Here is a 144,179-nt window from a genome sequence, read left to right on the forward strand (position 1 = left end):
TTACCACATATAAGCCTTAGGCTTCTGAATAGCCTAAAAGTTTTTGGCCTCTTTCATTCTATCCCCAACCACATTTTTCCATGTTGTTTTTGTCTGCCCCTACCTACTTACCCTTTTCAGCTTCCTTTTGCATGTCATCTTCCCCAATTAGAATGTAAGCAGCTTGAGGGGAGGAACTATTTTTCTTTGTGCTTGTATTTTCATTCTGCTGCATTTAGCACACAATACTTGTTGAATTGAAATGAACCAAAACATTATAAATGAAATGAAGACTCTCAAGGGAAAAAGGGTGGGGGGGGGGGGAGATAAAAAAAGAGTTCTAGGGTAAGTATTCTTAAACTGTATCTCTGAACTTGTTTTATCTATTTTGACAACTGTATTTCAATAAAATTTGTTTCCTTTTTAATCCTATGTATTTTATTTCAGACATTTAAAAACATTAAGGGGGATCCTACAGGCTAAACAGGCTGCCAAAGATGGTTCATGACTCAAAAAGAGGACCCTTGGTCTGGGGAAAGAATAAGAAGAAAACAAATAACTTAGAAAACAAGATATAAAGTCTTAACCAAATAAAAAACAACTTGAAATTAGACTAAACAGAAACAAAATTAAATTCGACTAAACAGATATAAAAATTCCATTGAACAGCAAGAAAAATTAGAAAACAATCAAAAGATTGAAAAAAAAAGAAATTGAAAGTGTTTCTTATGAAAAAAAATTTACCTACAAAACAAGTCAAGGACAGATAACCTAAGAACAGCAAGAAAAATTAGAAAACAATCAAAAGATTGAAAAAAAAAGAAATTGAAAGTGTTTCTTATGAAAAAAAATTTACCTACAAAACAAGTCAAGGACAGATAACCTAAGACTTGCCCAACAACCTGAAAACAGTAACACTAAAAACAACTACATACCATTTTTTTTAAAAACTCAAGAATGAAAACCCCATAGACCTATTACAATCAGGGAGAGAAGTAAAAATAAAAAAGAACCCACCATCTCCTGAAGGAAATCTCAAAATAAATAATCCCAGCAATATCTTAGACAAATTCCAAAATTTCCAGATCAAAGAAAAATACGGCAAGCAGCCAGAAATAATAAGTTAAAAAAAATAGGAAGACATAGTTAGGCTCACAAAAGAACTGAGACTACCACATGAAAGAAAGGAGAGATTGTAATATGTTATTCAAGAAGACAAAAGATAAAAGCATATTAACAAGAATAACTTAACCAGCAGATGAGTAAAATCCCACATGGGAAAAAATAGACTTTGATGAAACATAGGACTTCCAGTCTTTCCTGGAGAAAAGACCAGAGCCAACTAACTACTTTGAAATACAAACAGAGGAGTTAAGAGAGAAACATAGAAAGGTGCACACACGAGCAATTAGAAAGGACATTATGATTAATTATTTGCATGCTAAAGGAAGGAAAAGAAACAAGTATTCCCCCTTAAAAACCTAATATCTTCTAGGGTGGTAGGAAAAAATGTATGAGGCAAAGGTCCTGGAAGTGGTTTTGTTATATTTTAATTAAGTAAAATGGGAGGAATACGGAATACATTAGGAAAAAAAAGAGACAGAAAGGGAGTAAAACTTACCTCACATAATCATGGTATGTGAGAAGAAAACTATACAAATGGGGAGGAAGAGATGGTAGGAATAGGAATCACATCGACCTCACTTTCATATGTACTAGGCAAAGGAAGTTTGAACAGAGTTTGGTACAGAAAAACATTGAACTCTACAGGAAAATAGGCAGGATTAGGAAGATGAGATGTCGGAAATAAGAGGCCAAAAAAGGGAGAGATTAGTCATAAGCAAGATGAACTCTAATTTCAGAGACTGAATAAAAAGGAATAAAAAGGGGAATAAAAAGAAAGCGAGAAAGATAAAGAGTCCATGATTGAGAATTGGATGAGTGGAAGAGATGAGGGGCAATGGAATAGAAGCCAATTGTATCACTTATAGATAACCACTGTTGAGTACTCTTTTCTCTCACCTACACTCTTTTATTTTTTGTAAAAAGGGGGTAGAGGGGAGGAAAGAGGGGAAAAAATATAAAAAGATATAATGGAGGAAAAAACACAATTAATACTTATAACTATGAATGAGATGGACTCACCTATAAAACAGAAGGGGTTAGCAAAATGAATTAGAATTTAACCACATGTTGCATACAAGAGATATATTTGAAATGAAAGGATGTGCATGGAACTGAAATAAAGAGCTGGAGCAAAACATGTTATGTCTTAGATAAACTCAAAAAAATCAGGAGTAGGAATCATAATCTCAAAACAGGCAGAAGTAAAAATCAAATAAAATGGAAAAATAGGGGAACCACATTATGCTTAAAAGCGCCATGGACAATGAATTAATCAGTATATATATATATGTCTATATATATATATGTCTATATATATACACACACACATATATATATATGAATATAGACATACATACACATATATGCACTGTATGGCATAGAATCTAGGTACTTAAATGAAGAATTAATCAATAAGAGGAATAATAAAACTATAATAGTAGTTCAGGACCTCAATGTACCTCTCTCAGACCTTGACAAATCTAATAAAAAAGATAAACAAATAAATTGAGGCCGTGAATAGGATTTTAGAAAATTTGAATATGAGAGATCCGTGGTTATTACTAAAAGAATAGAAGAGAAAGAAGTATACTTATTTTTCAACACTATATGGCACCTTTACAAAAACTGACCATATATTTGCACATAAAATCCTCACAAAGGGAGGTTTCTAGGTGAAATAGGGATCATATGTCACTTGATAGAACCTGTGGCCCTATATCCTCATTTCTTAGAGTACAAGTAACTTCCTTCCTCTTTTGAGGTTCCAGGGGATAGGATCATAGGTTTGGAACTGAAAGGGAATTTAGAGGATATCATATCCTATTTTACAGATGAGAAACTGAGGCTAAGAAAAGTTTAGCAATTTGTCAACAGTCACATAGCCAACATATGTTAGTGGTGAGACTTGGACCTAGATCTTCCTGCCTTCAAGGTCAGTTCTTTATTCATGACACTATGCTCACTTTCAAATTCCAGCATTCTCCTTTTCTAGCAGATATCAACTGCTGCTTTCTACTTCTAGCTCCTCAACTCTGAACTTAATACAGTCAAGTATTAAAGGTACTGTGGTTAACTAAGTCTCTACTTCCCCACTGGCCAAATTATCACTTTACAAAATTGATTTAAATGAGAACACCAAAAAATAAAAATGCTATGGTAATCAGTCATGGCAAACCTGGTAACCAATAAGTGGCCACACAATTGGCACCAAGAAGCTGTTTAAAAAATCTCCATAGAGCTCTTTGTAGATCCAGAAAAGTGACATTCTATGCAAAGTTCTCTGGTTTGCTATTTAAAGAGTAATTGTAGATGCTGGCACATGAAAGTGAAATAAATTTTGAGAATCATATTTATTGTAGAGTCTAGAATAAGCTCTGATGACACTCTAATTAAAAGTTAGTTCTGATATAGTACCTTGCCAGAGATATGAGATGCCAAATGGCAGCCTGAATTTCAGGATCACCTTTGAGTGTCTGGTAGACTTTAATTGAAATAAGTGTCAAGAGTATGTTTTTGTTTAATACAAATCAAACACATTTATTCTAGCTATGAAAGGCCTGAATATTTTGTAAGGGGTTGACCTTTTCCAAGGGGTTATTAAAAAAAAATCACTGGATTCCTTACATAGATTATTCTTGCATTGAAACAAAATGTAGGCATAAAGAAAAATTACTGTCCTAAGACTAATGCAAAAAAATTAAAATTTTATAGCATAAAGAAAGAAGTTAGGGGAAAAGCTACTGAATAAACTTTCCAAAGATGTTTTTTTAAAAAGGTAAACGCTGTAACAGTTCTTTGAATTATCTTTTCTTAACCAAAAAGTAAAGCTGTCCAAAGTAATGCATATGTATAGCTCTCTGAAACATATATCACGAAGAATAGTTTAAAAGTAATAAAATAAGTTTTCATTTTCTTATTTTCTAAGTCACTGATCTGGATTTAAAAAATTTGTCTCTTCGCTTGGGTTCTTCCGTTTATCAATTAAATTCTATATCGCACATAAATATTATAACAAAAGCTATTTTGAGCAAGATCGAATTACATTTTTACATTACAATTTTGGGCACTGTGTGGAAGAGTCATTCTTCTGTTCTAACATGTCTTGAACACTTGAAATATTAAAAGTAGAAAATTCCATTCCTCAGAAGTGATACCCTGTAGAATTACTATCTTGATGTTTTTGTGGGGAGGGTATCCTCATCTGTGTGAGCAAGTCCCAGAATGGAAACTCTCTTCAACACTACCAATGCAGATAGACATGTGTAATATAAACAGTTTTCAGGGCACTGAGAATTTACACAACTTGCTCATGATCACATGGAATGTATAGGGAAAGAACACTGAATATGTCAGAGTCAGAGGACCTGGATTCAAATCTTACCTCTATCATTTACTAATGGCATAACCTTAGAAAAATCACTTAGCTCTCTGGGTCTCGGTTTCTATACTTGTAAAATGTCCTCTACTGTCCCCTCTAGCCCAAAATCTATGAACTAGTATGTATCAGAGGCCAGACTCAGAATCTTCTTGGCTCCAAGACTTGATCCTCTATCCATGATGCAATGCTGCCTCTCTATCATTTAATTATAATTGTATATAATTATAATTATATACAATTATAATTATAAACAACTTTCTTAATCACAAACAACTAGTAACTAAGCAAGACATATCAGTAGTTTATGTTCCTGGGTGAATTTGTATAATCTAAAGTCCTAATTTTCTAATTAATCTCCATTAGAATAAGTGTTGCTAAGAGGGGGTGACCACCTAGTATTTCTTAATGAATTACTATTTAACGAAAAAAAGGAGAAAAATGCCTCTGTTATATGGCTAAGCACTTTGTTCCATACTCACATTTCTTTAAACTGAAGCATTTGAACCATTTCATTTCTACAAGGGGAGGGGCTGTTACACTGGAAAATATGTGTAAAAATCTAAAGCATTCACAAGCATTAAACAGTTCCGTTTTGAATTTGCTTCCTATGTCCCCAGAATGATGAAGTCAGAGTATGCTGTAGCACCTGCTGCTATAACTAAGAACTTAATCAGCTGCCGTATCTCCTTGTCCAGGCTGGACCTGAGGAAGGCCGGGATCCCGGTGATGGCTGTAGCCATGCTGCCATCTCCTGTTCACAGCCTAGAATGTCAAGTGATCAATCAACCTTTGAAAAGAGCACGGCATGTAAAACTAGAAGCTAGGAATGTTTGACTTTTCAATAAATAATTTTTTTTCCAAGTTACAAAAAGCTACACTTTAAAGTGTGAGCTTTCATGGAATTCTGTATTTGTCTAAATATTTTTAGATTAGCTGAAGCGTTAAATAGAGGCCTCCCTTCCATTCTGTAAGAGGTAGTTAAAGGAGAACACACACAGTTTTCAAAGGTCACATTCAGAACTGAAAGTTTCTCTTTTAAGGGTTTAGTAAACATGGTTCCCTGAGACACTTACATTTAAATAATCTATCTCATGTTGTAAACTAGTTAAATGAAACTAAAATAGATTTAGAAAAACATGTTCCATGAATTATTGTTTTAAATGCAGATAAAACACAATGGCTGAATCACTTTTTAAAAAATATCACACTCTCACTGGCCCTCTGCGAATATCAAGAAATGGAATTTCATTCACATAAGGAAAAGAAATTAAGTTAAAGAAACTTTTCAATAGTTTGCTTCGCTACTGGAAGGATGGTAGAATATAAATTCCTTGAGGGCAGAGACTCATTTTCATCTTTATATATCCAGGGTCTAACACAGTGATAGGCACATAGCAGGTACATAATAAATGCTTGTTGACTGGTAGATTAATCTAGAAATGTGGGGGCTAGGGGAAGCTAGGTGGTACAGTTGATAGAGCACCAGCCCTAGAGTCAGAAGGATCTAAATTCAAATCTGGCCTCAGACACTTACTAGCTATGTGACCCTGAGCAAGTCATTTAACCTCTTTGCCTCCAAAACAAACAAACAAAAAAAAGAAATGTCAGGGCTGAAGCTTGACGTGTTTTTATTCCAACCTCTTGTGAGACACATGATATGATAAAGGAAATAGTTTTGCCTTTCAAGTTTTTCGCCTCTTTTGAACTGGCATTTAGCTGCTAAATCTTATGCTCCTAATATACATTCACCATTGTTACTTTTTGTTATGTCATGAGATGACCACTGAAATCAGTGACCAAATTCTCATCCTAAACTTTGCAGCAAGAATTCCCTTTTAACCTTAGGAGGCAACTGGTGGTATCATGGACAGAGTGCTGGTCCTAAAGTCAGGGAGACCTGAATTCAAATCCTACCACCAGATACTTACTAGCTGTGTGACCCTGAGCAAGTTACTTAACCTCAGTTTCTCAACTGTAAAATGGGGATAATAATAGCACCTACTTCATAGGGTTGTTGTGAGGATCAGATGAGATAATATTTGTAAAACGCACTTAACACAACTCCTGGCATATAGTAGGTACTATAGATACTTGTTCCTTTCTAACCTAGAATGAAAATCCAAATACTTAAGAGTAAGAATTTAGGAGTCTAATAGAATAGAATCTCCTTGAGGGCTGAGACTGTTTTTAGTGTCTTCTTCCCTTCCTTCCTTTCTTCCTGCCTTCCTTCTTTTATTCTCTCCTTTCTTTTTGTTTGGTTTCATATATCTAACACCTAGCACAGATAAGTATTTAATAAATGTTTGCTGAATTGAAAAAAAAAAAGAATTTAGGAGTCTGCTCAATCTTCAGGTAGGACTAGGTCACAAGCACTACATCAAAATTATTCACAGAGAGGAAGAAAATTTAGACCCTCTTATCAACCCATTCCAGGATGTAACTCTGGATGCCCCATTTCTTTTTCCTCATTACCCCCCACTTCTCTCTTTTTTGGAGGGGGAAGGCAGGGCAATTAGGGTTAAGTGATTTGCCCAAGGTCACACAGCTAGTAAATTTGTCAAATGTCTGAGGCCAGATTTGAAGTCAGGTCCTCCTGACTCCAGGGCCGGGGCTCTACTCACTGCACCACCAAGCTGCCCCTCCCCCCCCTTCTCAATGCTGACATTCACACTAGTTACAATGTCAAAAAGCAAATTAATAGCAAATGTAGTTGGAGGATTATCTAATTTAGTATACCAAATAGTGTCAAAATCTAATAGAAACAGGGTCCAATAAGTCATAGATAAGGATCCCTGAGGGCTGCATAGTGACTTAGAAAGTCACATTGGAGCATTATCTATGTTCTGTTGTTTTATTTATTTATTTTGCTAAATAATTCCCAATCATATATTAATCTGATTTGGGCCCACTAGGGAGTATTGCAGCACGTTTGACACCTTTATCTTCATATTGAGCCACAATTCTGGCAAATCATGCATACTTGAATGATACTACATAAGCACGTAAGGGAACAAGTGAATAGTACTGTGCATGAGTGGTACACAGAAAGCTTTGTTTTATCATTGTGTATTCTTTTAATATGTGAAATGCTCCTCTGGAAGACAACTGAATTACTACTAAGACTTTCTTATTCAGGGTTCATAGGAATTAAAGATTATCTATCAGTATTATATTGTTGTCCAACATATATAAATGATACACATCAATAAACACAATGTAATGTGAAAGAAATTTCTAAGTAATGTTCTACAAATAATAAATTCGTTTGAAGTACTGGATAACTTGGATAAATCGCCTCCTTTATACACCTCAGTTTCCTCATCTGTGAAACGAAAGGGTTGAACTATATATCTAATGTTTCTTCCAGGATGAGATTTTTTTTAATAATACTAACTATAACCATTCAAAAAGTGCAATGCTCATCAATATTTCTCTGTCCTCTCTATTACTTCCAGCCCTGCAGCTAGTGACTCAAAACCTCCACTTTATTCTGCGTAAATTCTACAATCTGAAAGTGGTCAGTGCCATATCAAGATTTTAACTGCAGATACGATCTGAAAAACCATGCAATCTACACACCCTTCAGAAATATAAGAAGTGAGAGAGAAGCTTCCTTAAGCTAGTCATATGTAAAAGACAAAAACAGCAATAAAATTAAAGTGGTAATAGCTAGCAAAATGTCAAAGATGACAAAGGATGAGAATAGTCACTGCTGGAGCATTTGTGGAAAGACAGGCATTCTAATACACTGTCAATGGAGCAATGAATCAGTACAAACTATTCTGGAAAGCAATTTGGAATTATGCTAAGAAAGTTACTAAAATTTTCCTAACTGCTGACCCAGGGAGCCCACTGCTAGGTGATTGGGTCTAAAGTCAGAAAGACTTGAGTTTAAATCTGGTCTCAGATACTCATTAGCTGCGTGACCCTGGACAAGTAATTTAACCTGTTTGCCTCAGTTTCCTCAACTCTGTAAAATGAGGAAAATAACAGCACCTACCTCCCAGGGTTGTTGTGAGGATTAAATGAAGTGCTATTTGTTAAGCAATTAACAGAATGCCTGGCACAAGGAAACACTACATAAATGATAGCTATTAACATTTATCCCAAGGATGTCAAAGATGAAAAGAAATATTGCATATAGACTAAAATATTTATGCTAGCATTTTTTTAAATAGTAAAAATCTGGAAACAAAGCAGATGCCCATAGATTAAGCAATGGCTATGATACAGGCCATGGCTCAGTAATGATATTACTGAGTAACAAAATATTAAAATTACAGAGAAGCACAGGGAGACTTATGTGACCTGATAGAAAGTAAAGAATGCTGAGGTAGGGAAGCAATGCACTCAGTGATTACAACACCGGAAATAGAAAGGACAATAACATCAAAACTCAATGTTGTATGATTAGTAAGACTAAGCTTGGCCCCAAAGGTTGTGTTTGTCCTTTGTTCTCAAAGAGGACCATGACATTAGGGAAATGATGATATGACTTGCAGTTGACTTTGATTTGAGGGAGGGAGGGCTGTGCAAGGTCACCAGCCTCACTTTCTCCTCCAGAGCCATCTGAGTCCAGTGGCCTAATATGGAGACAACCCAGGATGCATTGCGAGACCTGGCCCCAAAGAAGAGATATGGGAATATACCTCTCATCATTATACTTTGTGCATAGATAACTACAGATGTCAGACTAAGCTGATGTATTGGTTAATTTTGATGATATTCTTTCTGTTCTAATTTCATTCATTATTATAAAGTACGACTTTGTAGATGAGGAAAGATAAAAGGAATAGATTTAGAAATGATGGTGATATAAAACCAAAAGATATCAATAACACTGTTAAAAATGTAAATGGGAAAGGGAAGCATCACACAAATGTAAGCGAATCATTTACTCAAATCTTCAGCATAGTATACATTTTTTCATCCAAAAAAAATTTAAAGAACAATATTTAAGCCACACATATAATTCTCCCATAGCTATTTTAATTATTAATTTACTATCAGATACTTACTAGTTGTGTGACCCTGGACAAGTCACTTATAATCCTGTTTGCCTCAGTTTCCTCATCTGTCAAATGAGCTGGAGAAGGAAATGGCAAACTGCTCCAGTATCTTTGCCAAGAAAACCCCAAATGGGGTCACAAAGAGTCAGGCATGACTGAACAACAAAAAAGATTCTGTAATCACCTGGCAAAAAAAGCTAACTTTAGGATGTAAAGTAAAAATATAGTGCACAATTATGCCCTAGTCAGACACCAACCTGCTCTGCCTTACACAGAACCTAGAATTAGACAAAGCCCCTAGCCAGTGGGCTCACTTCCAAAGGCTAAAAAAAGTATAAATTAGTATAGGATTGGCTTAAGATAGCAGAACTCCAACATTCGCATAATTCCTGTTGGCAAGTCATGAGGTTTACTCCTCCACAGAAATCATAAAATCATGGAATTTTAGAGCTGGAAAGAATCTTACAGATCTGCTAAGTACAACACCAGCTTATTATTTTTCTGATTCAGGTAAGAGACTATTTCACAGAATCACAGACTCTCAGAGTTAGAAGGAACCTCAGAGGTCACATAGTCCAACCCACACCTGAACAAGAATCCCTTCAGTCACTTCCCTTTTATGATAATTAGTCATGCCCAAATTGGCCCAAAAATATCCATTGAGGGAGATATCCCCTGCCTCCATTCTGCTTTGGGATAGCTTTAATTATCAGGAAGTATGCATTGCCTACTCTCAGGACTCCATTCACTTTTGTGCAAATTCTACCCATCATTCCTTGTTCTGCCTGCTGGGGCTAAACCAAGCAAGTCTATTTACTCCCTCTTCCATGTGACAACCCTTCCAACACTTTAGGACAGGTAATGATATCCTCCTTAAGTCTTTTCTTCTCCAAGTTAAATATCCTTGGTTCCTTCAAATGATTCTCATGCTTACAGCCATTAATTATGCTAGTTGCCCTCCTCTGGATGGAAGCTCTCCAGCACATCATTCTTCTTCATTAAATATAGTATCCAAAAACTTAAAATGATGTTACAGATATAGGCTGACCCAGAGCAAGGCAGAGTGTACTATTACCTCCTTGGTCTTGGATGTCTCGCTTAATGTAACTTAAGCTTGTATTGTCTTCTTGACTGCCATATTGCCATAACCGAGCTTGCAGTCGTCTTGAGTAAAAGTTCCACCAAAACCCCTAGATCTTTTTCAGATGAACTGCTTTCTAGCCATGTCTCTCACAACTTACACTTCATACTAGAAAGTTTTAATCCAAGTGTTAAGACTTTGCACTTATCTCCATTAAAAGTCATCTTATTCTATTTGTCCCAATGTTCTAGTCTTTTTTTTAATCTCGACTTATCTAATGTGATAGCTCTCTCTTCAGCACTGTGTCCTCTGTAAATTCAATAAGCGTGTCATTTTTATCTTTATCCAAGTCGCTAATTTAAATGTTAAACAGCATGTATCTCTTGGGGGCACATCACTGGAGACCATCTCTCCTGGTTGATAGAAGTCCATTGATAATTTCCTATTTGAATATAGAAGTAAAAATGATGTTACTATTAGGCATCTTTTTCCCCCTTTAAAAATAAGCTGTAACATATAACACCCAAATTGATTGATGCAAATTCTGAATAATGATGGATACTTGACTAGAAAAATACCTCAAAAATAGCACAGGTGGCATGGACTAATCTTTTACTTTAATGCATGAGGTAAAATCTTTAGCATCACAATTACTGTTCTGTGGTTTGGCCATCAGAGGAAACATCATTGGCATTTTTCACTCCAATAAAATACCATTTTTATTGAGAATATGTGGTTTGCCAAAGCATAAAAGTATTTTATGTTCTCTTGCTACTACATGAAAGATGAGGTCAACTCTTGATTGACAGTATCCACAGATTCCACAGCCTCTTAGAACACTAGCAACCACGTCACCAATTTCTTAAAGGTGTTTTTAGATAAAAACACAAAGCTTAGAAAAGAATAAATTTATGTCCACTGAAGATTTAATTTCATCATAAAAAAACAAAAAACAAAAAACTGCTTGTACTCTAAAATGTGAGCCTTCTTCCTTCCCATACCTCCCAATGAAAACGCATACTAACTTTCAATTTGGAAGCAAGTTAGACTTCTCGTAAACCTAATTCAATTCAATGCAACTTAACAAATGGTTATTAAGCTTCAATTACTCGTGAGGAATTATGTAGGTGAATATTCTGGACATCTACACCAAGAGATCCACTAATGATAAAAAAAAATACCTAATTTATATAGGGTTTTACCTACATTATCTCATTTGAGAACAACCTGAGAAGTAGTTACTCCAGGTATTATCTCCATTTCACAAAGGAGGAAACTAAACCTCAGAAAGGAAAGGTGGCTTAGCCATAGTCAAATAGCTAGAAAGAGTCAAAGGAGAAATGTGAACCCAACTAACTCCAGGACTATCTTTCTACACTCTACACTATGCTATTCCACCCAAAACAGACCATTAGATTTTAATACAATTAATATACTAGGTCACTTTGAGTGAAACTTACTTCAACTTTAAATAATAAACAAAAATAACTTATCTAGCACTCAACCAGGGACCTGACGTACTTCACATAGAGGGTATTATTAAATTTATTCTCATAAGCATCCTTTATTCTGTTCTAAAGACCTTTCTCTACTTCAGCATATATCACAGTGCATTAATAACTTAACAGCATTATGATTTAATGGAAAAAAATATTTCTGGACAGAAACTTCACTAATAAAATCTTGACTTCAAAAGAATATGAGTTCCTTGAAAGCAAGGATTGTTCCTTTCTTTGTTACATAGTAGTCAATCAATTAAGATTGACCTAGATTCCTTTATTTCAAAAAGGGGAGGCAGGCAGTTTTTTTTTTTTGCCCTTACTTAAATGATTAATCCTTAGTGAAAAAAAATGATATAACAGCATTAATTACCTAAGCATACACTACTACCTTTCAGCAAGACCTACTGTGTTGCCAAGTAGGCAATGTATTTGCTGACCCATGAAAACTGCCACATTATCAAGCATCAAATTTAAAAGCCAAGTTTCAACTTTGAATTAATTTGTATATTAATATTTTCTTTTCCCCCAGTTGATCCCACACTTTAAATATATATATATATATATATATATATATATGCACATTGTTCCTTTTAACCTGGTATGGCAGTAATGTAAAGCACCACAGGTCTTTTAAAGGGTATTTCTCTAACAAGCCAACCAGGTATAAACAGGAGTTTTATATCCTTTGGTAAACTTTACTTAGGTATGGTTAGGTTGAGAGAAGGAAAAATAGAGGGACAAATGCTGCATTTGTATAAGGTTTTATTCACCTCACTCTTAAAATACTGTACTGTTCGCATATGTCTCAATAAATGGGCTTCAAAGAGGAGTTATAGCAGTGTAAAAATAGTTTCCCTGATTTCACATGCTCTTTAGTGCTCCCAGGCCTCAAAATGGCTTTTAAAATTATTTTTTCAGGCTCTTAGAGCTATGTACCCCAGATTGTGATGGGATATATATTGCTCCACCCAGTTCCCCAGGGTGAAGTTGAAGTGGAGGGAAATTGAGACAGCTTGGCACCATCAAACTCCAAGAGAGGCCCAATTGGAAAGATTCGCTTTCCTTGCCAGGGAGAGATGAATCTGATATATTACAGGGTCAAGGGAAGATGGAGATGTTTAAGTCAAAGTGACGATCACTCTCACCTTCTGAAAAAAATTTTGGTCAGATCTATTATTTCCCCATTATAAGAGAAAGGAGTTGGGGTGGGAGGAATCTACTTTCTAGAATTAGCCTGTTCTTTTGACCTTCAAAGAATTCCAGCCAAGTTCCCAATGTGGTTAGTGGAATAGGGTCTGAATCCATAATCAACACACCAGGACCAGTGCTTCATGACCATCAGCAAAACTTTTCTTCATCATCCAGGAATATGCTACTACAAGTTTCTAATTTAAATTGTGATGTGCTCTAGCTGATATATCTCCCAAAGCACTAGGTAAACTTCTGTCTTTCCTACATTATCACCAAAGAGTAAAATTGATCCTCAAGTAATGCGTTGGGAATTTCCAGCAATAAAATTTTAAATATTGTTTTACAGGATCATATATTTAGAGTTGGAAGAGAAGCCAGAGGTTATCAAGTCCAATCTCTAAATTTTGACAAGCAAATGTATCCAGGCCTAGAGAGATTAAGTACCTTACCCGGGGTCACAGAAATCAGAAACAGGATTTGAATTCAGATCTTCTGCCTCCAATACAGGATCAAAATTTAGGATATTTAAACTTCAACCCCATGCAGTAAAAATTAAATTATACTTTAGCACACTCAAAAGTAATTTCTAATATGACTATTGTTATTGGATACTCAAAGTCAGTGTCAAAATTTGGATTTTGCTAGTGACACTTGTATTTAGTCAGTTCTAGAGGGGAAAAAAACTTTGTTATTGAGTTGTTTCTAACTCTTTGTGACCCTATTTGGGGTTTTCTTGGCAAAGATACTGAACTGGTTTGCTATTTCCTTCTCCAACTCATTTTATAGATGAAGAAACCAAGGCAAATAGGGTTAAGTGACTTGCCCAGGGTCACAAAGCTAGTAAGTATCTGAGGTCAGATTTGAATTCAGAAAGATAAGTCTATCTGACTTCAGCCCAGCACTCTATCCACTGCCCCACCTACCTGCCCTCCCCCCACCAAAATAAACACAAACACACACACACACACACACACACATAACATAGAGGCATATTTTGTCTTTCTTGCTCTAACCCTCATAATTATAGGAATTCCAGAAGTGTCACAACTAAGATTTCCATTAATATCTGCAGCAGAAAGGAGCAATTAGAGATTAATTAACTGAGCTGCTATTTACCTTTCTACTCTCCCAAGATAATTATTTAAATAAGAAATTCCACCTTGATTAGAAAGCCCTACAGAAAATTTTCATTTCATGTTTTGACCTTCACAGCAAGAAGCTGGGCTAAACAAAACTCTTCAAGGGCTGTCCATGTACCTCATCAAAGCAGAAGGCTTCAACTAAACAATCAGCAATCAAAAAAGACATATAGGAAGACTTACACAGACTGATGTAAAGTGAAGTAAGCAGTACCAAGAAAACAATAGAAACGCTAACTACAAAAATATACATGGATAGAAAAAAAATCCAAAGTAAACGCTGTGTACTTAGAAACACTAAGATTGCCACAAAGAAGAGATACAGGACTATACCACCCTCCCTTCTTTGTAGAGGCAGGGAACTATGAACATGATCATAGCATACAACGTGAGACTTGGTCAATGTGTCAGTTAATTTCACTGAACTGCTTTTTTTTTTTCTTCCTCTCTTTTCTTATTCCTTTTTTAATAAATGGCTCTTTGAGTAGAGAAGAGGAAAGGATTTCAGAACTAAAAATGATACAAAATTTTAAAATATCAATAATTCTATTTAAAAAAATTAAAATACATGGAAGAAGAGAAGCAAGAGTTCAGAGGGAGGCACAATAGAAAAGGGAAATTCTGATACTGCCCTTTCAATTTACATATTTAATTTTAAAAAGAAACTATATAAAATTTCATGGTTTCATATTTAGTCCATTTTTATTCTTTGTATATTGGAATGTTTGTGCTTGTGTTTGTTGATATTTAAGTTCATAATTTTTTTAAAATTCTAAAAACATGCCAAAAAACCCAGTTGATAAGTCAAATAATTTCCAAATTGGAAAGGACCTCAGTGGTTATATAGTTCAACCCATATTTCAAAAAAATTCCTTTTTCAAAAAAAAAAAAGTAATCCTTCTGTTGTTGCTTGAAGATTGCCAGTGGGGGAGAAAGACAGGAGCAATGGGAGAGGGGTTCCTGAGTTATATTCTTATTAGGCTCCTATCTTTTAAAAACAAACAAAGTATATCCCTGAAAAGAACCACGGTCTTACATATCCATCTTGCAAAATATGAATAGCTCTGGGAATATGGAGGTAGTCTTTCTAAGAGATTTGAATGAGCTGAGAGCCCTTCTCCCTATTAACACGAGTACAAGTTTAGTTGAGGACTGCATCACCTCTCACCTAGCTATTTCAACAGCCTACTTGGTCTCTGCCTCAATTTCCTTACCACTCCAATGATCCTCCTTACAGCTGACAAAGAGATTTTCCTCAAGCAAGATCAGCCATGTTACTCTTCTCCATTGACTTTCTGTTGCTCCTAGGAGAAAATATAAACTCCTCTGTTTAGCTCTTACAGCCCTTTATCGCCTTGCCCCAACCCATCTTTCCAGCCTAATGTGGACATTACTCTCCCTCCTGCAATCTCTGATCCAGCCAAATTGTTCTTTTCTATTTTCCTCACATTAAACACTCCACCTGTTTCTAGTGCCTTTACATTAGCTCTCTTCAGTACCTAGAATGCATACCCTGCTCACCTCCATCTCATAGAATACCTCTTTTCCTTCAAGACTTATCTCAAGTGCCACCTTCTAAGGAAGCCTTTACTGGTCCCCTCATCTTCAGAGGCCTCCCTCTCAAACTATCTTGTATCACACTACTTTGTGTTTATTTATATCTATTCTCTATTGAACATATAAAAATGCATACATACATATACATATTTCTTGACTCCAAGACAGAATATAAGCTCCTTACTTGGCATTGCTTTCATTCATTGTACTTGTAACCTTGCCACTTATAACAATGCCTAGTACACTCAGCTGTTGTTCAGTCATTTCTCAGTCATGTCTAATTCTTTGTGACCCCATTTTCCTGGCCAATACTGGAGCGGTTTGCCATTTCCTTCTCCAGCTCATTTTACAGATGAGGAAACTGTAGACAAAGTTAAGTGACTTGCCCAGGGTCACCCAGCTACTAAGTGTCTGAGGCCAGATTTGAACTCACAAAGATGAGTCTTCAAGGCCCAGCACTCCATACACTGTGCCACCTAGCTGCCTTGCCTAGTACATACTATATATTTAATATATACTTGATTTATTGATTGAACTTTAAAATTCAGAAGAAACCTTGTTCCATAGAAACTGAATATCTCACTCTCCAACAGCAGTCTATCTAGCTCCTTAAAAAAAAAAGAAAAGAAAAGAGGAAAACAACAATACAGGTTAATGCAGGGAAATATTCTGTTGGAAATTCTGTTGACTGGTCTCTTCAGGGTTTCTCGGCAGTACTGGAGTAGGGTGCCATTTTCTTCTCCAGTTCATTTTATAGTTCAGGCAATTGAGGCAAACAGAGTTAAGTGACTTGCCCTGGGTCATACAGTTAGTAAGTGTCTGAGGCCAGATTTGAACTCACAAAGATGAGTCTTCTTGACTCCAGGGCCAGCACTTTCAACCCAGCTGCCCACTAGTCACCTTTGGGTACTTGTTAATTTTTTGATAATAGATTTTTTACAAATATACAAGGGAAACAAATGTATTCCAAAATGGATTTTAAGAGAGGTTAAAAAAAAATGCAAAAAGATAGGTATGATCCCATGGTCTGAGATAAGCCTACTAAAAAGGGGGTACGAGTTTCTCAAAAATGGAATTTTGACAATGCTATTTAGATCAATGTTATTGCACAAGGGGCTCTGGGATGAGCTTATGTCTACAAAAAGCACTGTAACAACAATGCTGCTTGCATTGTGGAGGTGTAAGGCCAATAATACCAGAACACAGGAGGGCTGCTAGCACAAGTTCTTCGATCTGCTTTTCTAAGGAAAGCAACTTTAAGGAGTTCACATTGTCACTTTAATTAAACATGCGTATATCATTCACTTAGTTCACGGTGAAAAGTCAGCACCCTGAACTTCAGAGAAAACATAAACAGAAATAACAAGCTGGAATTATATAAATAGAGCAAATAACACAAATCAGCAGACAGGGGTTCTGTCTGTCCATAGCAAAACATACATAGTTGCCAGAGAAAGAAGCACCAACATCTGGGTTTTCAAAGTTGGGGGCTCCTTATTGCTACCCAGAATCTCGTCTGGCCAAATCACAGAACACTGTTACAATGAGTGATCCCCAAAGCAAAATGCTAATCTCCAAGCATACATACACTTCTTCAGGGTCAGAGGGCGTCACAACCATGTGGCTCAAACTCATGTGACTTAGGCTTTCTTGTGACTTAAGCAGGTCATCAAAGACTCTTCATTCAATCAAAGGCAAGGCTAAATCAAAGGCAGTTGATTGCCTTAATGCTGAGCACTCCAAAAGAAAAACCAGCAAAAAGTCCCATTTTGCTTGCCATTATAAGTACATGTTCAAAAAAGATGAAAGCAAGAGAAAAGAAATGTGTTTATCTACCTACACACACACACACACACACACACACACACACACACACACACACACACACACACACATAAACCACCCCTTAATTGTTGCTTGTCCTTCATTTTTGAAGAGGACCAATGACATCATGGGGTGATGTCTTAACTTGACAGGGAAATTAAAGTGAGATAGAGTTGCACGAAGTTGTCAGTCTCATTCTCCCTTCCAGAGTCATCAAAGTTCAGAGGCAAAAAATTCAAGAAGATGCAGTGGGTGACCTCAGGCATCTTCAGTGTCTGACCAAGCTCTAGGCACTCCACAGTGCCTGCTTCAGCTGCCATTATGACCACTGGAACAATTTGTTCTCTGCCCATTCTGGGGAAAAGTCTTCACATGCTTGGGGGTAAACATCCCCCTAACTCACTGATGGGTTTGAGTCCTACTGACTACCCTTAATCTGGTTTAGACTGTCTGCCCAGATATTTTTACTGGGCTGTGGTCACTGTCCACAGCTTCTTGGAGCCACCCTTCAGCAGTGACCCCTTAAAGCATACTCAGGCAGCATTCTAGTCAATAAATGGACTTCTCCCCTTCCAGAAGATGCACAGATGTCCTGCGATAGCTGCCTGTTGGCCATATTGTTAGGTGTTTGCACTGTGATAATGAAGTCTCTCAATGGGCTGCTAAGCTACAACTCTGTGGCTATACTAAAGGGGTAACCTGACCTTTAAGGCTCTTCTTTCCAGCTTCAACGTCTGAGGACCAGTTGGATTTTTGTTCATGAGAGGGGAGGGCTGGAACAGGCCTTGTCCCAACTTGGTCCTTGTGTCCTACCTAGGCAAGCTTGTACCTGGGATGAGGCAGCCTCTCTTTTCATACGTTTGTTTTACTAATCAGCAACTTTAATATGGAGTAGTCTTAGCAACCCTGTGAATTTCAGTTCACAAGGTCCTCCTAAGCCAGGAAGGAAGTGGCTTCAGCAGCCATCCAAGTGGCCTTTTGCAGCTGTAGTACCAGCAGCACGAGGAATGGGCTAGCACAAGGAAAGAGTATCAGAGAGAGGAGCCATGCAGAACTGAAGATCACACTTGGATCACAATTGGCACAGACTATGCCGCCTATAGGTGAAATGTGAAATGCCTAATTAGCAGCAGGAAAAGATCAATTCCGAAAACTGTAGGCCCACGGGCTTGATTTTGATCCCTAGGAGAATTGTAGAGTGCATGGTTAAAGTTAAAGACATTTTGTCATCACTTAGAAAAGGAATGATTACTAAAGACTAACAAGTTCGTTTAAAAGTCATGATATGGCTAATATGGAAACGTTTTGCATGATTGAACACGTATAATCTATAACAAAGTGCTTACTTTCTGAAAGGGGGGAGGGGACATGGGAGGGGATTTGGAACTCAAAATTATTAAAAGTCAATCTTAAAATTTGTTTTTATATGTAACTAAAAAAGTAAAATAAAAATATTTTTAAAAAAATAGTCATCCTAGACTAACCTCCTTTCCTTTTTGAAGTATTTATTAGAATAAGCAGTGTTAATTTCCACAACAATGTGCTTGTCTCCTTCCATAAATGGAGGCTGCAGATAGATTGCAAGTTAAAACTTTTAAGATTTATGGTCAGGGGTAACTAGGTGGTACTGTGAATAGAGCACTGGCCCTGGAGTCAGGAGAACCTGAGCTCAAATCCAGCCTTAGACACTTACTAGCTGTGTAAACCTAGGTTAAGTCATTTAAACCTGATTGCCTCCAAGGGAAAAACCACTTATGGTTGCTTGAGCCTTCGTCACATTTATGACTACATAGCTATTAAAAAGAGACAGGATTTGAATGTTGGTCTTTCTGACTCCATATCCAGCATTCTATCCACTAGTAGAGTAATAGATGAACCAGGGAAAGTCATAGACACAATTTACTTGACTTTCAGCAAGACAAATAATGAATTTTGTGATACCTACCAATACTTTTCATGTGGGTCTGATGTATGCACAGACCCCATGAGTCAGTGTACAGAACAATAGGGAGCTATGTCCATAATTGTGATGATGTATGAGGGAAGTACATGCATGCATGGATAGTCTATAACTGGTTCTGGTTGGCCTACCACATGGTTGGGAGGCTTTTCCATTAGCTGAGGAAATGAGAGTATTAAAAAGTGCCCAAGTCAGCTCCAGAAGACTTTCAGCTGTCTTCACCTCTAGGGGAAGAGGTACTTCCACTTACCTCACAGCATCAGATGAGAGACCATGAGGTAAGGGGAAAGACTATATGGCTGCCCTTCAGCAAGGCCATACATATGGTTCCCCCCAAAATGGGACCTCCTTATGTTCCTTCTTTTCTGTTTCAGGCAAAGAGAGAGGACACTCCAACCCTGGGAGTTCAAAGGCTGGGAAAACAAGCCACAGAAGTCTAAGAATCTAGGCCAGGTGTTGCGGGCAGATCAGAATCAACATATTGTGAAGGATGAAGTGACCTTTGGGACACTGGTCAAGCAGAGGCCTGAAGCACCACCATATATGTATACATGAATTTTGGTAGACCAATGTTTTGTATGAAATGAGATCAATTTCAAGCCTAATCTCCACTTCCCACCCACCCACAATAGACCAAGGTGGTATATGGGGGTATTATGACTCTCAAGTGTTGGGGAAGACATTGCACATTTGTTCTTGTTATAGCCTTTGTAAAAGTTGAACAAAGTGTTCAAATGGAACTGTGGTGCTAGTCACTGGGCTCCTAAAAACAGGGGCAACAGAACTGGTAGGGGCTTAAGGCAATGGCAGAGAAGAAACTAACAAACCCCCCAGGATGCCCGAGAACCCTGAGATGTGGCCTTCCTGGCCCAGAGAGGGCCCAAACATAACACACTGCAAAGTCTATATATACTGGGTGTAGTGTAGTTTTAGGCTTTAATAACTTAAACTTTAAGCTTTAATAGACTTTGATAGCTTAAAACTGCACTATACACACACACACACACACATATATATGTAATATATATATATATATATATGTATATATACTATATACAAAATACAGGGTTTCCCTAAGTCTTAGTGCAAGTACACATGGTTTTCCCCAACAGAAGGTTAAGAGCCTTGAGGACAAGAACTATTTCATTTGTCTTTATATCCTAGGTACCTAGCAAAATTCCTGTCACATAGCAGGATCTCAATAAATGCTTGGTGAAGTGAATTTTTAAATACATATTACTAAAATCGATGTAACACCTTACTCAAAAATCTTTGGTATGTCCCTACTGCCTCTAGGATGAAATATAAAATTCCATTTGGTATTTAAAACCCTCCATAATCTGGCCCCTGCCTGCATTTCCACTCTCGGATCATATACGCTGTTTCAGTTAAATGGCCTATGGGTCTTCTCCATGTACAGTATTCCATCTCCTGTCTCCCTTGTTTTACAGATGGCTCACCCATGTCTGGAATGTATTCATTCCTCACGGTTTCCTTGACCCTTCTCTACTGCCCCCAGTTCTTATTCATCCCTCTCCACTTCCACTGCCAAACTTTTTGAGCCCCTTCCTTCAGTGCCTGAAGATTGGAAGGGTCATTTCAGACTTTTTTTTAAGATGGAAGACCTTCAAAACCACATTAATTCAGTGCTATCACCCAGCCCAGTCCACAGGCCTTATCCATAAAGACTGGAAAAGAGTGTAGACTACCAGAATTTAAACAAGAGAATGAAAAAGGACCATTACATTGTTTTAACTACAAGATGTCCCAGTCTGCCTGCTCCACAGGCAGAGAAAGATAAGGCAGAAACAGCTTTCATCTGCCTAAGGTCCTTTCAGTTGGGTTTATTTTTTCTTTTGGGGGAGTGGGGCATTTAGTTTTTTGAGCTTGGTGTTTTATTTACAAAAAGGTAAAAAGTTTAGGCCTCTTGTGTTCTTAGGTAGGATTTGGAACCTACACTACTGAGAGGACAGGATGCTGGGTCTCAAATCTAAATAAGGTACCCTTTGGGTACCTTCCCTATGAGGGCCAATAATCTCTACCGAATATTGGTCTTTCTACTTCCCTCCGTAAGCACTTAATCAGCAACAGCTGGGACTTAACAGTATTCCCCTCCAATCAAGCAAGACTCTAAAGGAAAAAGATGCTGAGGTCATAAAGAAGTTGGCTGGTAGTACCCCATCCTTCCACCTTCTGTTCAAAACTGAACTCTCTTTCCATCCCAAACTTCTCTACTACTGTCAAAAAACCCACCATCCTCCCAGTCACCTAGACTACAACTTAGGTTGAGTTCATCCTCATTTCTTCACTGTATTTCTCACGCTCTCTAATCTGTTGTGAAGGTCTGTCAATTTTAGCTTAGTAATTCTTTCAAATGGAATCCCTTCTCATGCGACACTGCCACCAACCTGGTGAATGCCCTCATCATCTCACAACTGGACTATTGCAATTGCCTGCTGGTTGGTCTTCCTGCCTCAATTCTCTCCCCACTCAACAAAGTGATCTTTCAACAAAGTGCAGGTCTGACCCTGTCCTTCTTTTATTCCAACTCTTAATAGCTTCCCATCACTTCAAGATCATAAAATCCTGTTTGGCACTAGAAATCCTTTATAGCCTGTCACATATACACTTATCCCAGGTGCTTGGCACAGAGTAATCACTTCATTAATTCTCTTAGGTATTTACTGAAGCTGCTACATGGGGCAGCAGATAGAGAACTGGGCCTTAAGTCAGGAATATGCAAGTTCAAATCCAGACTCAGCCAGCAACCACCTCAAAGGGTGCTATATGCTTACTCCCTCTCCCATCTATCTTTCCCTTCTGTAAAGTTCCCTACTGGCTATGTCTCAACCTATTCACAGCCACTACGTATTTCCCCTCCTTTGCCCTCCTGGTAATTTCTAATTCTTTGGAGGCTGTTGGATTGTCTCAGACATTTAACACTGGTAGAATACAAGAAGCCACACCAAGGGAGACAGCTTTCAGTGAACATTGATCCCCGTTACAGAACAAGGGAGGAACCCTAGTAGATTAGTCCTACCAAACTAGGGACTCTAAGAGGCAAAGGTAAGAAGGGAGTATATTCCAAGCATGGGGAACATCATGAACCTATTCCTCAATTGATAAATGATCAAAAGGATATGAGTTTTCAAAGGAAGAAACCCAAACATAGGACAAAATGCTCCAAATCATTATAAATTCAGCACAACTCTTGGGTTCCACCTTGGCATCAATCTTAAGACTTTCAAAGTTGAGAGATGACAAATGTCAGAGGGGTTAAAGAAGAATGCATTGCTATTGGAGCTCTAAATTGGCACACCCATTCTAAACAGCAACAACGTCAGATATAACCAACAGGGAATTTGTTTTGGATTTTTTTCATTAAGAGGAATGAGGGAGAAGGCAGGCAAGCCAGAAATACTTAATCTTAAAGACCTCATATAGGAGGTAGCGCTTGAGCTGAGCCTGAAAGGGAGCTAGGGACTCCAGGAGGCCGAGATCACTTCGCTCAAGGTATATACAAAAGCAGGCAGAATGTTGTATAAAGAAAACCATTTAACTAGAACTTGTTGTTGTACATCAGTCTAGTTATGACAGAAGCAAGACCACTAACAAATACAAGTCAATCCTAGGAATTGCAATTTTATCATACTAACTGAAGCTTCAAGTTTGTCTTTCTCCTGTATTTTAGGAGTATCAATTTAAGTTTCTGTGCAGCAATGATTGGATAAGATAGTAAGTGGCAGAGAATTCCATTAGGACACTAAAGCAATACCCAGTTAAGGCAAAATGAAGACAGAAACTAGGGTGGTACCCATGTGAAATTAAATGATTCTGTGGACAAAGAATCAACAAAATTTGACAACTACTAAGAGGGCCTCTATACTTGAGTTCACAGCACAATGATAAGACATACTCATCTATTCTAAGAAAACTTGGTTCTCCAGGTCCAAGGGGGACCCCAAAAGAGCCTGGAAAATACTATTCCTTACTCCAAGATTAGGCAAGACTCATGTTCCTCATTCACCATTAAATGGAGGCATGAGGTGCACCCCCCTTCATTTAGGTTGCAGAAAAGAAGTTTGAAGGTTGGCACCTTGCCTCATCCCTCCTTTGGCAGGCTTCAGTCATTCCCAACTTCAAAGCCTGCAATTTTATTGATTCTGGTTGGGCCTTTCCTGGTTAAGAATTTAATTCACTTATCTCGTGACTTCTAGGACATTTCTTTTGGCCCTATCTGGTGCTGGTCTAGGAAAGAGTCTAATATTCTTAAAAAAAAATCAACCTTAACCAATATGCTAAGTACTGCACTAACCATTATTTGAATGAAGAAGTCAAAAACTTAACATGCGTGGGGGTTGGGGAAAACACGAAAAGGTAATCATCCCACCCCCTTGATATTGAGGTGCCCCAGAACTTTGCTGATGGAGCTCCTTTGTATTTAGTTAACATTACTCACATTTACAGGTTTACAAAGCTTTCTCCCTCATGATCCTATTTGAGAAATTAAAATAATTTTGTGTACTTGCAACTTTAAGATGTGGCAACTATGATTTGATAATTGCAAGAACAAATTCTATATCAAAGCATGTTTTTCCAATGTAGGTTCACTTGATCCTATTTTAATCTAGATGAATGCAAATCCAAATTTACTAAGTCAAATAAATACCAGCGTCAAGTAACCATCAATGCATCCCCAAACACCATTTTAAGGAAACAAATCTGATTTACATTAGCAGCAAAGTTCTTTTCCTGAAATATCTATGTTCATGCTCAAGAATTCTCCCCTAAAAATGATATGGATATAGTAAATAACTACTTTTAGGCAAAATCAAGTAATATATATTATCCAAAATAACAGCTAATACAACAAATCAAATCAGACCAAGGCTTTTATTTATTCACTTCTTGCATTTAAAATATTCTTCGATGACATCTTTGGCCTGAGATTCCTTGCCATAGTCCTAAAAGAAATCAAGGAGCACTTTTAAATTTACAGTAAGAATTTTTGAATTCACATTTCACAACACTAAACTAGCAAAAATAGAATTTCTTCAGGAATACATACACCTAATGTTGTGGTGGAAAAAAAGCACCATTTACTAAGCAAGAATTAACTGTACAGAGGAAAAGGAATCCTTTCAAATTCTGTAACACCCAAAACTCAAGTATATAATTTATATATAATAGTATATAATGTAGCCATTCTCAGGGACCTCAAGGACCTTAGTCATTGAGGCTCGTACCATGGCTGTACTATTGCCAGAATTTTACTTCTGAAAAACACATTCAAGTTATCCAGATGTAATTGCACTGGCTTTAAGGATTTTTTTGCATCCTTTTTTTCTGATGTGCTTAAAATGACATTTGAAAGGAAAAAAAGTAGGTACAATATTTTTTAAAATCACTACGAAAACTCATTCAGCTGAAACCATTTTTCCCATTATTGCTTTCCTTCTCACATTGTTAGAAATTAGGAGTCTTAAGTCCTTCCTCTGAACATGAGGCAAGTCACTTTTTAAGCTCAGTGGTCTAAAGCTACTGACTAAATTGAAGGTGAAAAACAAGATCAACTTACCTTAACAACAACGCAGCTGCAACCAACCACTTTACGGGGCTTTCCCTCTCTGTCAATTTTACAGAGGCCTACCCATTCACCCAGCTTCTTGTTGTCATCAACCTGTTAAAAAAAAATATACATGCTGAACATGGCACTATGGATGGCAAAACAAAAAAAGGTAGGTAGGTGCTGTACGCTCAGATATATTGGGTGACATGGCTGTTCTCTTCAACATTATCAGTAGAGGGAGCCAAGTTGTCATCATGTACAGCAATTTCAGAACAGACCCCACTAACTCCAACACAACTTTCTCTTGTCCCTTTAGTTGTATCACCTAACCACAGCACAAACGCAAGAAAATAAGTAAAATACAATCCTGCATTACAAATGACTTGCAAAGGTATAAAGCAAGTCCAGAAAAGTAAACGCAAAGTTTAGATCCCTATTTAGTAACTAAATACACAAAATTAGCAAACTCATTCTTTAAGGAGAAACACAAAATTAGAAGAATATGATCTCCCTCCCTTGCTAACAATAGTAACTTATTTCATTCGGCACAAAATTCTAATTTATCAGGGTCCTTTTATAGTTTACAGAAATCAGCATTTAAAAACCTCACCTTGATCAAGTTGATCTGATGCTCAGCACACAGGGCCTCAACCAACTTTACATACATAGGTTCATCACAGTTGGAAGCAAGAACACAAAGATGGGCTTGGCGTCTAAAAGGCACACAGAAATTCCTGTTAAGTCTAAATAAGCATTGTATAAAAAAAATCATCATCCTTACACATACAGTATAGTTTGGTGTTGAAAGCTTTTTTTTAAACATTGGCTACATTGGCAACAGCATGATACTACCAATAAAATACCCAGCAAAGTACTATATATGCCAGGTTTCATTCCAGCCCTAAAACAGGTCAACCCAATACAGTGGTCTGGCATTTATGTTTTTCTGACTAAATTTGAATTTCCTGCATTTAGTTGTGACCAAAAAGCTCTAAAAGCTTATGGGCAATCAACAAAACATGCACTCTTAAAACTTTAGCCTGTCTCGCAACTTTTATTTGACTTGGAGATGATAATTAACATTAAGATCAACCAGCAGATATAGAGGATTGTTACCTGTTGCTGGACCAGACATCGAATTAGATTCCATTTTAAAATTGTGCAGCAGCATTCCCAAGGTGCTAAGGTTGAAAGGGACTCATGACAGGCACTGAAGTACATCCAGTCGATGTTTCCATTGGATTGAACTGCCCAAGTCTATACCAAAGTGAATTGAACTGACTTGAAATTCATCTGATTCAGCAAGCTTTCAAAGTGTACAATTTTCAAAACCAAATTAGGTAGTATTTAACACATGCAGTTACTTTGCCAAGGTAACTAGTCTTAAAAAAAAATACTTTCAACTAGGACCATTACGCGTCTTTTAACTAATGCCTCTTATCAAAATGAGGAATATTTAATTACTTGATCAGTTGCACCAAGAAAAAACTAAGTTAACCATTATTTTGGTTTATTTTATGTTCTGAAGTACAAAATTGGGTTCCAGTCCAAAGTGCAAAAACATATTTTTTTATGTTGTCATAAATCTAGATTAGGAATTCTTAAGCTGTAATCCATGAACTTTTAAAAATGTATTTCAATATCACTCATTGCATTGGTAATGTTACTTTATGCATTTAAAATTCCTGAGGTGGGGCACATAGTTTTTTAGGAGCATGCCTAAATTACATTACACAAAAAGTTTAAGAAGCTCTGTTGTAACTTTTTTCCAAGCTAGAATAAAAAACTGTACTCACTACAGGTTTGTCAGACTATTTTTTATCACTCATAAATGGAGTGAAGGGGTATCCGACAATCAAGTCATCATTCAAACACTGTAGATTTCAAAAGCCTAAGTTACTGGACTGAATTTTCATTCCTAGTTTTACAAAAAATAAACTGAGTTAAAATAAAAATATAGGATCACTGTTATATTCCTAAGTATGTCACCAAATTCACATAAAGTCAATTAGGATGACTACAACTCTATACTGAACAGTTGCTACCAAAATGCTGCAAAATCTTGAGTCAGTGAGGACATATTTCTATAGCTGAGAAACTTGTGTTTGTCTAAATGTTAACTATATGGCCTCAAAGTTTTTGGAGCTGCAAGTTTTCTAAAAACAAACCTACTTAAAATACAGAGCACATAAATTACGTTTCAGGAGAATATATATACTCTACCTATGAAGAAACTTTTATTCATTCCAAATTCCCAATACCTAGGAGGATGATAAAATACAAATTTGGTTTTTATTTTCCTCCACTTGGAAACTTAAATGTAAATATCACCGTTTGGGAGCTGAAAATCTCGAGCAGGTTATCAAACACGATACATAGTTGACTTTTTGAGAGCACATTGCTGAAAATTTAAGTCTCACGAGAAAACTGTAAAATCCCAAGACCTACTTGTCCAAGGCTTTGGCAGCTTCACGAATTCCACGAGCTAGGCCATCGTGGATGAGTGCGGTCTTCAGCACTTCTTGTAGAGCGGTGTTAACGTCCATTACACCTCCAGCAGCAATGCTGTAATCAATTAAGGAATATGATCAAAACATTGTTCACTTTACTCCGTTTAGGCCTATACATTCTTCCCCGAATTTCACCCGGGGTTGCCAGCCACGTGGAGCAAAGCGTCCCTACTTGGGTGGTTTAAAGAGCAAGCTCCGGGGAAACTTAAGCACAGACCGAGCCTGAAGAGGCGCCAAAACCCCAGGCCGAGGTGCACACGTGGCCTCGGCGGACCCGGCTCCATCCCGTAAGGATTATATACCTCAGGAGAGATCCTCACTTAAGGTTCGCCCCTCCCCCCCAAAGACCCGCACTTACCCTTCCTCGGCCATGGCAGCGGTTCACGGGTGAAGCTAAATCTTGAAAACACTGAAATAAAAGCACAAACACGTCAAGGTAAAGGTCCACGGCCGCCCGCGCCCACCACAGGAGTGCCCAACGCACATAGAAAAGTCAACAATTTAACTTCCGAACGGAAGCACCCGCCACCCACACTCACCCCGGGAGCCTCCGCCTCCCGCTCGACTCAGCGGCGACAGGGAAAGAGAGCCTCCTTCCCCGCCCGAAAGAATTTAAAGGGCTCAGGACCCCTTCAGGCGCATGCTCATTAGTCTCCTCGGAAAGAGGTGGCCATTGCACTGCCGGGTCTCGAGATTTCTGTTTCCGGCGATCTTCATGAAGTCTTAGGCCGGGCGCGACCGTCAGGCACAGGGATGGACAGTCCAGGTCTGCTCTCCCGAGCCCAGGATGGGGAGTGGAGATCGAGTCCGGGAGGCGGTGTGCGTGGGTGTCCTGATCTATCTGCACGTGGGTTACCTCCATTCTAATCCTGAGTGTTTAGTACGCTGTGGGCCTCTGTGGAGATGTAGGATGCATGCGGTCTCGTTTTTGCGCCCTGCTCTGACAGACGATACAGCGCATAGCAGACAAGGCGCTGGCCAGGGGTCAGGAAGACCTCAGTTCGAAAGTGGCCCCAAACACTAATTGTGTGACTTTGGGCATGTCACTGAACGTAGGATAATAGACGTAGAGCTGGAAAAGACCTTAGCAGTCATTTGATTCGACTCAGAATCAACAGATAAGGAATTGACGTTTCATCAGTGGTAACATGGGGATAATCGCAGCACCCACCTCCCTGGGTTGTGAGGCTCTAATGAGAAAATGATTGTAAAGCGCTTAGCACAGTGTATATAGAACATAGTAAGTGCTATAAAAATGTGTACAACACATATGTATAAGTTATAAACCATATAAATAGATATATATAATGTTATAAACTATATAAATGTCAGCTATTGTTGTTAATACCTTGCCAGGGTTGTTATGAGGTTCACATGAGATAATATTTGAAAAGCACCTGGCACGTAGTAGGCATTTAATAAATATTTGTTTTCCAGAGAAAGTCCTCATTTGGCTTAGTTTCTCCTAATCTTCCAGGGGACTGGTAATAACGCCTTGTTTTCTTGGCAGTAAAATGTCAAGTTCTCCCTTCCTCTCCCACAGCTTCAACATTTTTCTTAACTCAGCTAAATTAAACAAAAATACCCCTCTCTCCAAAAAAATTATAAAATTTATTTTGGCCAAAAAGAGGAAGGGAGGGTGATTCATGTTAATCACGGGGCAGCAAGAAAAAAAAATACAACAGTTGTAAAACTGCTTGTTTCATGGATGTAGTCTGGTGAATACAGTATAAATTGTAATGTTTTATCCAATTTTTATGGAAGAATATTGAAAGGCATTGTATAAGTGAAAATCCTAACTTAACTATCTTTTCCTTTAGGAATTACTTGCCATTCGGTGGCATAGTGTTGGGATGGGGAGTGGAACTAGGGGATCTTGAAAGCTAACCTCTCCAAGGGTAGCGCTGAATTTTACTATGGTAGAATCACTATTAACCCCAAATAACAAGGCAGAAAAGAAAATAGCATTTATGGTTTTAACTGTAAATGGGGGGAAGAGGGAGAGGGATCTGAGAAACACCTATTTTATAATTCCTGACCAGGATAAAAAACAACGATGCATAGGCTTTGTTTTATACACAAATAATCACATTTCTTATTTAAGGAAAGAGTTGTAATAACAGTAATGAAGATTAATATCACAAGAGTGAGGTGCCCTTTTTTTCAAAGTGCTTTCACATCCATTCTCTTTCAAAATGTTGACACATTCTTCCACTGTATAACTGTATCTTGGGTGTTGATGGACACTTAAAAGCTGTGTTGTCTTGAACTATCAGGTTTATAATTATTAAGTGATGTTTTAGCAGTTGCCTATTAACCTAAAAATTATATCAAGTAACATCTAGCATCCAATGTGTATTAAAACTGTTGACTATTATTCAAGAAGTTTATTTTTTTTTCCAAAGATACTAGGGGGAACACAGGAACCTGTGAAAGGCCTCAAAGGCCTAAGAGAAGAAAGTTTCTTCAGCTGTAAAATAAGGAGGACTTAGCATGTTATTTGAAGTCCCTTCAAGCTGTTATTATTCTAAAGGTGAGAATTGGAAAACTATGTACATGTAGAGTTGTTTGAGGCCCTGAACATAGAGAGGGAGAGCTGGAAAAGACCTTAAGAGGTATTTGATTCAACCCACAAAATCAACAGATAAGGAACTGAAGTCCACAAAGGTTAAATGACTTTCCTGAAGTCACACAATAAATAGGAGAGCCAGGATTTGAACCCAGTTTTGTTACAGAGTTATTATCTCTTTTTCATATTGGCTAGTGGGTTTTTTGGCTTTTTTAATTTCTTAATTTCTCCAGTTTTGGTTCCTGAATGGGACCTTTGTTGTAGGGGCTAGGTTCTGCCCCATGCTACGCTTTTGAGTGGGATGATCAGCCCTGCTTGCTTTCATTAGGGTTGCCTGTGCTCCTGGGCTGAACCTTAACCCCCGGAGTTACTCCCCATGGACATTTGAGGTTCAGAATACTGAATCTTCAGGGCCCTGTCTTTTTTTCCTGAGACAGATAGGGAATTCATTGCCCATAGGCCTATAGTGTCCAAATCTACATGTTACAGCTCCATTCTCTTTGCTGCCTGCTATACTTTCCAAAAACCCACCTGTGAGCTTTTCTGAACATATTGGGGCTTTCCCAGGGAAGCCCTCTGCTCATGGTCACCAGTCACAGAGCTTTGCAGGCTACATATGTCTCTGTCTATTCTGTTTGTTCTGGGATAATACTCTATACTGGCATCAAGGGCATGCTGGAGTCAGCTCATACTGGCTAAAAGCTGATTATTAAATTTTCATAATGAGCATTTACACATGAGAAATTGGCAAACACTACAAATCAGGGCTTGATTTACTGTCTTATTGATTACCTAGACTTAAGAAAGTGATGAAAAAATATTAATAATAAAGATTAAACTTAAAAGTATATCATATTTACAGTTTTTTCCCCAGAGCTGGTTAATAAACATTAGCACACCGCTGACAATCCTATTTCCTATTTTTCTTAGTCTTCTGGCTGACCTCTTGTGCAGTTTTCTCTTTGGATTTCTTGATCATATTTTGGTGTGGTACAAACTTAAATTTTTTGCTGAAGTAGGTATGTGGGAGCTGAGCAGTTTGCCTCTAGTTCACAAAGCTGTCCAGTAAGCATTTAATAAATGCTTGTTAATTGATCAATTGATCTCAAATCTAATCTAAATCCTACCTGCTATAGTTTTAAACTCAGGCTAATCCCTTTGCTCTTGAGTCACTTCCACTAAATGGCATTGCATTCATTTCGTTTTATGCTTTTTTGGATGAAAGTGCGCGCGCACACGCGCGCACGCACACTCTCTCACACACACACACACACACACACACACACACACTCACACTCACTCTCTCTCTCTCACACTGTCTCTCTCTCTCTCTTTCTTCAGGAGGCTGCAGCCCATGGTTCCTCTTGAAGGGATATTATCAGAGGGAGTACAGGGGAGGGGATGGGGGGGGGGGGGAATGTGTATGCATATTTAGAGTGATGTTACTATAGGAATAGGACAGCATAGAGGAAGAAGGAAATACTATGTTTTCGGAAAAGACCTGAAATTTGGGGTAGAGAGGTAGAGACAGAGGTTACCTATGTTTGGAGGGTTTTCTGTAATTCTTAATAATTCTAGCTAAGAATGTTTCTTCATGAATCCCTTTGGCTTTGTTGCCATCAACTGCTTGCAAATAGTCCAGGGGGACAGACAACAAGTAGCTATAACTTAATTATCTGCCACTTCAAGATTTGTAGAAAATATAAATTATAACTAAAACACTTAGCTCATAAAAAACTGTTCAACTATTTAGCAATCTCTTTTATCATACCTCTTCTGACTCTTCTTCCTTATGCCCCTTAAATATTGGTGTTTCATAACTTGGAGTGACCTTTATGCACATGACTACCAATCTCTTATCTCCTCCCCCAGATTGTCACTAAAGGCTTGTCCCCATGACCTGTTCCCTGCAGGACATATCCATCTGGCTGTCCAGCTGGTACTTCAAATTCATTACATCAAAATGAACTCGTTTTTTGTCCCATTGAAACTTCTCTACCCCCTAACTTTTTTTCCATTTCTGTAAATGGCCACCATAGTATTGAGTATCCCAGCTGCCTTACTGTTCTTTACCATCAAGTTTGACTTCCTACTCCCTCACCCCATACATCTAATCAGTTACAAAATTCTGTTGCTTCTTGCAACAATCCTTATTGGAGTCATTATAGTACAGTGGAAAGTATGCTGGTTTTGGAGTCTGAGGACCTGGATTCAAATCCTGCCTTCAGTCAGAATGCCACTCTCTGCCATAACTACTTGCATACCTTTGGAAAAGTTGGTGAACCTCTCTAGGCCTATTTCTTGATCTATAAAACTGTGAGTTGAGGGAGAAAAGAAAAACTACTAGGGGATTGGCTTTAAGGTCATCTTCCTCGTTTCCGGACTCCTCTCGACTTCCAAGACAACCACCCTGCTTCTGGCCCCTCATCTCTTCTTCCCTGGGCCTTATCTATAAAATAACCTTTTAAAAGGCCTTCTTTCTTCAGGTCTAACTCCTTTCCAATCAATCTATCCTTCACAATGCTACACAAATAATCTTAGTATGCTCCTCTCTTGAAGAAAGTGTAGTGGCTTATGAATGGAGTATAAGTTCCAGTCAAAGATACTCCAAATTCTAGCTTGAAATTACCTGCCTAGCCTTATCTTTTTTGTTATTCAGTCATGTCAGACTCTTTGTGACTCCACTTTGGGTTTTCTTGGCAGAGATATTGGAGTGGTTTGCCATTTCCTTCTCCAGCTCATTTTACAGATGAGGAAACTGAGGCAAACTGGGTGAAGTGACTTGCCTAGGGTCACAGTAGCTAGTAGGTATCCAAGACTGGATTCGAACTCAGGTCTGCCGAACTCTAGGCCTGGCATTCAATCTACTGAGCCACCTAGTTGCCCCTTCTTAACCTTATCCACTTCCTTCCTTATTCTGCCTCCCTTAAATTAGACTACTTTCTGTCCCGTGTTCTGCGGCTTAACTCACATGGTCACCATACTAGGGATAAATATATCATTGTCCTCCCAAGACTGTCTGTAGAAATCCCTCTCATCCTGTTGAGAAGCAGCATGATATAATGGATAGATAGAGCACTGGACTTAGAGTCAGGGAGACCTCACTCAAATTCCCCTTTAAATACTTGCTAGCTAAACGAACCTGGGCAGAACACTAATTTTTCTGTGTCTAAGTTACCTCATCCATAAAATGAGAGGGTTCGATTAGATGCCACATCTTTCATGAAATCTTCCCTGATAATGTCCAAGGTGAAATCGATCTGTCTATTTTCTCTGTCCAAAATATTCCTCTTTGGAGTCTAACCTTCCTTACTACTAGCCCAACCCCTGCCAAAGGTGTTATCTTCCCTTATTAGAATGTCAGTTCCTTGGGGTAGGAGGAAGGATTGGAGGAGGGGGGAACAAACACTCAATAATCACTTACTACATGCCAGGCACAGTGCTAAGTATACTACAAATCTTACCTCATTTGATCCTCATAACCATCCTGGGAGATAGATGCTATTATTATCCATTTTATAGGTGTGGAAACTGAGGCAGACAAGTTAAGTGACTTGCTAGGGTCACATATCTAGTAAGGATCTGAGGCAGAATTTGAAATCAAGTCTTTCTGACTCTCTATTCATTGTACCAAAGATATAGGGACTGTCTTGCTTGTTTTTATTTGTATCCCAGTGCTTAGCAAATTGCTAAGAACATGTTAGGTACTTTAAAAATGTTTTTTTCTTTCATTCATAACCCAAATTATTTCCCTGGATTTTGCATTTGCATTTGCACTTACCTCACTCTCCCACATGTCTTTACCTTGTCTTACATTTTCAGCACTTCAGAGGGTCCTGTATCTTCAGCACCTAACACATAATAAGCATTTAATGATTTTTTAAAATTGAATGGAATCATTAACACTAAATAATTAATAAAATAAATGGATATTTTTAAACCATGAAAGCCATACTAATTGCATTATCTATTTTAGATCCTTTTCTTAAAGATGTTTTTAAAATCATACATCTGCCAGCTAGACAATATCATTCCAGTCAAGTCAAGAAGTATTTAATAAATACCTAGGATACAAACAAAGGCAAAAGCAGCTCCTGCCCTCAAAAAGTTGACAATCTAATGGGAGAAACAACCTGAAAACAACTACATATGAAGTGCAAATTTAAATAATGTGACCACAGGATTCATTATTTGAACTATTAGGTACCTAGCTACATGTACAAACAAAATATATACCATATAAATTGGAGATAATATCAGAGTGAGGGGAGACAAGGAAAATATTCTTGAAGAAGGTGGAATTTTAGCTGAAACCTGAAGGAAACCAGGAGGCAGAGGTAAGGACAGAGAGCATTCCAGGCATAAAGCACAGCCAATGAAAACCGCAGGGCCTGGAGCTCATCTTATGAAAGGAATGGCAAGAACGCAGGATCACTGGATCCCAAAAGGACCCAGCTCTGGAAGGGCTTTAAAAACCAAATGGAAGGTTTTACATTTGATCCTAGAAGTGATAGGGATTCAATGGAGTTTACTGAATAGAGAGATAACATAGTCAGAACTCCTCCGTAGGAAGACAGCTGAGTGTAGGATGAACCCCCAAGCCAGAGGCGCTTGTAATATCATAGCTGTGAGGTGTGAAAGATGTGAACTGTGGTGGTAGCAGGGTCAAAGGAAAGAAAGGGTTCACGTAGGACAATGTTATAATGGTAGAATAGACAGAACTTGGCAACAGATTGAATATGGAGGGGGATGGGGTTTGAGAGTGAGGAGTGGAAGAGGACAGTTAAATCGCAAGCCTGTGTGACTGGGAAGATGGTGGTATCCCTGACAGCAGTAGAAAAGTTAGGAAGAAGGGAGGATTTTAGGGGAAAGAGAATTCATTTAGTTGTGGACATGTTGAGTTTAAGAAATGTTTTTTTTTTTTAATCTATTAAAAAGAATATGTGAAAGGCAATTAAGAAACCGACATTCTAGTGGTGAACTTGCCAGGGTACTTTCTCAGGACATAGTTTCCTTCTCTGCAAAATGATTAGTCTGGACTAGATCCACAATGCAAACTTAGTAGATTTTAATATTTCAGTATCCAATCAGTCAACAAATATTAATTAAGTACTTCCGACTCATCGGCAGGTATACAATGCTTCAGGGATCTGTGATTTTGTTGATGTGGGTATCCTACATTGGCAGAGCCTTCCAGAACCTTGCTTCTAGGGTGAAGCATCTGAGTTGGCCATTGTAGAGAAGCAAAATTTCACATAAAAATACCACAAATTTGAGGTTACCTCAGACCAGTATTCATCTTTCTTGCCAAAATGGGACAGGTCATTGAAAATCACCTGTCATAAACAAACTTTGTTTAACAATATATTACCTACCACCACAAAGCTGCTTGTGAGGACAAATGGAGGCCTTTGAGTTTCACATTTTCATAGTTTCTCATTCTATTGCTCTAAGATCAAGTAGTATCACACTCTATTGTTGAGTTGAAGGTTTTGTATGATGTAAAATGGTCCAAAGAGAGGAGAATAAACTGAATCTGTATTATCCCTAAATTTAATTGTCAGTAATCAAATTAATATACATAATATACATTAATGTGTTATCATGTGTTATCACGTGTTTTTTTTTAAAACCAATGATATATTCATATCTGTAGTTTCAACTTCAGTAATAATTGCTAGCTAAAAGCTGGGGCCCTGAGGACAATGATTTACTAAGATTCGGTGGGGGCTCTAGAAAGAACTAGGCTTCCATTTTACCTTGCTGTAAGTAGAATTTGAGCACTCTAATTCTTATCTCACTAATAAATTCAAGCACAACCTTGGAGTCCAAGTCTGCAAGCACTACCAATAGCTTAGAACCCAAGACCTTGAGGGCTGATTTATATATTCAGCTCCTTTCCATAACTATCATTCTGTGCTTTTTGTACAGTGCTTTAGAGCAATTTAAAGAGCAGAGCAGTACAGCACGTGAATTCCACAGTTTTAATTTTAAAAGTCCAGCATTTATCTTTCACCACAATAATCTATATTAATTTCCCACATCAAACTCCAGGCATATATTTTGTTTTCTCTTGATTTTTAATTGACATCTCTGCTTTTTTTTTTTTTTTAGGTTGAAAGGGGTTCGATTATACGCCCGTGCTAACCAAACAGAAATAGTACCACGTGGGTTACATACAGTCTCTTGAGTTCTCCCTCTCTCCTTGGCAATTACGGTAGTGGCCTGTGCCTTTAAAAAAAAAAAAAAAGAAAGAAAGAAAGGGGGAAAAAAACAGCTACCCACCTATCTCCCAGGAAACCTTCTACTCTTGAGTGTGAGGCTGAGAACCTCCCTGAGCTGCGAAGGATGCTCGGACACAGACGAAGGGCACAGAGAAGCTGGTGCTAACTGGGTGACAGCAGAATCCCGGACGCCTCAGACACGATTCCATCCCCAGAAGTCACAACGTTCCCGGCTCCGAAGGCTCGGGATGGACAAACCTCTGCCGCCCGAGAGCAACTTAACCTCAGGTTGTGGGGGAAGTAGTGTAGTTGTGGCTTTTAAGAGGCTTCCCAAAGGGGTTATTCCCTCCCCTCCCCAAAGAAAGGTCCCGAGTCTGCAGGATGGCTTCAGGATCCTTTAGTCCGGAGAAAGAGTCCTCGTGACTGCTCACAATAAACCCATTTACTATGGGATACTGTGGGTGTTGGGATAGATGACTTGTATCCCTCTGTACCCAAGACGTGCACCCACTTACTTGTCTCCCGACAGGGAATTTTGGCGAGGAAACTGTTTCATGTTACGTCTCCTCTCTTCTCCAGCACTATACTTTCCTCTTCCACCTCCTCACTCCGCCTTCCAGCTTTTTTTTTTTCATGCCGTTTTTCCTGTGATCCCTTCCGGACTTGTTCAGTAGTTCCTATTCCAGATTTGCAAGTGTGTAGCAAAGTGATTTGGGTGTTGGGTTTTAGTTTTGTATCTGGTGAATTTCACAGATATCCCGATTTATGCAAATGGATCATTTCCCTCAAGGTTTGTCTCATTGAGCCATTCTTAGTTATTTACTAACCAGTGCAGCTTTTTGGAGACATTTAGGGAAAACGAGCTGCAGCTGTTTCTGCATGAATGACACTTTCTCAGTACCTGACCTTAGAAGTATTGGCAAGTTCTTGCAGCTTTTAAACAAAATCAAGAACTAGTTCTGAAAACAAAAGCTAAATTAAAAGGTGCCTGAGTCTATTAACTAACTTGAATATGATAGTCCTTAAAATAAAAGCTATGAAAGTTGTTATTCAGTTGTTTCAGACTCTTCTTGACCCCATTTGGAGTTTTCTTGGCAAGAATCCTAGAGTGGTTTGCCGTTTCCTTCTCCAGCTCATTTTACAAAAAGGGAACCTGAGGCACAGTTAAGTGTCTCACTCAGGGTCACACAGCTACTAGGCTTCTGAGGCTGGATTTGAACAGGTCTTTCTGACTGGCCCTAGCACTCAATCCACTTCGGCTACCTAGCTACCCTAATCAAAAGGTGCATGAGCGTAATAACTAGTTTGAATGTGATAGTCCTGAGAATAGAAGGTAAATTAAAAGGTGTACACATGTCTAACATGGAAATTTATATGTATTATATTATATATGTATATTGCATGATTTCATATGTATAACCAATATAATATTGCTTGCCTTCACAAGGATTTGGAGGGAGAGAATTTGGAACTCAAATTTTAAAAAAATGAATGTTAATTTTTTTAGTTGGGAGATAGTTAATAAAATATGTTTTTAAATGATAAAAGGTATATGAGTATATTAATTAGTTTGAATGCGATATAACTTCCAGATTTATAAGATTTTTTTTTGTTTAAGCATACTGTTCTCTCCTGTAATTCTCCCACCGTCTGATTTTGCTTATTTGCCTGTATCTTCATTTCCCTTGATGCCTTTAAATGAAAAATAATGAAATACCACTCAATCCTGTATGAAAAATTAATCTATTCTACCATATGAAACTGGTCAAAAAAGCAGAGCAAAGCCCAGAAATTCATTCCCCTGTTTTAGGCATTATTAAATAATATATGGGGCAACTAGATGGTACAATGGATAGTGTCCTGAGCCTAGAATCAGGAAGGCCTGAATTCAGATCCAGATTCAGACACTTACTAGCAGTGTGACCCTGGGCAAGTCATGTAACCCTGTTTACTTCAGTTCCTTGTCTGTAAAATGAGCTGGAGAAGGAGATAGCGAACAACTCCAGCATCTTTGCAAAGAAATCCCCAAATGGGGTCACGAAGAATATGACTGAACAACAACAAAGAGTATGTGTCTTATTCATAACATTCCCTTTAAACTAGTTAGATGTTTTTGTAAATTTCTAGTTTGAAATACTTATTGCCAAATAGATAAAAATGAAAACTGTATGTCTCTAAAATCACAGTAAAACAAGAAGGATATTGTGTATCTCAACTGCAAAAACTAATGGATTGTTTCTTTTTTAAAACTACTATTAATGTTAATTTTCTTATAAAAATACATAGTATTGAGCATAATATATGTATGTATATGTAGCATATATATGTGTGTATATATATCTATATCTACATATATACAAAGAGAGAGAGAAGCTAATGTGTAAATATATTGGCTAGTAGTACCTCAAGTTATGTAACCTCAGATTGTTTGTATTTAAGATAATGGCCAGCCAGAGGTTGTCAGAAAAGAATCTAGACGTCTTTCAAGAGAACAGCTTTTTACGCTAATATCTGCTGGTTCCATTAATTTGGGATCAATGATGTGCTATTCAATATTGGGACCATTTTTCCCTAATGAGGTAAGAGTTTTTTATATCTTTACCCACCTCCCACACCCCCCTGAAGGATAGAGATTAATGCTGAACTTAATTGTCCTCTTAAGAAAAAAAAGGCATCTGTAGTACTTTACATCATGCAGAAGCTTTAAATATGTTAGAATAAATACAGGAGATAAAATCTTAACTTAGCAAAAAGATATTAAACTAAGTCAGAAGTCCACTTATCTCAAGCAATGAAGAACTAAGATTTCATTGGGATAGAGAACTCTTGGATAAGGGAAACTCCCTTTACCAATTGATTCAGGTGGGCACCTTCTCTGCAACTTAATATTCTCAGAGAGTTGTCTAGAGCATTGAAAGATATAATGACTTGTCCATGGTCCCATAGCCAGGATTTCTTAGAGGCAGAACTGAATACAGGTCTTTCTGACTCCAAGGCCAGTGTTCTCTCCTCTGTAAAAATAGCTAGTTATATAACACTTTAAGGTTTGCAAAGTGCTTTATGTGTATTAGCTCACTTGATTTTCACAACAGCTCTGAGAGGTAGTTGCTATTGTTATGCCCAATTTACAAATGAGAAAATTGAAACTGAGACAGGTGAAGTGATTTGCTCAGGGTCACACAGCTAGAAAGTGACCGAGGCTAGGCACTAATTCAGGTCTTCCAGACTTCAGGTCCAGTGTGCTCTCCCTTATGCCACAGGTGCCTCTCATTTTGATATAAATAAATCCTTTACCAGAAGAATATGGACAGTTCCTTGGATTTCCTGGTCTAGATAATTGATTTTTTCTGAGTGTAACTTTATTGGACATTCTGATTTTTCTTCGTTTGAGTTGTTTTTTTTTTGACAGTAGAAAAGAATAACTGAGAATAACTTGCCCTAGTGTTTATATTAAACTTTGGTTTGCTGACTCACCAGTTTGTATTTACAAAGTTTGGAAGTCATTAATGTTTCTGGAATGAGTCGTATTTTTAATTTCTTTCAGCACAGTGCTAGGTGGAGCAGTGGATAGAGTGTTGGACCTGGCATCAAGAAAACCTGAGTTCAGATTTGACCTCAGGCACTTACTAGTTTGATCTTGGGCAAGTTACTTAACCTCTGGTTGCCTCAGTTTCCCTATTTATAAAATGGGTATAATAACTGTACCTACCTTCTAGAGTTTTGGGGAGTATAAAATGAAATCTTTGTAAAGTGCTTTGTAAACTTTAAAGCACTATATAAGCACTAGTTATTACTACTACTACTACTACTACTACTACTACTACTACTACTACTACATAATAGCTCTTTAGTCTTTCTTTTCCTAGCAGCCTAATTCCTGAACTGTTGTTGAGTTAGGGCCTGGAGGTGATAGAACAGATTTAAACATGTTTATATTTTCATTTCAAGGAACCGTTAGAGCTGTCTCGTGGAATCCCAGGATCCCGCAGATGCACATTTTTAATTCCTGCACTAATTTATGTTCAGCTAATGTATATTGCAAGAAAGTGAGGATAAGTTCTCAGCATTTTATACCTAAAACTTAATCTGTTTTCTTCCTTGTGTTAATTTTATAGAAACCGTTGACTAAATTTCTTAATTATCTGTGTGATTAATAGGTCAACTAAAATGTGCTTTTCATTCTACAGGGGAAACAACAGATAGACATGTATGTGGATTACAAAATATAATTATAAAAATACAAATTATTGAGAGAAATTATGAGAAGTACAGAAGCTAGGCAGGAGGTGATAAGGAAGGACATTTAACTTATGTTGTAGAAATGAAAAGGAAAGATTGAATACTGGGGATGTTGGAAAAGGAGAATCAACAGAACCTGGCAAACTGGCTGGATCTAGGAGCAGTGAAGGAGAGGCAAGAATCTAGAATGACCTAGGGTTTAGAGATTGAATTACTGAGTAAATGGTCTTACTGTGATGAAGGAATGAGGAAATTATGAGGAAGGGTCTGTTTTGGAAGGAAAATGATGAGTTAGTTTTAGGCATTTTGAGTTAGAGATGACAGCAAGGCATTCTGATGATATCAAGCAGGACTTGAGAGATGGTGATAATTGAGGGAATGAGAATAAATGAGATCACTAAGGGAGAGTGTGTGGAAAGAAAAGAAAGAAAGAAAAGGACATCATTTGGAGGGGATGACAGAACTTGAGAGTGTAGGAAGAGAAAGAAAAACCAGGAGAAGATGCACAAGGATCAGCCAGGGAGGCAAGGAGAAACTCAGGACTAAGCAGTGATATCGAAAGAAATCAAGGAAAAAGTGATGGTACACAGTAGTGACATGCTGCAGAAAACTTAGGATGCATTCTGAGAAGATATGGAACTTTACAAGTTGAGAAGGCATTGGGAATCTTTGAGAGGGTAGTTTCAGCAAAGAGGCTGGAAGTCAGATTGCATGGGAAGACTACATAATAAGGAACAGTAGAGATTTTTCTTCCTTCTAGGAATTTAAAAGAGAAGGAGATGAGAGAGAGTTGGGATGGAGGGAAATTGTTTGGAGGGTTGTTGTTTTTTCGGGGGATGGGGGTAGTTCTTCCTTTGTTTCTTAGGATAGAGGAGACTTGAGAGTGCTTGTAGGTAATAGGCAACCAGTCAACCATTTATTATGCACCTGCTATAAACAAGTAATACGAAGACAAAAATGGCAGTTCCTGCCCTCAAGTAATTTACATTCTATTGGGTAAGACAATATGTATAGAAGCACATGTACACAAAATATAAATTTGGGAGATGGGGAGGGCACTGGTATCTGTGGGAATATGGAAAGGCTTCATGTAGGTGACACTGGAGCAGAACAGGGGATTCTAAAAGGCGGAAGTGAGGAGGAAGTACATTTCAGGCATGGAAGACAGCCAATAAAAAGAAAAGAGAAGGAGTATTGTTTGCAAGAAACAAGAAAGCCAATTTGGCTGTACTATACAGTGCAGGAAGGGTATCAACCAGTAAGTATTTATTAAGTGCCTCCTATATTTAGACACTTGAGGTTGGAAAACCAATTAGGAGACTACTTCAGAAAGCACGTGTAGTTCAGGAAAGGTTGAGATGAGAGAAGGGAGATGATAGTCATAGTGAGAGGCGATAAAAAGGGAAGGGATCAAGGCATAGCGGGAGAGGTTGGCTTTGGCAGGGAGCAGGGTCTCCTCCTTCTGGGGTGGAGGGCAGGTGCACAGAGTGGAAGCTGATGCAGGGATTCTGAGGAGACTGGAGTCTATTTGTAGTGGCCCATAATGGGAGAGGGCATCTAGGAAGAAATAAGCTTCGGACAAAAAAGTACTTTTTTATGTGGCAGGCAGCATCTTTATGAAATCAGTCATATCCAAAGGTGGGGCAGACTAAAAATGGTTTTGATAATTAGTTTTTAAGTGATTCATGGATGACATATGTTGTTGTTCAGTAATTTTTCAGTCACATCCAACTCTTCACGGCCCCATTTCAGGGTTTTCTTGGCAGAGATGCTGGAGTGGTTTACCACTTGCTTCTCCAGTTCATTTGACAGATGAGGAAACTGGGTTAAGTGACTTGCCTGGGTCACCCAGCTACTAAGTGTCTAAGTCCAGATTGGAAATCAGGAAGATGCGTCTACCTGATTCAAAGCCCAGTGCTCTCTCCACTGCATCTCCTAAGAAGAAAGTAGGATGTTGGAGCATAATCCTTTGCAGTTCATATCAGAGGACAACCTGCTCCTAGAATGGAATATTAATATAGTGATCATAAGATCATAGATTTAGAGCTAGAAGGGAACTCTTACCCCTTCATTTTACAATGAACAAACTGAAACTCAGAGAGGTCACGTAACTTGACAAGAATCACACAGCTAGTGAGTATCTGTGGCATGATCTAAACTCAGGTCTTACTAAGTCCAGGTCACCACCACATTCTTATCAATGTTGATGTTGAGTTTTTATTCCCAGTGGGTGCTGATCTTAATCTTGTGATTTTAAATGTCTTAATGGGATAGAATCTGAACCCAGCTTCTCTGATTCCTAATCCAGTGCTCTTTTCACTAGGGCTTAGAAGAATAAGACTGATTCTAAAGATCTTATTTTGCCTTGGTTATGCTAATTTTTTTGTTTTTCCTTTAAAGGCTGAAAAAAAAGATGTCAGCAATACAGTTATTGGAATGATCTTTGGATGTTATGCTGTGTTCAACTTACTGTCATCCTTGTTATTTGGGAAATATGTAAGTGTCTGTGGAGTTAGTATGTAAATTGCAGTTGTGTGATGATCTTTGATTTATCAGGTTTTCTTAGTGATCTGCCCTTCATTCTACTTAATATAAGAGTGATCAGTGCTATACATTGGGTAGAAGAAATGATATCATGAATTATTCTTCTATTTACACTTTTGTTCTCAGAAGCAATGGTTTAAGTAAAGAATTTTTTTTATCTTAACTATGTCTGTTAAATAAATTTGTAGGTATTTCCCAAGTATAATAATAGCACACATTTATATTATGATGTATGGTTATAATTTTATTTTACATTTTGTTTAATTTGCTCATGGAAAAAGAGTTTGGCAAGTAAGTTATATACTTTTATCCCCATTTAACAGATGAGGAAACTGATGTTTAGACAAGTTAAATAACTTGTCTAAGGTTGCACAGTAAATAAATAGAAAAGCTAGAACTTAAAATATATATTGACAGAGGAAATACCAATATTGATGAAACAGATTTTTTGAATTATCAAATTGCATTTTAAGTATATAATTGCATTTTAAAAATACTATGTAGAGAGGCAGCAGAAAATATAATGGATCAAGAACTGGCCTCAAAGCCAAGAAGACTAGGGTTCAAGTTCTACATCTGACATTTAGAGGCTGCGTCTCAATGCTTACTGAGGGCAGGGAGAAGGTGATCTGGATTATGGAGAGTTTCCTCATTTTATAGTTCCCTGTACCAAACCACAAGTCTACTCACTTTTCTCTAATACGGTTAGAAAAGGGTTTTGCTGAGTGTACCCAGATCACCCAAGATGAAGGCACCCATGTGGAAGATGGCAGATCCCATGGTGTTTACCATCTTAGCTAATCTGGGCATACTCAGCTAAGCCTCATCATACCCTGTGTGTCTCTAATCAATCAATGAGCATTTATTATGCATTACTTTGCATGTTGTCTCCTTTATTAGACTGCAAGTTCCTTGAGAATAAGGACTGTCTTTTGACTTTCTTTGTATTTCCAGGCCTTAGCACAGTGTCTGACACATTGTTCAGTCCAATTCTGCGTGACCGCACGGACTGGTTTTTTTTTTCCCCTTGGGGTTTTCTTGGTTTGCCATTTCCTTCTTCAGTGGATCAACTTTTTTTGTCAGAGCTCTCCACTATGTCTATCTTGGGTAACCCTGCACAGCATAGCCCATAATTTCATTAAGCTATGCAATGCAGTGATCCAAGAGGGGCTTTTTAGGCAAATAGGGGGTGACTAACTTGTTCATGGACACATAGCCAGTAGGTATCAGAGGCAGGTATTTCTGTTTCCAGGACCAGCACTCTATCCACTTCACCTAGCTGGCACATAGTAAGTGCTTAATAAGTGTTTATTGACTAACTGACTGACTTTGTGCCAGGGACTGTGCTGAAGATACAAAGATAAGTGGAGAAAGTCCCTTCCATAAAGGAACAAGGGATACCTACAGGGAGTCCCAAACATTTCAATTTTAAGCTTTAACAGTTTAAAGCTGAACTAAGACTGTTGGGACAACCTGCATAAGTACACACATTCTATGTGCAAAATGAATACAAAGTAGTCACTTGGTAAACAAGCTTTTAGACTTCAAGTCCCCAGTATGAGACTTTAAGAGAGTCTAGGAAGCCAGGAGTTGGAGAGAAGGAGGAAGAGAGTCCAGAAATGGTGGACAGCCAGTGAAAATGCTGAGTCAGGAGGTGGAGTGTCATGTATGGGGAACACCAGGGAGACCAGTGTCACTGGATCACAGAATACATGGCAGGGAGTAAGGTATAGAAGATTGGAAAGATAGGGAGCAACCAAGTTATAATGGGCTTTACAAGTCAAACGGAGGATTTCATATTTGATCCTGGAGGTGCTAAAAAGCCACTGGAGTTAATTGTTTGGGAGAAGGGGTGGACATGTGACATGGTTGGACTTCTGCTTTAGGAAGATCAATTTGACTGCTAAGTGGAGGATGGGAGCAGGGAGAGACCAAGCAGCAAGCAAGCAGCAAGCTATTGTAATAGTCCAGGTGTGAAGAGGGCGTGCACCAGGATGGTGACAGTGTCATGGAGGGAAGGCTAGCAGCTGAGCGTATCAAAGATTTCTTGTAGAAGGTAGTGCTCGAGTTAGGCCTTTAAGGAAAGTAGGGATTCCAAGAGACAAAAGTAAGAAGGGAGTATACCAAAGACAAGAAGGGATAGGCAGTACAATGAAATAATTAAATCTAATTAATATTTAAAAATAATTAGCCCATACGTTTGAAGATCTCTTGTCCTGACTGCATATATAATAGCAACCCAAAAGGTGCAAAACAGCTTTCAGTCTAACAGGAGATGGAGTCTGCATCTGTCTCCCTCAGTTTCTCCATCTGTAAAATGAGGATAATTAATAGCCCTCATCTCCTAGGCTTGTGAGGATAACATGAGAAATTTTTTGTAATGCACTTTGCAAACATTAAAGCACTATACAAATGCTATATATTATGACATGATCTTCCCTGTCTTCTGTAAATTCATTCATTCAACAAACATTTATTAAATACTTAATATGTGAAATGCAGTGTACTAGATACTTGGGAGATAACAAGGATAAGGCCTCTGAGTCTCTTAAGTACAGTATTAGATATAATGCATACTCAGTTTTGTTAGCATAGATATAGAGTTGGAGTAATTAACTCATTACCGTTATTTAACAATTTATAGCTTGTACACATTGGAACAAAGTTCATGTTCGTGGCAGGAATGTTTGTCTCAGGAGGAGCTACAATTCTTTTTGGGTAAGTATCTGGCTTTCTGGGCTTGGGGGTTGAGTTGGAACTCAACTTCAAAATCTCTTTTCATTTTGAAATTTGTGTGAGTACATTTAAATCAGCAAAATCTTATTTCAGTTTCTTCCTGTATGCCTGGAATTATGTTAGGTCCTGGTGGGAGAGATGGCAAGAGGGTAAAGATGAAGGTTTCTCTTTCATCCTCAAAATGCTCAGACAGGTTAAATAACTTGTCTAAAGTAATACAATAAATAAATGGAAAAGCTAGAACTGGAAATATATATTGTCCACAAAAATATCACAGTTTATTGAGGGCTAAAGCACAATGGATATACAATAAAAACTGTGGAATCTTTTACTAACAAGCATGAGAGCAAATTAATAGAGAGAAAGCGTATATGTGTTGAGGGGGCATAGTCATATAGTCATCTGATTAAAATGAGGTAAAAATGTAAAAATCAGATACCAGGCAACTCCTAGAAGGCTTCAGTGTTTTGTATCTAGTTTATTTTTGGCAGTCATCATTCAAAGGCTTCATGGAGAGTGGCTATTCCAAAAAGCCAATCTCTAGAATCGTGGTTTTCCTTCATTTTTCTTGCCACATGCCCCAAATATGCCGTCTCTTTAGTGCCACATATGTGCCATCAGTGGGCAGCTAGGTGATGCAATGGGTAGAGTACCAGGCCTGGAGTCAGGAAAATTCATCTTTCTGAGTTCAAATCTGGACTCAACCACTTACTAGCTGTGTGACCCTGGGCAAGTCACTTAACCGTGTTCGCCTCAATTTCCTCATCTGTCAAATGAGCAGAGAAGGAAATCCCAAACTACTCCAGTATCTTTGCCAAGAAAACCCAAATGGGGTCATAAAAAGCTGGACACGACTGAAAATGACTGAACAATAACAACAAAATGCTCATTCGGCCAAATGAGGCACAAAACTCTCTTGGGTTATATGCAGAGTAATTTTCAGTAACTCTTGAAATAAGGACACATTCCCCATTTAACCTCTCTGAGTACTTTCTCACTTGTACCTTGACTGAGAGACACAGGTAAGACCATGAGTAACCGGTTCATGGATCTACAGCCAATCCAAAATTTACCTTCTCTAACTAGCAAACACATTTTGTTCCCCTTTAGGTAAAATTCAAGTGTCCGCTCTGTTTCTTAGATGTCTTAGACGCATAGTCTGAGCATTCCCCAGGGGGAAGATTAAGCATAAAGCTGGGTTGGCCTGGTGCCCTTTAGTATTGTGTGCCCAGGATTAATCATGCTGGAGTGACCACAAAAGAGAATACATCCCTGTTTCTGTTCTCAACAAAACATGTCACTAGCCCAACTGAAGTACACTTTTTTTTGCTTTATTTTTGTTGCTTTTTTTTTGCAACATGATTAATATGGAAATGTGTTTTGCATAATTTCACATGCGTAATTGATATCCTATCATACTGCTTTACTTCCCAATGGGTGGGGACGGGATGGGGGAGGGAGAGAATTTGGAACTCAGAATTTAAAAAAAAAGAATGTTAAAAATAAATAATAAGCATTTGAAAATAATTTTTAATGATATCACTAACATAGTTAGAATCAGAACACAGAGAACCCAGGCAAGAAAACACAGAATCCAGCTTGGATGTAGAAGATTATTAACTTGCATCATTATTAACTTTGGATCCCACGAAGAGCCAAAAGCTTAGGTAGATCCTAGTCAAACTACCTATTTCACCTCTGCTGCAATGAAAACTAGATTCTTAGGACAGTAGTAGGAGATGTGTTTAAAAGCCCACACATAACGTTATCATTTACTTGATTTTCACTCTGTTTTCTTGCCTTTTGAAGCTCAGTTTAGGCAGTGAGAGGATTTGGAAGAGAGGAGAAGCAATATTGCTGTGCTGAGCTCTGGGATTCTTATTAGATCAGTAATAGCAGGTGGTTACATTTTTACAAAGTCCACTCCTAGGGAACCCATCAAGCTTTGATTACCATCAAGGTACCCATTAACCTGCTATAGTTTTAATGTAGTGTAGACCCTAGTGAGTAACAGCAAGCCTACTCTAAAAGGTATCACAGGTTCCTCCTCCTCCTTACTTTAGGCCAGCCAGTGCCAGGGACATGAGAGTAGTTCAAAGTTATGAAAGTTAAAAGTCTAAACTAAGGGACCTGTAGCCATTCTGAGTGATTCTGCCCAAGTTGTTCCATGTTTAGGGTGGTACTAAGGGGTTTCAAATCACTTTGAAGATGCTAAGTTTGCACCCTCATTCATCAATCTGTCAACAAGTATTAAATACCTCATATGTGCCAGGCACTGTGGAACTCTGTATGTGTGTGTGTGTGTTCTCTGAACATTATCTCAACAGCTGGGGAAAAAAAAGAAGCTGAGTCACCCCAGGACAAATCAGATTCTTAAAAATTGGTATTCTTCCTTACTGTGAGAGTGTAACCCAAAGCAACATTTTTAATGCCCGTCACCCAGTGCTTGAATGTTTGCTCTGCTAATCAGGCTGTTGTGCTGATCTATTGATTGGGGTAGAAAGAAGCATATTTGAGAATTGTCTTTGTTCTTTTATAGTATGTTGGACCAAGCTCCTGATGGACCAGTATTCATTACTATGTGTTTTCTAGTGAGAGTGGTGGATGCCATAAGTTTCGCTGCATCACTAACTGCATCGTCTTCTATTCTTGCAAAAGCTTTTCCAAGTAACGTAGCTACAGTGATGGTATGTCTTTAAGTGCTTCCAAATCTTTGTTGGCTCCTGAGTTTTTCCCACATCCAAAGAGGCTGTAGGCCCTTCTCTCAATACATATTAATATGTTTTTCTTCTCCTGATTCTTTTGTTATGCTAGGTCCTTGAGAAGTAGGTTAGAAAGTAAGAGCCTCAGAGTAAGAAGGACCCAGGTTGACTCTGGAAACATACTGATTGGGTGACTCTGAACTTAGCCTCCTCAGTGCCCTAGGCAGCCCTCTAAGACCGTAATTTGCCAAATGGTTGAACATCTACTTTTGTAGAAAGGGTTTTCTCACCAGTTTTTTTCCCAGTGTGGATGAAATCATAGGTCTGGATCAAAAAAATATTGCATTCCTATCTTATATTCCAGGGCCACAGAGTTATCATTAATTACTCTTTGGAGTTGATTAGGAAGGTGTAACTCATTTACCAGCTTTCTGAAGAAAGAGGTATATGAGGTAAAAGCCAAATTTTTCCCTTCACCTCTAATTTTCTTTGAAACTATGTTTATTTTTTCTGACTAGGTAGAAGTATGAATGTAGCCACCATCACTAAATTTGCCTTTGTAAAAGACCTATCCCTGTAGCACAGCATGAAATGTTGGGTCTTAATCCTCCACTTCGAAATATTCGGAACTCTAGGTCCTTAGATACTTCTTTTGGTCTCCTTGTATGGGAAAAGATAACCCTTTGGGCCTCCCTCCTGCCACGGAATTCTTGAAGATTGGGTAGTGCATGGATATAAAATAACTGTACAGAACATTGCATCACGTACCACTCTAACTTCTAGATTCTGTACTGCGGCTCATTTATTACAAGTAAGCTCACACTTCACTCTTATGGGTCCTCTTTTCTCCTTGAAGAAGCACCTTACCAGTAAGTGGGAAATTTGCTATATCTGTTATTACTAAGAGCTACCCTATCAGCAAAATACCTGTCTCTAGCTTAAACTCCAAGGGAACTAGCTTGACTTTGATGAGGGGAAATGGCTTTATAGTAGTTTACTTCTGGGTGGTCTTTAAGTACTTACCAGTTTTAATGCTGCTAGTGAAACACATTGACTTGGTTTTTCTTTGTTTTTCTACTTTTAGGGAAGCCTTGAAATCTTTTCTGGGCTGGGCCTAGTTTTGGGACCTCCTCTAGGTGGCTTTTTATACCAAACCTTTGGCTATGAAGTACCCTTTATTTTTCTTGGATGCTTAGTTCTACTGATGGTGCCAGTCAACATGTGTATTTTGCCTGACTATGGTAAGACTACATTTCTTACTCATGTTTGCTGTTGGACCAGATAGAAGAGATTTGTGAATATATATCCCTTCCCCAAAATGATGATGAACATGTATGTTAAGCTATGTTTATAATATGAATTATGAATTCCCCATATTTCTCTTTAGAAGATGCAACTATTAGTATAGGATTATAGCTTTATTATCAGAAGGGATCATCTAATCCAGAAGTTTTTAACCTGGGATCCATGAACTTGATTTTCTTATATTTTGTAGCTGTATGACATGAGTTTAATTTTTTAATATTTTGATAACTATCTCAAAATAATTGGTTTCCTTTGTGATCTTATATATTTTGTTTTATTCATTTAAAAACGTTATTCTGAGAAGGTGTTCATAGGTTTCACCAGACTGCCAAAGGAGTCCATGACATAAAAGAAGTTAAAAAATCCCAACTTTGTATAACCTCTTACATCTAGTATAGGCCCCTTTACAAATGAGAAAATTGAGACATGTAGAGTTTTAAATGATTTGCTTAAGCTGACACGGTAATGAGTGGAAGAGTTGGGATATTCCATTTTTAAAATATAATAAATTGTTATGTTTTAGCAATGAAATAACATAGTATAAGAGCAAAAGGAACTCCAAATGACAACCCACAAGACAAGGCAATCTCACCATATAGCAGGGCATGGTTCTGAAAACTATGTGTTGTCAGGTGTGAGAGTAGCTATAGGTAAACTTGTAAAAAGAAGGCAGAGCTTACCGTTAGCATCTGCTGAGTGGCCATGCCTTCCTCAGTTGACACTTTATGCTACCTCAAGTCAAAATTCTTTTCCCTGCTCTTTCCCTTATTTACATTCCAGTTTCCCATTTCTCTGTACTGTGCTTTCTCTCTCAATTAAGTTACAGACACCAGTGCTGACTTGCATTTCAGAAAGAGTTTCCTCATCCAGAAATTCTATGTACCAATTAAATTTCTCTCCCTTCTTAGTACTGAGTAGGGGAAGATTCCTAGGTTTATTTTATTTTATTTGCTTTTAATCCCTTGATTAAAAATAAAATATCTCATAATATTCCAAATGATTCCTTTTAAGGGAGTCTTTCCTTATTTGTTAGAGAAAAGGACTGGGCCTATGATTTCATTGTTATTGGGAACTCCCAAGTGAGGAAACTATGAATGCAGGTTGTATGTTCTCTTCCTTTATAGACTTTCAGAGGAGCCTTTTCCTTTCTTGATTTTATCTAGTTATTTCATTCCCCCTTTTGTTTTTTCTTTTTTTTCTCTTTCTTTGATCTCTTCATTATTTAATATTTTTCATTTTCAACATTGATTTCCATAAGATTTTGAGTTATGAATTTTCTCCCCATTTCTACCCTCCCCCCATTCCCAGATGGCATATATTTTGATTGCCCTGTTTCCCAGTCAGCCCCCCCGCGCCCCCATCACCCCACTCTCCCAACTCCCATCTCCTTTCCCCTTACTTTCTTGTAAGGCAAGACAGATTTCTATGTCCCATTCCCTATATATATATATATATATATATATCTTTCCCAGTTGCATGCAAAAACATCTTTTTTTTTTTGAGCATCTGCTTTTAGAAGTTTGGGTTCCAAATTCTCTCCCCCTTCCTTCCCCACCCACCCTCCCTAAGAAGACAAGCAATTCAACATGGGCCACACATGTATCATTATGCAAAACACTTCCACAATACTCATGTTGTGAAAGACTAACTATATTTCCCTCCATCCTATCCTGTCCCCCTTTATTCAATTTTCTCCCCTGACCCTGTGGCTTTTCAAAAGTGTTTGCTTTTGATTACCTCCTCCCCCTATCTGCCCTCCCTTCTATCACCCCCCCCCTCTCTTCTCCACTTTCCCCTACTTTCCTTTGGGGTAAGATACCCAATTGACTGTGTATGTTATTCCCTTCTCAAGTCAAATCCTGTGAGAGCAAGATTCACTTATTCCCCCTCACCTGCCCTCTCTTCCCTCCCAACAGAACTGCTTTTTCTTGCCACTTTTATGGAGATAATTTACCCCATTCTATTTCTCCCTTTCTCCCTCTCTCAATATATTCCTCTCTCAGCCCTTAATTTTGTTTTATTTTTAGATATCATCCCTTCATATTCAACTCACCCTGTGCCCTCTGTCTATATATATGTATATTCCCTTCAGCTACCCTATACTGAGAAAAGTCCCATGAATTACAAACATCATCTTTCCATGTAGGAATGTAAACAAAACAGTTCAACTTTAGTAAGTCCCTTAGGATTTCTCTTTCTTGTTTATCTTTTCATGCTTCTCTTGATTCATGTATTTGAATTCAGCTCTGGTCTTTTCACTGAGAAAGCTTGAAAGTCTTCTATTTTATTGAAAATCCATATTTTGCCATGGAACATTATACTCAGTTTTGCTGGTTAGGTGATTCTTGGTTTTAATCCTAGTTCGTTTGACCTCTGGAATATCATATTCCAAGCCCTTCAATCCCTTAATGTAGAAGCTGCTAGATCTTGTATTATCCTGATTATGTTTCCACAGTACTCAAATTGTTTCTTTCTGGCTGCTTGCAGTGTTGTCTCCTTGACCTGGGAACTCTGGAATTTGGCGACAATATTCCTAGGAGTTTTCTTTTTGGGATCTTTTTCAAGATCAGTGGATTCTTTCAATTTCTATTTTACCCTCTGGTTCTAGTATATTAGGGTACTTTTCCTTGATAATTTCTTGAGAGATGTCTAGGTTCTTTTTTTGATCATGGCTTTCAAGTAGTCCAATAATTTTTAAATTAACTCTCCTGGATCTATTCTGCAGGTCAGTGGTTTTTCCAATGAGGTATTTCACATTGTCTTCCATTTTTTCATTCCTTTGGTTCTGTTTTATAATTTCGTGATTTCTCATAAAGTCACTAGCTTCCACTTGCTCCAATATAATTTTTAAAGTAGTATTTTCTTCAGTGGTCTTTTGGACCTCTTTTTCCATTTGGCTAATTCTGCCTTTCAAGGCATTCTTCTCCTCATTGGCTTTTTGGAGCTCTTTTGCCATTTGAGTTAGTCTATTTTTTAAGGTGTTATTTTCTTCAGTATTTTTTTGGGTCTCCTTTAGCAAGTCATCGACTTGTTTTTCATGATTTTCTTGCATCACTTTCATTTCTCTTCCCAAGTTTTCCTCTACTTCTCTTACTTGGTTTTCCAAATCCTTTTTGATCTCTTCCGTGCCCTGAGACCAGTTCATATTTTTCTTGGAGGCTTTTGATGTGGGTTCTTTGCCTTTGTTGACTTCTTCTGGCTGTATGTTTTGATCTTCTTTGTCACCAAAGAAAAGATTCTATAGTCTGAATCTGAGTCTGTTTTCGCTGCCTGGTCATGTTCCCAGCCAACTGCTTGATCCTTGAGCTTTTTGTCAGGGTATGACTGCTTGTAGAGTAGAGAGTACTTTGTCCCAAGCTTTAGGGCTGTGCTGCTGTTTTTAGAGCTACTTTGACTCCACAGTCATAGCAAGCTCTGCCACACCAGCACTCTTCCTCCCCCAAGAACTGCCAACCAAGACCTCGACCCAGATCCAAGCAGGGCAAAGCAAGAAAACCCTGCCTCTGTGCCAGCAAAGCACTCCCTGCACTCCCGCTCTGATCCACCGCTTGATTCCTCCCACCATGTGAGCCTGGGGCCAGAAGCAACCACCACCACTGGAGCTCTAGAAGCAGCCTCAGGGGCTTTCTGTTGCTGCCGCCACAGAGGCGCCTCCACTGAGCCACCTCCACTAGGGCTGGGGCCTGACCATGTACTTCTTTCTCCCTGATCCAGCAGTTTTCCCACTACCCTGCTCTGTCGTCTTTGGCATTTGTGGGTTGAGAACTCTGGTAACTGCTACAGCTCAGTGATTCATGGCCCCAAGGCCTGTTCTGTCTGCACAATTTCCAGTCTGGTTGGTCCTGGTGCAGGCCATGCTGGGCTGCATTCTGCTCCCAGCAAGGTGAGATAGACCCTTCCCGGCCAGTATCCAGGCTCTCCTGGCCTGGAGACCTGCTTCCCTATGCTATTTCGTGGGTTCCGCAGCTCTAGAATTTGTTCAGAGCCATTTTTTACATGTGTTTGGAGGGATTTGGGGGAGAGCTTAATTGAGGCCCTGCTTTCCAGCTGCCATCTTGGCTCCACCCCTCTCCTTTGGTTTTTCTCTCAATCAAGTAGTCTAGTAGAGTATCCCTTCCTCTCCTTCCCTTCAACTTGTTTTGTTCATGATTTTTTTAAATTTTAGCACTTTATTCTAAAACAAATATTTCTTTCCCTCAATTCTCTTCTTTTTCTGTATATTCTAGCTTTTTATTCTTTGATTCATGACCCTTATACTTATTTAGGCCTTTTTAGTCTCTCTGTACCTCACGAAATTAAAACTTTGAAGGTGTGCCTATTTGGGGTTTTTTTCATCTAAATCTCTCTCTGTTATTGTTGGGTAGATCTTGCCCCCTGGCCTTCTATTTTGTGCTATTTTTCACTCTTGTAAAAACTTCTTTCCTCCCAGTGACAGAAAGAATATCATCTATGGTAAGAATTTTCTATGTCCTTGATTATGCAGGTCATTATTGGCCTTTACCATCCCTTTGGTAAATTTTTTTCCCCATTTGCCTTGAAATCTCTTCCCTGGGTCTATAGCCTTCCTCTGTTGTAGGTGTCACTTGTCTTCAGGAGCTCTGATTCCCTAAGGCAGGGTGAATGGTCTCTCTAAGCACCCAATCCCTGCAGATCTCACCTACTGTAAGGTGCCCATTTCCCTTTATAGAACATTTCTTTTTTCCAATGGGAGCATTCATCAGTGATACTCCCCTCCTGCCACTGACATAATATTTCTCCTTCTTACCCCCTTTTACAATCTCTTCCTTTGCCTCTCTTTCATCCTCTGGAAGGCTATCTTCTTCCTGAGAGACTACAGAATATTTTCATTGTTAGCCTTTAACCTGATTAGGGTATGTCATGTATTCCCCTCTATCTTCTTCCTCCCCCACCCCCTTTTATGTGCCTTCCTATTCTTTAACTTAGCCCTGAAAAAAAAAATCTCCTTGTAGGTGGAGTGCTATGAGACTCGCTCCGTGATACTTCAGGACTACTTCTCCACTATCACTTCTGTTTGGTTTCTGCTTTTATCCTTGTCACTCTAGCCTCATCTCAGTGGTCTCTCTAGGTATGTTACTGTTGTCCTTGGTTACTGTATTTGTTTACCCTCCTTGTATTTTTTGTTGTCTGTGGTATTTAGAAGCAAATAATTTCTTTAGGTCTGGTTTTCTCTCTAGGAATGTGTTAAACACCTCCTTATTATAGAACATGCATCTTTTTTATTAATAGGTTCATATTTGCTGCATCTTGAGCTCCTTTGCTCTGGAATATATTTTTCCATTTCTGCCTGTGGTTCTGGTTGATGCAGAATAGTCTTATGTTCTTTGATTTTTTTTTCCTTTGTATTTGAAAGTCTTTCATGGTCACTTTCCAATTTGTTGTATCTCAATGGGATTCTTTTTTAATTACCATGTGCCTTGCAGTTATCAGCATAGTTTTTTGTTTTTGTTTTTTCCTGGAGATAATCTGTGGGTTTTTTTTGATTGGCAGTTTGTTTGCAGGGTTCAAAAATTCTTGGCAGTGTTCTTGTATTATTTCTTGCAATATAATGTTCAAGTTTTTTGACTTGTGTTCTCCTGGGAACCCTGTAATCCCTACATTGTCTCTATGCAGCTTTTCAATATATTTTGCTGCTATGGAGATAATGCTTTCTTTGAATGTTATTGCATTGTGCTTTTTTTTTCCTTGTCCTGTGCTTCTGTGTATTTGCATTTCCGATCAGTTATCCATCCTCTCTTGTTTCTTTGGTAAGGGAACTGTGAATTCAGATTTTCCTGTTTTGCCAATTATTTTTGCTGTTCAGGACATAGATTATGCTTTCACAATTCTTATTTTTCTTTTAAATCATTTAGGAACATCCAACTGTGATTCCATGCTCTCTTGGGGATCCATAGGCTCTTTTGCCTCATTAAGCATTGATTCCTTTCCGTTCATAGGTCCTGAGTTCTTTTACTCGACCTGGAGGCTTTCATCCCTTCCCTTCTGCTATTACTATCTTCCCTGCTGGTTTATCTACTTATGCTCAATTTTTTTCCTCCTGAGATTATTAATTTTGTTAATTTTATTTTTAATTAATTTTAATTTTAATTTAATTAAATTTGTTAATTTTGGGGGAGGGGGAGTGGTTTCCTTTATTTTCTTATTTTGCTCACTTTTTGACTCCCTCCTCTTTGATGGTAGTTTCCCTTAGGTTTTAGATCTCAAGGTGTCTAAACCTCCTCCTGAAGTGGGCAATTCACCATTTGCCACCTTAGGTCTCTGCCTCAAGTGACTTCTTGGGGAATAGAACTGACCCCAGATGGATACTGTGCTTTTTCCCTCAAGATTAATGGAATGCCACACAACCACACATACGTCCTGCCTCAGTTCCCCTTGCTATCTGGCTGATCACTGTTTTGGCAGAACTAATTTCTTCTGTTTGCATCTCTGTGGCACTGGGGGAGAGGAGAATGGGTCAGGGTATAAGGTTGGGTTCTTCTACAAACAGATGGGTCAGCTGATACAATTGTGCTTCCTGAAGGATTGTAGGAGGTAGGTGGGGGGCTTCTGAATGACCTTGTGAGGGGTCAGGGATTCTTCTTTGTTGGTAGTTCATCAGATTATTACCTTGTTTGGGCTTTAGGGTCCTAGACTGGAGTTGAAATTGCTTTATCTCTAGGGCATAGTAACTATTTTGGAGAGGTTTAAGACAGCATGAGTATCAGAAAACATCCAGGCCTCCATCTTGTTGGTTGCCTCCTGTTAGCTTCTTGAGGGCAGGGATGATTATGTAGTATGTATTTAACAAAAGTTTTTTAATTGATTAGATGCTTGGGTAATTAATGGTATATTAATGGTATATGCTCTCACTGATGTTGGTACTCTCAGATTACAACATCCACTTCTTTTCAGTCTGTGTGAAAACCCAAACAAACTAATGATAGTGAAAAATCCCTATCCCCAGAGGAGCTCACTCAGCAGCCTCTCTCCTGCCTCCTACAGCCCTCTAGAAAGCAGGGTTATACAAGGTGGGGGTCCTCCCAGTGTGCTAGAGTCCTACCTCAGAAAGTCTTGATGTGGCATATATGCCAGCAAAGTAGGTGGATTTTTCATATGTTACCCTTCACACTTGCTACATGAATGGCCTAGTTCCTTTTCCTTTCTCATTCTTGTGTCTCTGCTGTCTTTTACATGGATTCTCTTGTGCAATTATTCATTGGTAATATACTGAAAATACTACAAAAATAACTCTTTCTATACGCCTTTCCTTAAACCTTTATAAGGTATATGATAGAAGCAGTATTATCCATTTTTCAGATGAGGAAACAGGCTCAGAGAAATTTAAGTAATTTTTCTAAGGTCATAAGGGTAGGTGCTAAGACTTGAACCTGTCCCATATGCCTACAATTGCAGGGTTATTTTCACTGAATTAAATGCCTCTCTGCCAGAATCCAGCAAAATTTTATTTTTGTCTCCTGTGCCTTGCTAAGATGTGTAAAGCTTTTATTAATAGTGCTTGCTAAAACTCTACATCTATAATCCATGAACCAACCTTAGTGCAATTGACAGTGTTGGGTTTTTTTACTTATAACTTGATAAGTTATCATTTCAACCTGCAAATAATTATAGTGAAATAACTTTTAAATGTGAGGCAACCAGGTGACACTTTGGGGGTCTATGGCATGATCTTAAGGCATATGTGAGCAACCAACCGGAAAGTGGGAAGGATAGGCAATCACAGGCTCATCTCCAGTACAATTCCACCACCCCCTTCACCCATTATTACTTCACACTTTCCCACTACTGGTCTCTAATGTCTGTTCTTGAGCTTCAGTCCCACATAGTACTTATATCATCACTGTGGCTCAAATACCTGCAGCTGTCATGCAGGCAGAATCTTCCCCTGCCCCCAGATCACCTTGTGGCTATAGCTGGCTCAAGAGTCTCTGCTCCAAGTGAGTTACTGTGGAGTAAGAATTTTCTGTATTCTATCTCCTCCACCCCACCCCTCTTTGTTGTCAGTGTAACCAGGTGAGTCCCACAAGATGAGCAAGCTGGAATGGGTTTAGATCTCCATAGCAGATCTCATTCTCATTACATTGTCTTTCACTCCACTCTCCCCATCCATCCCATTCCACATATTCCTATCACTGTAAAGGGCACTACCGTCCTTCCAAGCGCCTAGGTTCCCAATCCCAGTGCCATTCTTGACTCCTCAGTCATTCATCCCATATCTCCAATCATTTGTCAAGTCTTGTTTTTTATTTCCACGGCATCTCTTACATCTTGAAATCTTTTCTCTGCTAACATAATTGCTGCCTTAACTCAGGCTCTTATCGCCTTTCACATGGACTATTGCAATATCCAATCCATCCTTCACACAGTTGCCAAAGTGATTTTCCCAAAGGTCAGGTCTGACCATGTTACTCCCATAGTAATAAACTCCAGACCTTCCTAGTGACTCTAGCATCAAATATTGCTTTATCTTTATCTCATTCTCTTTTTTGTAAGTTTTATAATTTGCATAATTATTAGCACAGTAGTATATGTATATATTTTATTTTAAAAAATCAAAGACACTCATATTAGGGTATATGCTTATAAATTGTTTAATGAGAGAGGTTTGCAACAGTGATGCAGAAAGATGAGTAATTGCTTCTTGCTGTAGTGCTCAGGGAAGGTTTCATGGAGTAAGTAGAATTTCAACTGAGACTTGAAGAATATAATGAATTGATGGGTAGAAATGGGGCAGAGAGCACAGAACAAGTAACGGAAGGGCCCGAATACAGTCAAGAAAACAGGGTGTGTGTGGTAGGGTAGGCAGTGAATGAGCTCTGGCTGGAATGAAGGAGAAGGCCTGCAAGGCCACCAGGAAGTTTGGCTTTTTTCCCTTAGGCAGTGGGAAGAGAGTGAAAGATGTTCGAGCAGGGGGATGACGTGAAGAAGATGTTTTCTTTGAAGATTAATCTGGCACTGTGAGTTGGGCTTTGGAGAGGAAAGCTATTGGGAGACAGTCGTTTGTTTTTTGGTCGCTTCAGTCTTGTCCAACTTTTCATGACCCCATTTGGGGTTTTCTTGACAAAGATACTGGAGTGGTTTTCTGCTAGCTACAAACAGCTTGAAGTAGGTTAATGGTAGCAAAGAATAAAGGACAGGGAAAAGGGAGGAGGGGCTGATGTTGACAGCAGATTCATGAAATTTTTAAGCTGAAAGGGTCTTAGAAATCAGTTGCTAAGGGGGCAAATTGCAGGGGAGGAGTGCACCTACTGACGGTGAAGTACCTGAGCAGATTATCTCAGGTAACTGAGTTCTGACAATACAAATGTCACTGGAATTGATTCATCCTCTTCATTTATAGAATCATTAATAATGGTTATATCTTTTTGTGAAGAAAATTCTATTTCCCAAACTCGTGGAATGCTAATAGTCAAGAACTGGAACAGAACAGATCAGGGGAGAGGATGCCATTGCTGTGGTTATTTTTATCCCTGGAAACCATAAAGGGTAGAATTAATGCAGGGAAAGTATCTGTGGTAATCAACTTGGATGTTTACCAGTAATACCTGGATTGTTTAATGGCACATTATAGTCTATGAGTTAGGGATCCCCAATCAATTCTAATTCCTTATTTCTCGATAAGAAAACGAAACCCAGGAGCAGCGAGTTGGCACAATGGATAGAATACTGGCCCTGGAGTCAGGAGAAACCTGAGTTCAAATCCAACCTCAGATACTTACTAGCTGTGTGACCCTAGGCAAGTCACTTTACCCCAATTGCCTCTGAAAGGGGGGAAAAAAGTGACCCTAAGTGACTTTTTCCGAAGTTAGAAGCTAGTGAATGGCCTGGAACCAAAGTTTCCTAATTTTCAACCTAATACTCATTCCCTCACTGTGCAAGTTGATTAATTTTGGTTTTCAAATGATAAATGGTGATAAATGTGATAATGCTGGATGAAAACTTCTACATTAAGATGACAAGTAGAAATGTGGGAATAAACTTCAGAAAAAAATGTTGATGTTGACCTTGGATTTAGGAGCTTATTATTATTAATATAACCATGTGTTATATAATCATATAATACTACAATTATTAATATTATAATAATAACTGATGAAGAGACAGCATTGCATGGCAGTTTATTCAGCTTCAGAACCAAGAAGACCAGAGTTCAGGCCCAGAATCTTACAGTGTGACTGAGATCAAGGTTTACATTGTGCTTTACATAAATTATCTTAATTTATTCTCACAATATCTCTGTGAGGTAGGTGGTGGTAGTATTCCCATCTTACAAATGAGGAAACTGAAGATCACAGGGGTTAACTGATTTGCCCAGGGTCATCCAGATTTTAAGTCCAATCCAAGGCAGGATTTGAACCCATGCTTCCTGCTTGCAAGCCCCTTGCTTTCTTCAAAGTGCCTCTGCCTCTCTACCTATACAATGCTGAATTGACCTACCATCACAGTAGATAAAGTCTCCAAGGTAGTAAAGAGAAGGGACAAGAAAGATCCCAAAAGGTCACTGTACTTGGAGGAGGCTATTTCGATAGAGCAGGAGCACAAACTATCTCAGCGGGCTAGACAGAGGAGTGAGAAAGTGGAAGGATCTCCTAGAGATCACTGGAGGGCAGTTTTACCCGTGGAAAGAAAGGAAAGAAAAATGATAACAGTCAGTGGGCAAACTAAAATAAAAAGAAACTCCTAAGATAGAGGCCACTTCTGTTTTGAAGAGGGAAATAAATTAGCCAGTGAATAAGCAGAGACTGAAGATGTTAGAAAGAAGGGGTTGAAATAGTCTTGGTTAATTTTACATACTTTTAGTGCCTCAGGTCAATCCAGCAACTTCTTAGTGTTATTATATGCTTAATTTGTTTATGCTGTTTATTTGCATTCATGGCAATCTGATGAGTTTTGGGTTTTTGTTGTTGTTTTTGGCCCTCTCTTTAAACATTATTACATTTTTAAGGTTCCTAAGGGAAAGGGCTTTATATCCTTATTCCAACATACATACATACATACATACATAGTTTATCATAGAGCAGATACTCAATAAATATCATTGGCTGAATTTTAAGATTTTAGTTTAAATATTTTTCAAAATATCAATCAGTTCAGAATTCACATTCACATTTAAAATTAACTCAAAAAATAGTCAGTTTTAATTCTCTGGTTAAATATACCTGCCTTTTGCTTTTCAAGAAATGCAGGCACAATTTTTAACCACATGGTGGCATCCCATCCTTTCCCAAACCTAGTGACCCCACATTCTGTTCTGTTGTACTGGAAAGTTCCAGCTTTCGAAACTAGCATGCCTTACAGGGGTGGGGGAACCTACAGCCTCGAGGCCACATGTGGCCCTCTAAGTCCTCAAGTGCTGCACTTTGACTGAATCTAAACCTCACAAACAAACGTACTCCACTTAGCAGAGCTCCTGATTAGGAGACTCTCCCATATGCCATGCTGCTACTTCAACCAATCATTATATAACATGGTCTCTGCCCCTCTTAACATCCTGGCCACCCTTCTCTGGGTCTTCTCCAGTTTTCCAATGCCCTTGCTACAATGTGTTAACCCGAAGAATACTTTAGATGTGTTCTAATCCAGGTAGAGTACAGAGAGACTGTCTCTTCTTTTGTTCTATGCATTATGCCTCTCAATGCAATTTAAAATTTTATTTTTATAACTACTGAGTCATATTGTTTACTCATTTTGACCTTTTAAGTCACTGATGCCTCCAGGTTTTTTCATGTGAAGTGTTGTCTCCATTTCTGTTTTTGTGTAGACAAGTTTTTTTTTTTTAAGTGTAGGCCTTAAATTTTAGTAGAAATAAGGTAATTGTTTTAGATTTGGACCTAAAGGCCACATTAGTCTTTAAAAACATTTTGTATCTTGACAGTCATCCACTTAGACAGTGCCTTCACTGTCTGTCACTCCCAGCTTTGGCTCATCTGCAAGTGTCATCCAAACCATTGATAATAGATTGGGACAACACCAGGCCAAGGTTAGATCCCAGGGCATGACACTGAAGCTCTTTTTTCTGGGTTGACATTAATTCATTAATCACTACTTATCAAACCAAGAGGGTAATTCTCATGGCTGGTTAGGAATGTTATGTGCTCTTCAAAGGCTAGTGGGGGAAATACGGGAGATACTTTTGGATAAGTGAGGATTTACAGTCTTTTCCAGTTTGTGGAAAGTATGGTCCCAGCTATGCCACTAAGTGACTGTGTGACCTTAGACAGGTCATTTTAGTTCTCTGAACCCATATCCTCAAATGAAGAAGTTGGACTTGAAGACTACCAAGTCTCATAGTATCCATTTCATAATTAATAGGATTAGATCTTTAGATAAGGAGGAGGGAGAAATATATTGAGATAAAGATGACCATAAAAATAAATTATAACATTTAAAAAAAATTTAAAATTACCAGCTGTTATTCCTGTTATCTCCTTTGCTCAATAGATTCTGCTCCTAGTCAACACTCATTCTGGAAACTGATTTCTATACCCAAGGTTGGACTTCTATCATTTGTCATCATGTCATTAAGTGGAGGTTTTGGTTTCTTGGATCCTACACTGTCTCTCTTTGTATTGAATAAAGTAAGTGATATTAATATAAAAATTTTCAATTTTGCATATAACCATAAGCTGCCTGCTACTCTGCTTTTAGGAGAAGCCTCTAAATGGCCATGAAGGATTTAAGAGCAGGAAGGTTCTCTTTAGCTCAGAGTTCTCCTCTGGTATAGTGGCATGAGTGCTGCCCCTAAAGTCAAGAAGGACCTGGAGTGAATCCCTCTCTGACACTTAACACTTGTGGTACTACTGGCAAGTCATTCAACCTCTCTGTACTTCAGTTTCTTCATTTGTAAAATGTAAGGCTCAAATGAAATCATGTACTTAAAGGGCTTTTGCAAACCTTAAAAGTGTTTTACAAAAGTCATAAAATCATGTACTTAAAGGGCTTTTGCAAACCTTAAAAGTATTTTACAAAAGTTGACACTTCCACTGGAAAGACAGCATCTATGAGAAGGAGAAAGTACCCTAGGAAACTGCCTGGGCAGCAACAAAATCCCTAATCTTTTTTTTAGATGACAGATCTTTCTTAGATGGCCTTCAGATGATAACATTAAGGCCTAGTGCAAGTGCTTCATTGTTTCATGTTGGATAAGGTGTCCATGCAGTATCTATGGGAGAGAGAGAACATAGAAAAGAATTGTAAAGGATGAGAAGGCTTGGATGGGTTGTGATCTGCACTGATGGAGAGAATATCCACATTCATGAAATCGTTAGATCTTTTAAAATAACTTGAAATAACTAGTGCTGACAACTGGCTTAGCTTAGAGGCCAAATTGACTTAATTATTAATATTTTGTTGACAGATGATTGAGCACCATATTTAGGCTTTTGTATCCTGTTACCATGATTTTTTATGAAGGCCTAACTTCTTAGAGATAAGAAGATGAATTGTCTTAAATACTATTTCCTAATATATTTTCTTAGTGATAGACTTCAGTTTCTCCTGGGAGGAGGAGAGGAAAGGGAAGTGAAACCAATAATATCAACTCTAAGAAAACATTTAAAACACTAAACTATTAAACAACATTTTACATTTGTATGGTGCTTCACAATTTTCAGAGGGATTCGACATAGATAATATCATTGAGTCCATAGTTATTCCTCTTTTATGGATGACTAAACTGAAGCCCATAAAGGTTACTGACCTGTCAATTCCTGGCTAGTGAGAGGCACTCAGAGCTTAAGAAGGATGCCTTCAGACTCCTACCTAGTTTAGTGTTCTTTTTTCTGTCCCAAGTTACTTCTCTACAGCCTCCAATAAGTAGAAAGAGAATTACCTAGCTGGAAAAAAAGAAAATTATATAAGCCGAATTAGAAGGTATGATAAGAAAAGGTCTTAATTTTATGGTTGATTCTTACTAAAGAGTAGGAGTATAAAAATAGTGGAAGGATGATAGGAGGGATGTTGTTTGAATCAGAAGTTTTTAATGCTTTTTGGGGTCATGGACTCCTTTGACAAATCCTGTGAGGCCAATGGACCCATTTTCAGAAACATGCTTTGTTTTTAAATTCTCAATTAAAGGGAAGTTTCATTTAGAGGTTACTGAAAATAAAAATGAAACTGTTTTCCCGTACACATTCAGACACCTCCTAAAATCCACTTGCAGATTCCTGAAGGGTTAAGAACCCCTGGCTTAGATGAATGACTTAATCACAACTTCAGTGTAATATTTCTCTTGCAGTTTAATTTGTCAGCAGGATACGTGGGCTTTGTATTTCTGGGGCTGGCATTATCATATTCTATTTCTTCACCCCTCTTTGGACTGCTAAGTGATAAAATTCCAGTAAGTATTCTTTCTTTCTTCTTAATAATTTACTTTTGTGTTTTCACGTTTTCTGGTTGTAAAACACCAGTCACATATCCCTGGCTAAGGTTTCTACCTTCCTTCCTTCCTTCCTTCCTCCCTCTTTCCCTTTCTTTCTTCCTTTCTTCCTTTCTTTTTTATTCTTTCATTTCTAGATTTTGAGAGAATTAAATATAGAATTTTAATTTTGGGAGAACACAAAATTTGGATTTTGCTTGTGGGAGAAGGTATTGACCAAGGAAATAGCTCTTGTATGTGAAATCACTGAAGGCCACTTCGATCCCTTAACTTGGACTAAGCTGTTAGTTAAAAGAGTAAGATGCTAGTGGCCAAATCTTGGGTTTTTATAGCCCTTGTTGCTTGTCTTCCTTCGTCCCGTGTCCCACCCCCAATCAAAATTTTCATTTACTCTTTAATATACTCAATTTCTGGACAGTTGTTCAGTATTGCTTATAGTGGTGTCTGATGCTTGATTAAAAAGGAAAGATTTTTAGTCTCTTGTTTATTTTACCTTGTAATGTTTAGCTTCTTTTCAAGTGCATGTATGAGGCAAAATTTGCAATTTGTGGATTTTTAAAAAAATATTTTTACAGAAGAGATCCTTTCCTACCTCATGCCTCCCTTCTAATTTTACTAGTAGTCTTTTTCTTTAGATTAAATTTGGTGAAGACATTGGCATGTAAATGCCATTCTCCTTTAATTCTCAACCTTTTTTACTTACTTGAAAGGCATAACTGAAAAGGCATCTCTAAGATTAGCGAGTATGTGTAATAAGCAAACAAGTGCCTTTTCTTCATCTTCTCCCACCTTCGCTATTTTCTTTAGGGATAATGAGATGAAAATGAGATAATTATAAATCATATAGTAAGTGCCGTATAAATGTTGTTATTATGATGACTGTCATTGATGAATGCCACACAAATCTAGCCCCACCTTCATTCAGTTTACCATTCATTTATTTTCTCAAAGTGAAAGGGGAGTTAGTTTTTCTGTTCACTTGAGTCTCATAAATATATTGTCTTGCCTTTAGCTTATGCTACTCTGTTAGTAAAAAGGTTTTACTTGTATGGATTTCATCTAGCTTTTGTCTTTTCTTTATTAGTACCTAAGGAAATGGCTCCTGGTTTCTGGAAGCATAATAACAGCAGTATGCTATATGCTTTTAGGACCTTTTCCAATCTTGCGTATTGAAAGGTAAAATTTCTCTTCTCTTTTCTGATAATTATTGTGTAAGTATCATTAAGAAGTCTTTAAGTTACTACAATTAATCTGAGATAACTTTTTTTAGTTGTACCTCTTTTTTATCAGTGAGTTACCTTTGGGGCTAGGGTCATATGGAATTCTGGCCAGCCCTTCCATATTACTCAAAGCACAAGGATCTGAACTTCTTAAATGATCTAAGTTACTAAGAATAAATGAAAGAATTGATCATGATGAAAAGATTGCTTGTAATACCCATGAATCTCTTCTTCATTTCAAAATATTGGTGATAAACTTCATTTCTTTGTGTGCCAAAATAAAGTAGACAGTTCTGGTTCTTTAATAAAAAAAAAAAACTCACCCAATTTGATTATTTTTTGCTCTGACTTTTCCTTTAAAAGCAACTTCTTTTTAAAGCACTGATAATGGAAGTGTAACAGTACTGGTAAGCTTGAACTGGAAGCCTTTTGAGGTGGCATGAGTTGCTAAAGGCTCTGGGAGCTGGATTTCTTCCCATCTTAGCTCAGCAACCAATCCAAACTTTGCCAGAAGGACTACTGCAGAAGACATTTATTAATATAAAATTCAGATGTGTAATAGGTATGGCAAGATCTACCACATACTTGGCTTCCATAGATACTGTAGGAGAAGCAAGACTGAAAGGTATGCCCATAAGTCAGTACAGTTATCCTATTATACATCAAAAGATGTTGGAACTAACCTGAGGACAGGAAGAAGGGGAGGAATATGACTGAAAGGCCTAAGTAAGGTAAATGGGCTACTCTTAGAATATGGAGGTCATTGGGTTTCCATGGAGTATATATGCTTACATATCTTTTTAGTAGTAGTGAGGGTCCCTCTGATGTTTACATTCTCAGGCATTTCCCTTTCCTGCCAGGAACCATCACACCAATGTGATCACAATGAATCTCTGATAGAGTGAGATGTGGCTTCTAGAGGCAGTGACCAACAACAGTTCTTCTCTGTGTGAAGCTAACTCGCTTGTGACCTTGATCGCACTAGCATAATATACTAAGTTTTCATTTTCCTTAAAACACTAATTTTTTTTTTTACTTAATTCTTTTTGGCAGTCGGCTCTGGCTCTTAGTCCTAGCACTGGTTGTGAACGGCATCTCTGCTGCAATGAATATAATACCAACTTTCCCAGAGATACTCAGTTGTGCATAGTAAGTGATCATTAGACTGTTTATGTATTTGAGATAATAGTAAGTGTTGGAAACTTTCTTTAGTTTCGCTGTGTGAAAAAAACTGTATAATTAGAAAAGGAGATGAGCTTGTCTTCATGGAATAAGTGAATGTGCACTGACTCTGGAGCCAGGACCTGGATTCAGATCCTATCTGTGATACTACTTATATGACCTTGGTCACCACAACAACGACAGTCTTAATAATAGCATTTTAATAGTACTCTACATATATTATCTCTGCTTTACATATATTATCTCATTTGATACTCACAACATCTCTGTGAGGCAGGTGCTATTATACCCCCATTTCACAGATGAGAAAACTGAGGCCGAGAGAAATTAAGTAATTTGCCCAGAGTCACACACCTGGCAAGTTGACTGAGTCAGGATTCACAATCAAGTCTTCCAGACTCGAAGTCCAGCGCTCTATCCGCTTTGCTACCTACTTGCCTGATAAGGCATCTCAAATCATCTTTATGAGAAAAGCTTAAAATAAGGAGGTTAAAGTAGAGGGCTTCTGAGATCTTTTTAGCTCTAAACCTTTAGTCCTCTGTGAAACAAGGAGGGATAACAAGGGCAGCTAAGTGGTGCAGTGGATAGGGCACCAGCCCTAGAGTCAGGAGTACCTGAGTTCAAATCTGGCCTTAGACACTTACTAGCTGTGCTACTTAGTCACTTAACCCATTTGCCTCAGTTCCTCATCTATAAAAGGAACTGGGGAAGGAAATGGCAAACCACTCGGGTATCTCTGCCAAAGAAAATCCCAAATGGAATCACAGAGAGTCAGACAAGGCTGAATCAACTCAGCAACAACAGATGGACTGCTCAGTTACTTCCCTGCTGTCCGTAAAATGTAAAAGCACCTAGAGGAAGATCTCTAGCATGCTGGACAAATGCTCTATGAAGCATTCATGGAAGAACAAAAATAAAAATCACTGAGAATGAAAAGGTATAGATGGGGCAGTGACCTGCTCTGATGATAGGAACCCTCACATGGGTGGGATCAGGGATCTGTTGAAGTTTAAACAATAGTCCAGTTAAGGAGTATTAAGATCTGCACTGCAGTTGTGATGCTATAAGTGGAAAAGGGCATGGATGAGAAAATTTGACAAGGTAGAGTCAACAGGATGTGGCAGCTGATGAAATGGTGATGAGATGGATGGTGGGAGATATGATTGAGAGAAAAGTCAAGGATGATAGTTTTTGAACCGAGGTGACTGGAAAGATGGTGATGACATCAACAAAATTGGGGAAGTTGGACAGATTTATGGGATAAGACAGGTTGGTTTTGGGCATTTTGAATTTGAGCCAACAGGAAATCCAGTTGGAGATTTCTAGAAAGCATTTGGTGTTATTGGTAAAATTCTATAGAGTGGAGGGCTAGTTATGTAGATTTGGAAGTCTCCTACCTAGAAGGAATTGAACTCGTTGGAAAAACAAGCCAAGTTACTAAAGAGACAAAGCAGAGAGAAAAGAGCCTTTTGGGAAACAGCCATACTTAGAGTGGGAAACGGGATGGATAGTGCCCCAGCAGAGGAGACTAAGGAGGGATCACACGGAAGGAGGAGGAAGCAGTGTCACTGAAGCCAAGAGGGGAGAGGATAGATCTCTCAGAGGAAGGGGTAGCAATGCTCAGAGCTGCAGATTAGGTAAGAAGAATGAGGACTAAGAGAAGAATAATGAATTTAGTGACTAACCGATCATCAGTGACATCTGGGAGAGCAGAAGCCAGGTTACAAGGAGTTGAAAAGTAAGTGGGCAGAAGGAAGATGGGGCAGCGAGGCAACTCTGATAGTTAAAGGGACAGAGAAGATGATTTTGCAAGGGTTCAATGAAGGCTTGAGTATTTTGTTGGTGGTGTTTTTTGTTTTAAGGATAAGGGATGCCTGAACATGTTTATAGGCAGTGGAGAAGAAACTAGTAGATAGGAGAGAGTGAAGAAGACAAAGAGAAAATCAGCAATGAGGCAAAGCTTCTGAAGGGGGTGGGGGAGAGATCAACTGCACAAAAAGAAGTTAGCCTCGGTCAGAAACACACCCATTTCTTTCTGTATGACTGGAGCTAAGCAGCAAAGAGATGGAGCCGTGTAGAGATGCTGGTGTGGAACAAGGGAAGTGAGGGCATTTAAAAAGCATTTCCTTACTCAAGATGGATGGAGGTTTTTGATGAAAGAGAAAGTAGCACTGGGGATTTAAGAAGGAGTTTGAAACAGCTGCTTCAGGAAACTTGATAGTCTTTCGGGGAAGAGTAGAATTGCAAACTATTAACAACCACATGAAAGATTGCTCCAAATCCTAATAAAAAGAGAAATGAAAATACAAACAATACTTTTTCACCTCACATCCCTAAAGTTGGCAACGATGAAGATAGTCAGTGATAGAAGGCCAGTGGAAAGACAATCATACTAATATAATGTTGGTGGAACTTTGAATTGGTCCAACTATTTTAGAAAGCAATCTAGAATTATGCTTTAAAAAGTTACTAAAATGTTCATAGCCTTCAGAGATTCCACTTATAGTTATATATCCCCAACAAAGTCGAAGACAGAAAGGTCCATACATACCAAAATATAGATAAGAGTATTTTTGTAGTAGCAAAGAACAAGAAACAAAGAAAATCCCTGTCAATTTGGGAATTGACCAAACAAATTACAGTATGTGAATGTAATAAAATATTACTATGCTATAAGAGAGTATTAATATGAAGAATTTAGAGAAGTACAGGAAAATTTATATGAATTGAAACAGTGCAATAAGCAGAATGAGGAAAACTGTTTAATGACAACAATATTATAAATGGAAAGAAAAACAACAAAGAAACCAAATGCTGTGTAATTCTGATCACCAAGCGTGGTCCCAAAGCAGACTTTAAAAAAAATACAACTTCCTCTTTTCTTTGCAGAGGTGAGGGATTGTGATTTTAGCATGTTGGATTATATTGTCAGCCTTAATTGTTGTATTTTGCTGAGCTATTTTTCCCCTTTTACATTTTTTGTTGTAAAAGATAACCATTGGGTAAAGATATGTATAATAAAGGTAGGAAAAAACAAAATATATCATCTTTTTAAAAAGTAATTTCATACATCAACAAGGACCCAAGTGAGATTAGATAACATATTTGTAGTGCACCCAATAATCAGTAGTGTTGTATGCCTTCTTGTAGCATTCAGCAACTTGAGCAAAGGACATGGATAGGGAGGGAGTGGGAGGGGGTGGCCTAAAATTGGCAGGGCTGGAAGGATAAGGGAGTAAGTGAATAAAGGGTGGCCAGCAGTATGTTGTTGGGACAAAGTTGTACTGACCTGTATGAAAAGGGCTGGATGGAGGGACTAGGTTTAAAAGAGTAAAGCAGAGGGAGAGCTGAAGGATCACAGAAAGGAATTTCAGAGATCAAGACCATAGGGTTATGGGGGATGTTGAGGTTTAATGTTTGATTGCCACTGTGCATAGGAGCTAGAATGGAGATACAGGTTATGGGAACTGAAGAGGTTAATAAACTGAGAGGCCAGGCTGTTCACAGGGATAATACGAATGTTTGTCCTCAACCTTGAGGCTAGGGATTGGAACAGAGAAGACTGTTAGCCAAGTGTCAGATGGCTTGAGAATGAAAGGAGAGTGGCCCAGATGCCGGTGGACGAAGACAATCACAGAATCTGTATGGAGTGACATAGACAAATAGAGAATGCCACAGAGCGGAAGTTACTACGTTACAGTGGCAGAAGAATGGCCTTTGCTGGAACATCATCTATGCCTGACTCCATCTGCACAGGAGAACGCTGGGGCTCTGACCCAAAGGCCCTTTTGTCTCTCTAGTCTCTTTCCTGATGATATCATCTGTGGTGATAGATTCAACTTTGTTCAGTAAATATGTCATCTCTATGCAGCTGCCTCCTAGCTCTAGATTTTCAGCCCTAGTCTTTCTCCTGAGCTGTGGTCCTATGTCGTCAGTTGTTTTGAGGTAGTTAGGTGGCACAGTGGATGGGGGAGGCAGGGAGAGGAGGGAATAAACATTGATATAGCACCTACCGTATGGCAAGCACTGTGCTAAGTGCTGTACAAAGAGTGGGAGATTAGGTGCTGTTATCAACCCCATTTTACAGTTGAGGCAACTGAGGCAGATGGGGTTAAGTGACTTGGCCAGGGTCACACAGCACTAAGTGTCTGACCCTAGATTTAAACTCGGGTCTTCCTTCAGATTCCCATTCTAGCACTCTATCTCAGCAACTAGGTGGCACAATTGGTACAGGACTGGACCTTGGGCAGGAAGATCCGAGTTCAAAATCAGCCACAGATACTTACTAACACATCATTTCCCTCTTGTTTCTAGCATAAAATATAAACTACTCTCTTTGGCTTTTAAAGCTTTTCGATATCTGGTTCCAGCTTCTTGCCCTCCTTCATACACCTCCTCAGCCATACTGGCCCTTCTTGATCCTTCTCTACAATGCATCTCATCTGTCACTTCTGCACCTGTCCACAGGTTGTCCCCCATGCCTGGAATGTCCTTTCTGCCCTCCCCTGTTAATTAGACTCCCTAATTTCCTCCAAAGCTTGGGTCAAGAATGACCTCCTATAGGAATTATATTCTGTTTCTCCCCACAGATACTGTCATCTTTCTCCTTCCCTTATAGTAATTCTATGTATTTATTAAAGACAACTCTGAGGTTTCATCCCATACCATGCAGATTGGCAAAGATATAAGAACAAGAGGACTGTCAGTGATGGAGGCACATAGACACATAGCAGTTGAAGCTGCAGATCAGTCCAGCTATTGTGGACATCAGCTTTTACTAGGCAAGAAAAGTGACTAAACTCTGCACATTCCCTAAGTGATCCCATCACTGGGAATGTACCCCAAAGAAAGCAGACAGAAACAAAAGTCCAAAACATTCCTAGCATCACTCTCTGAAGCAACACACTGGAAACAAGGTTTTTGTCACTGTCTTTTTCTCCCCAGATACTATCAACACTTATGCATAATAAATGTTTGGTTGTTCTTTCTCTAGTGAAAATGGATTTGAAGAAGGATTAAGCACGCTGGGACTTGTGTCTGGACTTTTTGGTGCAATGTGGTCACTTGGGTAAGAAGTCATTTTCCTGTAGAATTAGCTGTATTTATACCTGAGTTTTCATGTAAGATTTATTGTGCTGGCAGTATAAGATTTACATATAAGAACTGATGTATCAGTTTCAATCCCCTAGTTCTTGGAATCCTCTCCAAAGCATCATGGAACAGTAGAAGGTGTTCCACACCAAAGTTGTCTCCTCAACTTTTCCCAGGAACAAACATCCACCTATAGAAGTTCTCACACTGCAGCCATTTTTTATTATTGGCTTCATTACAATTTAGGCAACCATCCCTGTAATCAAAACTCAGAACAAAATTATAAGCCCAAGAGTTATTACCTCAAATAGCAAAATTTTCCTAAACACAAATTAGGGCTTGAATACTATTAACTTCTCATGTTTCCCTAATAATTAAATTTCATTTATTCTTTATAAATTAAAAATGACCACATTCTGTGGTTTCACACATACGGCAAATAGCTGACAGTTGACTTCATATTAATGTATTAAAGTTATATCTTTAAACCACCCTATATATTTTCATAATTATCATATATGACATCCAAAAATTTTCAAATGAAAAGTATTATAGTAAACTTATTATTGTTATTATATGTTTTAGAACAAAATATACCCTGATAAGTATTTAAGTTTTCAGATATTAGTTTTTATCTTATTCTTTTGAAAGATCAATTCATAATCTAACAGTATCCACGTTAAAAAAAATTATTGTTTTAATAGCAAATCTGATGCAGTGGCTTTCCAAATATCACAGTATAAGAGAATTTAGAAATCCAATAACGACATATGCAATATCATGTATTTAAAATATGGAACATAGGGGCAGCTAGGTGGCGCAGTGAGTACAGCATTGGCCCTGGAGTCAGGAGGACCTGAGTTCAAATCCAGCCTCAGACACTTGACACAGGTACTAGCTGTGTGTGAGTCAGGAGGACCTGAGTTCAAATCCAGCCTCAGACACTTGACACATGTACTAGCTGTGTGACCTTGGGCAAGTCACTTAACCCCAACTGCCCTGCCCAAAAAAAAAAAAATGGAACAAAACTTATTACTAGTCAGAGGATGTCAATTCAGCCAAATGCATTTCTAAATTATCTTACATAGAAAATCATTAATCTTGGTATTTTTTATTAATCACATCTGTGTGGGATGGATTTTATGAATCCAAAAATTAACAACAGAGGCTCAAGGTGAAAGTAGAAAGGAAAATTTATTACGATCCTGCAGGAAAGGGCCACCCGGACATCGAGAGGACTTGGGGGTCCTCTCAGTGTCAGAGCGCACTGGACACAGAAAATTGGGGTGTTTATATAGGTCCCTAATCGCAATTCCCCCTCCCAACCTTCTTCCTCTCAGCTTGCAGACGTAAGCTTTGAGGGTACAATCTAGACGCGATAAATCTACCCAGGGGCAAACAGTATAGTTATTTTTACAAGCAGGCCACAGTCATAAACCTCCCACCATCCTTACTTCATTCTACTATCAATTTCAAGGTAGTAAATCTGTCTTAAATGACAATGATGATTAAACAAACAGTTCGGTTATCGGTGACAGGCAGGAATTAGTTGTTAGTTACCTAATCTTGCACATCTATATTGCACCTGGCTTTTCGGCTTTCCATCCATTCTTCCCCAAACAGAGGTTCTCTTATCTTGGGGTCAATGTACAGGGGTGAGTATCCTGTGTCTTATGCTTATCCTCAGAGAATTTTATGGTTGCTGACTTATTCACCTCAACCCTTCTTTCTTCCAGGCCTCTTGCCATTAGGTAAATACACAGGACCTGTTCTTAATCTCGGGGGCCTTACGGTCACTAGCTAGGCTTGTGGAGGGGAAAATATCTAAGTAGAGAAATGGGACTCACTATCCTACTTATTTCTATTTATTTAATTTGTTCCCTTTTATGAGAGGTCTTCACTCGTCCCACACAGACCCTCCTCTTTTATTTGCTCAATGAAGACCTCTCACGCCAATCTTGATGTATTTTCTCCTAGAGCCTAATTAGCCTATTGAGGATATAAATTGGGGTTCTACACCCTCGGCTCCCATCTTGAGCCCAAGTAGCTGGTCTATAAGTTTGAATGATCCTTTCTGGGGTTCACTCATTACCCCTTTAAGTAAGTACGAGAAGGACTGATTGACACATTGATAAATCAAAGGGGCAGTCCCCTTTATCAATACAGATACAGACACCCAAAAGAAAATAATGATGCAATTGTCCCTTTAAGATTCAAAAAGTCTTTTCCTGTATAGCTGTCCAGCAGGAAGCATCAAGTCTTCTGGTCCTTGGCATCTGCTCCAGACATCTCCAGCACAGAGGCTTCTTCTTCTTCTTTTCTTCTTGCAGGAACCAGCTTTCTTCCATTCACCTACAAAAGTTACCTCAACACAACTTTGAGTTATCATTTCTATAACCTTTTAGTCATGCCATGTTTCCTTGATGACATTTACAAAATAAACCACAAACCATTCCTTTAACATGACTAATTGTAACAAAACTTTAGACAAGTTTGATATTAACCAAATAATATTCTCACAAGCACTTGATCTACTCCTTCTTTCTTCCAAGAATTAAAAGACCCCAACTTCTACAAGACCTTATACAAGGCCCTTATAAACTACCCTTAATTTATATAGGACCACACACAGGAACACTAGTCCCAGTCCTATAGTAACCTAAGATGTTCCTTAATCAATTATTTTAATAAATCTGTTACTGTACTTACAAAACTTTCTGATTATAGAAATTTGCCACCAAGAGATCAGGAACTTATAGTCTAGTTTCCTGTCAACTCCAGGTAGAAGTTATGTCAAACTGCAAGCTGCATTGAGCCAGGCTCAAAGTCTGCCAAGCTTCAGCTAAGGGATCAAGTCAAGAGGGTCCCACCTCAGCACAGGCTGAACAGTTGCTCTCTTAACTTTACCATGAAATCATACCTGCAGTCCACGCCTGTCCTTCACAGGGCTGCTGCTGCATCATAGATCAGTGGCTCAGACAGCCTTCCTTGATATTCACACCTGGAGTTAGACTCAGAAAAACAGTCAGTTAACAGTCCCATTAAGTCTCTGAATGGCAAGTTTCAAAAATCAGTTTCTTAAGGAACATCTTTAAAGTGAGCCTTAAGTAGCTTGCATGCATTTTCTCCCTTGTTCCTAAAATCTTCCCATTAAGATTATAAGTTATTGTTCTAACACATTTGCATCAGTTTCCCAGACTCTTCTATTCTCCTCTAACTGTGCCTGATCTGAAAGAATGAGATATTCTTCAAGAACTGAAACATATAAATATGATAGGTTCAAATATTAACTTCATCTTTACATTTTGGACCATGGAATGAATTCAAATTCAAACAACCACATTTAACTTGTTCATCAATGCAAAAATATTCTACAACTTATCTCTCTTGAAGAGACTTACACATTGAAATTCTTTCTCCCAAACTGGAAATGTCTCTGATTTAATTCCAGCAATTAATTACACCATTTGTCTTAATACCCAATCATTTGAAATTACTGGATAATTCTTACTTAATATAACTTAGTACAATCACTCAAATTTGGTTTTCCATTTTTGAAACTTCAGAGAATTTCAGTTTATATATATATATTATCTGTTGTTTTCTATCCCTACCTAAACCTTGTACCTGGTATAAGAATCTTTAGAAATGAGCTCATCTATCCTTTTTAAACTATCAGACAAATACCTTAATAAAGGAGAAATAATCTTGCTTTTACCATTATCTTATACAATTTGTGCAAAAATCCAAATTTAAAATCTATTTATCAAAGCATAAACCAATAATATACATCTGTATATAATTCTTAGAGAAATCAATCTGATCCTGTTAATTTTCTCAAATTTTGCTTTCCTATTTAATTAGACATCTATCACATTACATCTTTGTCTAATCATTTCCTCCTTTTGTAGGATGTTATCTCTATATGATATTTATTTGGGGAAATATAGGTCAAAATTGTAAGCTATTCATTCTTGCATCCCATTGTAGTGACTCAGAGATGTTCCAGTATCTATCTATTATCTAACAGATATAGCATTGTTTACAAAACTTCTTGACAACATAAATTTGCTATGGAAGAAAAGAGGGACAATGTCATATATCTTAACAGAAGGCACTAGATGCTGAAAGCAGGGCTTAGGAGTAGTTCTCAACCTGTAGTGCATGTCATTCTACTATTGGCTTTATGGCACCTATCCCTGTAACCAGAGCTTAAAATAATAGTAAATCGAAGTCCCATAGAATCTTAAATAGCAAATGAATGTCCTTCAGATAGTACTGTCCCAAATTTCATTGAGCTAATAATTATCAAATCAATGTACATAACTTTTCCATCTTCTAAAATACTTCCTCATATTTTCTCAACATAACAACTATGTAGGGGACAGGAAGGGCTTGAGTAACTCCCATTTGTCCCCAGACCTTCTTATATGCCTTTTGTATTTCCAATCAAACCTTTATTTATCTTTTCCAAATCTCTCAAACCCATTATTCAGCTTTCCTTTATGTTTCAACCATAAGACAAAAATAGCTCATAAATTAGTACTTCTTACTGACATAACTGTCTATACTGGAATCCCATTCCAGCTTCCTAAACAAAACAAAGAGGTTAATGACCAACCTCACAGGCTGATGGATTTATGTCCCTGCTTACTCATTCTGGAGGAAAGGGACACTTTTAGGAATTAAATCTTATACACACTGGTAAGCTCTAACTTGCTTAAAATCACAAAAATACTTTTCATCCTGATGTTAAAAAGAATACTCACTAAACTTTTCTGAAGAAAATTATTTGGAAAGTTTTAAAATGATAACATCTCTTTTTTTTTTCTTTCCTTAAAGCAAATTAACCCTTAAACATTAGAATTCATTAACTAAGTTGGTGGAAGATGTCCTCATTCTCAAATATTTATACAGAATTCCTAGATATTACAAAGTTCCTTAGTTAAAAAGATGTTGCAATGCGGAGGACACTTAGTTTCTTAAGTTAAGAACATACCCAATTAAATTAGCCTTATCTTTGTTTCAGTTAAACCTCAATTTCAATTCTTAATATAACAACATCCAGATTATAAGAGGAATTGTTTTTTTTTTTTTCTAACAACATAGGTCAAATCAAATCTGGAGTCATAATCACTAGTGGTAACATTTTAATTTCTAAGGCCCAATACTCTTAGCATTGTAAAGATTATAAAATCACATTTCTTAACAGTTTATAATGTATCCTGAATTGACTGAAATTGCAAGAGGAGATTCTTGTTTAAACAGGGCCTGTATAAATACTTGACTTATAGCAAAAACAATTTTAGCTGAACTTCCTTTTAGATAAAGACAAAACTTGGATTTCTTAGGTTATAGCAATTGTCCAGCTTCTTAACCTAATACAATTCTAACAAATTTCAGATTATAGAAACATCAATCTCATTACCAACACATGGAGATTTAAAAGTAATATTACTTGCTCATAACCAGATATAACAGTTTCAAACTATCACATTTTTATCATACCCTTTTTAAAGACCAATTCATATACATGACAAAATTTAGACCTCACAAGGGTTTCTCAAATTTACAGCTTAAGAGAACTATAAAAATACAATTTAGAAATAAGATGACTTCAATTACGTTTTCAGATTATCACATATAGAAATTATTAATCCAATTACTTCTGGTATTTATATATATTAATACATTAATATATATAAATACATACATTAATACATCAATACCTTAAATATTAGCTTTAGCCAAATTAAAATGCCCCATGAATTTGAGAGAGGTGTGGCCACGTCCCTTTGTGTGGCGGCAAGAACTTGGGGGCTTGAGAGGAGAGGTTCCTCTGCTTGCCTCCCCCATTTTCCCAATCAGAGGAGGATAATCTCAAATTCCTTACCATTACTTTCTTCCCTTATCTGATCCAGGATGGGAATCTGCTAAAAGGTTTTAGCTGCTCTAACTTTTATCGCAGACCTGGCTCGGTCAGAGACAGGACAACTAACTTTCACCTGGGTGAATTTCACTCCTGTGTTCACTCCTTAAAAACTTTCTTTATCCAATCAGGAATAACACATTTCCCTTAAATCTGAGGGAAAAGTTTCCCACTCTCTTTCTTATTTCTCTTCACCCCAAATTTGGCCAGAACTTGGAATGGAGGGAAAAAGAAAGAGCACTTTTCCTACAACTTCCCAAAAAGTTTCCAAAACTTTTACTCTCAAAACCTCTATTCACACTGTCCATGCAAATAGATTATATCTTCCTGACACTTCTCTTACTCTCTTTAATGAGTGACTGTTCAGTCTCTCAACCTGTTTCCTTTTCTCCCCAGCCTTCCAGGGACCTTTCTTTTGTTAATTACTTCCTTTTCAACTTCCCTTTTCCACCTAAAAATACTTTTCTCTCTCTTTCTCCCCCTCCCGCTCTCTGATGCTGCCTGCTGCCACAGTCAGAGAGGAAGGGGAAAGAAAGGGCTGCACTCTTAGAGATAACACACTCTCTTCACACAGAAACACAGACAGATACAGAGAGAAATCCACAGAAAGAATCCAAAAGCTCAGGGGGGATTGCCAGACATCCCCAGATTCCTTTCTTTTCTCTTTTTCTATCCCAGCATCTCTAAGCCTACTCCCAGAGAGCTACCTTCAGGGATATTAGCTGTCTTACACTGTTCCTTTCTCAAGACTTCCCAAAGTCTTATCCGGGGGGACAGGGACCCTACAGACACCAACTGTCTAGGCTCTCCCTCTCTCGTCCACCCCACTCCAGGGGACAGGGAACTCTACAGACACCAATTGTCTAGTCTCTCCCTCTCTCGTCCCCTCCCGGTCACTCAAGGCCCCATTGCCCTGGGCCGTGTGCACACCACTTACGGACCGATCAGCAACCCAGCTTCCTCAGCTGTCTCTGCAGTCTCTGCAATCTTCGCTAGCACAATCAGGAGCTCCGTTCTATTTCGTCTCTACTTTCTCCGAGTTCCTCTCTTCGAGATCTTTTGTCCTGCCAGGAAGAGCTCTCCCCCAGCGAAACCCCAGGGCCTCCGGAAAAACGGAGTGGGTACCCTGCCCCCAGGGGTCGCAGCGGGACAGCTTCCTCCCAGGCGAGGACTAAATCTCGGTGGGACCTCCAACTGTGTGGGATGGATTTTATGAATCCAAAAATTAACAACAGAGGCTCAAGGTGAAAGTAGAAAGGAAAATTTATTACGATCCTGCAGGAAAGGGCCACCCGGACATCGAGAGGACTTGGGGGTCCTCTCAGTGTCAGAGCGCACTGGACACAGAAAATTGGGGTGTTTATATAGGTCCCTAATCGCAATTCCCCCTCCCAACCTTCTTCCTCTCAGCTTGCAGACGTAAGCTTTGAGGGTACAATCTAGACGCGATAAATCTACCCAGGGGCAAACAGTATAGTTATTTTTACAAGCAGGCCACAGTCATAAACCTCCCACCATCCTTACTTCATTCTACTATCAATTTCAAGGTAGTAAATCTGTCTTAAATGACAATGATGATTAAACAAACAGTTCGGTTATCGGTGACAGGCAGGAATTAGTTGTTAGTTACCTAATCTTGCACATCTATATTGCACCTGGCTTTTCGGCTTTCCATCCATTCTTCCCCAAACAGAGGTTCTCTTATCTTGGGGTCAATGTACAGGGGTGAGTATCCTGTGTCTTATGCTTATCCTCAGAGAATTTTATGGTTGCTGACTTATTCACCTCAACCCTTCTTTCTTCCAGGCCTCTTGCCATTAGGTAAATACACAGGACCTGTTCTTAATCTCGGGGGCCTTACGGTCACTAGCTAGGCTTGTGGAGGGGAAAATATCTAAGTAGAGAAATGGGACTCACTATCCTACTTATTTCTATTTATTTAATTTGTTCCCTTTTATGAGAGGTCTTCACTCGTCCCACACACATCTAAAACCTAGTAGGTAATTACATTCAATTAAAGAAATAATAAAAAATGGCCAATATTTGTATAGTACTTACCGTATGCCAGTCATTATGTTATGCATTTCACAGTCTTTATATCATTTTGATCCTCACAGCAACATGGGATGTGGGTAGCATTATAATTGTCCTCTATACAGATAACTAAGGCACACAGAGATAACTTGCTTAATATCCTACAGTAAATAAGTTTCTAAGACTGAAGTATAACTCAGGTTTACTTTCTCCATGCATTTTTCCAGCATTTTGTTGCTGTTGTCCAGCACCTTTATTTGGGACCTGATCTGAGATGAGAGGAGTTAACAAAGTCAGAGGGAGAGGGTCTCTGAGCGGGGAGAGTCTCTAAGGTAGGGTAGGAGTCAGAGGGGAATTTCTGAGCTGGGATGGGGTCCCTGATCTAGGGTAGAGTTTGGAAGGAGGGGATCTCTTAGCTGCGGTGAGGAGGTAGGGCTAAAGGGGTCCCTGCTCACAGGCCCCTTTTTGGTTTAAATCACCCTTTCTATTCCTTAATTGAATTTTACTCATTTTTAAGTTGCTCCCTAATTCAAACAAGCTTTTCTCTTTTCATGGTCAAGGAAAGGTTAACAAGAGGTGGCTATAAAAGACAAACGGCATGGCTTTTTTGTTTTTTCACTCTGGGGTTATTTTCAAACTAGCTGCCTTCAATACACTAAAACAATAGCTCTATCAGTCTTCAGGGGAAACGTGATCTACGTGTTATTTACCCCTGAGACTTTTATAGAATTTAATTTTTATTTTTCCTTAAAACAAATTCTACAGAGCAGTGCTTCAAAACTCACCAAGATATTTCAGCATATGTTAAGCTTCTGTTAAGTGCCTTATCAGATAGGATAAAGAGAAGGGGATGAGTTCCTGCAGTTACTCCCCTGAAGTCTTAAAATGATTAATCTCTAATCTCCTTAATCTGTAAACCTCCAAAATCTTCTATGATATTTTTAGCAGTTCTACAAACTAGGAAAAAGTTTTCCTTTCTTTGATTATCTGACTTTATCTCTGTAATTCCAAGATGACTACAACTGAAATGATAGAGAAAAAGTATCTTGCAGGGGTTTTTTGGTTCTGGTTTGTTTGGGGGGGATTTTTCCCCTTAAAACCTAATCTCTTGCCTAAAGTGGGAATTAATCCTGTTTACTGGGACAACTGCTTCAAGTATGAAACTTCATTACTCTTTCTTAGCATTTTAAACTCTTCGACTGCAGCTTTTTCTAGCTGTCTGCATTTTCCCCTTAGAAATCTTTCAAGGTAGCAACATCTACAAACAATATTAAACACAATAAAACACAAAGAAACAAAAAAAGAGACAAAATGATAAGACAAACATATATTTGCTAGCCTTAATTATTTTCAATTTACAATAATGAAATGAGCCAAATTAGGACCAAAACAAATTACCAGCTGAATCTCTTGTATATTTACGTCAGATGTCACATAATTCAATTGTGTGCTGTTTAATCATTCCTGTAACTATCAGGAGCATCCCCTGGCACCATGCTACCAAAAGTCTATCCAAGAGGAAACCCACTGGTATTTTACTACTATGAAAACCCATAATCCTTCTCTACCCTTGGGGGGAAAACCTAATCCCTTAACCTAAACTTCACCCTAAACTTCCCCTTCCCCTGAGGAAAAATCTAATTATTAACTCCTCTCCTGGGGAAAATGTAATCTAAAACTACATTACCCCTCTCCTGGGGAAAACTTAATGTATAACTACACCCTAAACTTTACCTGAGCTCAGTAACCAGAGAACACTAGGGAGTTTTTCTTAAAACTGTCAGTCCAAGGGTCAGAGTCCTGTCCCAACCTGGCTGGCTTTGCCAGAAACTGTTAGTGGGTGAAAGATGAAATGTCTGAGAAAACAAAAGCTCAAGTTTCCAAGCATATCTATTTATTAAGCAATGTATGTCAATTGCCTAACAAATCAGTTCTAATCCTCAGTCTTTTAATATATTAATATATACACATATTTAAACACACATTCATTTCTAATTCTGTGGGACATGTATACACATATATAACAATACTTCAAGAAGAGATCTGTGATGGGTGAGCCTAAGGAGATCCCCATGTAAGAGCTCCCTCCTAGGACCCAGTAGACAAACCCAAGGGAACTGCTTGAAGCAAAGAGAGGTGAAGTGCCTGAATCACACAGATACTAAGTGTCCTAGGTCACAAGTAGTATTTGAACTCAAATCTTCCTAATTCCAAGCCTAAGATGCTATCCACTACGCCATACTATCTATAGATACCTATGTATTTATTTGTGTTCATATACATACATATATTCTTATTTCAAGCTACTTGGAAAATAAACCCTGTATTCAACTTAATAATACTATGTTTTATTTACTGAGATGTCTACAGTAACTTCTTAACTGGTCTTCTCACCTCCAAATTCTCATGCATACTCAGTCCTTCACCTGGCTGCCAAATTAAGCTTTCTAAAATTCTCTGGGTATCCTGGTAGTTCTCTTATTCAAAAGCCTGAAGTGGTTCCCTGTCGCCTGCGGGATACAAATCTGAATTTCTTAGCTGCAGTTTAGAAGCAGTCTGCTGATCCAGCTTTACATGTGTCCCAATTCAGAGCTGGCTTTAAGCAGGTTGTTTCTTATTTCATTGTTATCCTGCCATATGTCATGGTATACATTCCTGCCTTATTTGATCACATTGTTCTTTCCACATCCATTCCCAAAGACCTTCTCTGTCTCTTCTGCCCAGCTCCCATCTCACCTCTTCCATGAGACCTTCCCTAATCATTCCAACCCACACTGATCTCTCCTTTCTCAAAATCCCTATAGCACTTGTCTGTATTATTCATATTGGAAATTTAATCACATGCTGTAACAACAACAATTCATGACTGTTTGAAAATAGATTGTAAGTATTTTGCAGATTATACTATTTACCCCTGTACCCTATGCTAACATATTACATGCTGTCCTTGTATACCCTACCATACCTAACATGATAGATAGTCTTTGAAACAAATTATATAATTAAAAAATACTGCTTGTAGACCTATGGATTAGAAATATAAAAGTTAATGTGATAAATATGACATCAGCTTTTAAGGAATTAAATTTTTTTAAGATTCTACAAGGTAGGATTCTTAACTCAAGTCCTACATATGACTAATACATGCATGTTGTTTGATAACCTTAAAAAGATAGTTTTTCTTTAGGCAATTCAACTCAATTACCACATAAGCATAATTCTGAAGAATTAGAGGTTCTTTTAAGTTAAAAAAAAAACAACTTTCTGGGAGTACATTTTGTTTTCTCTTTTTATTTTATTTTTTAAGAGCTTTCATAGGACCAACACTAGGTGGATTTTTATATGAAAAAATTGGTTTTGAATGGGCTGCAGCTATACAAGGACTCTGGGCTCTAATTACTGTAAGTAATCAGTCTTTTCTCTTATGTTATATTAGTGCTTGTGGAAAATAAGTTCAAATTTAAGAAAAAAGAAAAGAAAGGAAAGAACTTCAATAAAAAAATGCACAGATGAGAACAGAAGGAATTTCAGAAGGAACACAGATGGGCAGGGCAGTTTTAGCACTATTTGGACAAATTTAAATATACTTTTAAAACTATGTAATGGAAGTTCATGGTTTCATATAAAAATACATGCATATTGTACAAGCGATTTTAACCAGCCACTCTTATTCTGTTAAAGGGACTGGCAATGGGACTGTATTATATTGTGGAGCACTGGCGAAGAAAGAGGTACTTTAAACTGTTTGCTCTGGTTTATTTGTCCTTTATTGATGATTTTTTTGTTTGTTTTTCTATAACATTCATTTTCAAGTATGTACCTTCCTCTTCCCCCACCCTCCCCAAATCAATAGGCCTCCTCCAAAGACTTAAAAAGGAAAAAGCAGCTTTAACAAAACCAACAAAGAAATGGACTTAACTGACAGCATCTGCAGTAGCCTCTACTAAAGTCTTCCCGCCCCTGGGAATAAAGGAGGATTTAATTCAAACTCCTCTTTTAGGGCATTTAAAGCCCTTAATAATCTGATCTCAGCCTACTTTGCCAACATTTTTATAAACTACTTCCTTCCTGTACTTCATGATCCAGCCTAACTTTCTTGCTGTCTTTGACACACTACATTCTATTTCCCTTCTCCATGTCTTTGCATAGGCTATCCCTTATACATAGATGCATGCCCTCATCACCTCCCCCTCTTATAGTCCCTAGTTTACTTTAATAATTTATAATAAGAATAATAAAATTAACATTTATATAGTGCTTACTGTGTGCCAGGCATTGTGCTAAGTGCTTTATAATTATCATCTTCATAACAACCTTGTGAGGTAGGTGCTATTTTCCCCATTTTATGTTTATATTAATATATTTATAATATTCCCATTTTACAGGTGAGTAAGCTGAGGCAAACAAGTTAAGTGACTTGCTCAGGGTCAAACAGCTAGGCAGTCTCTGAGGTCAAATTTGAACTCACAATCTTCCAGACTCCAGGCCCCCATGTTCTGTGCCCTATGGCACCACCTACCTGCCCCAATTTAATCATCACTTCCTCCATAAAATCTTTCCTGATCTCTCCATTGCTAGTACCTACCCCACTAAAATTATCTTAAATGTATTTGAACATACTCTTATATGTAAAGTCTTTGAAGGAAGAACTATTTCCTGTTTGTCTTTCTGCCTGCTATAGTGCCTGACACATAGTAGGTACCTATTACATGCTTGTTGATTGATTAAAGAACATTTTTTCAACCCTTCAAATTGCCAGGCTTGATCATTGTAATTACTAATAATTAATATAAAAAGTTGTATTGTTGTATTTTTGTGTATTTTTTTCTTGGTTATGCTTACTTTACACTGCATCATGTACTATCAGCTTTTCTTTTTAAAATTCTGATTTGAAGGAATGAGTAGTATAACTTTAAATGCTATATTCGTAGTCAGTTCAGTTCCAAGGAAATGAAATCATATTACGTGGCAAGAGTAGCTGTCAAGTAAACATTTGGATGCATTTTAAAATACTAACTTTTTTCAAGAAACATTGGATTACTTTTTTCTCAATGGGTGGGGTGGAGTTGGGAGGGAGAGAAGAAAGATCTTTCATGAAAATAAAATATAAATTAAAAAATAAACATTGTAATGTCTTTCTCTGTTTTAAAAAAAAATTGTAGATGTGAACTCCAAAATACCCTCTGCACAGAAGAAGATAGAGAAGAAAGAACATCTCTGTTGCCCCATGGGATATAGCCTTACATACTCTGGATTCATAGGATGCTTGAAGCTGTATTCTCATTACTTTTACAAATCAGAAATATTTTTTTCAGAAAGAAGAGCCCACAAACAGAACATAGGGCCCTAAAAACGAGCTTTTTAAATGATCCAGAGTTAGGTGGTTAAGTGCCCTGATAAGCTGGCCAACTTTGATATATTTGATGTGCCTTGTACAGGACAAATGTTGGAAAATTCTTTGGATCTGTTTTTATGTGTATGTCAAAGCTCCTTGCCTTCTGGGCTGGGTGGCTGAATGTATTCAGGTTTCTTACTACTTCAGTGTATGTTTTACTGTAAGTGCAATCATTCTGTAAATGCACCTTTTTATGGGGGGGCTAGGGAGAGAGAATGACTTATCTTTGGGTAACTGATAACCTCAGTGAACTTATACAGTAACTCAACCTCAGTGAACTTAACAATGACTCAAAATATTTGAAAGAATGAATTTAAAATTAAATAAAAGATCTTCTTTCATAGTGTTTAACTCATTTATCTGTCTGGTTCAGAAAGGAAAATTCATTCTTACTGTGGTTGAAATTTAAACAGTCCTTATTTCTTTTAAAAAGAAAAAGAAAGGAAAGGAAAAGAATAATCTGTCGCACTTTCGAAAGACACATGAACAACATTGCTTAAGTTTGTCTTTTTATAACGTGTAGTTATGGACTTACATGATAAGATTTATCTCAGCTTGGCAACCTCAGGCTCAGTTTCCTCATCTATAAAATGGAAATATCATTTACCTCAGAGGTTTTCTATTAAAATAAAAGGCTTTAAAACTCATTATTTGTTAAAAGCCCTAGACAGACATTCAGGTGCAATTCTTTCTGTTTTCAGACTGAGGACGGAAACTGCTCCAGATCCAGCTTGGGATCATCTTGGATTCCTTTTACTTACCCACCTTTCCCCCATATCCAACCCATTGCCAGATCTCATCATTTCTACCTTCACAACATCTTTTCTAGACATCACCTTTTCTCCACACGCAAATAACCACCATCCTCATTCCAGTTTTTATCACCTCCTTCCTGGACGATTGCAATAACCTTCAGATTGGTTTCCCTTCCTCCAGTCTCTCCTCTTTCCAAACCTTCTTTGATTCAGCTGCCAAAGTGATTTTCCTAAAGCTTAGTTCTGTGTAGGTCACCTCCCTGCTCAGCAAATGTCAGTGGCTCACCATTCCCTCCAGGATCAAATAAAAGTCCTCTATTTGATATTTAAAGCCTCTTCACAACCTGGCCATTTCTTACTTTTCTAGTTTTATTACACTTTACTGTCCTCCATGCATACTGCAGTCCAGCTATGATATCTTATTTGCTCTTCCTTAGGTCTTTGCACTGGCTGTCCCTTGTGACTGGAATGTTCTTTCTCAGTCTTCCCTTAGTTTCCCTGTTTTCCCTCAAGTTATTGTTGCTGTCCAGTGTCCAGCTCTTCATGAGCATAGCATGGACCGTAGCATGCCAATATTGTCCACGGGGTTTTCTAGGCAAAGAAACTGGAAAGAAACATTTATTAAGCATCCTGTATGGAAGGATGTCAGGCACCATACTAAGAGCTGGGGATACAAAAAACAGTCCCTAATCTCAAGGAGCTCACAATCTAATGGAGGTGTAATAGCCTAATACAGTAACTCCATTGTGACTGAAGAAAAATTTATTACAGACATATTGAAAAATATTTTCCTTTTTGGGTCTGTTTTCTATTCTCCTTTGTTCTTTAAATGTTTTTGAAAAAACCTGGTTTACTTGTGTCTCACATTGAGTTTTCTGCAAACTTGTTTTTTCCTCCACTGATTGTCATTGTTTTGAGCTGATACTGCTCATAAATCAACTTCATGCTTCCTTATAAGGTTTTCTGGATTAGTTAATATTCTTAACTAGTTTAGCTGTTGGCTGCCAGATGTCTTCTATTTGTCAAGAACACCAAATGTTTGCTAGCTGAGGAAGTTTCTAGGCTCTTTTAACCTCCAAAGTGAAGTGATTGCTCTACAATGATTAAATTTCCATAGGAAATGATGACAGTCCTTCTCAGGGTAGGCTTCCTTTTCCCACTGACAAATTAATCTTCCCAAAAGAACATTATATATCAATCAACTTATACCACTTCTAAACCTCTAGTATATATTGAAAACTCTATCCCAAAGTTTCAAGAACTTTCCTTGGTCCTTTCCTACTTACTTTTTCAACCTTTTTCTTTGATGGTTATTTATTTTTAAAAATTGCTGCATCCAATCTGACCTATTAATCTTTCACAGAAGAGAAACATATACTATCTTTCCCTCTACTCAGAATGGTCCTTTCCTTCCTCTTCTTTATATGTGTGAGCTCTATCCTGCTTTTCAAGGCCCAGTTCATTCCCATCTCCTCCTTGAGTCCTTCCCTTACCATGTTATAATTCTACTATATAAGAAGTATATGTTTTTTTAGTCTATTTCATACATGTGACACTTAATATGTGCGACTATGTTGTAATTAGATTTTAAGTAAATAATGTTTTTTATTTAGTTAGTTTTAGTTTTAGTTTATAACATTCAGTTCCTCAAGTTTTTGAGTTTCAAATTTTCTCCTCTTCTCTCTCCTCCCTCCTCCCCACCAAGACAGCATTCAATCTGACATAGGTTCTACATATACCTTCACACCAAACATTTTCACAATAGTCAAGTTGTAAAGAAGAACTATGACCAATGGAATGAACCATGAGAAAGAAGAAGTTACTCATCACAGATACCATGTGTCTATAATCATGTATAATGTTCTGCTCTCAGCATCAGATCATATAAGTCTTTCCAGGTTATTACGAAGTCCATCTGCTCCTCATTTCTTGTAGCACAATAGTATTCCTTTACATTCATATACCACAATTTGTTTAGCCATTCCCCAATTCATGGGCATCCCCCTGATTTCCAGTTCTTTGCCACCACAAAAAGAGCTGCTATAAATATGTTTGAACATACAAGTCCTTTTCCCACTTGTATGATTTCTTTGGGATACAGCCCTAGAAGTGATATTGCTGGGTCAAAGGATATGCACATTTTTATAGCCCTTAGGGCAAAGTTCCAAATTGCTCTCCAGAATGGTTGCATCAGTTCACAACTCCACCAACAGTGCATTAGTGCTCCAATTTTCCCATATCCTCTCTAGCATTTATGATTTTCCTGTTTTGTTATGTTAGCCAATCTGACAGGTGAGATGTGGTACCTAAGAGTTGTTTTCATTTGCATTTCTCTAATCAATAGTGATTTAGAGCATTTTTTCATATGACTATAGATATCTTTAATTTCTTCCTCTGAAAACTGCCTGTTCATATCCTTTGACCATTTATCAATTGGGGAATGACTTATATTCTTATAAATTTGACTCAGTTCTCTGTATATTTTAGAAATGAGGTCTTTATCAGAGACACTGGTTGTAAAAATTCTTTCACAATTTTCTGCTTCCCTCCTAATCTTGGTTGCATTGGCTTTGTTTGTAATCAAAATTATCCATTTTGCATTTCATTAGGCTGTCTCTTGTTTGGTCATAAATTCTTCCTTTCTCCATAAATCTGACAGGTAAACTATTCCTTGCTCTCCCAGATTGCTTACAGTATCAGCCTTTATATCTAAATCGTGAACCCATTTTGACTTTCTCTTGGTATATGGTGTGAGGTATCGGTCTATCCCCAGTTTCTGCCATACTATTTTCCAGTTTTCCCAGCAGTTTTTGTCAAATAGTGAGTTCTTACCCCAGAAGCTAGAGTCTTTGGGTTTATCAAACAGTTGATCACTATAGTCATTGACTACTGTGTCTTGTATACCTAAACTATTCCACTGATCCACCACTCTGTTTCTTAGCCAGTACCAAGTAGTTTTAATGACTGCTGCTTTGTAATACAGTTTAAGATCTGGTTTGGCTAGGCCACCTTCCCTAGCATTTCTCTTCTTTAATTCCCTTAATATTCTGGACCTTTTGTTCTTCCAGATGAATTTGGCTATTATTTTTTTCTAGCTCTATAAAATAATTTTGGTAGTTTAATTGGTATGGCACTAAACAAGTGAATTAATTTAGGTAAAATTGTCATTTTTACTATATTAGCTCCACCCAACCACAAGCTACTGATGTTTTTCCAGTTATTTAGATCCGACTTTATTTGTGTGAAAAGTGTTTTGTAATTGTGTTCATACAGTTCCTGGGTTTGTTTCAGCAAGTAGACTCCCAAATATTTTAGAATGTCTACAGTAATTTTAAGTGGAATTTCTCTTTCTATCTCTTGCTGTTGGGCTTAAGTAAATATGTTTTAAGTAACTCATTTCCCAAATGAGTTAGAAACCTCTCTGATGGCAGCAATTATGTCTTATAACACTTGCCTGTGTCTCGGTGCCTACAGAGTGTTTAAGATTTACAAAAATGGTCTCATCGTGTCCTCCCCCAAATCCTGTGATGTGTAGATAGTACAAGTATGCAGAGGAAGTTTGTTGTTGTGAAAAGAGCACAAGACTGAATCAGCAAAGCTCAAGGTAGATAGCCTGTCCCCAAACTTCCTGGTTGTATCACAATAAATCTCTGACCCTCTGTTTCTTCATCAGTAAAATGCAGAGGTTGTATCAAATGATATGCCTGAAAAGTGCTTTGTCAGCCTAAAGCATTAAGGTAACGTCAATTACTATTATCATCGTGAAAACTGCACTCTACACGTAGTCAACATATGATAAATGCTTGTGTCAACAAATGATAAATAGTCAGAAGAAACCTAGACCAGAAGTCATGCAATCCATTATCAAGTGGCATCACCAGCTTAACCTTAGGCCAGTTCCAAACTCCCTGGTTTCAGTTCCCTCATCTGTAAAATGAGAAGGCTTAAAACTATAGTTCCATAATTTCATGATCTATGGTGGTATTATCCTCTTTCCCTTAAAGATTTGAAGGTACTAAACAAAGAACTTGTAATACATACAGGAATTATTAGATCCAGAGCTTTAGGGAGCAGTTGTGCAAAGAAATTGGAAAGAAAGTTGGACAAGGGAAGTAAAAAGTAAAGGAAATCTAGCAGTCGATAGGTAAGCCTGCTATCTAGATTGATATATTAGTTTACGTGGATGACCATTTCATATCTGTAGTTGAAGGTAAACAAGATATTCTTCCTTACTCATAGTATTTCCTTGGGCTAAACCTGAAAGCAGGTCAGTCTATTCAGGTATCCTGAAATGTTTGTCAAAGAGGTGGCTGCAGGGCAGTTTCCTTGCAGACTGAATGGAGTCCCAGCAAATGGCACAGTCATAATTATTGACAGTTCTTCAGAAGTTACAACTGCAAACCTGGTCTCCATATTTCCAAATATATGCATGTGATTCTTGTGGTGACAGATTCGGCATCATACCTCGTGGAACAGATAACGTAGCTGTATAAAGAACACCATAAAGATCAAACAAGGTATAAAGATCACTCACAGCGGTGCCCAGCAAGGCCAGACCACTGAGGCCCTTGTAAGTGCAGAGGCTTGGCCAGGAAGAGCAGCAGCATGGCTGCGGGGATGGTGGCCCAGGGCCCCAGGCCTCTCCTCGAAGGCCCCAGAGCTACCTTGACAAAATATCTTGTAATGTACATTATTGTTGGCACATTGGCTTTGCCACTGGAATTTTGAGCTTTTTAAATGCAGGGGCCTTGTTTTTAACCTTTCTCTCTATCCCCAGTACTTAATACAGTGGCTGGGCCCATATTAACTTCTTAATAAATACTGCTTGACTCACTGAATAATCTTACTATTGTGATCATATCCTTTGAGAAGGATGGAAAAAATAGCAACAGATTTTTTTTAAAACATGTTTTAATGAAAGACTTAATTTTTTTTCCCTTCAATTCTTTATAAAATTGTTCTGTTTCTGGTGTATATGGCTCTATAAATTATTTAGGCGTTAGTGAGCAAAAGTTACTGCATCCTGAAAATACTCTGATATTTTGTCTAAGAGTGTAGGTCAATGTCCAGTGTGCAGCTCTTGTCCTTTTTTGACCTGCTTTGAGAGATGCCTGCTTTCCCAGTTGGGACTTAAAAAGAAATTAGAATTTGTGTGAAATTCTCATTCCTGCAAATGTTTAATACTTTCTGCCTAGTACAGTTCTCAGCACACTGCACTGTTCAGGCATTCAGTCATGTATAACTTTTCATGATCCCATGGGCCACATCACAATAATACTATCCATGGGATTTTCTTGGCAAAGGTACTGGAGCAGTTTGCCATTTCCTTCTCCAGTGGATTAAGGCAAACAGAGGTTAAATGACTTGCTCAGGGTCATATAGCTAATAAATGACTGAGGTTGCATTTGAACTCAGGTCTTCCTAACTTGAGGCCCAGTGTTTTATCTACTGAGCCACTGGCTGCCCTCCTGACATATAGTAGGTCCTTATTACATGCTTGTTGATTGATTAAAGCACATTTTCTCATCTCGTTACCAAGCTTGGTCGTTATAATTGCACAAGGTTCAGTTATATTCTATTGTTGTAGTCTTTGTGTGTGTGTGTGTGTGTGTGTGTGTGTGTGTGTGTGTGTGTGTTTCTTGGTTATGTTTACTTTAGACAGCATGATATACTATTAGCTTTTCTTTTTTCTTTTGAAATGAGCAAATGAAGGCAGTATGACTTTAAATTCTATATTCCTAGAGTTAGTTCAGTTCCATCAAGTAAATATTTGGGTACAATTTAACATATTCATTTTTTTTTCCTTTTAAGAAATATTGGAGGAGAAGATTCTGGGAAGATGGTGAAATAAGTGAGAAAATTCCAAGTTCTGCAGATTTTCCCTGCAAACAAGATAAAATAGCACCTCGTGGCAAACATAGATAGGAAATAAGAGACACCCACAAACATAAAATAAAAATCAGGAGTAGAATTTGTTAGGGAAAAAGGAGCCGGGGTAGTAATCACAATCTCAGACAAAGTTAAGGCTAAATTAGATTTAATCAAAAGAGAAAAATAGGGAAACTGCACTATACGCAGGCTATATTAATTAAAATTGTTTGGGACTGTGCGAAACTAGGAGGAATTCTGTTTCCATGGGATTAAAACTCCTCCCAATTTTATAGGGATGTTAATAGAAGTGATAACAGGATGTAAGTCAGAGGTGACTGGTTCTAGTCAGAGCTGTGACCTAGCTGAACCAGGCTTCTGATCAGGTCAAAGGTCAGAAGCTTGTACTCATGCTTAACAAGCTGTTTGAGGGAGAACCTATCAGGGAGGAGGACATGAAGTGGGAGGTTCAGGAGGTTGCATCTAGCCAATGGAGAGCAAGGTGGGAAATCCGAATCAGGAGGATTATAAAAGGGGATTTTGGAACTCTCTTAAGGTGTTCTTTCACCTGAAAAGGCCAAGTCAGCTGTCAGATAATGATGTGAAATAAAAATCTTTTTTTTTTCTAAATTCACTTATGGCCAGGTGGAATTCTTGGTAAGATGATTATTTCCAACAGGACTATTTAAAATAACTAGATAGAATAAAGTTGAAATATTGCTGTGGTTTAGGAAATGATGAATTGGTAGACTTGGAAAAATGTGGAAATACTTAGATTTATGAAGGAAGAGTTTATCCACTCACAGAGAAGCAGAGGACAAATAAGTATAGTAGGGTCTTACATAGATGCATATGAATGTATGTGTCTATATATGAGTATGATTTTAGTTGGGACGTCAGTTGGTGTGTGCGAATAAAGAGTTTGGAGTGCAAGCTCGAAATCAGAAAAGGCATTTATTATTCTTTCTCACGAGAAAGGACGCCACCCAAGCAGTAGAGGTTGGGGGCGCTTTAATTATATTTTATGTTTATTTGGTCTGAATAAATGGGTACGTCCCCTAAACAGAGTACAGGAGAGTACAAAGAGTACTCAGATGGACGCCAGTCTTTTACTGACCCCCACTTCGAATCTCCTGCCAGGCTCTTCATTGGCCAGATACAACCCCCTGACTGCCTAAGTCATGCCCTCCTCAAATGGCTCCTTTAAGCATTCATACAAGCCTCTGACCTTTGACCCAAGAGCTCCGATGAGAACCAGTTCTAACCAGTCACCTGACTTAATTCTGCTAAAGCTGGGGGGAGGGAGAGGAAGAGGGATAATTTCTGTGGAAACAAAACTGCTCCCCCCGTTTCTTACGTTGGAATGGAAGAGGGAAAGTATTCCAGATATGAGGGCCAGAGAGAATGCCCAGAACCAAGAAATGAAGTGTCCTGTTTGTAGAACAGCCAGCTGAAGTGTCAGGGAGTAAAGTATAAGAAAACTGGAATGGTAGGAAGGGGTTAGGTTAACAACACTTTCATTTCTTTTTTCAATTTTTCCTTTACCACTCTCATCTCCTTCTTTAACTCTTCCAGGAATTCTTATTGAGCTTGGTTTTAATTAGCATTTCTCTTTGAGGCTTTGTTTGTAGCTGAGTTTTTTTTTTCATTATTGCCTTCTCAGTTTATGTCTTGGTCTTCTTTGCCACCTTAGTAACTTTTTAGGGTCAAATTAATTTTTTGTTGTTTGCTTATTTTTCCTATGTTCCTTTATGTTGAAGTTGAGCTCTGCTACTCTGGGGGTAGGAAGGTACTGTCCCAAGCTTCAGGCTTTTTCATGCTGCTGTATTCAGAGCTAGTTCTGGGACTGTGCAAGTATTTGGTGTCTCCAAGATGGTGTGATCCTGGTAGAGGTACGGTCACTGTTCATGGTCTATACTCTGGTCTTTACCCAGTAAGGACCCCTGGTCTCCTACAGTTACAAGCGGTAATGCCCTCTTTGCCTGGGAACTGTGAGCAGGGCTGGTGCTCCCTTGTGACTGACCCCTAGAACTCACCTCTTCCTCGTTGAACTATGACCCACTAGGTAAAAGAGTTGCTAATCAGTGCCAACTGCACCCAGTGCCAAGACAAGGTCTGACATAATTTCTTTCTGACCAGTTATCCAACCCCTTCACTGTCACTGGGTTGAGAGCTTTTGAAGCTTCTGACCTTGCTGATGCTGCAGCCAAAGTTGTGGCTATTACTGCTACCATTGCTGCTGCTCCCAAAGATGTTTTTGCTCTTGCTGCTGCTGCCACAGACACTCCTGCAGCATTTGGAGTTGTCCAAGTTGCAGATGCTCCCGTTGGAGAAGGCTCTGGGCTCACTCAGGAGCAAGAGAATTCTGCTCTAGTTGGCACAGGTGCCACACTCTCAGTTTCAAAACCCTGTGCCTTCCCCATTCCCCTCTCCTGCTGTCAAGAGTGTATCTCAAGATATGTGAAAATACATTGCTGGTGGAGTTGTGAACTGATCCAACCATTCTGGAGAGCAATTTGGAACTATGCCCAGAGGGCTACAAAACTATGCATATCCTTTGATGCAGCCATACCACTTCTAGGTCTGAATCCCAAAGGGATCATAAAAACAGGAAAAGGACCCACATGCACAAAAATATTTATAGCAGCTCTTTTGGTGGTGGGAAAGAATTGGACATTGAGGGGATGCCCATCAATTGGGGAATGACTGAACAAGTTGTGTTATGTGAATGTAATGGAATTCTAGTGTTTCATAAGAAATGATGAGCAGGTGACCAGAAAAACCTGGAAAGACTTGCATGAACTGATGCTTAGTGAAGTGAGCAGAGCCAGGAAAACATTGTACACAGTAACAGAAAAATGGTGCAATGACCAACTTTGATAGACTTAGCTCTTCTGAGCAATGTAATGATCTAAGACAATGCTAAAAGACTCGTGATGGAAAATGCTATCCACATCCGGAAAAAGACCTGTGGATTCTGAATGTAGATCAAAGCATACTATTTTCCTTTTTTCTTTCTCATGGTTTTCCCCTCTGGTTCTAATTCTTCTGTACAATATGACTAATGTGGAAATATATTTAATGTGATTGTACATGTATGGCCTATATAAAATTGCATGCCATCTTGGGGAGGGGGAAGGGGAAAGTGGGTGAGAAAATTTAAAACTCAAAATGATATAAAAGTTCATGTTGAAAACTAAAAATAAATAATATATATATATACATATATATACACTATATGTGTGTGTGTGTGTGTATATATATATATATTTAAACAGTATATCTCAGTTGTGGGGGTTGCTATTAAGACCGTTGTAGCCCATATCTCAGAACCATTCTCCCTTTTTTTTTTTTTTGGAGGGAATCAGAGTTTTTCATCCTTTTTTTCTTGGTGCCTAGCCCCTTACTAGGACAGGCCACTCTTTCATTTGACCCAGGAGGAACCACTTCCTTGTCTTTTATCCCCAACACCCTCCACATCTGAAAGCGTTCCCATTCCCTTAGGGTTTTTTTTTTCCTTAGCCTCTTCTGACCATCTGGCTCTTAACCAGTTAGCTTCAGTTTGTAGGCTTCACATGTTACTGATGTTGGGTCACTTATCAGTGCCCCACATATTGTTGTGCAGTTATTTTTCCTATCTGGTTTATTCAGCTTTGAAAAAGGAGAGAATGTAGCTGGTGTAAGTACACCAATTTACCTAAGGTGGAAAGTGAAAATGAGACTTTGGACTATGACTTTGGGGTGCTAAGGAAACATCGGGACTCCCTCAGCTCCTCAGGATAGTCCATTACAAATCAGAAGCAGGTTTCCTCTCTATTAGGCTGTTTACTGTTTCCCCAAGCCATAGCAGTAATTAAAATTCCAGGGCACAGCCAAGAAAATGGCATTTATGCCTGTGGAAATGATGTGGCTGACCAAGTAGTGAAAACCACAGCTTTAACCCTTCAGACTCCTGAGGGAGTGGCTCCGGTAGTACAGATCCTTATGGAACTTTCACTTTCCCCCTAAGGACAGCCTTAGTATATCCATCTTACCCTGAAGGCCTGCCTAATCATTCTAGCCTAACAAAAGAAGAAATAGCCACTGCCCAGAAAAAGAATGCTTATCACAAAGCCAGAAAAGCTACAAAAGGAGGAAAGTGGGTCAGCAGTTTTCTCTGGGCCACTGTTATTGTCCATAAGATGTGTCCCACCTGTACCAAACACAATGCATCCAAACCTCTGACCCTGCTTGTGAGTTTCCTCTCCCAGATTCGCCCTTTGAAACTTGGCAGATCAACTTCCTTCAATTGTCACCTGCCCTTGGTGATGAAAACGCTTAGGTTATGGTCTGTATGTTTTCTCAGTGGGTGGAAGTGTTCCCCTGTCATGCTGCCATAGCTTCTGGAGTTGCAGAAATCCTCTTAGGAAAAATCATTCCATTAAAGGTGGCGGGGGTGGGGAGGGCGTGCTAAATTCTCTGAGGAGCTGGATATCCCCTGGCCCAAAGCCCTTCCTTTAGCCCTGCCAAGCCTTAGATCTAGGCCATTTGGTTCCCATAAGCTTAGTCCCTATGTGATAATAATAGGATGCCCAACGCCACCGTACTTGTAGGTGGGAAGCATAGCAGCCAAAGGCTCACTCCTACAATACTGTATTTGGTTGGCTTAGAAAATATCAGACTTACCAACTTGTCTCACAGTCCTATTCTTTAGAAATTCCAACTGAGACTCAATTCCTGATCTAACGCAGTAACTAGGTATACTGGAAACCTCATCTCTGAAAACACTCCTTGGAGCCACTGTGGAAAGTCCCCTTTGAAGTTCTGCTCACCACCCCCACTGCTGCTGGGGAGTGGAGTCCTGGATCCACCTGTCACAGTTCCAAAGGGCAGTACCACCCACCTGCATTGTAGAACTGACAGGTGACTTGACCCTAAAAATTAATAGGGGTATGAGGCAGCCAACATCTGTACACAGCTGTTCCCAAGACCCCAGGATGAAAATAAGGGGACAGCAGACGAAGACTACTGAACTAAGAAATGGGACGTGGCCTGAGGTTTGCAGTTACTTCTTCTAAGAACTAAGCCTTTTCTTTCTTGCTAATATAGTAGTCTCTGGCATCTCCTTTTCCAAAATGTTTGTCCTACTCCTAATCCCTTCACTCTGGTCAACAAGCCTCATACAAAGCTTCTGTAAAACACTCAATTTGTCTGACTGTTGGGCATGGTATTCGAGGTCCCAACCCCTAGAAACTTTAGCCCTAGCCTCCCATTAGAAGCCTGGATCATGACCCCAATGAGAGACTTCTATTTTACTGGTCCTCCAAGACATGCTCTGAAAACCCCTGTTCCTCCCCAGACTGAGAATCCGCCCAGCCCCCATCTGCTTCATAGAGCAGCAGCTTATGTGAAGAGAGCAGCTAGTGTCCCCGACCATGTTTCTATCCCCATTCTCAGAACACTACCACAGTCACAAGCACAACACCTGCCCATAAGAAAAAGGAGCACAGGCACAGGACAAGGGCATCTTATAACACTGCAAAAGCTCCCTGTAGCAAATGGAGTTAGGGGACCTTCCCTACCAAATCAGGCATCAGAACTCTGACCTTTACTTATGTGAGAAAAAGCGGTTTTGGGGATCACTGGACCTCCCCAAATTGTAAGAAATGCGGTTTTGGGGATCACTGGACTTCCTAGGCAGGGCCAAAGTCCTGAGGAAGAACCCTGTGATAATCCCTAGGGAAGGCTGTACAGACCCACAGGACTTCCAGAGGAAGACCAAGTGGTAGCCCCCTCCTTAATCTGTGGGGATCACAGGGCCCCCTAGGGGTCAGACCCTAAGGAGGACCCGAGTGATGGCCCCCTTAGAATGGTTGTGGGGAAATCACCCGACCTCCTAGGGCTGGACCCCAGGGAAGAGCCACATGATGACCCTTAAGGAAGGCTGTGCAGACCACAGGACTCCCAGAGGAAGACCAAGTGGTAGCCTCGCTTAATCTGTGGGGATCACAGGGCCTCCTAGGGGGTTTCCATCTGAGCTTTGGGAAGTCAGAGCTGGAGTAATAGCTTCTGAAGGAAACTTCCTACATCAGAAGAAATGAAGCTTTCTATTTTGGAATATCATTTTTCCTCCTTTCCTTTTTCAATTGACAAAAAGATATTATATATCAGTGGCAGTGCCACTGCTCAAAGAAAGATAATGGAGGGACTTTGGTCCAAGTTGTCATGAAGAGGCCAGCTCAATCAGAACAAAGACTGAGATGAAGACAAAGAAACTAGAGAGTTTCAGACTTCCTTAAAGACAGGGTGGTCTTTGATTGATTTTTCACCACACAAGGTAGCATTCAATTTGTAGCTGTAGATGAATGGTAATGATAATCATAGTAATAATAATAACAGCATTACATGGCCACTACTATGTGCCAGGCACTGTGCTAAGGTCTTTACAATTATTATCTCATTTGACCCTCACAACTCCATGATGTAGGTGCCATGATTATGACCATTTTACAGATGAGGAAATTAAGGCCAACAGAGGCTAAGTGACTTTCCCAAGGTCACACAGCTAGTAAGTGGTTGAGGCCACACCTGAACTCAGTCTTCTGGATTCCAAAGTTTAGTTGGGTGGGGCACACTGGGGAGTGAAGGTAGCAAGGAAAGAGCCAGTAGGACAAAAGAGATTAAATATGAGAATGAGATGGAGTAAGTATTAAGACAAGCTTCTAATTCCCCAATATAAGAACACTTGTTCTCAAGTATTTGGGCAGAACAGAGGAGAATAAAAAAGTAGAACATGTGTGTGGTCCATAGTTGTGAATGAGAGGTGTCAGGACAAAAGAACCAAGGTGTCCAGGATAGGGGAGGCTATTTTCAATCAACCGATCAATATTTATTAAGTGTCTACTATGTGACAGGAACATGCTTAGCACTTGAGACACAAAAAGAAGCAAAAGACAGTCTTTGCTCCCCTGGAGTTTACAATCTAATAGGGAGAAAATATGCAAACAAATATATACAAAGCAAACTATCTAAAAGCTATGTGGGAAATAGTTAAAAGAGAAATGAAAATACTGGAATTAAGAGGGATTGGGAAAGGTTTCCTGTAGGAAGTAGGATTTTATTTGGGACATCTGTAGTTGGAGGGGAGGAGGGAAAGTGTTCCAGATATGAGGGATAGAGAGAATGCCCAGAGCCAAGAAATGAAGTGTCTTGTTTGTAGAACAGCCAGCAAACCAATGTCCCTGGACTGAAGTATCAGGGAGTAATGTGTAAGAAAACTGGAATGATAGGAGGGTGTTAGGTATCACCCCTTTCATTTCTTTTCTAATTTTTCCTTTACCATTCATCTCTTTCTTTAACTCTTCCAGGAATTCTTCTTAGGCTTGGTTTTAATTTCCATTTGTCTTTGAGGCTTTGTCTGTAGCTGTTTTTTTTTCATTATTGTCTTCTTCTGAGTTGATGTCTTGGTCTCCTTTGCCACCATAGTGGCTTCTTATGGTCAAGCTAATTTTTTTGTTGTTTGCTTAGTTTTCCTGCCTATTTTTTTTTTGCTTTGAATTTTATGTTAAAGTTGAGCTCTGCTCCCCTAGGGGGTGGGGAGGTACTGTCCCAAGCTTCAGATTTTTTCATGCTGTTGTTTTCAGAGCTAGTTCTGAAGGTCTGAAAGTATTTGGTGTCTCCAAGTTGGTGTGATCCTTGGAGAGGTACGGTTATTGTTCTCTTGGTCTGAAACCCGGTCTTTACCCAGTAAGGGCCACTGGTGGCCTATAGCCACAAGTGTTAATGCTCTCTTTGCCTTGGAACTGTGAGCAGGACCCCTGTTCCCTTGTGACTGACATCTAGCACTCACCTCTTCTGCTTTGACCTATGACCCATTATTGCATTTGGGCAATAGAGTTGCCAATCAGTGCCAACTGTACCCAATACCAGCAAATGGTCTGCTGTACTTTCTTTCTGTTATCCAACCCCCTTACTGTTACTGGGCTGACAGCTTTTGAAGCTTCTGACCTTGCTGCTGCTGCTGCTGCTACTGACGCTTTGCAGTGTGTGATCTTTCAACAGGCTTCCATCCCATTATCTCAAACTTCTCCAGCTGATCCTCTAAGTTTTCTTAGGTCAGAAAAATGTCCAACCATGAACTTTTCTTAGCTCTTCTACTCCAAAATTTGATATGCAGCATTATTTTAAAATTGTTTGGAGAGGAATGTTGAGGCAGTTCAGCTCTGTTACCCCTAATCTGCCATCTTTGAATGGCTCGTTTCCAATCAGGGATGTCAAACACATCACCTACAACATTCTCAATTGTGACCTTAGAGGTATGTATTTAGCCTACATTTACAAGTCACTAAGAAATTACTAATATGGCAGGTTCAGAGAAATATGGAAAGGTGTATATGAGCTAAATCAGAGTAAAATGAGTAGGAAACCAATTTGTATGATGAAAATAATAATAATGTGAAGAGAATTAGCTGTTAAAAACTAAAGAATTCTGGGGGAGTGGAGCCAGGGACTCGCTTAAGCTCTCCCCCAAATCCCTCCAAACACCTGTAAAAATGGCTCTGAACAAATTCTAGAGCTACAGAACCCATGAAATAACACAGGGAAACAAGTCTCCCACCCAAGACGGCCTGGACGATCACACTGTGCTGAGAACAGAGGGAACTCAGCCCACCATGGGCTGGCCCAGGACAGATTAGACCAGCAGTCGGTGGGAGCAGCCCTTAGGGCCATGAATCACTGAGCTGTAGCAGTTACCAGACTTTTCAACCCACAAATGCCAAAGAGAACAGAGAAGGTTAGTGGGAAACTGCTGGATCTGGGTGAGAGAAGTTGGAGATCCAGCCCCAGCAGGGGAGGTGGCTTGGTGGGGGGAGGTGGCTCAGTGGCTGCAGCAGCAAGAAGCTCCTGAGGCTGCTTCCAGAGCTCCAGCTTCAGCTGCTTCTGGCCCCAGGCCCATACAGTGGGAGGAATCAAGTAGTAGATCAGAGCAGGAATGCAGGGATTGCTTTACTGGTACAGAGGCAGTGTTCTCTTTCTTTGCCCTGTTTGTATTGGGGCCGAGATCCTGGTTGGTGGTTCTTGGGGGAGGAGAAATGCTGGTGTGGTAGAGTTTGTGGTGACTGTGGAGTATAAGTAGCTCTGAAAACAGCTGGGCAGTCACTAAAGCTTGGGACAAAGTACTCTACACTCTAAAAGCAGACATACCCTGACAAAAAGCTCATGGGTCAAGTAGTTGGCTGGGAACATGAGCAGGCAGAGTAAAAGGACTCAGACTATAGAATCTTCTTTTTTGGTGACAAAGAAGATCAAAATACAGAGCCAGAAGAAGTCAACAAAGTCAAAGAGCCTACATCAAAAGCCTCCAAGAAAAATATGAATTTGTCTCAGGCCTTGGAAAAGCTCAAAAAGGATTTGGAAAACAAAGTCAGAGAAGTAGAGGAAAACTTGGGAAGAGAAATGAAAGTGATGCAAGAAAATTATGAAAAACAAGTCAATGAATTGCTAAGGGAGACCCCAAAAAATACTGAAGAAAATAACATCTTAAAAAATAGACTAACTCAAATGGCAAAAGAGCTCCAAAAAGCCAATGAGGAGAAGAATGCCTTAAAAGGCAGAATTAGCCAAATGAAAAAGGAGATCCAAAAGACCCCTGAAGAAAATACCACCTTAAAAATTAGATTGGAGCAAGTAGAAGCTAGCGGCTTTATGAGAAATCAAGAAATTATAAAACAGAACCAAAGGAATGAAAAAGTGGAAGACAATGTGAAATACCTCATTGAAAAAACCACTGACCTGGAGAATAGATCCAGGAGAGATAATTTAAAAATTATTGGACTACCTGAAAGCCATGATCAAAAAAAGAGCCTACACATCATCTTTCAAGAAATTATCAAAGAAAACTGCCCTGATATTCTAGAACCAGAGGGTAAAATAGAAATTAAAAGATTCCACCTCTTGAAAAAAATCCCAAAAAGAAAACTCCTACGAATATTGTCGCCAAATTCCAGAGTTCCCAGGTCAAGGAGAAAATGCTGCAAGCAACCAGAAAGAAACAACTTGAATATTGTAGAAACACAATCAGGATAACACAAGATCTCACAGTTTCTACATTAAGAGATTGAAGGGCTTGGAATATGATATTCTATAGGTCAAAGGAGATAGGATTAAAACCAAGAATCACCTACCCGGCAAAACTGAGTATCATGCTCCGAGGCAAAATATGGATTTTCAATAAAATGGAGGACTTTCAAGCTTTCTTGATGAAAAGATCAGAGGTGAACAGAAAATTTGATTTTCAAATACAGAAATCAAGAGAAGCAAGAAAAAGTAAACAGGAAAGAGAAATCATAAGGGGCTTACTAAAGTTGAACTGTTTTGTTTACATTCCTACATGGAAAGATGGTGTTTGTAATTCATGAGACCTTTCTCAATATTAGGGTGATTGAAGGGAATATACATATATACATACATATATATATATATATACATATATATATATATATACATATATATATATATATATATATATATATATATATATATATATACACACACATAGACAGAGGGCACAGGGTGAGTTGAATATGAAGGGATGATATCTAAAAAAAAATAAAATTAAGGGATGAGAGAGGAATATGTTGGGAGTAGGAGAAAGGGAAAGATAGAATGGGGTAAATTATCTCACATAAAAGTGGCAAGAAAAAGCTGTTGTAATGGAAGGGAAGAGGGGGCAGGTGAAAGGGAATGAGTGAATCTTGCTCTCATTGGATTTGACTTAAGGAGGGAATAACATACACACTCAATTGGGTATCTTACCCTACAGGAAAGTAGGGGGGAAGAGGATAAGAGAGGGGGGATGATAGAAGGGAGGGCAGATTAGGGGAGGAGGTAATCAAAAGCAAATACTTTTGAAAAGGGACAGGATCAAGGCAGAAAACTGAATAATGGGGGACAGGATGGAGGGAAATATAGTTAGTCTTTCACAATATGACTATTACAGAAGTGTTTTGCATAATGATACATGTGTGGCCTATGTTGAATTGCTTGCCTTCTCAAGGAGGGTGGGTGGGGAGGGAAGAAGGGAGAGAATTTTTAACTCAAAGTTCTAAAAACAACTGCTCAAAAAAGGAGTTGTTTTGCACGCAACTGGGAAATGGGATGTGCAGGCAATGGGGCATAGAAATCTATCTTGCCCTACAAAAAATTAAAGGGAAAGGGGACAGGGGCGGAAATGGGGTGACAGAAGGGAAGGCAGACTGGGGAAAGGGGCAATCAGAATATATGCCATCTTGGAGTGGGGGCAAGGGTATAAATGGAGAGAAAATTTGTAACTCAAAATCTTGTGGAAATCACAACTAAACTAAAAATATTAAATAATAAAAATATGGAAAAAAAGAAAAGGTAAAGATAGCAAAAAGAAAAAAATTAGACAAGAGTAAAATTGTGCCCATAAATATAGTATTTGCTTGAGTAGTATTAAGTATAGTACTACACTACTTTATTTTACCTTTAAATTATCTGAAAAACCTCCAAAGGTATAATGGCATTGCTCTGGCAACCCTGGAATGTGTCTATTTGGAGAGATTCTGGTCTTTGTTGTATTGGAAATAGGAAGTAAAAATGTTACTAATTTAATGAGAAGCAAAATTCAGAATTAAAACTGTTAGTGGATTAAAAAAAAATTAAAAACTAAAGATTTCTCACCAAAAGGGCAACCAATAATGACTTCAAAAGACTGATGATTAAACATATCAACATTAAACATGTCACCTTTGGTAATAAGAATGAAATTATACATTCTCAGACATTTCTAACGTATAGATTCATTTCACCTTATTATGCATATTTCTTTTGAAAGAGGGTTTTTACACTAGGGAACAATTATTTAATTGTGATAGACCAAAAACAATATAAATACATTAAAATGCACATAAAAAGTACAACAGAGGACAGAAGTAGAACAACAGTTTCATTAATACCATGTTAAACTTTATATATACATATATTACATCTGTATACATACATCACTTTTTAAACACTGAACAGAAGCGTTCTTTCCATTGGGAAATGTTTGTATCTATTGATAACTAAGTTCACAACTAAGAAAGAAAAGAAAAGAAAAACGTACGTTCATCATTTATGCTCTTAAAATCTCTCTTAAAAACTACAAGTATATGAAGATTATCTTAAAATACAACTGTATGAATAAATACTCCCAATAAAATGCAGAGTTAAGGCAAGGATATCTATCTCCCTGTTATCTGATATCTAATAGATAATAGTTATATAGCACTTACCTTGTTCCAGGCACTATGTTAAGTGCTTTACATTTATTATCACACCAGTTCTTCACAACAATCCTATGAGTGTGGTGCTATTATTATGGAAAATGTTACCCACATCCAGAGAAAGAACTGAGGGGGTCTGAATGCAGATGAAAGCATATGATTTGCACCTTTTCTGTTTTTTTTTTCGTTTTTTTTTCTTTTAGCTCTGTTTCTTCTTTCACAACATGACTAATGTGGAAATATGTTGTACATGATTGCACATGTATAACCTGTATCAGATTGCTTGCTAACTTGGAGAAGTGAGAGGATGAGAAGAGAGAGGAAGAGAGAAAAATTTGGAATTCAAAATCTTCCAAAAAATGAATGTTGAAAATTTTCTTTACATGTAATTGAAAAAAAAACATGCTATTAAACTAAAAAAAATAAAAATAATAATTAAAAAATAAAACAAAAAACTCTTTACACAAAGAGTATGATATTGAGGAAACAAAATGGGAACTCTTCGTAAGCACACTACTAAGGGGAATTAGACAAGAATACAAACCAACATGATGCTAATTAAAGTGCGATGTGCATAGCATAGTAGTACCTGATACAATGGAAAAATTTATACATTTTAAAGTGCGTTACACCCATTATCTTTTTTGAATCTTTAACTAGGCCTTTGATTTAGATCACGAGTATTTTACTATCCTGGTCTTAAAGATCAAGACCTGAGACAGAGATTCTTAATATAAATTGATAAGTTTGGTGGATGGGCTCCTTGATGGGAGATGAATTTACTTTCAAATGTTCAGAAGTTGATTTTGAGGTGCCAGTAGGCTGCCTACAAAAAGTTACTATAATAAAATATGTGTGTGTAAGATCTAAGCTGCCTCAAGTCTTGATCTTGAAAATGAAAAGAATATATAGATGTAGTAACTAACTCACAGGGTTAATTTAAGATTTAAAAAGTGATAATAAGGGAAAAATTAATAGGGTCATGATGGGGAGACAGCATGCAACCTAATATATACAAAGCACATTATCTATAAGCCATATAGAAAGTAATTAAAAGAGAAATTAAAATATCGGAATTAAGAGAGTTTGGGGAAGGTTTCCTGTAGGGATTAAGATTTTAGTTGGGACATAAGTTGTTGAGTGGAGGACGGAAAGTGTTCTAGACAGACAGAATGGCCAGAGTCAAGAAATGAAGTGTCTTGTTTGTGGAACAGCCAGCAAGTCAATGCCACTGGACTGAAGGGTTATGGAGTAAAGTATAAGAAAACTGGAATGGTAGGAGGGAGTTAGGTTATTACCACTTTCATTTCTTTTCTTGATTTTTCCTTTACCACTCTCATCTCTTTCTTTAACTCTTCCAGGAATTCTTATTAGGCTTAGTTTTAATTACCATTTGTCTTTGAGGCTTTGTTTATAGCTATTTTGTTGGCTTTTTTCAGTATTGTCTTCTTCTGAGTTTATGTCTTGGTCTTCTTTGCCACTGTAGTAACTTTTTAGGGTCAAATTAATTTTTTGTTGTTTGCTTATTTTTCCTGCCTATTTCTTGACTTTGAACTTCATAATAAGTTGAGCTCTGCTCACCTGGGGGTGGGGAGGTACTGTCCCAAGCTTCAGACTTTTTTTCATGCTGCTGTTTTCAGATCTACTTCTGGGGCTCTGCAAGTATTTGGTTTCTCCAAGGTACTGTGATCCTGGGAGAGGTATGGTCACTGTTCTCTTGGTCTGCAACCTGGTCTTTACCCAGTAAAAGCCCCTGGTGCCCTACAGTCATAAGTGATAAAACTCTCTTTGCCTTGGAACTGTGAGCAGGGGCCCTGCTCCCTTGTGACTGACCCCCAGCACTCACCTCCTCCCCATGGAACTATACCCCACTATTGCATTTGGGCATTAGAGTTGCCAATCAGTGCCAGTTGTACCCAATGCCAGCAAATGGTCTGCTGTAATTTTTTTTTTCTGACCAGTTATCCAACCCCCTTACTGTCACTCTGCTGAGAGCTTTTGAAGCTTCTGACCATGCTGCTGTCCTTGCTACTGCCACCTCTGCTGTCCTTGCTGACCTCCTTGCTGCTGCTGCTTTGGCAGAGTGTTTGGCCTCCAGACAGTCTTCCACCTCAGCATCACAAAATGTCTAACACCAACCTTTCATTAGCAATTCTGCTCCAAAATGAGATGTGTGGCATTATTTAAAATTGTTTGGAGGGAAATACTGAGGGAATTCAGCCCTGTTCCCTCTAATCTGCCATCTTTGAATGCCATGTTTCTAATCAGATATATCAAATGCATAGCCCACAACACTCTCAAGTCTGGTTCTAACCAGATTAAAATGCATTTGGGAAATATTTAATAAAATAAATAAAAATACAGTGAAATATAGGTAACATTAGTATGTGTTTTTCTAAGTCAACATGGGGCCACAGGGATCCCTAGGCATAGTTTAGTGGCCCCTGTTTATATTTGACTCTACTAGTCTAAATAAGAAGTCATAAGACCCTGGACTAGGGTATTGGCTATTGAAGTGAAAAGGACAGGCGTGGATATATTGTGCGGGTAGGCACAATAAGAGTTTGCAAGTGATTTGATGTAAGGAGTGGTAGAGAGACTGAAGAATCAAAGATAACTTCAGAAAAGTGAACCTGAGTTACCGGAGGGAAGGTGGTATCCCCAGTAGAAAGAGAAACTAAGAAAGAGGGGAGTTTTTGGAGGGAAAGAATAAAAGAGGAAAGAAAATGTTGATTTTGAGATACCTGAGGGAAATCCCATCAGAGATATGCAGCAGGTAGCTGGTGATGTGGGATTAGATTTCAGAAGAGAAAGTAAAGTGGCATGGATAGATTTGCATTCTTAATTTACATTAAAGCTTACATTTTACTTGAATCCTTTGCTTGTATCCTGCTTATTAATTACTTTTGTTTTGTTGTGGTCTACAAAGCATGCATTTAAGATTTCTTTTTTTTTAACTCATGATGGAAAATGCCATCCACATACAGAAAAAGAAATATGGAGTGTGAATTCAGATCAAAGCAGACTATTTTCTTTTTTTTTTGTTTTCTTTTATGTTTTTCTTTCTCATGGTTGTTCCCATTTGTTCTAATTCTTCTATACAACACAACTAATGTGAAAATATGGTTTATATCAAATTGCACACCATCTTGGGGAGGGAGAGGGCAGGAAGGGGGAGAAAATTAACATTTATAGAAGTGAATGTTGAAAAATAAAAATAAATAAACTTAAAAAAAAAGATTTCTTCTTTTTACATTTATTTATAAATTCTCTGTTCCCTAGCCCATGGTCAGTTTTTACAAGGAAACCACGTGGTACTGAGAATATACATTTGTGTGTTTGTGTGTGTATCCTTTAGTGTTACCATTCAAAAGTTTCTTTAATTTTTTTCATATCAAAGTTCTTGAATAGTTTGTTCACTTCTTATCTCTTCTGCTATTATTTCACTTTATTGGATACTTAATCCACTCACATTTAAGGTTGTTAGTGTTAGGCTTGTGTTTTCCTCCATTTATTTCTTTTATATTCATTCTTATTTTCATCCTTTTTTATTTCAGCATCTTCCCTTCTGTGGATAAGTTTGCTTATGGTACTTTTATACTACATTATCTATCTTTTCTGTCTTTCATAGCCAAATTCTCAGGAAAAAAAAATCTATCTGTAATCATTACCTTCATTTTTGCACCTCACATTCACTCCTCAACTCCTTGCAATCTAGTTCCAATTTCACCGATCAACTGAACTCACACTTGCCAAGGTTCCCCAAGATCTATTAATGGCTAAAGTATCATTTTACTATATAGGAATGTAAATGGTTTAACCTTACTAAGTCCCTGTTTACCTTTCCTGGTTACCCTTTTATGCTTTTCTTGAGTCTTTTATCTGAAAGTCAAGTTTTCTATTCAGCTCTGGTCTTTTCATCAAGAATGCTTGAAAGTCCTCTATTTCATTGAATATGCATTTTTTTTCCCCAATGGATTATGGGTAGGTGATTCTTGATTGTAATCTTAGCTTTTTTACCTTCCTATCCTTTAATGTAGAAGCTGTTAAATCTGACTGTGCCTCCATACTTGAATTGTTTCTAGCTGTTTGAAATAGTTTCTCATGGACCTGGTGATGCGGTTTGAGGGGGGTTCAGGGACCCCTCAAAGATGAAGTACAGGAGAGGGTGGTCTGGAATGAATTCACAGAATCAAGCATTCTTTAAATCAAATTGTGGGCAGAGCTCCTTAAGGAACTTGCAACCTAACAGGAATGACTCTAAAGCTTATATAAGAAAAGTAGTGGATTATTTGGTAGATATGCTAATTGGGTGATAATGTACAACCTTGGTCACTGGAAACCAGGGGAAGGGGCTCCTAAAAAGTGTATTTTTGGTCTGTTATGTTTGGACGCAAGATAGCTCTGAGAGTTGAGAGTCTATAGCTTAACCTCTTATATTAGGAAGGCAGAATTTATGATTTCAAAGAGAATCTCATATGTGCCTAAAAGGTCCAGAACTGCAGGATATAAGGAATTCTCTAGGCAGAAGGCAGGAGAACTAAAGCATGTATTTACACTCCACAATAACAAGCCCACAAACCAGCGTCCCCATTTTGATATTTTCATCAAAAGCTTCCAGGCCCAATAAGTCCGCCTCACAAGAGTAACCAGGAGGCCACAGAGAAGCGAGATGGTATAAGGCAAAATCATATACATGCTTCCCCTCTACGGTAAGAAGATTACCCACTGGCCTCCAGTCCTAGCTCAGCACTCCTCGCTCCATGTGGGTCAGCTCTGCTACCGGCAGCTCAGCTTCGGCTGTAGGTGTCTCTGGTTCCAACTGGAAAAGGAAAAAAGGGGTCTTCAAGCTGTCCTCTCCCCTCTTATAGAGTTTTTGACATCATCAAGCGCCGCCTGAATGACCAGGGCCGATTGGTTCTTGACTTGGTCCCTCCCCCTAGCGTAGACCAGGTTAACACACCTCCCCTCAGCCAGCCCCATGACTCATCACACAGGAAGTTCTCTGATTCCTGCCACGGAAGAGCAAGCCCCAGTGTCCAGGGAAGCTCAATGAGGTAAGCTGAGTCATTCAAAGAAAACAAAGGCCATTCTGGTTACACCTCTGGATTGTATTTGGTAACTGTGGGGATCAATACATGATAATTCTGTAATTACAAGATAGTCCTGTTTTCACAAGGGAATTTCTACAGAGGTCAGCCTGTTCTTGTAATGTGGAAAGAGAGTTTGTCTTCCTGGGGCCCACTCATGAGTAATTGCTAGGCATAGTGTCCTTGGGCTGGGGAGAAAACTGTCAGGGAAAGTGTTTTGAGGCTAAGGAGAAATGCGATCTTAAAATTGGAATGCAAGCACAAGCATCCACATACCCCATCATTGGGAGCTCTGGAATTTGGCTATAATATTCCTGTGAGTTTTCATTTTGGGATCTCTCTCAGGAGGTGATGGGTAGATTCTTTCAATGTTTATTTTATCCTCTGGCTAGAATTTTGGGGCAGTTTTCCTCGATAAGCTCTTGAAAGATGATGTCTAGGCTCTTTTTTTGATCATGGCTTTCAGGAGTCCAATACTTTTCAAATTATCTCTCCTAGATCTATTTTCCAGATCAGGTGTTTTTCCAATGAGATATTGATGAGGGTCAGGTTTCGATGTGGTGGGATGTCTCAAAGAATTTCAAAGACTCAGGCTGACTCCAAGCCAGTTAGCAAGATTTAATGTGGATTTGAGGTTTCATGTTCTGGTGAGTGGCTAAGTTCCTTAGAGGAACTTGCAATTTTAGTAAGGTAAGACAGATAATTTTATAGAGTATATGATGCTAATTACACAATCAAAATTTACATAGAATATAGGAATATGATTTATATTAGAGAGGCAGGAGGCGTTTCTTAAAGGATTATACAATAGGGGAGGGGTCCCTTCTATGGCTTGGTGGTCAAACATCCTGGTCATGCTGCTTTCTGATTGTCTAGTTATTGTGGTCCTGTCTGGTCAAGATGGATAGTTAGGTATTGTTGTCTTGTTTTGGGCTAAATGGAGGATGTGATTGTGGTTGGGTACAAGAACACACCTATTCAAATATGTGGATTGGATCTGGGGGCAGTGGCTAGCTAGGGGCAGTGCGCATGCTGTTCAGTGTGGCCCATAAGGAAGTTAGAATACTGGGGCTGGGGGCAGCTTTAGGATTCTGTCATTCCCCCCTCAAAGAGCTGGGACCCAAAATCACTTGGGGAAAATGGAGGAAGGTCTCTGCCTCTGTAGCTTCTTCAGGCTGGCAAGGGGCTTAGAAGTGTCCCTGCCTCAATGGGTCCCAGAGGGGAGGGGAAAGATGGGAGTAAACTGCACAAGATCAGTAATTGAGACTGGACACTCAGGTTTCTGTTGGTGTTTGTCCTGTAGGATCATCTGGGAATTGACAGAAGCCAGCCTGGAGGAGACAAAGCAGGCCAAGAGATTTATTATACAAGGCCCATATAGCAAAAGGAGGAAAATAATGAGAAGGGGGGTTAGGATGGGGGAGAGACTGGAAAGTAACCCGGAGCTCCAGGTGGATGTGGAGCCACTAGAGATTGGATCATGGTGCAATTTCTTAATCCGTCCTACCTTCTTTCATATCTTCTCAACTATAAGCTCAAGCCGATGTGAATTATTGATGTACTGCAGTTGACCCTCTTTTAGGTCTCCTATGGAGGTATGTGTAGCAGACCCAGAAATCCTGAATGCCCCCACATTCTGCAGCCTCACATATTCAGACCAGGGAGTTCCTTGCCCATGGTTCACTTTCTTCAAAGGAATCTGTGTCAGGCCAACCCTGGGCAGAAGGCCAGTGGGCCAGGCAAACAAGAACAAGTATGGGGGAGTGCAGTAATAGAATTAACATTTTCAAGGACAAAATAAATGATTCAAGGCAGCAAATGAGAGCAAGTAGTGGGAGTTAAATAAAGAACAATGTAATAAGGAGTGAGAAGAGGAGAGACAGGATCACCCAGAGGGAGACTCTTTCTGGAACAGCAATTTCAGGTCTTCAAGCAGCTCACAGGTATATCTAGGGGTGTCTGGAATGGCTGGAGTGCCTGGGGCACCTGAGGAAGTAAGGGGGTGTGCAGGTTTAATACGGGACACATGGATCTAGTTGGTGAAGCCCTTAAATTTTACTGCAGTAGGGGTAGTGAGAATGACCCGATAGGACCCCTTCCACCTTGTATTCAGGTGTTCACTCCCATGGGTCTTTCAGGACTTTAAGTACACCAAGTCTCCCTGGTGCACTGGGGTGGAAACTTTACTTCGAGTAATGGCTGATCTGGGGAGGTGTTCATTAGCATATTCAGTCTGGACCTTCCAGACTGCTCCAAGCTGCATTGCAAGCTGGATGATTAAATGCTGTTCTGGGTCTACAAGAATGTCAGAGGTTAATAAAGGCCTCCAGTACAGGAGATCAAAGGGGCTAAGTTTAATATTATCCCGGGAGTGATGTGAACCTGTAGTAGCCCCACAGGGAGGACTTTCACCCAGTCCTCTCTAGCTTCCTGGTATACTTTGGTCATGTTTGAGAGTGCGATTCATTTTTTTTTTTTTTTGTACTTCACCTGATGATTGAGGATTGCAAGCAGCGTGTAAACGGTAAGTGATTTTAAGAGCCTCAGCCATGCCTTGGATTACTTGGGAGGTGAAAGCAGGCCCGTTGTCATTTTGCAGGGAGTGGGGCAGACCAAAGCAGTGAATAATTTCCTTTAGGAGGACTTTTAGTACCTCCTGGGCTTTTTCAGCTCTGCAGAGGAAAGCCTCGACTCAGTTGGTAAATGTGTGTACCAGGACAGGAAGAAGCTTTAAGCTTAAAGCCTCTGCAAGGTGGCGTGTGGATGAAGTCTATCTGCCAATCCTCACCTGGATAAGTGTGCCTTCTATGAACATGTTTTAGATGGGGAAGAGACTTGACAGCTCCTTCAGGATTCACTTGGGCACATATGCTCGGCAGGCTTGCCAGATGGTTTCTCTCAGTTTGTGAACAGTGAAAATGGGGTTCATTAGGGACTGGAGACCATTCTTTCCTAAGTGAATGGTCTGGTGTAAGCCAAAAAGGAGCTTCCATTGGCTCTCTCCTGGTATGAAAAGTTGGCCTGAAAGCATCTGTTCTTGGGGACTATAACAAGGTTTATAGGAAGCAGGGAGCCAGTGTAATAGCTTGGTGAGCAGTACTGGCTGTCTCCCATGCCTAGAATGCTGTCCCTTCTCAACTCTGCCTCTTGAGATCCCTGACTTCCCGAAGATTTACTTAAGCTACACCTTCTATGGGAAACCTTCCCCAGACCCCTCAGTCATTGGAAACTTTCTTCAAGTCTAAGTTACCTTCTTTCTACCCTGTATATATCTTATACATACCCATTTATTTGCATGCTGTCTCTCTCATTAGCATGTAAACCCCTTGAAGGATTCTTTTTTGTGTTTTCGCCCTTTTTAGAATCCCTTGTACTTAGCACAATGCCTGGCACATAGTAAAGCACTTAATAAGGGCTTGCTCATTGATTAATAGATGATAAAGAGTATAATCTGTATGTTAGTATAATAAGGATTCTTATTTCTCTTTTTAAAATCGTGTTGATATATTTTGTTTTCATATCACCTACGTTTCCCAACACATTCCTCTCCTGTTACCCAGAAAGCCATCCTTTATAACAAAGAATTTTTAAAAAGATAGTTCAGCAAAACTAGCCAAGACATCAACCAAATCTGATATATGTCACATTCTACAACCATGATTTCCTTTCTTCTGCAAAGAAGAGAGAATGACAGAGCAAGACATTCTCATATCTCTTATTATATTTCTATTTCAAAGATTAGGTCATGAGCTCTTCACACTTCTCCAAAGCAGCCCCCTTAATAAACAATCTTTGTTTGCTCCAAATGATATTTTAAGCAACTGAAACATAGTGATATATTGCCTACCTCCACTTCCAGGACTTACTGCATTTTAATTGGAAGGCTTAAGTATATGCATATGTATGTATATATGTATATATATGTACACACACACATATATATTTTCTGCAGTAAGTTTTAACAGGAATTTATATATACACATAGATAGGTATATATCTATATATGCTTTTCTACAGTAAATTTTAACAGGAATTTCCTTCCCTTTTCCTGCTCCCTTACAAATAATTTACTAGATTTGGTCATTTATCAACATGGAAAAAGTCTTATTTGCCTACTTTAAAAGGATATAATAATTTACTACATGAAACCCTTTTCTGGAAAAAATTAATTTATTTCCCAAAGACTAATTAATTTCCTTTCCTTTTTCTAGCATCCATTCTTTCACCATCTAACGTAGTACCTTAGACACAGCAGTTGTCTTGTCAAAGGCTCTTAAATAACTGACTGCCATTATTTGGAATCTGAGTTTTGGTTTGACATTGCTCTCGAGTGCTGTTAGGAATTGCATTCCTCTTGTACTTGGATCTAAGAGTTGCATTGCACAGTTTTTCTCAGTGTTGTCTCATGTGATGCATTCATGAGATTTATAAACAGCAGTAGCCTATAGTGACATAATCCATAGTTGTTTCCCAGTCTAGAAATATTCCAGCAACTTGGGTTTTTGTTTGCAGACACTCTAGATTCCAGTCATAGTTATTTCCTGGTTTCCCATTTGTGTAGCAGCTTTGGCAGCCTGTGCCCTCAATGTTGGTACCTTAGATACATTCACGGCTGCTGTATATGAGCATGCTGTAATACTGCCAAATAGGACAAACTTCAGGGAAGATGCCCTGCTGTTGATGAACAAGAATTTAGATATTTTGGAGAAAGCAATCAAACTGGCAGCCAAGCAGATGCTATTCTTGGAATAGGAGGTGGATAAGGCAGTATACTATTGTTTATATTGAGAAATTAATGATTTTGTTGTTTGGAGCAGGGTGCATATATTATTATGACTCCAGAGTTTGGAGTTTATGGCTGGGTCATCACCATCCCACTTAGAAGATATCCCAAATCCTCATGTCAGTTGGATTCCATGTATGGAACTTCACGGGTATTTCCCTTACCTTTGCTATTTGAACAAAAGAGTTAAGATTCTGTAATAGATAATACTTACATAGCACTTTAAGCTTTACAAAGTGTTTGATGTGTACTCCTTCACTTGACCTTCACAACAATCCTCTGAAGTGGTATTATTATCCTAATTTTACAGATAAGGAAACTGAGGCTAACAGCATTTATGTGCCCAGGGTCACATAGCTGGTAAGTATCTGAGTCAGGATTTGAACTCACACTTTCCTGGTTCCAAGTCCAGTGCTCTGTCTACTGGAGGACCTCATCATCTAAGAGGCACAGTAACTCAAACTTCTTATTTTGTGCCAAGCACTGTGCTAAGTAATGGGAATACAAAGACGCGAGTGAAATAATTCTTGTCCTCAAGGAGCATACATTCTAAAGGGGAAGATAACATGTATGTGTGTAAGTGTATTAATAAAAATTAATAAAAGGCAGTTCTGAGAGGGATGGGACTAATAGCTGGGGAGATTATGTAGAACAGAGGTTCTCAGACTCACTTGGCCCTACTGCCCCATTTTCAAAAAATATTACTGAGCACCCTGCTGGAAACCTACTCTCTTTTTAAAATAATTTATTGTAAATTTGTGGTTTCTTTCCTGCATGGACATTTTGACGCATCATGTAACCATATACTATTGCATTGTAAACAAGTCATTACACGCACATATTCCTGCCAATGAACTCAGTACACATTTGCTTACCAACACTTCTTGTTAAGACCTGTTGCTGCACTTGACCACTGATGGGTTATAATTTGCATTTTGTGTGTTTATTTGGAAAATAATATAATCGCTACGACTTTGACTCTGTTACCCAACAGATGAACATGTACGAACAGTTTTTCAAAATTTTCTTCTCTTCTTTCCTAACGCTTCCACTGCCCCCTTATTTTTATTCAACACCCCCCAATTGCACCTGAGGCTACTACCACCCCTTGGATTGTTCCACTGCTCCGCACCCCGCCCCCAACCCAGGGAGCTGTATCACCAACTTTAGGAACTTATGAGTAGAAGATGATTCTTGAGCTCCCTACAAGGAAACCAGGAATTCCAGAAGATAGAAGGGATGAGATAAAACATTAAAGTCAATACTCTCAGTCAGCCAATAAACATTTATTAAGCATCTTCTATGTGCTGAGGGAGCATATCGCTGTGGCACAGATCTAACCATTTCATTCCCCTACTTAAAATTTTAGGTGACTTTCTATTATACCTAGAATCAAATACAAGCTCCTTAGTCTAGGGTACAAGATGTTTGCACTCAAGTAAATACAAGGTTATCTTGAGAACAGAGACAGAACTAACAAGTGGGGGAACCTGGAAAGGCTTCCTGTAGCAAAAGATATCTGAGGATTCTGAGACTTTGAGGTAAGAAGGGAGTGCACTCTTGACATGGTGAACTACTTATGCGTAGGAAAAGAGATGGTAAGGGGTGAAAGAGGAGAGGTGGAGACAATGAACATTAAGAATCTACTATGTATCAAGTACTGGGCGATGCATTTTACAAATATTATCTCATTTGATAATATTTGATTAAGAAGTAGAGGCAAAAATCAGATAACTCTTTCTAAGTGTTGGCTGTGAAAGGGAGAAGACATTTAGAATAACTTGTGGGATAACAGGGCCAAGTGAAGGTCAATTTCCTTCCTCAAGCGTGGCACTGCGAACTGAATATAATAATCCAGATGTTGTAAGACAAGTATAGGGAGACAGTCACTTCCCTTGTTCTGAACACTATACCACTATGAATGTCACCTGGAGTAAAAAATACCTGCCAAAGGGTCCAATGGGATGAGGCCATTGAATTTAGTAGTTAAGAGAATATTGATCGCCTTGGAGAGTACAGTTTCAGTCAAGTTAGAAACTAGCCTTCAAAAGTGTAGGTCGCTTAGAAGTCAATAGGGAAGTACGTAGCAAACACGATCAGGTTATAGGGTATTACCAGTGATACAGCAAAAGTGATTTGAAAAGTTACAGAAGATGGACGTACGGCCAGAAAAGGAGGTGGGCAGGTCATTACGGACAGCCTATGTACTTCATTAGTAGACATGAAATGTAAAGAAATCTAGAAGAAGGCCTTCAGCATGTGGGTGGTTCCTCTGTGGAATTTATGGAGGGGCATAGATAATAGTCTCTGGAGATGATGATAGCTAGCATTGATATAACACACAATATGTGTCCAATGCTAATATTATCTCATTTGATCCTTGCAACAGTCCTGGGAGATTTATTGTTCAATTGTGTCTAACTCTTCATGATACCATTTGGGATTTTCTTGACAAAGATGCTAAAGCGGTTTATTTTTCCTTCTCCAGCTCATTTTACAGATGAGGAAAAATGAGGCAAATAGGGTTAAGTGACTTGCTCAGGGTCACACAGCTAGTAAGTGTTTGAGACTGGATTTGAACTCAAGTCTTTCTGACTCCAGGCCTGGAGCTCTATCCACTGCACCATCATCTGGATGGGTTGAGAGCTATAGCACTAGAGGAAATACCCCTATCAATTAGATCAAAGAACCGTCAGCATGTTGAAAATGATATTACTCTGTTAATATCCTATTTCAAAGCCCCATTGGGGTGTTTGGGATTGGGTGCTTGAAGGGTATGCCATTGGAGTGAAAATTCTAGTGGTTCCTCTCAAGCTGGAAAAGCCTTAATTATGGTCGTAGCAACAGACTATGTGTCAACTGAGGAACAGCCTTGCTAGGCTTGAAGAGGCTCATCATCAGTTGGCCACAGAATGATGAATTTTTGTCTATGGTAACTTACAAAGGCCATTTATTCAAGTGTAGAGGAGTTACACCTCACATTAGGTCAGTGGATAAAGTATCTGTGCCAATGAATACACAACCCCACTTGGCGGGTATTGCCAGAGCTTAGGCTCCGCATGTCATAGCTTCTGAACAAGCAGGCTTAGGCATCAGGATGGGATTTAGTGGAGGAATAATAATGGTGGTGATAATAATAATGATGATGAGGATGATAAAGACTTTATAGTCTTCATAGTGCTAATTACCAAATGCATTCAAATTTAAACCAGATTTAGTGACACATTTGTGCAAGAAGGACCAAGTTGCCTGGTCAAGGAGAACTCTATCAAAGTGGTGGCAAATATTGGAAACAAGAAATCATGTAATGTCACTGATTCCAGGTGCCCCCCTCATGGTCTTTACCAGTACAACACTGATGTGGTCTTTGATTCAACAGGGACATTAGTGGCTCTTTACCATAAGGTGAGGATGATGATTCTTTTGCTCATCCTAAGGCTTCATGGATTGTTTGGGATTCATTTTATTAGTGCTTTTGAGCACTTAGTAAGTAATCTGCATTAAGATAGGCAGAGTCATCAAGAAAAAAGAGGTGATAGTTTCTCTGCCCCAGTTAGAGTGCTTCTGGAGTGTCAGGCTCAATTCTGGGCATCCCATTTCAGGAAGGTGCAGCAAAGGTGACCATGATGTGAAGAATTTGAAAACTATGCCATGTGAGGATCAGGTGAAAGAAATAGGAATGTTTAGCCTGAAGAAAAAGGGACTTTTGAGAGGATAATATAGCTGTTTTCAAGTATTCAAAGGATTGAGTTGGGAAGCGTGACTAGACTTGTTCTGTTTGGTTCCAGAAGGACCATGAGTAAAAGTTACAGAGAGACAGATTAGGCTCCATGTATTGAAAAATGAGGGAATTTATAAAATGAAGGAACTAGACTTGCTAATCTCTAAGGTCTGTCCCAGCTCTCATAGTCTATGATTCTGACCTTTAAAACATTTAGCAATTTTTTTTTTAGTAATTCTGAACTTGACAAATGCAAAAAAATTCATATGCAAATGCCAGAAAAAAAAATCCATATACAAGGAGCAGAAAAAGGATTTTATCTGAAATCAGGAATGTCTATTACATACAGCTTTAAAAAAAATAGTTTCAAACCCGTCCTGCTTACCTGTGTCTCCCTCTGAACTACCTTCTGTTCCCTTCCGTGCAATTTGTAAAAAACCTTGATTGATGCTTGCTATATTTGGCTTCACTGCTTGGGTGACAATAGAGCAAAGACTCAGGCGGGGATTTACAGGAAAACAGTACTTAGGAAGCTAGAATAAGCATCATCTTTATTGTTATGCAACGGAGCAAGTAGCACTCCCCGCCCTCTCTCCATCCCTCCCAATACACGCAATCTATATGGCAATATAGACAGAAATTTGGCCCCACCGACAAGAAGAAACTCACCCAGCTCAAGCGAAATGAAGAGGTGTACTGTGGAAATAATCTTGGTGGGAGTAAATGCTCAGAGTAAGGGTGGGAGCTGCGGAAGTTTTGTATCTTAAAAATGGGCTTGGTTGAGAACAGGCAGGTAATTGATGACAGATGTGGGAAAGACACGTGGAAGAGGGCGTTCCTAATCAGACCTAGATATGGTGGGGAAATTCTCTGGGTCATTTATCAATACCAGGCTCAGATGGGGGCCCGGGGCGGGGCAAAAAGAGGGGGAGGGAAGTTTCCTTATGAGGATCAAAAGTTGGGTGATTTTTTTTTTTTTATTCACAGTAAGAGACCTCAGGGATGAATAAGGCTTGAAGTCGTTGCAGTTGCCGATAATTTTATCCAATTAGGAGCCTCAATCATTTAACCGCTTGACGCAAAGTCAGAATGAATCAGGATTGTAGAAAAGTAAAAGCTTTCTGTCGTTGCTTGTATATTTATGGGCATTAGGACCACTTAGCTAAATGACTCCATATTGGAGTCCTATCATTATAATTACAACATCAAACAATTAAAAAAATCACAATAATCTTTCTTTTTTTCCCCTCTTTTCCTCCTTCCTTTCTTACTTCCCTCCTTCCCTTCTTCCTTTCTTCCTTCCTTTCCTTCCTTCCTTCCTTCTTTCCTTCCTTTGCTTGAGCTGCCTTATTATCCAGGAGAGGATGAAATAACATGGGAATCAAAATCAGCCAAATGAGAGGCAATGAGTGTTGCTCAGATTTGACATACTAGTGATTCTTTGCCATGTCCACTGGGTGAACTTGAAACATCTCTGCTGTGCCAGCTTAAACTGATTCATACCTGCCCAAAATGGACAGAGCCTGTACAAACATCCTGGCTCTGGGTGCTCTGTATTCCTCCTATTTTCCTGCCTCCCTTTGTTATAAAACTATATAAACCACCCTAAACCTCCAATATTTAGAGAAGCAGACTAAGTTTTGCTCTTATCCACCCACATATGTGCTATACTAGCTCAATAAATGCATCTGGCTTTATATTTGAACTATTCATTCGATCCCTTTGTTCAGGTGGACACCGTGCCTCAGTTAGTCAAATTGCCAATTAATCCCTCCCTCCCTCCCTTCCTTTCCTTCCTTCCTTCCTTCCTTCCTTCCTTCCTTCCTTCCTACCTACCTCCCTTCCTGCATCCCTTCCTTCCTTCCTTCTTTCCTTCCTACCTCCCTTCCTCCCTTCTTTCCTCCCTCCCTTCCTTCCTTCTCACTATCACTATTCTTTGGGATCTGCTTTCTTTACTCTATGCCTACAGAAAATACTAACATGCTGTTCCAATATAAAATCATGACTAGTGTCTGGATATTTTCACACTTCTCTTCAGTTTTAATTAAGCAAAACTGGAGATTTAAAGCTAGAAAGAACCTTAGTGGACCAACCCCCTCATTTCACAAGTGAGGAAGAAGATTGGGAAAGGTGAAATAACTAGAATTTGACCATAATTTTAGTATTCTTTCCACCGCAACATACATCCTGACTATTTTCTCACAAGTCCCAAAGACACTAATAAGATGCTTCCTCTTGCTTTATTTTCTGAATTGAAGTTTGCTTTACAAAGGGCTCTGGTTTTAAGACTCCAAAGACCTGGGTTTGAATCCTGACTGCTCTTTTCTGTGTGATCTTGGGCAAGTCATTTAACTTCTCTCAGTTTCATCATTGGACGGGATCATCCCTAAGGTCTCTACTATCTCAGACTCTATTATTCTGCTTCAATTATTTTCCTGAAGCTTTGATTTTAAATAAAAGCCTTTGCTTCTGGATTTAATAAGCAAAAGGAGACTCGGACAACACCCTGAGATCAGGAGATAGGGTTATTTCTATAGGCAGCGTAATTCTAGGAGCATGGACAAGATTCCCAAATCACTGTGAACATAATGGAAAGAGCACCTGCTTCAAACTCTGGATGTCCTATTGTCTGCCAATAGATTCTTTTTTTTTTTTTTTGCAATTGGGGTTAAGCGACTTGCCCAAGGTCATATAGCTAGTAAGTGTGTCAAGTGTCTGAGGCCGTATTTGAACTCAGGTCCTCCTGACTCCAGGGCCGGTGCTCTACTCACTGTGCTACCTAGCTGCCCCTGCCAATAGGTTCTTATGCAACAAAAGTGAGGAATCCAAATTAGGGGATCATTCATAGATAATCTCTATGGCTTTCCCTAGATCTTAATCTTTTAGGCATTATTTTCTGACCATTTTCCCTTGACCTCTTGAATTCCCCATCATTAGAATTTCCTGTTCCTTTCCCTTCTCCCCTTTGCACTTTACTTAGTGAAGAAAGATATTCCTAGGAAGCCCCAGATTAAAGATGAAATGTGACTTGGGGGAGGTAGCTCAAAAAGCCTCTCTTATTATTTCACTTTTGATTAATTTATTAGATTGACAGAGCTCTTCCAAATATGTCATCATCTGTTCCGTGGCTTCGATGTCCCTGGTGTTGCTCTTGCTGTCACTTCCTTACATAAGAAAGGACGCTAGAGTAGTGATATATGACCCTGGGTGATAATGACATGTATTGTATTTTTTATACGTGGCCAATGTAGGAATTTGTTTTGCTTGACTATGCATATTTTTAAGAAGGGTTTGATTCTCTCTCTTTTTTTAATATTGAGGGTGTTAGGAGGGAGAAAAAAATTAATTTTCGTTCATTAAAAATTAATTTAAAAACCCTCACTATACAACATGAAATGCACTGGGAATTATACATACCAGGTGGACCAGATCATTGAGATCTGGCACTCGGTCCTTCCAAAGGAGGAAAAACCTGGGATTTCTGCTTTTTGTTCTCTTCCAATTTTTTTTAAGTCACTCAAGATCCATCTTTTTCATCTTAATTACTATGTACATCAGATTCCTCAAATTGGCAAGATTGGAATTGTTTAATAAAGGTCCTAATGGCATTTAAACGGTTAACAATACCCCCAGAGGATCCTTTAGATCTTGACACAAAGAGTATCATGTGATAGGATCGCTGTCTACAAGAATTCCTTTCCTTTGCCTTCTCACATAGGTCAGGCTGGTTTTTCCTTGAAAGATGACAAAGTGGTCCCCAGGACTTGATTGACCCAGGGGGCTAAATCTCAAGCTGTGCCACTTTTGACCCAACTTCTGGCCATATTGACAAAGCTTTCTGGTCACCTAAGAGAGTAGAAAGGCTTACCCATGTGGAGCTGGTACCCTTCAGACTTGGCGAATGTCCCAGGACCATTGGAATTACCATATTCTGTACTTTCCATATAGAAAGGGGGCAGAACTGCATTTTCTCAAGCTAAGTGCTGAAAGTATCTTTGTTGAATATCTTTTCTATGTGACAGTCAATCAACTCTCCTTTTGTTAATCACACACACACACACACACACACACACACACACACACACGCATTTACTTATTAAAGAATAGATCTCCCAATCTTACTGAGGCTGAAAGTACAAAAGCTTCTCACAGTCCAATCTTGCTATGAGTTGTCAGAGCCTTGAGTGGCTCTGTTTTTGACTTGGGCAAGTTTTCTCTTGCTTAAGCAATCTGGTTCCCTCCTGCCTCCCTTACTATATTACGGCAGAAGTTTGTTCAGAGGTTGGATGGGCACACACAATTTTAGCTCAGAACTCCCAAGTTTAAGAGATCTGCCTGTCTCAGCCTCTCAAGCAGCTAGAGCTAATGGCATGGGCCACCGTGCCTTAGCCTTGTTAATTGCTTACTGAACTACAGGTACCTTATTTTGTTCTAATACCAAACCTAAGCTGAGTACCAGTCAGAAACTGGCCTGCTTGTAATAAAACTCTGCATCCCTTGCTGGAAATTTCAACCTGGATGAACATAAATCAGCAATGTAATGGTAGTATTTATACACTTACAAATGAAAAGAAAATATAGGAATTCTTTCCAAATTATAATCTCCATAAAAACAGGTATTTTGGTCTTTATTTCTCCTTCAATGCTTGGTACAGTGTTCTATACATCGTAGAGATTAGACATGTAAATGTTTAATAAGGAGGAGTTATTCAAACTCAATTTGTTTTCTATCTCTGCCTCAGGGGTCCACTCCTGTGTGAATGAGCTAAATAATAATTTACCATTCCATCAGGTTAATGATTATTAAAACATCACTTTTTACAGCATAAGATTTTTCATTTACAAGTAAGTGTTCTTCAGACAAGGTTCATGGCAGTGTGAGGTCAATGGTACAAAGCTCAGAAACTCTGATGGGAGTGTGAAGTAAATATTTAGGCCCTTTCCATGCTTGGAATTTGCCTGTGTGGCACCAAGCATCTCACATGCCAAAGAACTCTTACTTGGCAATAAAATATTAGCAAGAGTAAAACACAAGGAGTTGATTAGGGAAGCTAGGTGGTTCACTGGATAGATCCTTGGTCCTGAAGGCAGAAAGAATTCCAAATCCAGTCTCAGACATTGACTAGCTGTATAATGCTAGGGAAGTCTTTATTTCACTATCTGTAAAAATGGGAGTAGTAATATTACCTATCTCCTAGGGTTGTTAGGCAGATCAAAGGAGTAACCAAACTTGATAGGCAACATTTTTTCTTAAGGGTGAGACTAGGGGAAAAAAAAACCACAGGGGAATTCCTACTTGTTTACTCTTGCCTCTAATCAGAAACTCTTGTTTGATTAAAAGGTTTAATTGACTAGATGCTCCAGGCCAGCAGATTACCTTGTTCCCAGAAACAGGTGATGTTATGTTATGGGGATGACATGGTTGAATTTGCACTTTAGGAAAATCCCTCTGGCAGCTGAATGGAAGATGGGCTGGAGTGGAGAGAGACTTGAAGCAGGCAGAGCAACCAGCAAGCTATTATACTAGTCTAGGTGTAAGAAGATGAGGGCTTGCACAAGGGTAGTTGTAATGTCAGAAGAAAGAAAGGGGTATATTTGAAAGCTGTTGCAAAGTTAGAAGCAAGAGGCCTTGGCAACAGTTTGGATATGGGGGTTAAGACACAGCAAGGAGTCAAGGATAACATCTAGGTTACAAGCCTGGGTGACCAGTGATTATGGTAGTATCCTCAAAATAATAAGGAGGTTTGGAAGCAGGGAGAGTTTAAGGAAAAGGGCAATGAGTTTTGTTTTGGATTTGTTGAGTTGAAGATATCTACTGGACACCCAGTTCGAGATGTCTGAAAGGCATTTGGAGATGCAAAACTGGAAGGTTGGGGTAGGATAGGTAGATCTGAGAATCATCAGCATAGAGATATTAATTAAATCCATGGGAACTAATGAGATCGTCAAATGGAGTAGTAGAGAGGGAGAAGGGAATAGTGTTCAGGAGGGCAAGATCTAGATGAAGGACCGCTCAGGTAGGAGGAGGACCAGGAGAGAGCGGTGTCCCAGGAACCTAGAGAGAAGAGGAGGAAAAGGTGTTCAACGTTGTTGATGGTTGCAGAGAGGTCATCGAGATTGAGGTTTGAGAAGATGCCATGGCCTTTGGCAACTAAAAGATCACTAGTAACTTTGGAGAGAGAAGTTTAGAGGAATGATGTTAGAAGCTAGATAGTTAGGGGTTAAGAAGAGATTGAGAGGAGAGAAAATGACATCCAAGGTAGATGGCCTTTTCAAGGAGTTTAGCCATAAAAGGCGGAAGAGACATAGTACCGCAGTTAGTGGTAATGGAAGGATAAAGTGAGTTTTTTGAGGATGAGAGAGACATGAGAATGTTTATGGGCTGTAGGCAAGGAGCCAGTAAACAGGAAGAGATTGAGTGATAGAGTGGGGACAACAAAGGGCACAATATGTTGGGGGAGATGTGATGGAATGGGATCATTTTTGCAGATAGCGGCGTTTGACCTTGCAAGGAGTAGGACTACCACTTCATATGAGGCAGGGGTGAAGGAGGAGATAATGGCAGAAGATATCTGAGTGATCTGAGAAAGAAGGGAGAAGAAGGAACTCTGGGTGAATGGTTTCATTATTTTCTGTAAAATATGAGGCAAGCTTCTCAGCTAAGATGAGGGGAGAAGAAACTATAGGAAGTTTTAGAAGAGGTGAAAACATTTAGAAAAGCTGCTGTGGAGAGTGGGATGGTGAGTTGATAAGGAAAGTATAATAGTATTGTTTAGTAGCAGTGAGGGCCCAGTTGAGGTTTTGTAACATAAATTTTTAGTGGACCCAGTCGGAACAGCTGTGTAATTTTCTCCGTCTTCATTCAGCAACATGCATAGAAGAGCAAAGGTTATAGATGGTGGAGTGATTCAAGGCTGAAGCTTGGCAGGACAGTCAGCAATATAAGAGGGCCAGAGACTCAAGAGAAGAGGAGTTGCAGAGTTAAACTGGTTCACCAGAGGGTCAAGATGGTAAGAAGAGGAGAGAGTGGCAAGTGTGGTGGTGATGGCCTGAGAGATCTGAGGGGTCAAGAGATTGGACGTGATGATGTAAATGAGTAATAGAGTTTGTTATGGGAAGGTAGGGGGGAGAGGTAGAAAGCCAATGCGTTATGGTCAGATAAGGGGATTTCTGAGTTCTTAAACATGGAGGTAGAACCATCTTTGTGTGGGAAGCGAGTTGATTGATGAACTGCATGGTTAAAGTGTCTGAAGGAACAATGATACACGTATGTTGAAATCCCTTAGTATAAGGCCAGGAGTTGGAGAGGAAGAAAGATTGTGAGCCAGGTATGGGACTCATTGAGGAAGGAGCTTGCTTCTAATATACAGCAAGAATAGAAGTATTGGTATTTCTTCCCAACACCTTGGAGACATTCTTTCCTCTATACCACCTCAGTTACTAGTGAAAGTGGGTTCAGATTTAAGTATTTTCTAGATAACATCCTTCACAACAAGTTCATGTGCAAAGGTAGCATTGCTACTAGATGAGTCATTTCTCAGATACCATTGGGAGGGGTATGGAAGATTGTTCTTTTCTTCAGGCATCGATGCTAGCTGGGCTAGCTATAAAACCCATTATAGACTCGACTCCTGGACTTTCTTGATTTGCTTTCCTGACCTTTCAAAGCTAACAAGGTTCTAGTCATCTTCTTTATCTAATATGAAAAAAAATTTTGAGAAAAAGAACCATGGCCTGTGTGTCACCAGGCACATGTTAGCCTTAGATAGGGCTCTTCTTCTCCCCTTATAGAATTGTCTCTCATCCCTCACCTTCAGAACACCACCAGCAGGAAGGAGTCAATAGAAATCAAACAGAGAGGAGAAATCCAACCAAGAAACAGAGAATAGGCCAAATAATGCCTTTTGGATATAACTCTAGTTCCAGCTAAACAGCCACTGCCAATTAATTACAATTATTATATAGTTAGTAGACTAGAACTAGTTACTTATCGTCTATATAAGCTTCACTGTCTTTCCAAGCATTTCAATTACACGTCATCACAGCTCTCCTGAATATAAGCTCTCCAGTTTCATCAGCAGGGGCCATCACTTCAGCGGTTCTCTGAGGAATTCTTAAGGCCTGTACAGTGGCCAGTCCCTCATTACATAAGTATATAGCTAATATATACAAGATGAATACAAGGTGATCTTGGAAAGGAGAAAACTGGCAACAAGGGAAATGGGGAGGAGGTAAATAATAATTTAGTAGGAAAATACTACCCTATTAATACACATGAATGACTTCATTACTTCCCTTTCAATAGTTCTGATTTGGGCTTGCAAAAATATAAAAAAAATATTATGTGTACTACCTAATTCTTCCTCCTTCTTTCAGATATAACAGTTGTCTTGCACAACCTTCTTTCTCAATGTTGGATTGCATAATGTATTTACTGACATACCCACTAGCTGACAATGACTCACTGTGTAGCTATGTTCCAACGTATAAATACGCTGGTATTCATTCTCTCTATTTCAGAGACACTCGACTCCAGCCATGGTTACTTCCTGCTTTCCCATTTGTGTGATAGCTTTGGCAGCCTGTGTCCTCAATGCTGGTGCCTTAGACACATTCATTGCTGCTGTATATGAACATGCGGTTATACTAGCAAATAGCACAGAAACACCCGTTTCCCAGGAAGATGCCCTGACATTGATGAACAAGAACTTAGATGTTTTGGAGAAAGCCATCAGACTGGCTGCTGAGAAGGTACAGTTCCTCACTGGGTGAGATGTTGGGGCATAAAGAAGAAGTTGGAGGGCTGTGTGCTTTTGTTTGTATTGAGAAACTGCTTTGATTTTTATCAGATGTGGTAGGAGTGGAAAGAATGCTGGATTGAAAATCAAAGGGTTTGGGTTCAAATTCTGACTCTCCCACTGGGAAAGCCCATCTAACATCTTTGGACCTATTCTGGTTTTTGAGAAGATTGGATCAGATGGTCTCCAAGTTTCCTTATAGCTTTATAGCAATGATCCTGTGATCCTTCATAGAGATTTGAACCTGACTAAGATTCTTGAGAAATCGGTTCAAGTTTTCTAATTAACAATTTGTATAACCTTGGGCAGATCACTGACTTTCCAGGCCTCTGCCTTTTCTTGTGTGAGGTAACAAACTGTATCTTTCTGGACCTAACATTCTATAATTCCATTGTTTTGAGCAGGGTGCACAAATTATTGTGACTCCTGAAGATGGAATTTATGGCTGGTCTTTCACAAGGGAAACCATTTACCCCTACCTAGAAGACATCCCAGACCCTCAAGTGAACTGGATTCCATGTACTGAACCAAACAGGTATTTTAATTATTGGTATTGTCTGAACAAAGAAGATATGGTTCTGTAAAATGTACAGTGATCTAAAGTGAATTTGTTAACTCTGGTTATACTGGAGGACCTGGGTTCAAGTCTTGCCTCTGACACTTACTGGCACTTACTCTGAGCTAGTCATTGACCCACTCCATGCCCCAGGCAACTAAGACTATAAGAGTAAAAGTAGATGCCAATCTGTACTAGTAGAGGGTGGTTCTTCTTTGGTAGTTCCTAATACCACAGTAATCACAGGTCCAGTGCCATTCCATAATATTTATATAGAATAAATTAGAGGTGATAGAGAGGAGGTATGGTATACTGGATAGAAAGGTATCACCAGAATCAGGAAGACTTGGTTTTGTCCTGCTGCTGACACATACTAACAGAATGCCCATGGACCACTTAACACCATTCCCTCTCACCCAGTACCCAGGCAATTCCCTACCTTTGAGTTACAGATGAGTTGAGCTGCTGGGATCTATACTAGTGGACTCCACACTTATCATTGGTTCACTTCACCCATGAAACAATCATTCCAAACTCCCACAAAAATTAATTTAAAAATATGCAAAATCTATAGTATCTGTGTGACAGGATGCTGTGCTCCCTACATATCACACTATAGAGTAGCTTTATTCTTCAATCATTCACCAAAAATATAAACCCTGAGAGCCAAGTTCAAAAGATATTATAGCACTAGTGAACTCGGAAATAGCTTCTGTTTAAATCTTTCACCTCCATACCAGTGCTCTCCCAGTAGGGCTGGGAGTTTAAGAAAACAGGCTCCATCACACCAGAGCTTATAGCCACAGTGGATCAGGGACCCTCCTCACAGTTCTAGGGCAGACAAGTGCTTGTGGTCACTTTCAGACGAGAGCACAGGCCAGGAGAGTAGTAAACACCTTTCCTCAGATCATACCACCTTGGAAGAACTGAAAACTTATAGGTCCCTAGAAGTATCACTGAAAACAGGTGCAGAAAACCTCTGAAGCTTGGGACAGTGCACCCTCCAACCTGGAAGTAGTGCCCTACTGTAACAAAGAGTTAAAAATCAAGTAATAAGCTGGGAAAATGAGCAAACAACAGAAAAAATTCTGACCACAGAAAGTTACTATGGTGACAAGGAAGATCAAAACGCTTAGAAGGTAACAAAGTCCAAGCTCCTACATTCGAAGTCTCCAAGAAAATTATGAATTGGTCTCAAGTCATGGAAGAGCTCAAATTTTTTTTGAAAATCAAGTAAGAGAAGTAGAGGAAAAATTGGGAGGAGAAATCAGAGTGATGCAAGAAAATCACGAGAAATGAGTTGACAACTTGGTAAAGGAGACACAAAAATACTGAAGAAAATAGCATCTTAAAAAACAGGCTAGGCCAAATGGTAAAAGAGGGGAAAAAATGCCTTAAACAGCAGAATTGGCCAAATGGAAAAAGAAGTACAAAAGCTCACTGAAGAAAATAATTCCTTAAAAATTAGAATTGGGGAAATGGAAGCTAATGACCTTATGAGAAATCAGGAAATAATAAAACAAAACCAAAAGAATGAAAAAAAAAAGACAACAATGTGAAATACATCATTGGAAAAATAACTGACCTGGATAATAGATCCAGGAGAGATGATTTTAAAATTACTGGACTACCTGAAAGCCATAATCAGAAAAGGAGCCTAGACATCATCTTTCAAGAAATTATCAAAGAAAACTACCCTGATATTCTAGAACCAGAGGATAAAATAGAAATTGAAAGAATCCACTGATCACCTCCTGAAAGAGACCCCAAAATGAAAACCCACAGCAATATCATAGCCTAATAGGACAGAAAAGGAAAATTACAAATGGTGGAGGGGATGTGGGCATTAATGCACTGTTGGTAGAGTTGTGAACTGATTTAATCATTCTGTAGAACAATTTGGAACTATGCCCAAAGAGCTCTCAGATGAAGGAGAAAATATTGTAAGCAGCCAAAAAGAACCAGTTCAAGTATTGTGGAAGCATAGTTAGGATAACACAAGAATTAGCAACTTCTACGTCAAAGGATCAGAGGGGTTGGAAAATGATATCCTGGAGGGCAAAGGAGCTAGGATTACAACCAAGAATCACCTAACCATCAAAACTGAGTATAATCTTTCAAGGGAAAAAATGGATATTCAATGAGACAGAGGACTGTCAAGCATTCAGCATTCTTAATGAAAAGACTGGAGCTGAATAGAAAATTTGACTTTCAAATACAAGACTCAAGAGAAATATAAAAAGGTAAACAGGACAGGGAAATCGTAATGGACTTAATAAGGTTAAATTGTTTACATTCCCACATGGTAAGATGATACTTGTAACTTTCATTATTAGAGCAAATAGGAGGACTACATATAGACAGAGGGCACAGGCGTGAGTTGAATATGACAGGATGTTATCTAAAAATATAAAATTAAGGGGTGAGAGAGGAATGTACTGGGAGAAAGGGAAAGGGAAAGGTAGAATGAAGTAAATTTTCTCCCATCACAAAAGGCAAGAAAAAGCTTTTACAATGGAGGGGAAAGGGGGGGAGGTAAGGGGAAATGAGTGAACTTTATTCTCATCAGAATTGAGTGCAAGAGGGAATAGCATACACATTCAATTGGGCATAAAATTCCATTTTACCCTACAAGAAAGTAAGAGAGGAAGAGGATAAGAGAATAGGGGTTGAAAGAAGAAAGGGTAGACTGGGGGAGGGGGTAGTGAGAAGCAAAATATTTTTGAGGAGGGACAGGGTGAAAGGAGAGAGAGAACAGAATAAAGAGGTGGGAGTAGGATGGAAGGAAATACAGTTAGCAATAGTAATTGTGAAAAAATGTTTTGGAAGCAAATTTCTCTGATAAAGACCTCTACAAACATGTAGAGAACTGAGTCAATCAAAATAAGAGCCATTTCCCAGTTGATAAATGATCAAAAAACATGAACAGTTTTCAGTAATGAAAGCTAGCTGGTAATCAGAGCTATCTACGATCACATGAAAAAAATTTCTAACTCACAATTGTTTGGAGAAATGCAAATTAAAACAGTTCTGATGTAGTACCTCATACCTATTAGACTGGCTAATAGGACAGAAAAGGAAAATTACAAATGGTGGAGGGGATGTGGGCATTAATGCACTGTTGGTAGAGTTGTGAACTGATTTAATCATTCTGTAGAACAATTTGGAACTATGCCCAAAGAGCTTTAAAACCACACATACCCTTTGATTTAGCAATATCACTACTAGATCTGTATCCAAAAAGAGATAAAAAACAAAAAGGAAAAGGACCTACATATACAAAAGTATTTATAACAGCTCTTTTCTGTGGGCACAGACTTGGAAACTGAAGGGAAGCCCGCAATTTGGGGAATGATGGTGAAACAAATCGTGGTATGTGATTATAATGTAATACTATTGTGCCATAGGAAATGATGAGTAGGAGGCTTTCAGAAAAGCCTGGAGAGACTTGCATGAGCTGATGCAAAGTAAAATATACCATGTACAAAGTAATAATGATAGTGTTAGATGATCAGCTGTGAATGATATAGCAATACGATAAGCCAAGACAACTCCGGTGGACTTGTGATGAAATATGCTCTCCATCCTACTGATGGTATCTGACTACAGATTGAAGCATACTTTTTTTTTACTTTATTTTTCTTGAGGGTTTTTTTGTGTATGTTTCCTTTCACAACATGACTTATGGAAATATTTTGCTTGACTATACATGAATAACCTATATCCAATTGCTTGCCTTCTCAATGAGGGGGGTCAGGAAGGAGGAAGGGAGAAAATTTGGAACTAAGAGTTTTAAAAATGAATGTTAAAAATTGTTCTTACATATAACTAGAGAAAATAAAATACTAAACTTAAAAAAATGCAAAAAAAATCTAAGTTTTCCTTTTGATAACTCTTCTGTTCTTTCTCTTTGGAATTATTTCCTTTTTTGTCTTGTTATATATAAATATTATGGAATGGCACTGGACCTGTGATTAATGTAGTAGAAGGAACTATTATTTTCACTTTTTTGTTTTTTTTCCTTTTGTCCTATCCCTTCTTTCACAACACGACTATTGTGGAAATATGTTTTACATGATTGAGGCTGTATAACCTATTTCATATTGCTTTATGTCTTGGGGAGGGGAAAGGGAGAAAAAATTGGAACTCAAAATCTTTTAAAAAGAATGAATGTTCTTCTTCCCTCTTCTTTCCTTTGGGGTAAGATACTCAATTGGGTATGTATGGTATTCCCTCCTCAGGCCCAATCTGATGAGAGCAAGATTGACTCATTCCCTCCTCACCTGCCCTCTCCCCTCCTCCCACAGAACTGCTTCCTCTTGCCACCTTTATGCGAGATAATCCACCCCATTCTGTCTCTCCCTATCTCCCTCTCTCAGTATGTTGCTCTCTCATCCCTTAATTTCATTTTATTTCTTTTAGATACCTTCCCTTCATCTTCAACTCACCCTGTGTCCTCTCTCTCTCTCTCTCTCTCTCTCTCTCTCTATATATATATATATATATATATGTACACATAGATATATACATACATACACATTCAATTATATATATATATATATACACATATATATATATATACACACATAAACATAATGTTACACATGTGGCCTATGTTGAATTGCTTGACTTCTTAGGGAGGGTGGGTGGGAAGGGAGGAGGGGGGAGAATTTGGAACTCAAAGTTTTTAAAAACAGACGTTCAAAAACAAAAAAAAGTTTTTTGCATGCAACTAGAAAATAAGATACACAGGCAATGGGGAGTAGAAATTTAGCTTGCCCTACAAGAGGAGAAGGGAAAAGGGGATGGGAGGGGAGTGGGGTGACAGAAGGGAGGGCTGACTGGGGAACAGGGCAACCAGAATACACGCCATCTTGGAGTGGAGGGGAGGGTAGAAATGGGGAGAAAATTTGTAATTCAAACTCTTGTGAAAACCAATGCTGAAAACTAAATATGTTAAATAAATAAATTAAATTTAAAAAAAAAGAATGAATGTTGAAAACTGTCCTTACATGTAATTGGAAAAAATAAAATACTATTCAATAAAAAAAAAAGAAATCAGGCTTCATTCACACAAGTGTTCTGGACTCACTAAATCAAATTTTTTCATAATCTGAATATTATTTGACATGTTGCCTTTTACAGAGGAAGATGGCACATACACACATAGGGAAAGAACTTTCTGCTTTTACAATGAATGTTTTATTATATTCAGGACCAGTTTATTACAAGTTTATTAAGTTTATTACAAGCAAAGTTGTTACACACCATTTTTTTAATCCCACTGATGCAAGTAGATTTTTAATATATAAGAGTTCTTTGAGTATGTCTGGCTTCTAATAACCTTTTAGACACTTAAATGTTATTAACATATACCTTTTTTCATATAAATGTTTTGTGCCTACAAAATGCAAAACAGATGCCAATCTGTACTAGTAGATGGAGTTTCGTCATTGGTAGTTCCTTCTACTACAGTAATCACAGGTCCAATGCCATTCCATAATATTTATATATAACAAATTATAAATGATATGAGATGAATATGTTAAATTAAAAATTTCTACTTATTTTTAAAGTAGTACCTTTAATGGAAGGTACCAAGTCTGTTTACCTGTCCATTGAGGGTGTTGTCATGATTGATAGGGCCATTATAGGTGTACTCTGCTTTGAATAAACCAGTACAATACCTTATATGAAACAATGCATTTGCCAAACACTATTTGTAGGGTATTTACTCACTTTACAAAGGCTTTGCCATACTTTCCCTTTGAATAGCAAGCTTCTTTAGTGCCTTTAAAATGTGACTTCAGATATCACATCTCAGGGATACTTTCTGTGCATAAAATCAAGTTCATATGTTGAATTTGGTTACTTGGTACTTGCTATCTCCTGGAAATCAAAGTCTAGAACTACTAACAGTGTACAGAGTCAGTGAGAGTTGCATAACCCTAACCCTCTGTATTGGTCTCTGAACAAAATTCATTGAATGTTCAAATATTTTGTTATCACAGACCATGTTGCAATGACAGTACTTAGCCGATTCTTGGAGCCTTTCCCAGTGTAGAGAGCATTTAATGTATACTTTGGTTGTGATTCAGGAGGATTCATGGTCCTGAATTTTTCTTATTTCCCTAAATTGATAACTCAAAAAGCTGATGCAACTAATATAACTGAACACTGACGATAATCATCTCCAATCATACAAGGTGTTACAGTTACAAAGCATTTACTTATGTTATTTCATTAGCTCACCAAAACAAACCTTTGAGGTAAGCTTGGTAAGTATTATTATCCCTATTTTATAGATGAGAAAATTGAAAGTCTGAAGAGTAAAGTGAATTTTCCAAGGTTACACCCGAATAAGTGAAAGAGCCAGGATATGAACCCAAGTCTTCTGTCTCAAAGTCTAATTCTCTTGCTACATTTTCTGTGTATTATTTTATCTTAAAGAGAAAGGTAGGAGGGAGATTTACTAAAGGACTGCATTATAAAGAAGAGTTATTGTATAAAGAATGCTATCCAGCTCTTCCTAATTTCTAATGAGAAGAGCTTATTTAGGAAAAAGAAATAGTGTTCAAAGAAGGATTTAGAGGTAGCTTGGAGTAAAGGAAAAAATGCTAGAATTCAAATTTTGGCTTTAATGTTGACTACTTGAGAGTCCTTCAGCATGTCACTTGAATTCTCTGAAGTATTTCCTCAACAGCAAAATATATGAGATTAGTTAGGTTTGAAGATCTTTTTCCATTCTAAATCTACTAATTATCTTTGAAGTAGAGGACCAGAGGACTCAAGAAGGGCAAAGCAGAATTTCAGAGTCAGAAGGAAATCGGTGATCATGTTGTCCAAGACTCCCCTCTACAACATATCTGTCAAGAAGTGATTCAGCTTTAAAATGTATCTAAGTCTAAGACAATATGGTTCAGTGGACAGAGTTTTGGACTCTGAGTCAGGAAAGCCTGGGTTTAAATCCTGCCTCAGATACCTACTAGCTATATGACCATAGGAAAGTCACTGGTCCTCTTTGGTCTTCAGATTCTCATTTGTAAAATGAAGGAATGAAACTTAGGGTTTCTTTCAACTTCCTTCCCAGTTCTTAATCTATTGTATTATGACCTGATGGTCCAGAGAAGGAAGCAGTGATTACAAAGTACTTCATCATGAGCAAGTTATGCCAGAATTGCCTTATTAGCATTTTGACGCTAGACTGATAGATCAGGAGAGTACTCTGAGTATAGTTTACAATGATTTTAGCAAGGATTTGGAACTGGTTGAATGGCTGGACTCAAAAATTAATTAATGGTTCAATGCCAGCTTGAAAAAGAAGTCTTTTTGTGGTGTTTCTCAGGAATATGTCAATAGTCAACAACTGATAAAAATTTAAGTACCTACTATGTACTAGGTACTGTATTAAGGAGTGGGGATACAAATATGAAAAAAAGAAAGACAGTTTCTGCCCTCAAAGTGCTTACAATCTAATGGGGGAAGACAACACAGAGGGAAGCTGAAAAGATCTCGGAGGGAGGAGGAAAAGGCAAGGGACATGAAGGCATGATAGAGAAATCAGAAAGTCCAAAAATAGCACATCCAGAACATGTGCTTAACCGTGTTCTGTTTAATATTTTTATCAGTGATTTGGATAAAGTCATAGAAGGAAAGATTATCATTCAGATGGTTTCAAGCTGGGAGATATAGCTGGGAGATATATTGTCAGGATACAAAAATATCTTGACAGATTAGAGCATTGGGATGAATTTGATAAGATTAATTTTTTACAAATGATTTTTATCGTAGACTTAAACATGACAAGATGGAATTCAGCAAAGATTAGTGCAAAGCTTTGCATTAGGGTTAAAAAATCAGCTTCACAAATGTAAGACAGGAAAATAATGGCTAGACAGAAGCTTTGGTGAAATAAGATCTGGGAGTTTTAATGAATTACGAGCTTTCAAGCAATCAGTATTGTGATGGACAGCACAAAAAAAGCCCCTAATGTTCTCTTATGCTACAATAAAGGAGGAATTCAGGACTAGAGAGAAAAATAGACTTGGGGGGCATATGGCAGTTAAATTTTTGAAGGTCAGTCACATGGAAAACAATTATTACATTGGCTTTGCTTGGACCAGAGGGCAGTACTAGGAGCAACAGGTGGAAGATCTGAAGGTGGAGATTTAGGATGGATGTCAGAAGAGACTTCCAAACAATTAGGACTCTTGAAAAATGGAATGGGATGCTTCGGGAGGGAGTAGGTTGTACCTCCCTGGAGATCTTCAAATTGGATGACCAAGAGGCTGTATTGTGTACTCTCTGAGGTCCCCTTTATCTCTCAGATTCATCACTCTATGATAATAACATTGATTTTCAAGAGAATTGGGGCCACAATGAAAAGGGATCATGTGGAGCATTTATACTATTTTGCTAGATGTGAAATTCTTATACCAGCATAAGATGAACCAGAACAGAAACATTTGACTTGGACCAAAACAATTAATCTATTCTGTGATAAAACCAGGACTAGAATTCAAGTCTCTGGGCTTCAAATCTACTGCTCTCACCAGAAAACAAGGTTTTAGTAGTGATGATGGCTATGCTGAACCATTTACTCTGTTTCCAGTTCTTCTAACCTGTAGTACATAATGCATATTTGATTTGTAGGTTTTGGACAGATTATTTGGGCATGAAAAAAAATATTTTCAGCTCTGTACCATAACTGAAATTCTAGGCCCTACCTTTGGTCACCAGCATGAGCCACAGTAAGAGAAAGTGCTATTTGTCTTTTCACCTAAAAAATAAAAAGATGCATTTCATTTCTGTCCTACCAGGTTACACTCTAACATATCACTCTTGGGTTATTAAAGTAGACTACAGTTAATGGAAAGGTAAATGTTAATAAGGGCCAGTGTTCATATTATCATGGGTTTAGAGCTGGAAGGCTCTGAGAGAAGTAAAGTGACTTACTTTCCAATATATTTAACTTTGGTGACTCTTAGGCTGTTAAGATACAATACTTTGTATGTAGGACCAACAAAACAATTATAGCAAAAACTGTTGAATTTAAATTTGAACTAGATTTGGCCGCGCACCAGTGCAAAAAAGACTCAGCTGCCTGGCTAGAGAGAACTCTATCTTTGTGGCGGCAAATATGGGAGACAAGAAAGAATGTGATGCCAGTGACTCCAATTGCCCACCAGATGGCCGGTACCACTATAACACTGATGTGGTGTTTGATTCAGAAGGGAAACTGGTGGCCCGATACCATAAGGTGAGGAGTGATTTTGTATAGCAAAATAATTCACATTTATTTCTTATTGATTAAATTCCTTATTTGATGAAGAGATGAAGGTTAAACCCTGTATAGCATCATGTAAGGGCTCTGATCATTGATAAGAAAGGATCAGGAGCTACTTAAATTGGATTTAATAATAGGATTTCTGGGCTTTTTGTAAGCTATGGAAAGGAAGTAGAACTACCATACTATACAGGTCACCCCATCCAACAGCTTTAAGACAGTATAACCCAAAGTGAAAACCAGCTAATGTCTACATTATTCAGGACCCCCCCACCCAAAAAAAAACCAACTCAGGTGTTGATTAAAAGAAAGGCTTATTGACTGAAACTAACCTTTTTGACTGTCAGTATCAGGTATGCATAAACACAGTAAAGCACTAGCATTAATGCTATCTTCATGCTTCATATAATAGGTAGGGCTTTTTAATGAGAAGATATAAAGAGTAAAGGGAAACAGTTAGCTTCACAAAATTCTAACCAGCATTTTCCATGCCAGGAGCAAGCTTCCAAAAATCAACTTGAGGCAAACTCCGTAAAATGGAGTTTCCTCGGAGAAACAGGATGAAAATATGATCAAATCAATTTTGAACACAAATTCAACTTTGAATTAGGGGACAAAGGCCCTAAGACACAACAAGACCATTCTACTTTTACATTTTGGGTGAAGGGGAGGAGTTTACCTGGCAGAGGAGTCATGTAATCTGGTCACTTGCTATTTTAAATAATAATTCTTGCTAATTTTATATTAAATTCAGTAGTGTCTATGCTTCTGAAGGAATGTAAACGCTGTCAGTACCCTCTAACCTTTAGCATACTGGGCCAAAGACCTGATTGCCTAGCCCAGCAGTGGGGAACCTAAGGTCTTGAGGCCACATGTGGCCTTCTAGGTCTCTAGGTGTGGCCCTTTCCCTGAATCTGAGCTTCACAGAACAAATCACTTTAATAAAAGGATTTTTTTCTATAAAACTTGGACTCAGTCAAGGGCCTAGAAGGCTACAAGTGGTGTCAAGATCATAGGTTCCCCACCCCTGGGCCTTAGCCTCAGTTACTGGACTAGAGAGTAATGAAACTCAATATTTGAACATGAACAACTTTGAAGAGGAATGAAATGGTCAGACCTATGCTTACTTTGTCAGCTGAGGAGAGGATGGATTGAAACAGGGATACATTTGAGGTAGGGAGGCTAAGTAGATGGCTACTATCGTAATCTAGGTGTAAAGTGATGAGGGCCTTCACCATTGTGGTGGCACTGTGAACGGAGAGAAGGGGACTTACGCAAGAGATATAGGTAGAAATATCTATGCAAGATAAAGATATAGGAAAGGCAGAAGTGCTGAAATTCACACAGACAGGTGAAATACCATGTAAAATTTCCTCTTATGAGTATATACCAGCTTTATGCAACTCTCTTGACCCATGTATGAAGGAAACATTCATATGATATTAAATACACAAAATATTTGGGAGATTGCCTCTAATTGTCTTTTCTCTCCCTTTCATTAATAGTACAATCTCTTTCTACCTGAAGTACAGTTCAACTACCCTAAAGATCCATCACATGTGACCTTTGATACACCCTTTGGAAAGTTTGGCATTTTCACTTGCTTTGACATATTGTTTTATGAACCTGCTGTAGTCTTGGTGAATAAATTCGAAGTGGACAGCATACTATTCCCCACAGCCTGGATGAACACTCTGCCCCACTTGTCTGCTGTTCCATTCCATTCATCCTGGGCTAGGGGCATGAGAGTCAATGTCCTTGCAGCAAATCTTCACAAAACCATCGCTCACATGACAGGTAATTTAAGATATTTCTGATTTCACTCCCTAATACTCAACCATTAACTTTTCAGACTTTTTAACTCTACTTATTACAACACTTATGCTTTGTAACAATTTATGTTTAGGCAATGAAGGATTCCTCTGTCAGATGAGGGAATTTAAGCTTGTAGAAATTAAACAATTTGTTCAAAGCCGTAGAATAGCTAATATTATTTTTGTGCTAGATTATTTTCTAATCTTTTGCTTAAACTTTGTTATTAAACTAAGTTATAATTAGAATAATTATCAAGTTATCAAGATGATGAATAATATCTATCTAGTACTGTATAATGGATTCAATATACTTACTTAGATGTAGAAAGTTCTGGGTAGGAATGAGTCCCAGTTTTACCATTTACTATTTATATAACCTTGGGAAGGTAACCTATCAATCCTTAGTTTTCTCATGTTTAAGATGAGGAGAAACCTTCAAAGACATGAAATTTTATTAGTTTTCAGCTTCAAAGAATTGTCAACAAATTTTGATTCCATTCAATAAAGAACAAAAAACTTTAAAAAAAAAACATGATCCAATGAGAGATGTTCTAGTACTTAGTAATCATAAAGTGCAATATAAATAAAAGAACTCAGGCTTCTTTTTATATTATTCCAATGTTATTACTCCTTTCACTAATGTAAATAATAGTAATTCTCTTATCTATATTTTAATCCTGGTACCTTCCATATCTATTGTTCGCATTAGAACGTGAGTTCTTTGAGAGCAGGGAGTTTTATGTTTTATTTTTTATTTCTCTTTTCCAGTGCTTAGTATATTGCTTTGTGCATAATAAATGCTTCATTCATTCATTCACCCATTCATTCATTCATGAGCAGTTTGTTCAAAAACATGTCACCTTAGAACCAAACTTCTGAAGTTGAGGCACTCTTTATTTAGCTAGATTGGTCCTTGGATAACAGATATGCCATAAAATGACTACTGTAAGCTAGCATTTTCTCTGAAGTCTCTATAGTGACCCTGTTTCTTTTTCCTGTTTCTAATAGCTCACGATTCTATAACGCTTTAAAATGTAAAAAGCACTGTCCACACTGCTGCGTGACCCTTGGCAAGTCAATTAATCCTTATGTGCTTTAAACATTTCCTTAGGATTTTTCTATTCGGTCAAAGGTTTTGTTGCCTGCTGGCAGAGAGGGCTCTGGCTCTGGGAAGTCCACTCATTGATATCACAAATCCTTCATAAATTCCTGTATTCCTAACAACCCAAATATGAGAATGCTATTCAAGTGCTTTGCCAACTTCAGAGATTTAGACAAATATCAGGTATTGTTAGTAGTAGTAGTAAGTAGTAATACTAGTGGTAAAATGATTAATGGAAATAGTATCCCTATTGTATAGAGGAAGAAGTATAACACTCAGGTTAAGTGATTTGCTTAGGGCTACACAGCTGGTGTCAATATCAGGCTTCCCATGCTCTTGTGACCATAAGACCAGTGCTCTTTCTAGGAAGAATTTTTAATGATGTAATAATTTTAGATTTTATTCCTTAAGTTCAACTGGGAGACACTTAGCACTCTGAATTTGTGGCAACTTAAAAAATAAATAAATTCAAGGAAGAAACCAAGTTTTGTTTAGTTTTGTTTTGCCTTTTAATAAAAATGTGTTTTGTTATCCTAAGGGAGTGGAATCTATGCACCAGAGGCAGTTAAAGTTTATTACTATGACATGGAAACAGAAAGTGGCCAACTATTGCTATCAGAACTGAAGTCAAGGCCCCGAATTTCTTCCAACTACCCTCCAGTGGTAGATTGGAGTGCCTATGCCAAAAATGCCAAGCCATTCACTTCTGATCAGCCAAGCTTCCCTGGACTTGTCTTTTTTGATGAGTTTACCTTCATTGAACTTACTAAAGATGTAGGAAATTACACTGTTTGCCAGAAAGACCTCTGTTGTCACTTGAGCTACAAGATGTCTGAGAAAAGAACTGATGAAGTCTATGCACTAGGGGCTTTTGACGGCCTTCACACTGTTGATGGGGAATATTATTTACAGGTAATACTACTTTTAAAAATATCCAGAGTGGATTTTGTTTTAAAAGTGTGCTGGATTTAATTGACCAGTAATTTTATTTTCATTAATTTGAATTAAATTTTATTTAATAATTAATAAATTTAACATGTAAGTCTCAACTGTCCTGCTTGTCTGCTTTTTCCTAAAATGTCTTTTGTTCTCTTCTGTCCATTTAAAAATGTTTCCATGATTCCCTTGTATTATTAATAACCAATCACTAATATGGGGGGAATCCAGATTTTCCCCTATTTCCCTTTTCTTCTTTTTTTAATTTTGGGCAGCATTATTGATAGCTTCTTTCACAGCCCCCCTCTTACTTCCAAGGAAAGAAAGAAAACCATTCACTGTAGCAAATAAGCATAGTCAAGCAAAATGAATCCATACATTTGCTATATCCAAATATGTGTTTCATTCTGCACCTCAATTCCATCATCCTTCTGTCAGGAGGTGGGTAACATGCTTCATAGCTAGTCTTTTGGAATCATTATGAGTCATTGAAATGATCAGAGTCCTTAAGTTTTGCCAAGTTGGTTGTCTTTGCAGTTGTTGTTAGAGGATAAATTCCTTGCCAAGTTCTGCTCACTTCACTCTTTACAAATTCGTTCTTGTCTTTCTAGTTTTCTCTGAAATGATTCCTTTCGTCATTTCTTATGGCATTATTCTATTACATTCATATACCATACTTTGTTCAGCCATTCCCCAACTGATTGGAACCCCTCTTGTTTCTAGTTCTTTTTTATAACAGAGCTGCTGTAAATATTTTTCCTTTTTCCTTTTTCTTTGATCTCTTTAGGGCATAGGCTGGGTCAAAGGGTATGTACAATTTAGTGATTTTGGGGGCAGAGTTCCAAATAGCTTTCCAAAATGAATCAATTTACAATTCCAATATACCTGTCTTCCTGTAGTGTCTCCCATAATTCTCTCTCTCTCTCTCTCTCTCCCTCTCTCCTTCTCCCTCTCCCTCTCTCTCCACCCCTGCTAACATGATAGGTGGGACTGTTTAGTCTACATTTCTCTAATTATTATTTGGAGCATTTTTATATGCTTGTTGATATCTTGGATATTTTCCTTTGAAAACTGCTTTTGAACATTTTTCTATTGGGGACTGGTTGTCATTCATATATATTTGAATCACTTCTTTGTGTATCTTGGATAGGAGACCTTCGTCAGAAAAAACTACAAGGATTTCCCCTTCACCCTCACCCCAGTTAGTGGTTTCTCTTCTAATTTAAACTGCATTGATTTTGTTTGTACAAAACCTTTTCAATTTCACGTAACCAGAATCATCCATTTGTTTTCTATGCTCCTTTCTATCCCTCATCTACTCATAAACTCTTTTCATATCCATAGCCAAGGAAGATATTTTCTTCTTTGCTTCTCCAATTTGTTTATAATATGACCTTCTATAGCTAGGTAAAGCTCCTGACTGTTAAAACCTCAATCTCTTCCTATGTTAGTATGATTCTGCTGGGGGAAAAAATCTTTCTTTTCATTTTCATATCATTCCCTAACATTTTTATCTTTTCCTACCCAGATATGCACATTATTGAAATGCCAAACAACTGACTTAAAAACCTGTGGCACACCAATTGCATCAGCTTTCACCAAATTTGAAGCATTTTCCCTCAGTGGCACATTCACTACCAGCTATGTCTTCCCACAGTTAGTGCTAAGTGGGACTCAACTTGCATCTGAACAACACTATGAGGTAGGATGGTGGTTTGAATATTTATGAATAATAATAATTGTCATCTATACTGTGCTTTAAAGTGTGCACCTTTTTTCAGTTGAATCTCATAACAGCTCTGTATGGTAGTCACTGCAGGTATTATTTTACAGGTGGGGAAACTGAGGTTTGATAAGGTTAGGCGACTTGCCCATGGTAGCTCTTTAGTATCAAAAGTAGAATCATGACCCATGTCTTCCTAAATCTAGGTCCAACACTCCATCTACTATGTCATGATGCCTCCAAGAAGGTTGATGTGTTTCTTTGAACAGAGCAGTAACAGGATGGGATTGGTGTAGAGAAGGAAATATGATTCCAAGTTGTTGAAGCATCATTTTGCTTACATGTAGTACCCCCTACTTTGATTCTTGTAAGCAAAAGAGAATGTTGAAATCATTTGAGTTGGATGGTAGGATGATGTAGCCAAGGTCCTGGTTAGTGTCTGGTGAGACATACAGAATTTGTAGAACTTGGTGGGTGGAGGGCAAGAAGGGGAGAAATCTCGGAAATACTTTAGTACCACCCTTTCATTTCACAGATTTGGAAATTGAGCTCGAAGAGACCATAAGTGTCATAGATCCAGTTGTGGTAGACCCATAATTGGCATTCAGGTTTCTTGTATCTGAGCAGGCCAATGGTCTTCCCACTGTATCATTGCTCCTCCGTATCACAGTTGTGTGGTTGTCAGCATCTACAGACTCATGAAAGTTGTAGTAAGGAACAGAACTTATCATGATAAACTGAGGCATCTAGGTGGCACAGTGGATAGAGAGCTGTGTCTGGATCCAGGAAGACCTGAGTTCAGATTTGGCCTCAGATACTTACTAGCTGTAGGTCTCAGGGCAAGTCACTTAACCTCCACTTGCCTCATTTTACTCAACCATAAAATGGGGATGATAACAGTACCTACCTTGCAGGGTCTTTGTGAGCATCAAATGAGATAATATTTGTAAAAGTTCTTCACATAGTGACTGGCATATAGTAATCACTATGTAAATACGTTTTCCTTTCTTCTCCTTCTAATCCCCACTAATAAAATGCTATCAAGCAATGCTGAAGGAATAAAGTCTAACAAATCCATGCTGCAGTGATATCAGTGATATCCAGGTCAACCATAGGGGATAAGAGATGAATGAAAGAAGTTAGAAGTTAGAAGTGGTGTGGAAAGTGATGTTTTTAAAAAAAATTTAAAATTTTTTTTGTGATTTTTTTTTTTAATTTTGAGTGTGGAGGGCTACCTGAATATCCAATCACTTTCCAAGACGTAACATTTCTAACTCCATTTCTCTTACTTCTACCCTCTTCTTGCCATTACTACCTTAATTCAGGTCATCACCCCCTGTGGTGGGGGTGTTATGCTCCTACCCACGCAAGTTATTCCTTAAAAGGTATGAAACCATCCTTGTATGTTGATTGGCCAAGGTGAGGCTATTGCTATTACAGCCTAGTTACATCAATACAAAACAGTCATAAGTAACTACAGGCATCTGGTGCTTGGATTACAGGAGAATTCAGAGGCAGAGGAGCTTGGCTTGTACAAATCAACTTGGCAAGTCCTCAATGCATATCCTTGTTCATTATCCTTTTCCTGTTATGGCAAACTAAATCTCCTTTGGTTAACTATTGAATCACTTATGATTGCCTCACTTCAGTCCAATATCAAACATAAACTACTAGGCTAGAGGACTGGTCCGAACCAGGCCTAACCCAAAACATACAACTTGCCTGAACTATTTCAACAGTCTCTTAATTGATAATCTTGCTGCCAATCTCTTCTCTCTCTAATCCATCCTCCACACAGGTACCAAAATAATTTTTCTGAAACACAGGTTTGACCATGTTACTCCCTTTCTCAAGAATCATAAGTGGCTCTTTTTCTTTGTTTGTCTTTTGTTTTTTGGCAGGGCAATTGGGGTTAAGTACCCCACAGCTAGTACATGTGTCAACTGTCTGAGGCCATATTTGAACTCAGGTCCTCCTGACTCTAGGGCTGGTGCTCTACTCACTGCGCCACCTAGCTGCCCCATAAGTGGCTCTTTATATAAGTGGCTCCTCAGCTTGGCATTTAAAACCCAGTGTAACCTGGGTGCAGTATGC

At 38.6% G+C, this 144,179-nt stretch overlaps 3 protein-coding genes and 3 non-coding genes across 6 annotated transcripts in view; 2 read left to right on the forward strand and 4 right to left on the reverse strand.

The window, feature by feature from the left end:
- Positions 1-24,620: 24,620 nt before the first annotated feature.
- RPS12 (ribosomal protein S12) lies at positions 24,621-28,422 on the reverse strand. The gene is made up of 6 exons (XM_036767599.1): positions 28,365-28,422; positions 28,184-28,234; positions 27,764-27,880; positions 25,926-26,028; positions 25,325-25,426; positions 24,621-24,710 (listed from the first exon to the last, which is right to left on the reverse strand). The coding sequence occupies exons 2-6, from the start codon at positions 28,195-28,197 to the stop codon at positions 24,648-24,650; spliced, it is 399 nt and encodes a 132-aa protein (XP_036623494.1). The 5' UTR covers positions 28,198-28,234; positions 28,365-28,422; the 3' UTR covers positions 24,621-24,647.
- LOC118858864 lies at positions 24,941-25,066 on the reverse strand. The gene has a single exon (XR_005010987.1). It is a non-coding gene; the product is annotated as a small nucleolar RNA SNORA33 (small nucleolar RNA).
- Positions 25,495-25,578, reverse strand: LOC118858877. The gene has a single exon (XR_005011000.1). It is a non-coding gene; the product is annotated as a small nucleolar RNA SNORD100 (small nucleolar RNA).
- Positions 27,117-27,188, reverse strand: LOC118858845. The gene has a single exon (XR_005010968.1). It is a non-coding gene; the product is annotated as a small nucleolar RNA SNORD101 (small nucleolar RNA).
- A 213-nt stretch (positions 28,423-28,635) lies between the features above and the next one.
- SLC18B1 (solute carrier family 18 member B1) lies at positions 28,636-85,689 on the forward strand. Its single transcript, XM_036768475.1, has 16 exons — positions 28,636-28,672; positions 30,231-30,358; positions 36,509-36,906; positions 39,058-39,197; positions 43,258-43,353; positions 46,046-46,119; positions 48,677-48,824; positions 49,924-50,080; positions 62,601-62,737; positions 64,396-64,497; positions 65,621-65,712; positions 66,810-66,905; positions 71,932-72,006; positions 83,300-83,393; positions 83,674-83,723; positions 85,155-85,689. Exons 3-16 carry the CDS (start codon positions 36,867-36,869, stop codon positions 85,228-85,230), a joined length of 1,377 nt encoding a protein of 458 aa, XP_036624370.1. The 5' UTR covers positions 28,636-28,672; positions 30,231-30,358; positions 36,509-36,866; the 3' UTR covers positions 85,231-85,689.
- Positions 85,690-111,792: 26,103 nt separating this feature from the next.
- LOC118858128 (vascular non-inflammatory molecule 3-like) overlaps positions 111,793-144,179 on the forward strand; it is a 33,069-nt gene continuing 682 nt past the window's right edge. Inside the window, exons 1-7 of the mRNA XM_036768584.1 lie at positions 111,793-111,890; positions 126,391-126,621; positions 127,073-127,203; positions 136,291-136,483; positions 138,016-138,307; positions 139,965-140,338; positions 141,891-142,064. Of these exons, the coding sequence (XP_036624479.1) occupies positions 126,409-126,621; positions 127,073-127,203; positions 136,291-136,483; positions 138,016-138,307; positions 139,965-140,338; positions 141,891-142,064 (1,377 nt within the window). The 5' untranslated portion in view covers positions 111,793-111,890; positions 126,391-126,408. The remainder of the gene's footprint in view (positions 111,891-126,390; positions 126,622-127,072; positions 127,204-136,290; positions 136,484-138,015; positions 138,308-139,964; positions 140,339-141,890; positions 142,065-144,179) is intronic.

The sequence above is a fragment of the Trichosurus vulpecula genome, chromosome 7 (genome assembly GCF_011100635.1).
Source record: "Trichosurus vulpecula isolate mTriVul1 chromosome 7, mTriVul1.pri, whole genome shotgun sequence".
In the NCBI taxonomy this organism is placed as follows: domain Eukaryota; kingdom Metazoa; phylum Chordata; class Mammalia; order Diprotodontia; family Phalangeridae; genus Trichosurus; species Trichosurus vulpecula.

Coding starts and splice junctions, on each gene's coding strand:
- RPS12 (XM_036767599.1), bottom strand. Junction 26,029..27,763: donor GCTGCCAAAGCCTTGGACAA/GTAGGTCTTGGG, acceptor TGTGCCTTTTAG/ACGCCAAGCCCATCTTTGTG. Junction 24,711..25,324: donor GCAGCTGCGTTGTTGTTAAG/GTAAGTTGATCT, acceptor GATTTCTTTTAG/GACTATGGCAAGGAATCTCA.
- SLC18B1 (XM_036768475.1), top strand. CDS start 36,867: ATGGACAAACCTCTGCCGCCCGAGAGCAACTTAACCTCAG. Junction 39,198..43,257: donor GACCATTTTTCCCTAATGAG/GTAAGAGTTTTT, acceptor TTTCCTTTAAAG/GCTGAAAAAAAAGATGTCAG. Junction 62,738..64,395: donor CTCTCTTTGTATTGAATAAA/GTAAGTGATATT, acceptor TTTCTCTTGCAG/TTTAATTTGTCAGCAGGATA.